Source organism: Spinacia oleracea, chromosome 6 (assembly GCF_020520425.1).
Source record: "Spinacia oleracea cultivar Varoflay chromosome 6, BTI_SOV_V1, whole genome shotgun sequence".
NCBI lineage: Eukaryota > Viridiplantae > Streptophyta > Magnoliopsida > Caryophyllales > Amaranthaceae > Spinacia > Spinacia oleracea.
This window is the reverse complement of record NC_079492.1, coordinates 40,308,882-40,453,060: the sequence shown is the minus strand read 5'-3', so window position 1 is coordinate 40,453,060 and position 144,179 is coordinate 40,308,882. Positions and strand designations below refer to the sequence as shown.

Sequence of the window (144,179 nt, the reverse complement as noted above, 5' to 3'; positions counted from 1 at the left end):
GGTACACTGAAAATTCTTCGACAGGCTCAGGCAATACAATATGAGGCTCAATCCTCAAAAATGCGCATTTGGGGTAACGTCATACAAGTTACTCGGATATGTCATCAGCTCTCGGGGCATCGAGGATGATCCTTCGAAAATCAAGGCCATCCTAGAGATGAAGCCGCCAACGAATGAAAAGGAAATTCGGGGGTTTCTCGGCAAACTACAATACATCAGTAGGTTCATTTCAAAGCTCAATATGACCAGTGAACCGGTATTTCGAAAGCTCCGCAAAAGTGAACCCAAGGTCTGTGACGAGGATTGCCAACAGGCGTTCAATGCCATCAAAAACCAGCCATGCCAGGGATTCCCCCCAGGCTCTACCTTACAACGACAGATTCAGCAGTAGGGGCCATGCTCGCCCAAGAAATTGAAGGCAAAGAGAATGTCGTATACTACATAAGCAAAAAGTTGATCGAGTACGAAACCAGATACACTCAACTCGAGAAACTCAGCATCGCCTTGGTTTTGGCCACAAAGAAACTACGGCACTACATGCTCTCCCATACAGTGCATGTAATTAGCAAAGCAGATCCTCTCAAGTACTTATTTGAAAAACCAGCTCTCAACGGACAGTTGTCCAGATGGTTGGTCATGCTAGCAGAATTCGATCTCAAGTACACCCCTCATAAGTCTATCAAGGGTTCAGCAGTCTCAGACTTCCTAGCCGACCGTCCTGTCGAGGCAGAAGAGGAGGATTATGACTTACCCGACGAGCAAATCTTAATGACAAGCGATGACAATTGGTCGCTTGTAGACACCTAATTTGTGTCTTCCCTTTGGGATGATGACTATACCATTATCCTTGTTAGGCGATTGGAGTAACTCCAGGCGGAAATCCCAATTGCTAAGAATGCCTCCGAAATCAAAAATTCAAAATCCAATCCCCGAGACCGTTCCCCTCCCGAAACTCGGTACAAAATACAACTTCCAAAATCCAATTTCAAAATCCAAGTTCAATCTTAATTAGTGAACCATCCCATTGGTCTTACTAGACCTTTTCCACTCAAAATCATATAAGGCAAGTCAAATTCGGGCGCCGACCCACAAAACCGAGCATGCCGGGCCCCGCCCCATAAAACCGGAATTCAAAAACCCGTGAAAGGTTTGTTTTTAGACGCAAATTCAAGCCTTAACCTCCAAGCAAACACTACGTGCCAAACATCGTACTATTCGTACAAAGGTACACCCATACAAGACAAATCAAGGACGGCATCTTTTCGTCCTTTTTGGCGGCATTCAGCCCACGTCAGCAGCGCCCAGCGCCGGCCTGGCGCCAGGCGCTGGCGTGTACTGGCATTTTGCACCATTTCCCTCCTATAAATACCCCTCATTTCCTTCGAAAAAAGGGAGGGCACAACACATATAACGTCGTAATTTCGACATTATTCCTCACAATACAAACTTCAAAACTCTTCAAAAGCACATACAAAAATTCCGAAATTCAAGAGCAATTGGGAGAGGAACTTCCTTTCGCTTTCGATCAGGACGAGCTTTCACAGTCTTAATACTATAGGTACGAGGTCTGGCAGAATCAGGACCCTCATATTTAACACGAATACGAGGTATCAAAAGCTCAGCTGACTCCCCATTTCGAGCCTCGGTCCTCACATCTTTATCATCGGAGCTCATCCACAACTTGTAGTTTTCAGAAAGACCCACAAAGACATTTGTAGCTACGGCCCAACGCGGGAGACCATCATAATACTTGGCCCACGCTAGGACCCGTGTTTGTGAAAAGGTCGCTACCTTAGGTGGTACCGTATTAGAAAAGGGGATAGTCTGCCTTAAACCATATTGACGCATGACTCGGTAAGGGAAAATATAAATGGGACGAGATAGCCCCAACAAAGAAACATAAACCTATACATCAGAACCACCTGTCATAGTAGTCAAACCCCACCATGGTACCACCCACTTAATAGAACAAATGCCATAAGTAAAAAAGGAGGTCCATTCGGCCTCGTCCTGGCCTTGGTGCAAGTATTTTTGGTTACCCAAGGCTATAGGGCGATAATGTTTAGGATCGGCAGGAGCTTCCAAAAGTCTAAGCCGTTCCGCAAGCCAAATCTGCAAAAACAGGTACGATCGAATCAAAAGAATGAAAAAAATGGTCCATGGGACGCAGTTTCAACGCCCAGGACCAGGCGCCGAAAACTCCAGCGCCCAGCCCTGGGCGCTGAAACTCATCCCCAGGCAGAAAAAATATATGCAAAAGGGACGTATACGTGCGCAAGGAAAAATCGATCACCTGCAGTAATAGGGGGCTTCCCTTAAAATGTTCGGATCTGGCATCCTTCTTCAGCTCATCCGCACTCAGCAAAGTCTCGGCAACAACCAACGGCATGATAGAATAACAACTTTCCATCTAGCTAATCAAGGGGATCAACCTTATGTCACCGAACTCATCATTGTTATTCGATAGCAAATAATGATTCAACAAGCAAAATACAAGGGCTCGAATATTCAATTTCTGTTCGGTCATATTCTTACTAGGCCTAAAGTGATGTTTTACAAGTTTCGCCAAGTTAACCTTATCATCTACAACAATTTCAGCAAACACGTTATCATCTAGCCCTAGGAAAACCCTTATGGTTATTTTACCCTCTTTAATAGTGCCAGGGTAACAGGAGTAGCATTAGTAGGATAACCAAGGATCGCAGCAAATTCATCGGGCAAAGGACATATTTCGTTGCCCCGAAAGGCAAAAACATGATGATCGGAGTCCCAAAAGCTTAGGGCAGCATGCAGAAAGTTATAATCGATATTAATTTGTTGTAAGCCTAAAAGTACCTCTAAGTGGTATTCTTTTAACAAAGCTTTTTCTGTGGGAGTAAGGGCCCGTAGCCAACGCCTAACAGTCCGTTGGAGTGAGAAAGTAGGGATCGACATGGCAAAAGCAATGAATAATTAAAGCACAACAAAAAGAAAAGAAAGAATTTGAGAGTAGTAGAAAATAGGGACGTATCTAGCCCCTATATATAGCTGAACGCACCCAATGACATCCTGATCCCATTCGAAAACGTGTTAGGAAATCCGAAAGTCAAATATTACCAGGAAAGGACTTTCGGCGCTGAAAATGCAGCCCAAGGCCCAGCTTTCACAAAACACGGAACAGGAAAGGACTTAAGACCGTGTTGCTAAACACGAGGCCCTATTGCAAGTAGGATCAAGCCCAAAGCACCTTTAGCTCCCAAATAAGCAAGAAAAAAATATAACATTAAAACTTGGTCGAAACTTAGACTCGTCTCAGAAAATGCATATGTACACTTTTCAAAAAAAAAAGTTAAATATCATGGTCATTCTTCGAAACACCAAACACATGTGTCGTCAAGTCATTGGTTTTCCAAAAAAAAATGTTTGTCTGTCAAAGGGTTAATCCGGGCCAAGCTAAAACCGGATGTCGCCTGAAAACTAAAGTCGCACTGCACGGTTTCGCTAAAGTAGCACACTACTATAGAAGGTCGCTCGCACATACGAGCATGACCCCAAACATGATTACAAGATGCGAAAAACAACCGACGAGCCCCAGTGCTTGGGGGCTCGCGAAAAAAATAGACTCCAACGAGGAGCGCGCGATCAAAATCACATTCCCGGACTGCGCCATACACCACATCATGTTTGGATATCTCAAAAAAGAACAACAACAGGTTCGACCTCATCGAAAGGACGTCACTGACACTTGTGCACGGTCCTCTGATCAAAGACCAAGTCGAGCAGTAAAGACTAGCTCAAAATCACGAAAGCAGACGGTCGCAAGACAAAGGTCTGTCTGAGCACGTTGTCAGCCCACGTTCAGGTTACAACCAAATTCGAGCATCCCTTGAAAGAATTCTCTCTTGCAAGAATGAATAAAAAGAAATTCCCAAAAGAAATCACAAAGAACCAAAGAAATAGGAACTTGCCCATCTTTAGTTGGCAAGATCGCGTCACAAACCGCGCGAATTCCCAAATCGAAAAAACGAATTCAGGGATGTCCACCCTTAGCGGACAGGGCTCGCCCACCTTCAGCGGGCGGGGTCTGCGTCACTAGCCGCGCAGGTCCTCAGTTTTCGAAAAATATAATCTTCAAAAATATAATCTTCAAAAATTTCCTCAAAACAACAGCCAGCTTCGCCATCTTTAGCCGGCGGGGTCTATGTAGGTCCTTATTTTCAAATTTCAAAAAAATAGATTCGTCCACTTCTATCGGACGGGGTGTCCACCCTTAGCAGACAGGCTCGCCACTTTAGCCGGCGGGGTCTGCGCCATTAAACCGCGCAGGTCCTTAGTCGCTGCAGCGATAACTTTTGCTGGATTTTCCTTCGTTTTACGTCCTATAAAAACAAGGGTGCTGGATTTTCCTTCGTTTTACGTCCTATAAAAACAAGGGTGCTGAATTTTCCTTCGTTTTACGTCCTATAAAAACAAGGGTGCTGGATTTTCCATCGTTTTACGTCCCATAAAAACAAGGGGTTTTCTCGTTTAGCTAGCCCTGAAAATGAGAATCTTTAAAAACATTTTTTTACCTCGTGATTGGGCTTGGCCAGGCCCAATTACACTTTATAGCTTTGATTTCGAAAACATCTGTAGCTACTCCCAATGACAAAGTGAGGGAGTTTCTACGCACCTTTAGATCCTTCCAATGACAAAGTGAGGAAGTTTCTATACTATCAGTTGACAAATCCCAATGACACGTGAGGGATATGTCGACACTTAAAGTGATGACCCTTAAGTCAAATGTTATCACTCGGGGGCACGTAAGACCCTCGCAAAACAGGTCACATACACCATGGCTTGTGTGACGCACTCCGTCTAATACTTTGACCATCGTCTTACTCCAAGACTCAGTCAAAGTGGGGGCTAACTGTAGACACCTACTTTTGTCCCCATTCCCGAAAGGGAAAGGTTCGATGATGAAAGCATAAAATCTCCACTTGACAACGCATCTCCTATAAAATAAACGAATCTCAATTCCCCTTTTCATTTCACCCGAAACCTGCTATTTATGGAAACCTGCTCAAAATAGTAACTGCCGCAAAAGGTAGCTTCTAAAAGTGGCAAATCATAAAAGATAGAAACGTGTCAGAATTAGGTGTTGCACTCCAACATAAAACCTAAATGAGATAGAAAACTGCAAGAATCCTATTCCTAATAAGATTCGGAAATAAGAGTTACGTATTAATTAAAATCCTAACGAGCCTAGAGTTCGTAACGGGCCCAGACGCATTCCGTCATAAAATTGATACGCGCTAAAAGACTCGAATTAATCTCAAACTCTACGGATTTCAGGAATCCGAATATGACTAAAGAAAACAGCCCAGACCCTATTTTCAACGCCTCGCTCTGGGCGCCGAAATCTTCGGCGCCCAGGCCTGGGCGCTGAAAATACCTGGGTACGTGTTTTTTCCTAATTCTTTGTGGATTAGAACTCTGCAATTCTATCTTTCCACGAACTCTTCCCTATAAATAGACCCCTAAATTCGACGTGAAAAGAACACACACAACACATAATTATATTATGAGTATTGACTCCAACCCTTAGCCTAAGCCTCTCGCTGCGAAATTGTTCACGCGTTCTGTCGCAATCGATCCATAAATCGAACAGAACGTATCCTGTCCCATAATTGAGATTCGTTAAATAAAAAGGAGAAATAGCAAAGTCAAAGTGGTTAGTTTTCTGAGAACCGTGACGCACCTCTCAAGGGTGCGTCGTAATGTGTCCCTTTTCGATGATTTAACTGCTTTCCTCGCCCTTTTTATGAACTGTTAAACTAACCTAATCTGATCGTTCTATCACGCCTAACAAATATAACATTTTTGGGAAATCGGATTATCATGCTAGGTCCCTTAATGCTATTTAAATTAGATAATCACGATCGAATTAGTATTATATGTTGCATATTGCTAAAATCAATTCAGATTAGTTTAATAGTTAACACATGTCCCTTCAATTATTTATGCTGAGCTAGGAAGGATATCCTGCCTCTGGAGTTATCGACGAGCGAAGTACTCCTCTCGGTAGTTATAGTCCCCCGAACCCTCATTCTCTACCTTGCGGGTGTATGTTGAGAGATCCCCACACCAGGGATCACAAGGGAACCTACGGCCGTCGTGGTCAAACATAATTGCACTCCCTTTATGTCACGATAACCGGGTTTTGTCAGTTTTTCTCATTGTCGTCAAAAACTGAATGGCGACTCCTATATTACTAGTCAATTGGGTGTGAACTCACAGGAAATCCAATTACACTTGATTGAATAAAAAGAATCGTCACACCCACGAGGGACGAGGTCACGCATTAGCCTCGTGCTTTTTCGACCCCCTCACAGTGGCGACTCTGCTGGGGATAGTGAAGGAAATACTCGTGCTTGTAGGTAATCAAAATAGCCGAAGGGTGAAACGATCCTACCCCGCGTTTATTTCCTCATCAAGTTGGGACGACCTGAAAATCAGCATATTAATGTGAACGGGCAGAACCTCATAACGAATCTCGGCTCCCTCGGGAGTTGGGACTAAGGATACCCCTTTTTCGCCAATAGGGGGGTGCATACGCCGCGCATGTCGCCCACTCGGTACTTGTGCAGGTAGTACACCTATCCCGAACCCAATCGCTCGCTCATTAGGTCCCTCTCGCCTGCATGCCCCCTTGGCTTGCACTTGTGGGTTGGCCTCTTGAGCGAAATTCGTCTGTTGAAGACACTACCTCGACCGGGGCATGTGTTGGATCTACGATAGAAGCGGTACCAAGCCAGGCGCAAATAAACTACCCATAGAAGCCTATCATAAACTACGTGACATATTTAATTTCCAAATCCATGTTTGTAATGTAGTTATGTGTAGCGAAATATGTGATTGTGTGCGACAAACTATCCTAGAAAACCAACGACCTTAAAAATTGCCCAGACATTCATAGACTAATTTTCCAAAGAGTTATACCGAAACACGTGTTCCGCAAACCCGAATGATCGCCACAAAAATAAGCGACGCTCGGGGTGGCCTGTCACGAATCCCACAAACGCTGCTACGCGTAAAGGACGTTATTAGGCAAGCACACAAATCGAAGTCGCATAAACAGAAGACAGAAAACGAGAACCAGCCAGGGACGCATTTTCAACGCCCCTGGCAGGGCGCCAGAATTTCTCACGCCCCTAGCTGGGCGCTGAAGTTGCTGCTTGGCCTTCAGGTCAGGCGCAGCAGCCTCGGTGCCCGAGCGAAAGGTATACGAAGCGCAAAAAAAAATGTTCATAAAAAGAATTGCTACGAGGGCGTAAGAAAAGCGACTCGTGAAAAAAAAATTAATAACTCTTTGTGTCGTTGTTGGGCCTCCTACGACGGCAATGCTCGGCACCAAAACCGAACATGCTAACAACTATGAATGTCACACGGGCAAGTGTTTCGAAAATTCAAAGAATGATAAAAAAAAACCAAAAAGTGTACCAACAAAAGAAAGAGTGAAAAACCAATTTAGAGAGTCGAAGTCTAGACTAAGTAATGCTTGAAACTTTGGGAACCTAAACTTTAGTTTATCTTATGCCTAGGACTGGTCCTGCAACTTGGTGCCGATCAGGGAATCAACGGTTAGTGCGTCTCGAAGATACATCGCTAACACCAGGTTTAGTGACTCCAAGCTCTGTCCGTCGTCCCTCATTTCAAGGATCTCCGCTTCCCCAACCTCGATTCGCACCTTCAAACATGTCCATCGAAGATTTGCGAGACCAGATGGTCTAAATGACCCAACTTATGGGCCAACTGAAAATGGAAAATGAAGCTTTAGCGGCTGCGCAAGCCAAAAATGACCTCGATAACGAGAAGAGGATTGAAAAAATGGTCCTACAGCAAACCATGGGGAGAAAATACTTCTCCCTCGATTCTGAACCTTTTCCTGGCAAACTACCAGAAAAGTTCAGTTCATCTGACTTACCAAAGTTCAAGGCCACGGACAACCCCCGTGATCATCTACTGAGCTTTGTGAATACCATGAACTTGAAAGGCGTGGACAAGTCCATGTATTTACATGCCTTTCCTTTGTCCTTGGAACCTGTGCCGCTCAAATGGTACTATCACCAGGACCCTAAGCTCTTCCCCACTTGGGAAGACTTTGTCAATGTCTTCATCAAGCAATACTCGTCGAACATGGATTTCCAAGTCACCATGCGCGAGCTGGAAGTTCTCTTCCAAAAGAAAAATGAGGGTTTCACAACCTACTTTGATAGATGGAGGGACCAGGCGGCCCAGCTAATCAATAGGCCTCCCGAAACAGAATTGGTCCAAAAATTCATTGACAACCTGGACCCGGCTTACAGACAACACCTTAGGTACCTGGGACTTGACACTTTCAAAAGAGTTTATGATGTGGGAATAAAGATCGAGGACAACCTCGCCAAAACCATAAAAAGCAAACCCACATATAAGAACAACACCTATAATCGGGGTAACACATCCCAAGCCCAAGAAGTCCATGCTGTAGAAGAGACTCTCGCCCGAAGAAGCCCTGGAAGATGGGTTCGGGACCGAAAGTTTGCCCCACTCGGGTCGACTTTGGTACAAGCTTTTGAAAGACTAACCAATCAAGGAAAGTTGAGACCTATAGGCCCCACCCGTGACCCTCCTGTCAAAAGCAAATATTGGGTCGAAGGTACTTACTGCAAGTTCCATCAAGGGAATGGGCATGATACTGAAAACTGCTGGAATCTAAAAAACACAATCCAAGATATGATAGAGGATGAAATAACACCTCTCCCCAACGTTGGCAAACCCAACAACAACAAGAGTCCACTCGGTTCTTGTCACATCTCTCTTGACCAACCAGAAAATATGAACTTTGACCCTACGGCGTATATTACGCCCCAAGGTGCACCACTCGCCATGGTCCCTATGGATCAAATCGAGAGAGAAGTGTGCACTGTGTGGGATGATGATGCTGAAGATGTTTACCTGTCTCAAGTATCGGGCCAGGACCTCTTTGCTGAAACTTGGCCCAGATCTGAAATTTTCCATGACTGTCATACTTTGGATGAGGCACCCCACCTCACCAAGACCAAAACAGCTGAAATATTGGACAACCAGGCTCTATGGACATTGTTCAACGAATCGAGGCCTATGGAGAACGAGACTGTGATGGCTACCCTGGCTTTACAAGATGAAAGTTTCAATCCAACCTGGTTAATCTCTCCTGCATCAACATGCACACTAGAAGAGGTCGAGAACGGATGGGTGAAGACATATTAGTGGATCAATGCAAAAGGAATGGAATTCAAGATGAGTACCGGTGAAGGACCGAAGTTTTATGAGACTAAACCCCAGGCTTGAGCCACATAGAGCACCATTAGTAAAAAGCGCCTAGTAGTTCTTTAGATTGATAAAAAAAAATAATAGAGACTTTAGATGGTCCTAAGGCCCCTTAGAATATGGGTCAATTTTATTTCAGTGTGTTTTCCTTACTTTCCGAATCAATAAAGGAGTAATATTTCTCCTAAAAATTTTATTCTAACACTAAATAAACACCAAATATACTTGCAAAATACAAAAATAAAGAGGCGGCCCACTCCAGACCCAACAAGCAAAGCCCACTCGGTTTCGAAATAGTGCCATGGGAACCAATTCCCGAAACCCACAAAATAAACCACACTATCCCATTCATATCCCCAAAACCTAAAAAGCCAAATCAGTGTCATCGTAAGAGTCAATCCATGCAACCCAGAATCAAAGGAAATCAAAATCCAAAACAATGCAAATGTTACAAAAAAAAAAAACAGATTTATAAAACATAGATTCCATCATACCCTTCACTAACAACACCTCAAGAACCTACACAAAGATCTTCATAAATTCCGCACTCTAACCCCATTTTCAAAACTGTTTCGAGTCACGAATAAAAAAATTGATTCGGACAAAAACGCATTTCACGCTAACAGTCAAAAAGCCTCCAAAGTAGCCTCAAAATTGGCCTTTAAACACGAGCAAAATATCAAGGCACAAGAAAAGAGAAAGAGAAAGAAATGCAAGAACATGTGAAGCAAAGCGTCAAAAATTGACCGCCCAAGTAATTTTCAGCGCCCAGGGCTGGGCGCCGAAATTTCTGACGCCCCAGCCTGGGCGTTGAAACTCTCTACCTGACAAAAATTCTTCAGAAGTGCTCGTCATTTTATCCGCACACAACGGAAAAATAACGAACACTTGGGGGTACAGTACGTATCCAAATAGAAGTACGTATCCAAATAGACTTACCAACCAAGAATATAGCCATACAAATTAGTCGAATTTCGAATTTCGAATTCATATTTTACAAATGGCAAAAAATGGCAGATGAAAATAATGATAATACTTCACTCATTTGACCGACTAAGTAATATGTTTCCACCTCAGGGCATATCTACCGAAATCCGGCATACTAGAACTAATTCAAAAGCTAGAACTACGAGCGACCTGATTCTGACAAGACACGTAGGCAATCCTTACCAAGGATTCGGTCCAAATAAAAAAAATATTCTTTGTGCAAAAAGTGTTAGACATATAAAATACATAAAAAAGAGGAGAAACAAAAATAAATGAAAACTAAAAATACGCCTTTATTAAAATATAATAAGAAGGAAAACAGAGTGCTAAAAATAAAAACAAACGCGACTGAAATAAATAGAGGGCACCTACACCCTAGCAAGAACTACACTACTCTAGTACTTCTGGATCATCAAATAAAGTCTTGTAGAAGGCAATATTTGCAGGATCCACTCCCACAGTCCTCTGCGCTGCCCCAATGTCAATCTCCATAAGAACCGGCTCCTGGACACTAACTTCCAAAGATGCCAAAGCTTCAGAAACGTTCTCAGTTATAGCCCGCTCAGCCTCGAGGGCACAGGCAATGGTGGGAGAAGGATTATTATCATCAACTAGACTAGCCACTGTTTCTACAGGCGGCTGAGCCTTCCTAACCCATACATTGTTCCGGCGACGATCTCTGCGAGAGTTTGCATTTCTTTTAACAACAGCAGGCCCCTTCATGTTAGGCATCTTTTTAGGCCTGAAACTGGAACGGAGAGGAACTTCCTTTCGCTTTCGATCAGGACGAGATTTCACAGTCTTAATACTATAGGTACGAGGTCTGGCAGAATCAGGACCCTCATATTTAACACGAATACGAGGTATCAAAAGCTCAGCCGGCTCCCCATTTCGAGCCTCGGTCCTCACATCTTTATCATCGGAGCTCATCCACAACTTGTAGTTTTCAGAAAGACCCACAAAGCCATTTGTAGCTACGGCCCAACGCGGGAGACCATCATAATACTTGGCCCACGCTAGGACCCGTGTTTGTGAAAAGGTCGCTACCTTAGGTGGTACCGTATCAGAAAAGGGGATAGTCTGCCTTAAACCATATTGACGCATGACTCGGTAAGGGAAAATATAAATGGGACGAGATAGCCCCAACAAAGAAACATAAACCGATATATCAGAACCACCTGTCATAGTAGTCAAACCCCACCATGGTACCACCCACTTAATAGAACAAATGCCATAAGTAAAAAAGGAGGTCCATTCGGCCTCGTCCTGGCCTTGGTTCAAGTATTTTCTGTTACCCAAGACTATAGGGCGATAATGTATAGGATCGGCAGGAACTTCCAAAAGTCCAAGCCGTTCCGCAAGCCAAATCTGCAAAAACAGGTACGATCGAATCAAAAGAATGAAAAAAATTGTCCCTGGGGCGCAGTTTCAACGCCCAGGACCAGGCGCCGAAAACTCCAGCGCCCAGCCCTGGGCGCTGAAACTCAGCCCCAGGCAGAAAAAATATATGCAAAGGGACGTATACGTGCGCAAGGAAAAATCGATCACCTGCAGTAATAGGGGGCTTCCCTTAAAATGTTCGGATTTGGCATCCTTCTTCAGCTCATCCGCACTCAGCAAAGTCTCGGCAACAACCAACGACATGATAGAATAACAACTTTCCATCTGGCTAATCAAGGGGATCAACCTTATGTCACCGAACTCACCATTGTTATTCTATAGCAAATAGTGATTCAACAAGCAAAATACAAGGGCTCGAATATTCAATTTCTGTTCGGTCATATTCTTACTAGGCCTAAAGTGATGTTTTACAAGTTTCGCCAAGTTAACCTTATCATCTACAACAATTTCAGCAAACATGTTATCATCTAGCCCTAGGAAAACCCTTATGGTTGTTTTACCCTCTTCAATAGTGTCAGGGGTAACAGGAGTAGCATTAGTAGGATAACCAAGGATCGCAGCAAATTCATCGGGCAAAGGACATATTTCGTTGCCCCGAAAGGCAAAAACATGATGATCGGAGTCCCAAAAGCTTAGGGCAGCATGCAGAAAGTTATAATCAATATTAATTTGTTGTAAGCCTAAAAGTGCCTCTAAGTGGTATTCTTTTAACAAAGCTTTTTCTGTGGGAGTACGGGCCCGTAGCCAACGCCTAACAGTCCATTGGAGTGAGAAAGTAGGGATCGACATGGCAAAAGCAATGAATAATTAAAGCACAACAAAAAGAAAAGAAAGAATTTGAGAGTAGTAGAAAATAGGGACGTATCTAGCCCCTGTATATAGCTGAACGCACCCAATGACATCCTGATCCAATTCGGAAACGTGTTAGGAAATCCGAAAGTCAAATATTACCAGGAAAGGACTTTCAGGGCCCACGGCTGGGCGCCGAAATGTTTAACGCCTGGCCTTGGGCGCTGAAAATGCAGCCCAAGGCCCAGATTTCACAAAACACGGAACAGGAAAGGACTTAAGACCGTGTTGCTAAACACGAGGCCCTATTGCAAGTAGGATCAAGCCCAAAGAACCTTTAGCTCCCAAATAAGCAAGAAAAAAATATAACATTAAAACTTGGTCGAAACTTACACTCGTCTCAGAAAATGCTTATGTACACTTTTCAAAAAAAAAAGTTAAATATCATGGTCATTCTTCGAAACACCAAAAACATGTGTCGTCAAGTCATTGGTTTTCCAAAAAAAAATGTTTGTCTGTCAAAGGGTTAATCCGGGCCAAGCTAAAACCGGATGTCGCCTGAAAACTAAAGTCGCACTCCACGGCTTCGCTAAAGTAGCACACTACTATAGAAGGTCGCTCGCACATACGAGCATGACCCCAAACATGATTACAAGATGCGAAAAACAACCGACGAGCCCCAGTGCTTGGGGGCTCGCGAAAAAAATAGACTCCAATAAGGAGCGCGCAATCAAAATCACATTCCCGGACTGCGCCATACACCACATCATGTTTGGATATCTCAAAAAAGAACAACAACAGGTTCGACCTCATCGAAAGGACGTCACTGACTCTTATGCACGGTCCTCTGATCAAAGACCAAGTCGAGCCGTAAAGATTAGCTCAAAATCACGAAAGCAGACGGTCGCAAGACAAAGGTCCGTCTGAGCACGTTGTCAGCCCACGTTCAGGTTACAACTAAATTCGAGCATCCCTCGAAAGAATTCGCTCATGCAAGAATGAAAAAAAAGAAATTCTCAAAAGAAATCACAAAGAACCAAAGAAATAGGAACTTGCCCATCTTTAGTTGGCAAGATCGCGTCACAAACCGCGCGAGTTCCCAAATCGAAAAAACGAATTCAGGGATGTCCACCCTTAGCGGACAGGGCTCGCCCACCTTCAGCGGGCGGGGTCTGCGTCACTAGCCGCGCTTGTCCTTAGTTTTCGAAAAATATAATCTTCAAAAATATAATCTTCAAAAATTTCCTCAAAACAACAGGCAGGTTCGCCATCTTTAGCCGGCGGGGTCTATGTAGGTCCTTATTTTCAAATTTTAAAAAAAACAGATTCGTCCACTTCTATCGGACGGGGTGTCCACCCTTAGCGGACAGGCTCGCCACTTTAGCCGGCGGGGTCTGCGCCATTAAACCGCGCAGGTCCTTAGTCGCTGCAGCGATAACTTTTGCTGGATTTTCCTTCGTTTTACGTCCTATAAAAACAAGGGTGCTGGATTTTCCTTCGTTTTACCTCCTATAAAAACAAGGGTGCTGGATTTTCCTTCGTTTTAAGTCCTATAAAAACAAGGGTGCTGGATTTTCCTTTGTTTTACGTCCCATAAAAACAAGGGGTTTTCTCGTTTAGCTAGCCCTGAAAATGAGAATCTTTAAAAACATTTTTTTACCTCGTGATTGGGCTTGGCCAGGCCCAATTACACTTTATAGATTTGATTTCGAAAACATCTGTAGCTACTCCCAATGACAAAGTGAGGGAGTTTCTACGCACCTTTAGATCCTTCCAATGACAAAGTGAGGAAGTTTCTATACTATCAGTTGACAAATCTCAATGACACGTGAGGGATATGTCGACACTTGAAGTGATGACCCTTAAGTCAAATGTCACATACACCATGGCTTGTGTGACGCACTCCGTCTAATACTTTGACCATCGTCTTACTCCAAGACTCAGTCAAAGTGGGGGCTAACTGTAGACACCTACTTTTGTCCCCATTCCCGAAAGGGAAAGGTTCGATGATGAAAGCATAAAATCTCCACTTGACAACGCATCTCCTATAAAATAAACGAATCTCAATTCCCCTTTTCATTTCACCCGAAACCTGCTATTTATGGAAACCTGCTAAAAATAGTAACTGCCGTAAAAGGTAGCTTCTAAAAGTGGCAAATCATAAAAGATAGAAACGTGTCAGAATTAGGTGTTGCACTCCAACATAAAACCTAAATGAGATAGAAAACTGCAAGAATCCTATTCCTAATAAGATTCGGAAATAAGAGTTACGTATTAATTAAAATCCTAACGAGTCTAGAGTTCGTAACGGGCCCAGACGCATTCCGTCATAAAATTGATACGCGCTAAAAGACTCGAATTAATCTCAAACTCTACGGATTTCAGGAATCCGAATCTGACTAAAGAAAACAGCCCAGACCCTATTTTTAACGCCTGGCTCTGGGCGCCGAAATCTTCGGCGCCCAGGCCTGGGCGCTCCTAGGTACGTGTTTTTTCCTAATTCTTTGTGGATTAGAACTCTGCAATTCTATCTTTCCACGAACTCTTCCCTATAAATAGACCCCTAAATTCGACGTGAAAAGAACACACACAACACATAATTATATTCTGAGTATTGACTCCAACCCTTAGCCTAAGCCTCTCGCTGCGAAATTGTTCACGCGTTCTGTCGCAATCGATCCATAAATCGAACAGAACGTATCCTGTCCCATAATTGAGATTCGTTAAATAAAAAGGAGAAATAGCAAAGTCAAAGTGGTTAGTTTTCTGAGAACCGTGACGCACCTCTCAAGGGTGCGTCGTAATGTGTCCCTTTTCGATGATTTAACTGCTTTCCTCGCCCTTTTTATGAACTGTTAAACTAACCTAATCTGATCGTTCTATCACGCCTAACAAATATAATATTTTTGGGAAATCGGATTATCATGCTAGGTCCCTTAATGCTATTTAAATCAGATAATCAAGATCGAATTAGTATTATATGTTGCATATTGCTAAAATCAATTCAGATTAGTTTAATAGTTAACGCATGTCCCTTCAATTATTTATGCTGAGCTAGTAAGGATATCCTGCCCCTTGAGTTATCGACGAGCGAAGTACTCCTCTCGGTAGTTACAGTCCCCCGAACCCTCAATGTCTACCTTGCGGTTGTATGTTGAGAGATCCCCACACCAGGGATCACAAGGGAACCTACGGCCGTCGTGGTCAAACATAATTGCACTCCCTTTATGTCACGATAACCGGGTTTTGTCAGTTTTTCTCATTGTCGTTAAAAACTGAATGACGACTCCTATATTACTAGTCAATTGGGTGTAAACTCACAGGAAATCCAATTACACTTGATTGAATAAAAAGAATCGTCACACCCACGAGGGACGAGGTCACGCATTAGCCTCGTGCTTTTTCGACCCCCTCACAGTGGCGACTCTGCTGGGGATAGTGAAGGAAATACTCGTGCTTGTAGGTAATCAAAATAGCCGAAGGGTGAAACGATCCTACCCCGCGTTTATTTCCCCATCAAGTTGGGACGACCTGAAAATCAGCATATTAATGTGAACGGGCAGAACCTCATAATGAATCTCGGCTCCCTCGGGAGTTGGGAGTAAGGATACCCCTTTTTCGCCAATAGGGGCGTGCATACGCCGCGCATATCGCCCACTCGGTACTTGTGCAGGTAGTACACCTATCCCGAACCCAATCGCTCGCTCATTAGGTCCCTCTCGCCTGCATGCCCCCTTGGCTTGCACTTGCGGGTTGGCCTCTTGAGCGAAATTCGTCTGTTGAAGACACTACCTCGACCGGGGCATGTGTTGGATCTACGATAGAAGCGGTACCAAGCCAGGCGCAAATAAACTACCCATAGAAGCCTATCATAAACTACGTGACATATTTAATTTCCAAATCCATGTTTGTAGGGTTTAATTTCCAAATCCATGTTTGTAGGGTTTAATTTCCAAATCCGTGACTTTCAATATCGCAATTTCAATATCGCACTTTCTATATCGCACTTTCAATACCGCTATTTCAATACCGCAATTTCAATACCGCAATTTCAATACCGCAATTTCAATTTCGCACTTTCAATTCCGCACCTTTACTTGCCTAGTCAATTTCTAGGCAATGTGGACCTACTCCCTAGTCCTTTTCTAAGGGGTCTTGTATTTACTAATTCCGCACTTTATTTTGTATTGTGATGTTGCTTTATGTGCTTTATCGCTTTCATCACCAACATGCTAAATACAACAAAATACAAAGGTTACATCACGCTTAACAAAGATATTTTTGGACAAACCGACCTTAGGTTCCTTAAATCAATCTTTAAAGCAAAGTGACCACCGTACAATTAGAAATTCTATTTTGTTCTAATTTGCAAACCCACATAGTCTAATCTTAGGGTTTATTTTCGAAACAATGTTGTACCAACGTACTTGAATATTTCCAAAGTTCGCCCAATAAGCATTTCGTTCCCGAGCCCGGATCTCACCCATCCGTTTCAAGGATTCAAGGCCTTATCCAAAAATAGAGTCATTGTGCGGTCTTCCCAAACGAGACCTAAAATAAGTTTGGTGGCGACTCCTTCGAGGTGCAAAAGCAATTCAACGGTTCTCTAAACGAACCGCCGCGTGCCAAACCCCCCATTGTAGGAACGGAAAAAAAACCCCTACAGTAATTGGCGACTCCACTGGGGAATTTTTTAATTTCAATTACGAAAACGAGAGCAGATTTCGAGCAACCAGCCACTGATCTGCCGAAGTACTGGATGCCAGCATTGGCGCCAGGCGCAGCCCCTGCGCCCAACGCCGCTGCCTGCATCCAGAATAGTGGCTCACATTGGCTTGTTGCCCACTTTTTCTCAACTTTTCGTGTTGGGAGCTAGTCTGTTTTTGCATCTAGAAGGACGCTCCCAAGCCTCGTGAACGAGTGCCGAAAAACGGGCTTTACAAATACAAATTCAAGTACGATTTCAATTTCTAGGCATTTTATGCATTTTTCGAAAACCATATTGTGCAAAATGAATTTCTACCTTTGCCCAAACGGATGTGTTCTACATTCGGGCTAGCCCCGGGGGAAACGAAATGGTGACTCTCCATACGGTTCCCGACCAAAGTGTGTGACTATTTCCGCGCCTACCGAAACTTGGCATTTGCTTGACATTCCCGATGTCAAGTATGGAGGCCGCCTGCCGACACACACTTCCCTTAGGTGGAACGTGAAAGCTTGTCGCCGGATCGGTCTCTTAGCCGAGTACCTTTTTGACACCCAAAGCCGACCACTTGCATCATACAAAATCTTAGACCGACCTTAGGTTGAGAACTTTGCATGTCGCATTCAGATTCATGATTAGTGTGACAACGTGCTACTTGTGCATTGTGTGGGCGTCTTTGCACGCGTGAATGGCTAACCTCGAGTTCTAGCTTGCCAAAACCAATTAGCCTCCAACTAGGAAACCAAACCCCTAGGAGCATCATTCAAACCTCATGCATCTAAATCGCCGATTTTAGGGTCTTTAGGAGTGTCACTCCATTTTATTCAAAACCCTTAAACACGCCTCACGCACAAATGACAAACTCAAAATTCAATCCAACGGCGTCATAATGCCGGATTTTTGAGTCCAAATTACAAGCTACGAATTCAAAATCAATCCAACGGCGTCATAATGCCGGATTTTCGAGTCAAAATTCCAAGTTCCAAGTTCAAAATGCAATCCAACGGCGTCATAATGCCGGATTTTCTATTTTCAAAACCTCAAATCTCCAAGTCAAGTCCAAATCCAACGGCGTCATAATGCCGGATTTTCTAGTCCAAATTCCAAGTTTCAAAGTTCAATCCAAATTTTCTAGTTCAAAACCTCAATTTTCAAGTCCAAATCCAACGGCGTCATAATGCCGGATTTCCTTGTCTTCAAGCCTCAAGTTCAAATTCAAACTTTCTAGTCCAAAACTTCAAACACAACCCAACGGCGCCATAATGCCGGATTTTCTAGTCCAAATTTCGAGTTTCAAGTTCCAAGTCAAGACTCAATCTAACGGCGCCTTAATGCCGGATTTTCTAGTCCAAATTTCAAGCTTCAAACTTCAAATTCGAAAACCACAAATCCAACGGCGTCATGCCGGATTTCCTATTTCAAACATTCAAGTCTTCAAGCATCGAAGTCAAGTTGCCAATTCCAAACCTCAAAAGTTCAAATGCCAAAGTTCATGACCGGCGTAATGCCAACTTTTCAACTCCAATTTTCAAACCTCAAATTCCATGTCAATCTTTCGAATTTCTAGTCCTATGCTCAAAACTTCAAATTCCAAATACATGCCGTCATAATGCCGATTTTCCATTCCGCATTTCAAACCTCAAGCTCGAAGTTCAAAAATTCCAAACCTTCAAATTTCAAATCCTACACTTCAAGTCTACGGCGGCATAATGCCGGACTGTCAAGTCCCTAAATTCAATATCCACGGCAACATAATGTCGGATTTTCCAAATACGAAGCTTCATGTTCTACATACAAAATGCATCCCTTTCCATTTCAAAATTCAAACTTCGAGTCAAACTCAAATTTCAATCGGGTTGAAAATCCCCTGAAATAATACAAGTTCAAATCCACGGGTTGAAAATCCCCTGAAATAATGCAAGTTCAAATCCACGGGTTGAAACTCCCCAGAAATAATACAAGTTCAAATCCACGGGTTGAAAATCCCCTGAAATAATACAAATTCCAATGGGTTGAAATTCCCTTCAAATACTCCAAGTCCAATGGGTTGAAACTCCCCCAAAATATTGACGGGTTGAGATTCCTTTTAAATAATACAAAATCAATCTCTTTCAATCGGGTTGAAATTCCCTTCAAATATTCCGAGTCCAATGGGTCGAAATTCCCTTGGAAATTCAATTTCCTAGTACAAGCCCAATTTCCATGTTCTAGGGCGGGTTGAAATCCCCTTCAAATAAGTCCGATTTCCAATAGGTCGAAATATTCATTTTCGATTTCCCATGTTCTAGTACAAGAGCCAACTTTTACAAAAGAATGAACGCACCTCTCAAACATTTCCAACGGGCTGCAAATCCCGAATACAAGTACAAAATCCAAAATCCCGAATCTTCGGAGTGACACTTAGAGTCAAGTCTAGGTCTCATTCATTGCATGCATGTCATATCACGTGTTGGGAAGTTCAAAGTTCTAAAGTTCAAAATCATGTCCTAACTAGGTGCTCGGAATCCTCTTCTCAAGATCTTACTCAAGATGACTTCACTAGCAGCAGCTGTAGCAGAGCTCTATGAACGTGTCGAGGAAGATGAGGCTCGCATAAGGGCTCTCGAAGACAATCAAGAAACTTTTTTCCATGCTGTGGGCCCATTCGAGGTAGAGGAAATATTTCATAATCAAGGGTCTGTACCACACTTTGTGCAGCCAAGTGAAAACTCAGAATCTGGGTTACCTCAAGGAGACATTTGCGGGATCTGGGCCAGCGATGATGAAGACACATATCAGGACCCTCCTGTTGAAAACATCTCTGACGATGAATGCCGAGAAATTGTAAGCGCTGACTGGTACTTGGACCCTAAGGTAGAAAACAGTGTTCAAGTAATGACTAGGTCTGGTCGAATTCAAGAGCCAGCCAACAGAACGTCACCAGCTACAGATATTCCTCTACCCACCGAGGAGAACCCTCTAATCAAACAATTGAAGCGCACTAAGGCAGAGGTTAATATTTGGCAACTCATGGCTTCCTCTGTGGAGCACCGCACTGCTCTTATCAATGCTCTAGCTAGTCAAACTGAATGTCACCCAAGAAGTCACTCATGACGAATTGATCGGGTTGCTTACAAATCTGGAAGAAGGAATCACCTTTACTAATGAAGACCTCCCACCCGAGGGGGTGGGCCATCACAAGGCTCTCTATCTGACTGTTGAATACAAAGACAAGATCATCCCCATGACTCTAGTGGACAATGGATCGGCTATCAATGTGTGTCCTCTCCGCACTGCCGAAAATCTGGGTTTCACCCCTAGTGAATTTTCTAGTTCCACCCAAGGTGTTCGTGCCTATGACAACACTCGTCGGGAAGCAATGGGAACTCTCACTCTACTACTCCGCACAGGGCCAATCGAGCGGAAAGTGAGCTTTCAAGTGCTTAACATCAACGCATGTTTCAATCTCCTACTCGGAAGACCGTGGATCAATGACCTCAAAGCAGTGCCATCTTCACTTCACCAGAAAGTCCAAATGGAGGTCCAAGGAAATGTCATTACCCTGCACGCATCTCATCCAAGGACCAAGATAGCCGACAAGGCTCTGATACTAATCGAACATGATGACAGGGACAAAGACCTCTGGGGATTCAGTGCTGAAGTTGGGGCCATCGAATCCCGAATGAATCCCATGGAAAAGCGCATGATGATCAAGCGTGGGCGTTTCTTGGGAACTACTTTGCCACCAATACCACCTACCGAATCCCCTTTCAAAGCCCAAGGACAGACCAACTGTTGCGGTCTGGGATACAAGCCTACTAAGCTCGATGACAAGCAGCAAAAGGCTAAGCTAAAGGCCCGTTGAGCTGGCAAAGATCAATTCAAAATACCTCCTCATCAACTCACACTCAATGGGCAATTCGTGAAAGAAGGAGAGGAAGACTTATACTTCGACTTCCCAGAACCATTCTATGACTCTTCAAAGGGGGTTCTCTACCCCGGATTCGAGATCTTTCAAGACTGTCACTTTCTAGAGGATGCTCCTCCAATACAAGACAAGGCCTCCCCTGAATGCCTTGACTCCTCAACTTTCGGTCTGCTATTTGGCCAGGAGATGTCCCCAACCATTTCTGAAGATACCATGGTTCAAATGATCACTCAAATCAAAGACTTCGACCCATCTAAGATGATTACTCCAAGTGAGAAGATGGTCAATGCTGGAGAAAGTCTCTCAATATAACAGCTCCAAACGTCAAAATGTTCAAGATTACTGTGGACGAAGGATCTATGATGAGCGAGTCCGAGTCTGAGGATGAGTCTGGATCTGAGTCTAGCAATGAGTCTAAGTGTCTAGAACTAGAGTCTTGCATCAATGAAGTGCCTCTAAAGGCCAAGCTTCAAGTCAAAACAGTCGATGTAATTGTTAGGTTATGATACATATGATATTACATAAATCATGCGGAAACAACCATTAACCCAGGAATACATATTATTTACACATAATCATATAGCATAATTTAGATGCATACTCTTTGTTGCGTGCCCTCCCTAGCTGCGCCCGAACCGAACAAGAACAAGTCTTTTAGGACTCCAAGTGTCGTCCCTCCGTAGATAGTCCACAGCACGTCCGGATCCGCCTTAAGATTGACCAACTAGAATCGCCCTTAAGGTACTAGAATTTTCGGCACTTTTGAGCAAGATGTGTGACTGAATTTTTCTCTCAAAAACTCACTTTGAATACTTTTAAAACTCGTTATAAATTGTGAGCCCAAGCCACATATTTATAGGGGTATGGAAAGGGAATTGGAATCCTATTCAGATACAAATTAATTAAACCTAGAATCCTACAAGAACTCTAATTAATTAATTTATCAAATAGAATTAGGAATTTAATCATTAACCGAACTCTGCACGTTTTAGGAATCGTGCATGAACACAAACACTTACGCACACACACACGGCAGCCACGATGGGCCGCCCATGCGCGTGCGTGCGAGCAGCAGCCCACGCAGCGAGGCCTACGCGAGCTACAAGCCCACGTAGCTCCTGCGCGCGCAGCGCGCGCTGTGCGCGCTGCCTCGGCCTGCTGGGCCTGGCCTTGCGCTGGGCCTGGCGTGGCCTTGGCTGTTCGTGTGGCGCGCTTGGCTTGCTGGGCGATGGCCTGGCTTCGTGCTGGGCCCTCGTCCGGCAGGCCTCGTCCGATGCTTATTCGTACGATACGCTTCCGATTAAATTTCCGATTTCGGAATTCATTTCCGATACGAACAATATTTAACATTTCCGATTCCGGAATTAATTTCCGTTTCGAACAAATATTTAATATTTCCGTTTCCGGAATTATTTTCCGATTCCGATAATATTTCCGATTCTGACCATATTTCCGTTTCCGGCAATATTTCCGATTCTGGTAATATTTCCATTTCCGATAATATTTTCCGATACGTACCATGTTTCCGTTTCCGGCAACATCTACGACTTGGATAATATTTATATTTCCGATATGATCCATATTTCCGTTTCCGGTATTATCATCGTTTCCGGAGTATTCATTTCTTGCCTGTGACGATCTCAGCTCCCACTGAAACCAAGATCCGTCGATTCCGAATATTCATAGGTGGAGTATTTAATGCCATTAAATACTTGATCCGTTTACGTACTATTTGTGTGACCCTACGGGTTCAGTCAAGAGTAAGCTGTGGATTAATATCATTAATTCCACTTGAACTGAAGCGGCCTCTAGCTAGGCATTTAGCTCACTTGATCCCACTGAATTATTAACTTGTTAATTAATACTGAACCGCATTTATTAGACTTAACATAGAATGCATACTTGGACCAAGGGCATTATTTCCTTCAGTCTCCCACTTGTCATTAGGGACAAGTGTGCATTTCCTAATTCCTTTGTCGCTCGATGCTTGCTCTTGAACATAAGGTAAGAGTTGTCATCCTTATTATGTCCAGAGGTGTTCCTCGGTTTCAGAGTTCAACTGATCAAATAAACAGATAATCATAGCCTATGATTCATCCGAGCACGGCCATGCATTTCACAGTTTCTAGCTCTCCGAGTGGCCTTGTACAACTTTTAAGCATCTCATCCCGATTTATGGGAGGACAATCCCAATCTTGCGATCTTGAGATTAGACTTCGTTTGATAGGTGATTACCTGAGCGTTGCCTTTATAGCCTCCTTTTACGGTGCGACGGTTGGTCAACGTCAAAGCAACCAGCTCTCAAACAAGTAATCTCAAATCACTCAGGTATTGAGGATTTAGTGTCTAATAATTTAATGAAATTTACTTATGACAGATTTTCATCTTTTACAGTAAAGTTTCATAGGTCTTGTCCGATACTAGTCTTCCCAAAGTAAGTATCTATGCAAATGATTATGACATTGCCATGTCCACATAGTTCAAGAAACAGAACTATTAGTCATCTTGCATTCTAGTCGTCTAACGTTTTCTATTCGTCCAATTTTATAGAAAACTCCGACTAGGGACCATTTTCAACCTTTGACATTCAAGTTCACTTGATAGACATTTCTTAGTCACAGGACTGGTCCTGACAGTCTATCTTGAATATTTCGTCAAATTTGAAGGGACTCATCATTTAATACTAAACCAAGATTAAATGGAATATGAAAATATTTTTCATATATGATAAATGTTTAACCCCAATGTTTTACAACCATGGGCCTCTAACCCATCTTTAAAACATTTCATGGAATTCAAAGCTATGCTTGATTTCCAGTGCTACAACGTGAGTGTTGCTTCTCACTTGTTGCATAGGTTTAGTTATCATGCTTTGCCAATCTTAATATCCTTTTCATCGAATGTTATTCGAGATAGATGATAAGATCTTTTGAGTATGTTTATTTTGTGATCTAGTCTTTCTCGCTACAATGGTGGTTCTACGCATTTCTCAATGAAGAACCATCAAGTTAGCAGACCTTTTTCTTGCTTCAAGAGCGGTTCTACGCATTTTTCAATGAAAAACCATAAGCCAGCAGATAGGTGATCTTCCCAAGTTCAGTGAAGAACTCTTTAACATAAACAACCCTGTTTTATTGCTTCTTAGGCAATAAGTACTTTTACTTCATCTGTTTAGGTTGCTAGTGATGCTTTGTTTGGATTTGCTTATCCAAGAAGTTCACAGATATGTGGAAGACTTTCCAGCTGTATCTTAGAACATAGAAATTAATATTTTAATTTCCCACGCAACAACGCATGGTCTCCAATCCATGTTGCCATTTCGAAACACGATGCTCTTTAGCTCGTCCTTGTCAATGGTTAACTCCAAAGGGTCTTGCTTGATCCTTTGCCAGTGTTTATGCGTGTAGCATCAATATTTAGCATATCTTTATTTCCTTGAATCAAGAACTATTCCTATGTACCTTTTCAAGTACCATAAGTATTCTTGATCTCAATCTAGTTGATCTTTACTTAGATCAATAGAGATTGGTATATGTTCGTCATGGCTAAAGTCATACGATACGTTTTTGGCGATCCTCATATTATATCATACATGATAAATTCTTTTGCAGAATGATTCCCAATTTGAATTCTATTCATGTAACTTTAGCTTATCTAGTTTCAGTAGATACTAAATTCAGCTAAATTCTTTGACATATAATATAGGTTAAGAATCTCATTTAGACTCTTTGATGTTTAACTTAGTAAATGCTTATACATAGTTCAAACATCCTTTACTTAGATTTATTCACATGGGTCAAATATCTCCAATGGAGACTTCCGTGTTTGATTTAGTAAATGCCATTACTTAATCCAAAACAATATCATAAGATCTTTGTAAATAGATCTTAATACCCAGTATGTACTAAGTTTCGCCATGGTCCATCATTGATGAATAATTTCAAATCTAAGTCATTAGCATTTGAATGTTATTTCATAATAGAGAGATATGTGTATGATACACATAGGACCAAAATTTGATTGAGGAATACGTTTTGTCATCCAATTGCTATATGTACCAATATGCAATCATTGCTTGAATATAGACTTGAGCATTACGATTATGCATGAGGTTTCAACACGATCCACACCGTGAATTTGCTTGTAACTTTTAGCAACTAATCTAGCTTTGTGTGTGAACACAATTCAATGTTTGATGGTTTTTATCCTTAAAACAAACTTGCAACCAATAGGTGTGAACCTATTCTTGCAAATCAACAAAATTTCAATTTTGTCATCAAAACATTGAGTATGTTTTATGGCCTCTAACCATTTAAACATTTGAGTCTATATATGGCCTCTAACCATTTTAGGGAATCTGGGTTTCGTCATAGCTTTCTTACAAGTCACAAACTCATTAATCTACATGATAATAGTTTGACTGCAAGTTGTAGGTTTCTTTACTATCTAATAGAAGAATTGCATAGTTTCAGTGACCTGAACTCCATGTTTCTTCACTATCTAATAGAAGAATCTCATAGTTTCAGTGACTTGAACTCTATGCCTACTTGGGTATAGAACATCAAACAATAGAATATCAATAGCTACTTGAAAGTCCTTTGAATATTCTGTTCTCCTTGAAGCACTTGTAAAGTCTTCTAAGAGATGTCTATTCTTTAAAGCCACTTCTAAAGTCCTTAAAGAATAAGTTCGGATTTTCTGAAGCACTTCGAAAAGCCTCCAGAATGTCCGTTTATGTTTGTTGTTCGCCTCGAAAAACTTTCGAGGTCTATTTTCTCCCACTTGTCATTTTGGAAACGAATCTCCAAAAGGACATTATTTCGAGCAAACAAACATTATGTTCTCAAAAATTCGTGGTAGAAACAATACCCTTGTGTCTCATTTGAATAAATCACAATGAAACATATATCTATGCTTGGGCCTTAGTTTGTCGAATAACAAACACTAAGCTCCCACTGAGTTTAGGAACTCTTTAGATATATTATGAAAAGATATTCTGAAATTACTTTTCAATAGCTTTGACGAATTTGGTTTAGTTTGGTGGTAGTTGAGCATTTTGTTTTAGAAATTATAGGAAAAGTCTTTATGATTCATCATTGATCGAATCAAGTACTAATTGACTTCGATCATTCCAACGTAGATATGCCATATCTTATGGAGCTAGATTGTGAAATTACAACACACAATCATTGATGATCATATTTGGTCTCAAGTAATCATCAACATGATCTAACCTAGATCTTTATGATTTTTTGCCAACTGGATTTTATACTTCTGAATCTTTAAACTAGCCAAACAGATTCAACTTATATCACATTTGAGTAAATAATCCTATATTCACTCAAATCCATGTGAAATAATAAAGTCATAAAACCTTTCTTTAGCTTTGAACTCTATCGTCTAGGCGTTCTAACAATAGTTCATATTCTTTGTTACTTTCAACAAGTAAGACTAGCTTGTCTTAAGTTGATCTAGAAATCAACCAACTTTCAAAAAGTCCATCAAAATAGAGCTTATGAATGTTAACTTGTTGATATGGTCTAAGCAACAATGCCAAAGATTAATGGAACTCAAATCAAGGGTTTGATTTGAACCTAGTAAAGTTCTTTAAAGAGTTGTTTGTTTTAATCAAGCATATTGACTCAACCTGTAATTGACCATTTCATTCAAATAAACAAACAAACAAGCATTGTTTTTGTTCTTCTGAATGTGAGTCTTTCTGTGTTTGAAGCAGAAATTTAGGTATGCTGATTATGGAACAAAATAGCCATTAAGTTCCAGCCTTTGAAAGGACTTAAAACAAACTAGATGACCCTACAATTAATGTAGCAACGCCATGCTTCATTTCCCACTTGTATGTCATTAGTGTATCCTAGCTTCCATCGTTTGAGTTATTACCGAAGTAAGAACCTCAAGCGGTATATGATACCAAGGAAGTTTGATTGCTAGGTCACTTCTCTTTAAACATAAACTTATAGGTAGAAACGGAATCGTAAATTCCTTTCATTTGTTCCTCGTTTTCCTATTTCTTGTACCCTTTCTTATAGTCTTAAGAATTGAATTCTTTAGTGTTGATCGACTTTTATACTTTGTTAGACATGTCCAATGTCACCAACAAGGTTCTTTACCATTTTAATTTATGTTGAATATTTTGTTTCAACTAAATGATCTTACCAGAAGCTTCTAAAGTTCTCTAAGTATCGACCTATTCGAATGTCTAGGGACTAGACTCATTCGAGAAATAAATGGACAAAGATATTAGGTTGTTAACCATTGGTAAGGCTGAGCGTTTAAACTCAATGCTTTATGATCTCAAAACTACATTGTATTTTGAATTCACAAGCACCAATTGGTTTGCCATTCGATTTTGATATTCGAAAACAACCATAAAAATCGCTATAAGAAACGTACATTTTAAATTGCTCACTTTCTCTCTTTTCCGTGAATCGTTCTTGGATTCACTACCAATCGAGGAAATTTACTGTTACCTTTCTAAAAGGATTTATTGCAGTGTAAGATATTTAATTATAAATAATAATTAAAACATACATTGAAGCATGCAAAGTCTAAACATTTATCATGAATAATAACTTGAAATTAAAGCAACCAAGCAATTCAAACAAGTTATTAGCATTTTATTCGATTTTATTGTTCCGGCAGGTGTGAATAAAATGATTCCAAGATCCTAAAATCATTGAAGAACTAAGCACAGTTTGTCGACTTAATCCTAAAACATCTTAGGTAAGCCAAAGCCTTTTGCTAATAGTCTAGAAACTACTCTTGGTTGATAGGTACGTCTAAGAACTTATTAGGTAAACCTATCGATTTTGCCACGACATAAAAGGACTCCTTACTTATATCGTTGAGTTTCACCAAAACTAACATGTACTCACAATTATTTGTGTACCTTGCCCCTTTAGGACCAATAAGTAACACCTCGCTGAGCGAAAACTATTACTAGATTGATGTAAAGGATATCCAAGCAAGTGTATATTTTGGCATGGCACCTTTTAACTCAATTTTTAAGTTTGGAACTTAAGGCTCTTACTATGTTGGTTAGATTTTAAATGAACTAAAATCCTTAATCATGCAACATAATCAAGCTTTTGATCTCATGCATTTTAAGACATATTTAAAAGCAATAAATAACTTAAAACATGCATAAGATAAATGTGATCTAGTATGGCCCGACTTCATCTTGAAGCTTTGACTTCAAAGTCCGTCTTGAAAATCTCCGTGGGAGGCACCATTTTCTTCAAATAGGATAAGCTATAACTAATTACAACTATTTGATGGTTCGCAGACCATATTTGAATTGAAAAATAACTTTGGTACTTTAGACCAATTACATTCAAATTAATGGTACGCAGACCATATTTTCTATCCTATTTGGGCCATACTAGTCACTTCATAACCTGCAAAACAGTACATATACAATATATACCATTCACCCATTCATTATCATGAATGGCCCACATAGCTGGTTAGTAAAACACATTATGCATCACGTAAACATTTGCAGCAATTAATCAAGGGCACCAATAATCTACCAATTATCCAGTCCTTATTAATTCTAATCAAGTTGTTTTAACCTTAAGGATTTGTAGACCTAATCAAGAGTTTATGACTAAAAAGCTCTCCCACTTAAACCAATAAATTCATATGCTTTACTAATTTTAAACATAAAAATGTATTTCTAGTCTAACCGGAAACATACAAATTTAATTAAAATTTAAAGCTCATATAAATTTATAATTGAATCCAAAAAGTTTAATTTAATTTCAGTCGTATTTAAATTAATTCATGATTTTAATTTTAGTAAAATAATTAGAATAAATAAAATTTATTATAATTACAATATTCAAAATTAAAATCCAAGAAAATAATTTAAATTATTAATTTTAAAATTAATTAAAATTACGTGAACTGAAATTTTCAAATTAAACATTCAAAACGATCTAATCGTAACGCAAACACCCTACGCATTGCACGCCCATGGGCCGCACGCACACAGCCATCGCTGGCCATGTGCGCGCAGCCCATGCGCTCGTCGCATAGCTGCTGCATCTCCATCGCAAGCCATCGCACGCTGTGGTGCTTGCTGCGCGCGCGCCAGCGCTCGTCGCACGCGAGCCATCGCTCGCAGTGCGCGCTCGCCAGCGCTCGCTGTGCGCGCGAGCCATCGCTCGCTGGGCGCGCGACATCGCTCGCTGTGCGCAGCGCTCGTGGCACGCGAGCTTGCGCTCGCTGCGCGCTCGCTGCGCGCTCTTGCGCGAGGCAGCGCGCGTTGTGGCGCAGCTCGCTTGCTGCCCACACGCGACTGCCTTGGCTTGCCTTTCGCCCATGCCCATTTGTTCATAGCTCGTGGCCCACGACACAAGGCACGGCTGCTGCCTTGTGCTCATGCACCACGCCCTTGCTCATTGCATTCGTGCCGCACGGGCGACGAGCTCCCTTGCTCGTCGTCGCATGCCCGCACTATACAACACCCCTTAAGGGTAACACGAAGCGTCCATTGCTTTGTGCGTGCAAGTTTTATGAACGAATCGCATAAAATTTAAAATTTATATTTAAAATTAATGACAAATTAATAAATAATATTAATTTCATAATTTTAGGGCGAAAAATCGAAAATTTATTATTCAATTGATTTCCGATTTACATGGATTCAAGTCTAGGTCATAAAAATTTAAAATTTATCATAAATTTACAATTTTTATAGTGGTTTTTAATCATAGGTTTCTAATTAAATTATAATTAATTATGAAAATCAAATTAATTCTAAATTATTCTAATTTTCAACAAATTAATCATAATTACAAATTAGATTGCATAATTAACAAGGCTAGGCATTCAAACTTGTTAAACATATACAGTAGGTCAATCAAAAATTCAAGATTTATCAACAAGAATCGCAAATATTTAATTTAACATCTTAAATTTACGAAATTTTGCATCCGAAAAACTAAAACCTTCGAAAAGTCATAGTTAGGCTTCGAATTTGAGAATTCTGGGTTCGGCAGAAAAATATTATTTTTGTCAAAATTTTAGAATGCCTTTTACATGCGGAATTGACACAAAAATCACTCGATTTGGATGAGTAACGAAGAAACTGCCGAAAAACTGCGTACGTATAATTAAATAAACGCAATTTGCAATTAATTAACAATTACGAAAATTAATCACCCCTTTTAATTCTTGCAAATTTGTAATATTTAACCATGTTTATGCAAATTAGATTATGAAAATAATAAGGGGCTCGTGATACCACTGTTACGTTATGATACATATGATATTACATAAATCATGCGGAAACAACCATTAACCCAGGAATACATATTATTTACACATAATCATATAGCATAATTTAGATGCATACTCTTTGTTGCGTGCCCTCCCTAGCTGCGCCCGAACCGAACAAGAACAAGTCTTTTAGGACTCCAAGTGTCGTCCCTCCGTAGATAGTCCACAGCACGTCCGGATCCGCCTTAAGATTGACCAACTAGAATCGCCCTTAAGGTACTAGAATTTTCGGCACTTTTGAGCAAGATGTGTGACTGAATTTTTCTCTCAAAAACTCACTTTGAATACTTTTAAAACTCGTTATAAATTGTGAGCCCAAGCCACATATTTATAGGGGTATGGAAAGGGAATTGGAATCCTATTCAGATACAAATTAATTAAACCTATAATCCTACAAGAACTCTAATTAATTAATTTATCAAATAGAATTAGGAATTTAATCATTAACCGAACTCTGCACGTTTTAGGAATCGTGCATGAACACAAACACTTACGCACACACACACGGCAGCCACGATGGGCCGCCCATGCGCGTGCGTGCGAGCAGCAGCCCACGCAGCAAGGCCTACGCGAGCTACAAGCCCACGTAGCTCCTGCGCGCGCTGCGCGCGCTGTGCGCGCTGCCTCGGCCTGCTGGGCTTGGCCTTGCGCTTGGCCTGGCGTGGCCTTGGCTGTTCGTGTGGCGCGCTTGGCTTGCTGGGCGATGGCCTGGCTTCGTGCTGGGCCCTCGTCCGGCAGGCCTCGTCCGATGCTTATTCGTACGATACGCTTCCGATTAAATTTCTGATTCCGGAATTCATTTCCGATACGAACAATATTTAACATTTCCGATTCCGGAATTAATTTCCGTTTCGAACAAATATTTAATATTTCCGTTTCCGAAATTATTTTCCGATTCCGATAATATTTCCGATTCTGACCATATTTCCGTTTCCGGAAATATTTCCGATTCTGGTAATATTTCCATTTCCGATAATATTTTCCGATACGTACCATGTTTCCGTTTCCGGCAACATCTACGACTTGGATAATATTTATATTTCCGATACGATCCATATTTCCGTTTCCGGTAATATCATCGTTTCCGGAGTATTCATTTCTTGCCTGTGACGATCTCAGCTCCCACTGAAACCAAGATCCGTCGATTCCGAATATTCATAGGTGGAGTATTTAATGCCATTAAATACTTGATCCGTTTACGTACTATTTGTGTGACCCTACGGGTTCAGTCAAGAGTAAGCTGTGGATTAATATCATTAATTCCACTTGAACTGAAGCGGCCTCTAGCTAGGCATTCAGCTCACTTGATCTCACTGAATTATTAACTTGTTAATTAATACTGAACCGCATTTATTAGACTTAACATAGAATGCATACTTGGACCAAGGGCATTATTTCCTTCAGTAATGATTGCTGATTTCAATAACACTTCAATTTCTACTTAATCTTCGAGTCCTAATTCAAAATCAAATCCTAATCCACACAACTTTGCTTCACAAGAAACTGACTTTGAATTTCTAAAAGCTATCGAAAATCATGAAAACAGGACACCCATAATTGAGGAAACAGAAAAAATCAACCTTTCTAACAGCAGTGATTCAAAACTAGTTCAGATTGGTTTAACTCTTTCCCCATTAGAGCGGGACGACCTTATCAAACTACTTTCAGAGTATGTAGACGTCTTCGCATGGTCCTATCATGATATGCCAGGGGTTGATCCAAGCATTAGTCAGCATACAATTCCCCTTATTCCAGGGTCAAAGCCCATCAAGCAGAAGCTCCGTCGCATGAAACCGGATGTTTCCCTCAAAATTCAAGAAGAGGTCTCCAAGCAGTTAGAGGCCGGGTTTATTCGAGAAGCAAAATATCCAAAATGGACCGCAAATGTCGTCCCAGTTCCAAAGAAAGACAGCAAAGTACGAATGTGAGTGGACTACAGGGATCTTAACAGGGTCAGCCCTAAAGACGGTTTTCCATTGCCTCACATGGACGTCCTGGTCGATAACACCGTAAATCATGCCTTACTCTCTTTTATCGACGGGTACGCAGGCTACAATCAGATTCCCATGGCAGAGGAAGACATGGAGAAAACAACCTTCATCACTCAGTGGGGTACATATTGCTATACAGTTATGCCGTTCGGACTAAAGAACGCAGGAGCAACTTATCAAAGAACAGCAACATCCATCATGAGCGATATGATTCACAGGGAAATTGAGGTATATGTCGACGACATGATTGTCTAATCCAAAGAACGACATGAGCATACCTCAGTACTTCGAAAGTTTTTCAACAGTCTCAGACAATACAATATGAGGCTCAATCCTCAAAAGTGCGCATTCAGGGTAACGTCAGGCAAGTTGCTCGGATATGTCATCAGCTCTCGAGGCATAGAGGCTGACCCTTCAAAAATCAAGGCAATTCTCGAGATGCAACCACCAACGAATGAAAAGGAAATTCGGGGTTTTCTCGGCAGACTACAATACATCAGCAGATTCATTTCAAGACTCACAATGATCTGTGAACCAGTATTTCGAAAGCTCCGAAAAAGCGAGCCCAAAGTGTGGGATGACGATTGTCAGCATGCATTCGAAACAATCAAAAGCTACCTTTCCAACCCACCAGTACTAAAACCAGCAATGCCAGGGATTCCCCTCAGGCTTTACCTCACAACAACAGATTTAGCAGTGGGGGCTATGCTTGCTCAAGAAATTGAAGGCAAGGAGAACGCCGTATACTACATAAGCAAAAAGCTGATCGAGTACGAGACCAAATACACTCAGCTCGAGAAACTCAGCATCGCCTTGGTTTGGGCCACAAAGAAACTACGGCACTACATGCTCTCCCATACAATACATGTGATCAGCAAAGTCGATCCTCTCAAATATGTATTCGAGAAGCCAGCACTCAACGGACGTTTGTCCAGATGGTTGGTCATGCTGGCAGAATTCGACCTCAAATACATTCCACAGAAATCTATCAAGGGTTCAGCAGTCTCAGATTTCCTAGCCGACTTTCCTGTCGAGGCAGAAGAGGAAGATTACGACTTACCCGACGAGGAAATCTTAATGACCAGTGATGACAGTTGGTCAATGCATTTTGATGGTGCCTCCAATCAGAACGGATGTGGTGTTGGAATAATTCTAGTAGCCCCAGACGGCACACACATTCCTATATCAGCAAAACTGCAATTCAACGTCACAAACAATGCGGCAGAATATGAAGCATGCATTATGGGCCTGGAAGCCGCCTTAGCCCTAGGTGTCCAGAGATTTCGAGTGTACGGGGATTCCTCCCTAATCATCAATAAAATTTCCGGCAAATGGAAAGTAAGGAGCGAGAGCCTGGCTCCATACCAGTGTTACCTTGAGCAGTTGTCTGAACAAATAGAAGAGCTCCACTATGCATACCTCCCGAGAGAGGAGAATCAATTCGCCGATGCACTGGCAAAACTGGCCTCGATGATCAACATTCCAAGCAGCATGGCTGAAATGCCACTTACAATTGAAACACGTCAAGAAGCAGCATATGTCCATGCTACTGACCACGTCGAGCAAGACGAAGATGAACCTTGGTTTACAGACATCCAAAGGTATCTACAAAGTTCGGAGTATCCCCCACACTTTTCAAGCAAGAATAGAAGGGCTCCACGACTACAGTCAGCCAATTTTGTCATAGAAGGCGGCATTCTATACAAAAGGTCTCTTAACGGTCCTAATCTCCGATGTGTTGACAAGCATTAAGCTCAAACAGTCATGGACAACATACATGCAGGAGTCTGTGGCACCCACATGAATGGGAAAATGCTAGCTCTCAAGATCGTCAGGGCACGATACTATTGGACTACCCTCGAGCGGGACTTCTACTTCTTTGTCAAGAAGTGTCCCACATGCCAAAAGTGTGTGAATCTAAAGCACATTCCTCCATCACTACTATACTATCAATCATCTCCGTGGCCATTCTCAGCCTGGGGTATCGACGTCATCGGCAAAGTCACTCCAACAGGCATCGGGGGTCATGAATTCATACTGGTCGCCATCGACTATTTCACCAAATGGGTCGAGGCCAGATCATTCAAAGTATTGGGTTCCAAGCAAGTGGCCAAGTTCATACAAGAAAACATTATATGCAGATATGGCGTTCCTCACGAGTTCATCAGTGACCAGGGAACCCATTTTCAAGGAGAGTGTGAAGATCTATTCACCGAATACAAGATTCAACATCATCGCTCTTCACCTTATCGCCCCCAAACCAATGGGGCAGTCGAAGCGGCCAGCAAGAATGTCAAGACCATCATCATGAAAATGACTACCAATTACAAGGACTGGCCCCAGAAGCTGCATTTCGCATTGTGGGGATATCGAACTTCAATTCGCACTTCAACTGGTGCAACTCCGTTCTCATTGGTCTATGGAATGGAAGCAGTACAACCTGTCGAACTGGAGATACCTTCTCTAAGGATAGTCATAGAAAGCAAAATCCTAGAAGTTGCATGGGTACAAGCAAGATATGACGAGCTAGTCATGCTCGATGAGCGACGGCTTCAAGCCGCTCACCATGTACAAGTCTATCAGCGCCGAGTGGCCAGACATTTCAACAAAAGGGTGAGAACCCGAAACCTCAAGGAAGGCGAGCTTGTCCTAAAAGCCCTTCGCAAACGCATCATGGACCCAAGGGGAAAATTCAAACCCAACTGGGCAGGCCCATACATCGTCAAGAAGATCCTCTCCGGGGAAGCAGTCGAACTAAGAGACATCGACGGAACGGAATTCAGATCTCTTACCAACCTCGATCAACTCAAGAAGTTCTATGTGTAAGTTCCATGTTCAAAAATCCGAATTCAGGTCTTGTAAGGCAGTCAGAACTACGTCCGGCCTGATTCCCTAACGCGACACATAGGCAACCTCATTTCGAGGCCCGGCCACTTTAATACAAAAAAATTCAAAGTTTCCTCAATTCAGGGCATCCTAAAAATCAAATCAAATCAAATTTCAAAACTCAAATGTTGTTGTCTTTATTCGAAATGTGCCAATTCAAAGCAAAGCATGTTCAAGCGGAATGTAACACAATAACTTATTTGGCCCTAAGGCCTTCAAAGCTAATTCAAATACAATGTCAGGATCAAGTGAAGCAAAGTTCAAAAGCCTTTTCACTTCCTAAACACATTTTAAAACACATCTTTCTAAACACATCTTCCAAACACATTCTAAACACAATTCCTTCCAATACAATTTCAAACACATTTAACCTACAAAGATCTAGGGTCGGGCGACTATGCTCTCGAGTCTTGGCACCTTGAGTACTATCCCCTGACTCCTCCCGCGATCAATCATCAATCTTCCCCTTGCCCAAGCGGCAAGAGAAGGAACTTGCAAGCCTTCCAAGACGGGAGAACGACGAACCTCCTTTGGATTCCGAACGGTCAAGCACCGGACGGGCCACACTCCCGTCACCTTCCTCATAGTCAGTTGATGCAGGATGTCTAGCTCTAGAACCTCGGACTCTAGCTGGTCCGGAGAGAGAAATGTCCCTCTGGCTTAGGCCTCTCATCCATACAATGTACCCCGCAGACAAAGCAATTGGCTCAGGTGGGAACTGGATACTCAAGAATGGTTTGGCGATCCAATACCGCCTCCAAACTTCAAGTCGATTTGCATTCAGCGCAACAGGTTTCGGGTTCTCTTCAGTACATTCCGGGATCTCTTGTTTCAAGCCATATTGTCTCATCACTCGAGCAGGCGAGTAGAAGACTAGCATTGTGAGGCTTGGCACCCTCAAAGCAGTAGTACCAGGGGCATGTTTCATAGCAGCAATTCCCCACCAAGGAACTACCCACCTTATACAAGACTCAATCCCAGGGAGTGCGCATCTCCACTCATCCAATGAAAGCCGACCATACACCATGGGCCGCACAGTGAATCCTTTTCTATTATAGCTCGCCATGCTCTCCGGTGGTGCCACCAACATGAGCCTCTCCATAAGCCAAACCTTGGGGAGTATACAAGAAGCACATTTCAAAATTCAACATTCAAAATTCAAGTACAAATACAAGTTCAATAATACAAAGAAGGCTCCAGATCATTAGTTGGAGTAATATCGGACTTCCCGACAGCAATGAAGAGGGGTCCGACTTCAGCATGATAAGGCCCATCAATGTTTCGCCAACCACGAGCGGCATTGGGTCTCGACCATTAGCAAACTGCTCTACAATCTCAATTAGAGAGGCATCGCCATTGCCAAACCCCTGCTTCGAAAAGAGAACGCGAGCAAATATACAAAAACTCAAGGCTCTCAAGCGGAAAACTTTGGGAACATCAAGCCCAGCAAAGTAGGTGACAAAGAGGGACAAATCCACCCCTCTGCCATATACAACTACACTCAAAAGTGGGGGCTTCAAGCCCAAATACCTTTCAAAGTTCAAGAAAAAGTGTTCTTCAACACTAGGCATGCATGGCTCCAGCATCAAGGGCCACCCCAATATGGCACTAAATTCCTCAGGGAGGGGACATACCTCATTATTTCCAAAGCGGAAGACATGATGATTCGGGTCCCAAGCCTCAAGAGCAACAAGAATGAAGTGCAAATCCAATTTTACAAACCGGAAAGAGACGGGCACCCCAAGATGCATGCCATCAAGCTCCCTTTTCTCCAACTTCCCTAGCGAACCAAGCCACGAGTTCAAGGCACTTTCAAAAGACACAGCCATATCTTCTTTTCTTTTCGAGAGGAAGCAGTATGCAATGATAGCAGGGAAGGATTCATGCAAGAAATGATCCAACAAGCTCCTATTTATACAAAAGCCTGCTTGCACGACAGCTCATAGGCGCCAGGCGACAAGCCTGCGCCAGGCGCAGGGGCCTGCATCTAAGGACGAGGCCAACGTCCTCTTTTATGACTCCAAGTACACACTCTTTAGTGTTTCGGACAGCAGAGTACAACCTCCATTATTCAAGATTCCAAAGCCGCAAGCCGTGCGATTTCAAGCAGTCTGGATCAACGCTTCGGGCAGATTTCGGGTCGATTTTTCAAACTTCAAGCATTCTAGTCCTAGATCGGCGTCCTAAGTCGAGTCTGCATATGCATAAGCAAGAGTTGAATATAGTTTGACTTGCACTTTTCCTAACCAAAAAACCTCAGTCAAAGTGGGGGCTTATAGTGAGTATATACACCCGAAAAAAATGGGCAAATATTTTAAATTGTTTCGCAAAATTGTCATGCATGCATATAGCTACAAAATTTCAAGGCACACACTACGCATACAATTTCAAACATACGAAAGCCAATCTTCAAAGTTTTCAAACCAATTCAAGTTCAAAACCATACAAACCACACAAAAATTCAAGTTTCAATCCATACAAATACAATACATCTAGCCTATACAAAATCAACCCAGGCAAGCTGGAACTCGCTACCATGCAGGGTCAGTCTGAGTCATCATCAGCAGTGACGTCAACCACAGGTGCCTTGTCCCTATTACGCCTCCTAAGGCGCTCCAGCTCCGGATCCATCTCCGTCCCAGGGGTACTAGGATCCTGCTCCGAGATACAAAGTTTGCCAGTGGAGGGATGAACTCCCTGCTAAGGGGAGGAATACTGATACGGCGGCGGCATCGGCATATACGGATACGACCCATACATCTGAGCCTGGCGCATCCTATCCATCTCCGCGTAGCAAGCCCATAAGCCTGCACCCCAAGGCTGAGGACCACTTCCTCCGAAGTAGTAGTCGGAAGGAGGAACAAAGGGCCGTGAACCGCTAGCACCTCCGAATGAATGCCTGGTGGGGTCAACATGTACAAAAGGGGAAGCTCCCCACTCAACATCAGAGTGCCTCTGATGAGCACCAGCACCGGACCCCTGTCCCAGCTTAAAGCTTGGTCCCTCTTGTCTCGAGGACGTCTCCGCCTGAGGCTCCCTGTCAACAGGGTCCCTACGATCTCGACGAAGCTCCTATACAAGATACAATTTCAAGAATCAATTTCCCCAAGTTGGAATTTCTAGTATACAAGTTTCAAAATCAAGTGAGGTACCACTCTGTTCCGGCCAGAAAGCTTCCGGGTCAGCTTGGCGCACTGCCTCTTCCAAGAATCAAGTAAGAGCATCCAGCGACGCACTCTTGCCCGAGTTGCCCGCATACAAAATTCAAGATCAATTTCCAAATACAAGTTACAAACAGTTTCAAAAATGCAACAATACTTACAGGGGCGTAATGCTCAGGTACAACATCATATGATTTCTGGTGCGGAGGAGAAGCCCGAGGAATGGTCTCCACCACCTCTTCCCCGTACGAGTTCTCATAGCGGAGGATCCTATCAGCATGAGGAATGTCCTCAGGATCAACCTCCTCCTCCTACATACCATAATACAATCATACAATCATGCAATCAATACAAGAATACAAGAATACAAGGTTCAAAAGCACACCGGCAGTACGAAGCGTATTGGTGGAGCCAGCCTCCTCAGGAAGTCGTCATAGCTCCCCTTCCTGTGTATGAAATCCCTCCAAGAGCGGCAAGCAGCCTCGCCCCTAGCCTCCGCATATAGCCGGGCCAACTCTTCATCCAACGCCAGCATGGACTCCAGCGGATCCTTGGGGACAAGTCTATCCCCTGAACTGTGCTAAAGGGACACTTGCTCCCCCAGATACCACATATGGCGGTACAGCCCTGGAAGCAAAACCCGCCGCCCAGACAGGAATTGGGCGCGAGCAGCTGAGGCAGGTACAACTGCATTGGCAAAAGGACGCCATACCACCTACAAAGCAGACAACTCAGGCAACAGTACAAATACAAATACAAGAAAGCAAAACAGTACAAAAGATTACGCTATCAGCAGGCAAAACTCTCCAAGCTCTGCGAGAAGCCGCCAAGGATGCACCGACGCGCACCGCTCCTATCCAAGAAGTAGCATACGGGTTAGCCGCATCTCTAGTACGCTCCGGCGCCAAAGTCGGGAAGTTCTCATAGATCCAAATATTTCAAGGAACAAACAAAACATCAGTCAAGTTCAAGATACAAGCGTACAAATACAAAGTACAAAGTACAAGGAGTCTCGAATACCTCCAGCACGCTCCACAGAGCAGCCATGCTCGGGTCACTCCATAGTGCAGTCCGGGAGGCCCGCCTCATTTCATACAAGAGGTGGCTATAGGCCAAGCCACCCCAGTTGTAACTCGGAACAGCTCTCAAGTCCCTCAGAGCGGACAAGAAGCTAATATGCACCCGACTGTTCCTACTCGGGGCAATCACTCTGCTAACCAAAACAAGGAGGAAGAGCCTAACCCTCTGCTCCGCGGACACACCCTCACCACAGATAGCATCCACAAGAACCGTCACAGAAGCGTGAGAGTCATCCTCTGACGAATCAACAACAGGGCCGAGCAAGTCCCTGGCAGCAGCCGAGCGCCATTTCAGCTCGGAGTCAAAGGTCACATTGCTCTCAGAAAAAGGAAGACCTGTAATCATAGCAAACTCAAAGGGGGTAATAGTAATCGCCCCCCATGCCATGTGGAAAGTGTTGGTGGTATCCCACCACAGCTCTAACAAAGCCCACAAACGGTTTTTATTCCCCGTTCTCCTCGAGGAACCTCCCATGGTGCGCCAGAAATCGGCCAGGCCCATCTGCGACCAGATCCCCATAGCCTCCTCATCAGCACGGAGAGCCTTAAAGGCCCTCTGAACCTCCACCAAGGACCAGTAAGTACGGAACGGCTTTCCTCGGCCTACAGGTGAACGAGTTAGCTCAAGACCTATACAAATACAAAGTACAAATTTGAAACACAGTACAAGACTCACCATGCCAGCGCGAGGCCGCTGAGACAAGTGCCAATCCGGCCGATACACCAGGTCGGAAGGGGTCCAACCGGCACCAGGGAAAGCGGGCGCATCCCGGGGAACCATACCCCCACCTGGTGCATTTATTGCAGCCGCTTCATCATCCGAAGCATCTTCCTCAGCAGCTCGAACCACAGATGATTCAACGAGCTTTCTTCGAGTGTGACGAGGCATACTAAATCAAGTAGCATACAAAGAGTGAAAATTCTAAACTGGGGGCTATCCTACACTGGCCCACACAAGGTCAAATGATGCAAAACAAAATCCCCAGTGGACCTCTAATTCAAGATACAAGTTCTACACCAACGCCTAGGCTACCTACGCCGAAGCAGGTATTCAAATTCTACACCAACGCCTGGGCTACCCAAGCCGAAGCAAGTATTCAAATTCTACACCAACGCCTAGGCTATCCACGCCGAAGCAGGTATTCAAGTTCTACATCGACGCCTAGGCTATCCGTGCCGAAGCAGATACGAATTCAAAAATTCAAAAGTACAAGTTCCAACAGTTCAAGTTCAAGTGGCTATCAAACGATTTTCTACAAGATTCAAGAAACTTAAGCATACAAGCATCATTTCAAAGTACGAGAAAATCAAAACTACATGCAATCCTAGAGTTATTTCATAAGCAAAAATATGAAAAACTTACATGGACAAGGCAAGAACAAGACTAAGGGGAGAAGCTAATCGGCCTTTGAGAGAAAAGAAGCAAAAATTTCAAGTGAATGTGCCTCAAAATGGCACGGCAAGGGGGCACTTATATAGTGCAGCCCAGCGCCAGGCACCGCACCAGCGCCCAGCGCTGACCTGCTGCATGCACAAGTCTGCAGCGCGCGCGGTCTCCCGTGCTGATTGCACGCCCTTTGTTGCCACGGTCTTCCGCACCAAGCATCAAACGTCGCATCGAACCATCCATCGAAAATACGGGTATACACCTGTATCTCCAAGTACAAACAGATGAATATTTCAAGAGTACAAAGTCCAAAAAATACAACGACTCGGGCGCCCAACTCCCAACGGACCCAAGCTCCGGGAAAGTCAGTCAAAGTTCAAAATTTTAAGGGCCAGTAAAAATCTCTTATCCCCAGCAAAGCACATCCCAACGGATTAACTCCGGGTGTCAAAGCTCAAAATTCAAGATTCAAAAATTCAAATTCTCGATGCCAAGCTCCGTCCTGAACTGAAGGCTGAAAAGTACAAGTACAGATCGGAGTCATCACCAACCGCACCGAGGTAGACTTTATCCTTTTTCTAATGCCTGTTTTGTGCAGGTACCAGCGTACAAAGAGTGGTCTCGATTGCAGAACATCTTGACCATTCTCCGTCCCTTTCGAAATACTTTGACTTGCGCTTTCCTAACCGAACGCTCAGTCAAAGTGGGGGCTTCTGTAGACACCTAATTTGTGTCTCCCCTTTGGGATGATGACGATACCATTATCCTTGTTAGGAGATTGGAGTAACTCCAGGCGGAAATCCCAATTGCTAAGAATGCCTCCGAAATCCAAAATCCAATCCCCGAGACCGTTCCCCTCCCGGAACTCGGTACAAAATACAACTTCCAAAATCCAATTTCAAAATCCAAGTTCAATCTCAACTAGTGGACCATCCCGTTGGTCTTACTAGGCCTTTTCCACTCAAAAGCATATAAGGCAAGTCAAATTCGGGCGCTGACCCACAAAACCGAGCATGCCGGGCCCCGCCCCATAAAACCGGAATTCAAAAACCCGAGAAAGGTTTATTTTTGGACGCAAATTCAAGCCTTAAACTCCAAGCAAACACTACGTGCCAAACATCTTACTATTCGTACGAAGGTACACCTATACAAGACAAATCAAGGACGGCATCTTTCCGTCCTTTTTAGCGGCATTCAGCCCACGTCAGCAGCGCCCAGCGCTGGCCTGGCGCCAGGCGCTGGCGTGTGCTGGCGTTTTGCACAATTTCCCTCCTATAAATACCCCTCATTTCCTTCGAAAAAAGGGAGGGTACAATACATATAACGTCGTAATTTCAACATTACTCCTCACAATACAAACTTCAAAACTCTTCAAAAACACGTACAAAAATACCATAATTCAAGAGCAATTGGGAGCTCGTGCCTAAGCTTAATTAGGTAAATCTGAATCCCATTTCAATCAAACATGCTATTTTGATTTCAAATGATTAGCAAGTTTGTGTTTTTTGCCATAAAAAAACACCACTTGCAACAATCATACATGCTTTTTCAAAAATACAAACTTTTTCAAAATACAAAATACAAACTTTCAAGATTCAAGGATCTTCAAAGTTGCTTGCATTCATCTCTTTGAACTAGAATCACCTTCAAGCATGGAGTAATCAAATATGACACCTTTTAGCATTTAAAGGTTTAATCTTTTGAGATTCAAAACTCCATTTTGCAATATACAAGTTCAAGTCTTCGAATTTCAACATACAAGTTCAAGTTTTCAAATTTCAATCATTTCAATCATTTCAAGTTCAAAGTTTCAATCTTTTCAAGTTCAAACCTTTCAATATTCAAGCTTTCAATTTCAAGTTCAATATGCAAAATCTAGGACATTTGGGTTGAGCAACCTCTCCAAAGTTGAGATTTTTGGCTTTGAATTCGTGTCGAACGCACTTGTTTTTGAGGAGCCGCTTGGCGTTCGAATCTCATGTGCCCAAGTACAAATTTCAATATCGCACTTTCAATATCGCACTTTCAATATCGCACTTTCAATATCGCACTTTCAATATCCCAATTTTAATATCGCACTTTAAATATCGCACTTTCAATACCGCAATTTCAATACCGCAATTTGAATTTCGCACTTTCAATTCCGCACCTTTACTTGCCTAGTCCATTTCTAGGCAATGTGGACCTACTCCCTAGTCCTTTTCTAGGGGGTCTTGTATTTACTAATTCCGCACTTTATTTAGTATTGTGATGTTGCTTTATGTGCTTTATCTCTTTCATCACCAACATGCTAAATACAACAAAATAAGGTTACATCACGCTTAACGAAGATATTTTTGGACAAACCGACCTTAGGTTCCTTAAATCAATCTTTAAAGCAAAGTGACCACCGTACAATTAGAAATTCTATTTTGTTCTAATTTGCAAACCCACATAGTCTAATCTTAGGGTTTATTTTCGAAACAATGTTGTGCCAACGTACTTGAATATTTCTAAAGCTCGCCGAATAAGCATTTCGTTCCCGAGCCCGGATCTCACCCATCCGTTTCAAGGATTCAAGGCCTTATCCAAAAATAGAGTCATTGTGCGGTCTTCCCAAACGAGACCTAAAATAAGTTTGGTGGCGACTCCTTCGAGGTTCAAAAGCAATTCAACGGTTCTCTAAACGAACCGCCGCGTGCCAAACCCCCCATTGTAGGAACGAAAAAAAAAACCCTACATCACTGCACTTTGACGGTGCTTCAAATCAGAATGGATGTGGTGTTGGAGTAATTCTATAAGCCGGTCGGCACACACATTCCTATGTTAGCAAAACTGCAATTCAACGTCACAAACAATGCGGCAGAATATGAAGCATGCATTATGGGCCTGGAAGCCGCCTTAGCATTGGGTGTCCAGAAACTTCGAGTCTACGGGGATTCTTCCCTGATCATCAATCAAATTTCCGGCAAATGGAAAGTAAGGAGCGAAAGCTTAGCCCCATACCAATCCTATCTTGAGAAGTTGTCTGAGCAAGTAGAAGAGCTTCGCTATATATACCTTCCGAGAGAGGAGAATCAATTTGCCGATGCACTGGCAAAACTGGCTTCAATGATCAACATTCCAAATGGCAAGGCTGAAATGCCACTTACAATTGAAACACGTCAAGAAGCAGCATATGTCCATGCTATTGACGACATCGAGTCTGACAGAGATGAACCTTGGTTTACAGACATTCAAAAGTATCTGCAAAACTCTGAATATCCCCCGCACTTTTCAAGCAAGAATCAAAGGGATTTACGACTACAATCAGCCAATTTCATCATAAAAGGCGGCGTTTTATACAAGAGGTCCCCTAACGGCCCCAATCTCCGATGTGTCGACAGGCACCAAGCACAAAGAGTCATGGACACCGTACATGCCGGAGTCTGTGGTACCCACATGAATGGGAAGATGTTGCCCCTCAAAGTCATCAGGGCTCGATATTATTGGACCATCCTAGAACGGGATTGCTACTTCTTTGTCAAGAAATGTCCTACCTGCCAAAAGTGTGCGAATCTAAAGCACAATCCCCCGTCCTTGCTATATTCTCAGTCATCACCATGGCCATTATCAGCTAGGGGTATCGACGTCATTGGCAAAATCACTCCAACAAGCACCGGGGGTCATGAGTTGATACTGCTCGCCATCGACTATTTCACCAAATGGGTCGAAGCCAGATCATTCAAAGTGTTGGGTTCCAGGCAAGTGGCCCAGTTCATATAAGAAAACATCATATGCAGATATGGAGTTTCCCATGAGTTCATCAATGACCAGGGAACCCATTTTCATGGAGAGTGTGAAGATCTATTCACCGAGTACAAAATTCAAGATCATCGTTCTTCGCCTTGCCGCCCGCAAACTAACGGGGCAGTCGAAGCAGCCAAAAAGAATGTCAAAACCATCATCATGAAAATGACAACCAATTTTAAAGACTGGCCCCAGAAGCTACACTTCGCGTTGTGGGGGTATCAAACTTCAATTCGCACTTCAACTGGTGCAACCCCATTTTCATTGGTCTATGGAATGGAGGCAGTACAAGTTATCAAGCTGGAGATACCCTCTCTAAAGATAGTCCTCGAAAGAAAAATCCCAGAAGTTGCATGGGTACAAGCAAGATATGATGAGCTAATCATGCTCGACGAGCGTCAACTTCAAGCCGCTCACCATGTACAAGTCTATCAGCGCCGAGTGGCCAGACAAGCGGGTCAGAACCCGAAACATCAAGGAAGGCGAACTTGTCCTGAAAGCCCTTCGCAAAAGCGTCATGGACCCAAGGGGAAAATTCAAACCCAACTGGGCAGCACCATACATTGTCAAGAAAATCCTCTCCGGGGGAGCAGTCGAATTAACAAATGTCGATGGGACAGAGTTCCGATCCCTTACAAACCTCGATCAGCTCAAGAAGTTCTATGTCTAAGTTCTATGTTCAAAATTCAAAAGCCAATTGAAGAAGTTCTGTAAGTTAGAACTACGTTCGGCCTGATTCCTTAACAGGACACGTAGGCAACCTCATTTCGAGGCCCGGCCACTTTAATACAAAAAAATTCAAAATTTCCTCAATTAAGGGCATCCTAAAAATCAAATCAAAAGTTCAAAATTCAAATGTTGTTGTCTTTATTCCAAATGTGCCAATTCAAAGCAAAGCATGTTCGAGCGGAATTCAATACAATAACTTTTTATTTGGCTCTAACGCCTTCAAAGCTAATTCAAGAACAAGGTTGGAATAAAGTGAAGCAAAGTTAAAATCCTTTTCACTCCTACCAAACACATTTTCTAAACACATCTTCTAAACACACTCCAAAACACACTTCCTACTAATACAACTTCTAACACATTTAGCCTACAAAGATCTAGGGTCGGGCGACTATGCTTTCGAGTCTTGGCACCTTGAGTACTATCCCCTGGCTCTTTTCGCAATCAATCATCAATCTTCCCCTTGCCCAAGCGGCGGGAGAAGGAACTTGCTAGTCTTCTAAGACGAGAGGATGACGAACCTCCTTTGGACTCAGATCCGTCAAGCACCGGATGGGCCACACTCCTGTCACCTTCGTCATAATAAGTTGATGCAGGGCGTCTCTTCTAGAACCTCGGACTCTAGCTGGTCCGGAGAGAGAAATGTCCCTCTGGCTTGGGCCCTTCATCCATACAATATAACCCGCAGACAGAGTAACTGGCTTAGGTGGGTACCGAATATTCAAGAACGGTTTGGCAACCCAATACCGCCTCCAAACTTCAAGTCGATCTGCATTCAGCACAACAGGTCTCGGGCTCTCTTCAGCACAGTCCGGGATTTCTTGTTTCAAGCCGTACTGTCTCATCACTCTAGCAGGCGAGTAGAAGACCAACATTGTGAGGCTTGGCACCCTCAAAATAGTAGAACCTGGGGCATGTCTCATAGCAGCAATCCCCCGCCAAGGAACTACCCACCTTGTAAAAGATTCAACTCCAGAGAGTGCGCATCGCCACTCATCCAATGAAAGTCGGCCATACACCATGGGCCGCACAGTGAACCCCTTTCTATTATAGCTTTCCTTGTTCTCCGGTGGTGCCACCAGCATGAGTCTCTCCGTAAGCCAGACCTTGGGGAGTATACAAGAAAAGCATTTCAGAATTCAACATTCAAAATACAAGTACAATTTCAATATACAAGAAAGCTCCAGATCCTTACTTGGAGTAATACCGGACTTCCGGACGGCAAAGAAGAGAGGTCCGACTTCAACATATCAAGGCCCATCAATATTTCTCCAATCACAAGCGGCATCGGGTCCGGGCTACTAGCAAACTGCTCTACAATCTCAATTAGGGAGGCATCTCCATTGCCAAACCCCTGCTTCGAAAAGAGGAAGCAAGCAAAGATACAAAAACTCAAGGCCCTCAAGCAAAAGACCTTGGGGACATCAAACCCAGAAAAGTAAGTAGCAAGGAGGGACAAATCCATCTCTCTGCCATATACAACAGCACTCAAATGTGGGGGCTTCAAGCCCAAATATCATTCAAAGCCCAAGAAAAAGTGTTCTTCAACGCTAGGCATGCATGGCTCCGGCATAATGGGCCACCCCAATATGGCACTAAACTCTTCAGGGAGGGGACATACCTCATTATTTCCGAAGCGAAAGACATGATGATTTGGATCCCAAGCCCCCAGAGCAGCAAGAATGAAGTGCACGTCAAGCTTTACCATTCGAAAGGAGGCGAGCACTACAAGATGCTCGGATATTCGGATATTCGGAATCGACGGATCTCGGTTCCAGTGGGAGCTGAAATCGTCAAAAGGCATATTATGAATACTCCGAAAACGATGATATTGCCATAAACGGAAATATGGATCGTATCGGAAATATAAATATTATCCAAGTCGTAGATGTTGCCGGAAACGGAAGCATGGTACGTATCGGAAATGGAAATATTGTCGGAAACGGTAATATTGCCGGAATCGGAAATATTATCGGAATCGGAAATAAAATCCGGAATCGGAAATATTAAATATTTGTTCGAAACGGAAATTAATTCCGAAATCGAAAATATTAAATATTGTTCGCATCGGAAATGAATTCCGGAATCGGAAAATTAATCGGAAGCGCGACGTACGAAATAAACATTGGACGAGCTTGCTAGACGCAAGGCCCAACATGAAGCCAGGCCTGCGGCTAGCGAAGCCCGCGCACAGCAAGCGAGCCAGCAGCCCGCCAAGGCACGCAAGGCCCAGCCAAGAAAGCACGCAAGGCCAAGCCCAGCATGCGGCAAGGCCAGCAAGTGAAGGAAATAATGCCCTTGGTCCAAGTATGCATTCAATGATAAGTCTAATATATGCGGTTCAGTATTAATTAACAAGTTAATAATTCAGTGAGATCAAGTGAGCTGAATGCCTAGCTAGAGGCCACTTCAGTTCAAGTGGAATTAATGATATTAATCCACAGCTTACTCTTGACTGAACCCGTAGGGTCACACAAATAGTACGTAAACGGATCAAGTATTTAATGGCATTAAATACTCCATCTATGGATATTCGGAATCGACGGATCTTGGTTTCAGTGGGAGCTGAGATCGTCACAGGCAAGAAATGAATACTCCGGAAACGATGATATTGCCGGAAACGGAAATATGGATCGTATCGGAAATATAAATATTATCCAAGTCGTAGATGTTGCCGGAAACGGAAACATGGTACGTATCGGAAAATATTATCGGAAATGGAAATATTGCCGGAATCGGAAATATTGCCGGAAACGGAAATATTGTCAGAATCGGAAATATTATCGGAATCGGAAAATAATTCCGGAAACGGAAATATTAAATATTTGTTCGAAACGGAAATTGGTTCCGGAATCGGAAATATTAAATATTGTTCGTATCGGAAATGAATTCCGGAATCGGGAATTTAATCGGAAGCGTATCGTACGAATTAGCATCGGACGAGGCCCGCTAGACGAAGGCCCAGCACGAAGCCAGGCCATCGCCCAGCGAGCCAACACGCACCATCGCATGCCAAGCCTCGACCAGGCCCAGCGCAAGGCCAGGCCCAGCCAAGGCCTGGGGCGCGCGTGCGAGAGCACAGCAGTGGACCGAGCGCTGTGCGCCTATCGTGGGCCGCAAGGCTTGCGCGGGTGTACGGTGCTCGTGCAATGCTCGTGCGGGAATCCTGAATCAATCGGGATTCGAAATATGATTAAATCCTAAAACTATTAGATAATGATTATTTAATTACAGTCCTAGTAGGGTTATAATTAAATAAATTAGTATCCTAATAGGATTCCAAAACCTTTTCCATAACTCTATAAATAGGTGCCTAGGGTCACATATTTACATAGATTATTCAAGTATTCAAAGTGAGTTTTTGAGAGAAAAATTCAGTCACATACCTTGCCTAAAAGTGCCGAAATTTTTAGTACCTTAAGGGCGATTCTAGTTGGTCAATCTTAAGGCGGATCTGGACGTGCTATGGACTATCTACGGAGGGACGACACTTGGAGTCCTAAAGACTTGTTCTTGTTCGGTTCGGGCGCAGCTAGGGAAGGCACGCAACAAAGAGTATGCATCTAAACTATGCTATATGATTATGTGTAAATAATATGTATTCCTGGCTAAATGGTTTTTCCGCATGATTTATGAATTGTCATATGTATCATAACCTAACAGTGGTATCACGAGCCTCTTATTATTTTTATAATCTAAATTGCATGAACATGGTTAAATATTACAAATTTGCAAGAATTAAAAGGGGTGATTAATTTTCGTAATTGTTAATTAATTGCAAATTGCGTTTATTTAATTATAGGTACGCAGTTTTTCGGCAGTTTCTTCGTTACTCATCCAAATCGAGTGATTTTTGTGTCAATTCCGCATGTAAAAGGCATTCTAAAATTTTGACAAAAACAAAATTTTTCTGCCGAACCCAGAATTCTCAAATTCGAAGCCTAACTATGACTTTTCGAAGGTTTTAGTTTTCGAATGCAAAATTCCGTAAATTTAAGATGTTAAATTAAATATTTGCGATTCTTGTTGATAAATCTTGAATTTTTGATTGACCTACTGTATATGTTTAACAAGTTTGAATGCCTAGCCTTGTTAATTATGCAATCTAATTTGTAATTATGATTAATTTGTTGAAAATTAGAATAATTTAGAATTAATTTGATTTTCATAATTAATTATAATTTAATTAGATACCTATGATTAAAAACCACCATAAAAATTGTAAATTTATGATAAATTTTAAATTTTTATGACCTAGACTTGAATCCATGTTAATCGGAAATCAATTGAATAATAAATTTTCGATTTTTTGCCCTAAAATTATGAAATTAATATTAATTTATTAATTTGTCATTAATTTTAAATATAAATTTTTTAAATTTTATGCGATTCGTTCATATAACTTGCACGCACAAAGCAATGGACGCTACGTGTTACCCTTAAGGGGTGTTGTATAGTGCGGGCATGTGACGACGAGCAAGGGAGCTCGTCGCCCATGCGGTACGAATGCAATGAGCAAGGGCATGGTGCACAAGCACAAGGCAGCAGCCCTGCCTTGTGACGTGGGCTACGAGCAATGGACGAATGGGCATGGGCGAAGGCAAGGCACGGCAGTCGCGTGTGGGCAGCAAGCGAGCTGCGCCACAACGCGCACTGCCTCGCGCAAGCGCGCGCAGCCTCACGCGCAGCGAGCGCAAGCTCGCGTGCCATGAGTGCTGCGCCCAGCGTCGATGCCGCGCGCAGCGAGCGCTGGCTCGCACCAAGCGAGCGCTAGCGAGCGCGCATAGCATGCGCTGGCGAGTGCACATCGAGCGCTGGCGAGCGCGCACAGCGAGCGATGGCTCGCGTGCATCGAGCGCTGGCGCGCGCGCAGCGAGCACCAGCTCGCGCGATGGCTTGCGAAGGGTAGAAGCAGCAGCTATGCGACGCAGCGCATGGGCTGCGCGCACATGGCCAGCGATGGCTGTGTGCGTGTGGCCCATGGGTGTGTGATGCGTGAGGTGTTTGCGTTGCGATTAGATCGTTTTGAAATTTAATTTGAAATTTTCAGTTTACTTAATTTTAATTAATTTTAAAATTAATAATTTAAATTATTTTCTTGGATTTTAATTTTGAATATTGTAATTATAATAAATTTTATTTATTCTAATTATTTTACTAAAATTAAAATCATGAATTAATTTAAATACAACTGAAATTAAATTAAACTTTTTGGATTCAATTATAAATTTATATGAGCTTTAAATTTTAATTAAATTTGTATGTTTCCAGTTAGACTAGAAATACATTTTTATGTTTAAAATTAGTAAAGCATATGAATTTATTGGTTTAAGTGGGAGCCCTTTTAGTCATAAACTCTTGATTAGGTCTACAAATCCTTAAGGTTAAAACAACTTGATTAGAATTAATAAGGACTGAATAATTGGTAGATTATTGGTGCCCTTGATTGATTGCTGCAAATGTTTACGTGATGCATAATGTGTTTCACTAACCAGCTATGTGGGCCATTCATGATAATGAATGGGTGAATGGTATATATTGTATATGTACTGTTTTGCAGGTTATGAAGTGACTAGTATGGCCAAAATAGGATAGAAAATATGGTCTGCGTACCATTAATTTGAATGTAATTGGTCTAAAGTACCAGAGTTGTTTTTCAATTCAAATACGGTCTGCGTGCCATCAAATTGTTGTAATTAGTTTTAATTATAGGTTATCCTATTTGAAAAAAATGGTGCCTCCCACGGAGATTTTCAAGACGGACTTTGAAGTTAAAGCTTCAAGATGAAGTCGGGCCATACTAGATCACATTTATCTTATGCATGTTTTAAGTTATTTATTGCTTTTAAATATGTCTTAAAATGCATGAGATCAAAAGCTTGATTATGTTGCATGATTAAGGATTTTAGTTCACTTAAAATCTAACCAACATAGTAAGAGCCTTAAGTTCCAAACTTAAAAATTGAGTTAAAAGGTGCCATGTCAAAATATACACTTGCTTGGATATCCTTTACATCAATCTAGTAATAGTTTTCGCTCAGCAAGGTGTTACTTATTGGTCCTAAAGGGGCAAGGTACACAAATAATTGTGAGTACATGTTAGTTTTGGTGAAACTCAGCGATATAAGTAAGGAGTCCTTTTATGTCGTGGCAAAATTGATAGGTTTACCTAATAAGTTCTTAGAGGTACCTATCAACCAAGAATAGTTTCTAGACTATTAGCAAAAGGCTTTTGCTTACCTAAGATGTTTTAGGATTAAGTCGACAAACTGTGCTTAGTTCTTCAATGATTTTAGGATCTTGGAATCATTTTATTCACACCTGCCGGAACACATAACTTGAATAAAATGCTTAATAAACATTGAATTATGCATGTATGCTAGAATTTAAGTTTATTAAGAGAAACTGTGAATGGTTATTTATTTGTTTATTCTTTTCAATTGTAGTTTTTAATATGGAAAACAACAATCAAAACATCATCATAGGTTCTGAGCTTATGGTCAAGCTGAACCTGGCAAATTTTCTTGAATGGGAAGCTAAGCTAGTTGAAATAGTCAAACTCAATGGACTTGAGTATGTACTGTCACATCCCATGCCAAGCTACTATGCCAGAGACATGACCCCTGAGATATTTTACGCCTGGGATGCGGATCTCAAAAAGGTTATGAGTCTCATTCTGACCAATATCCCTGATGATTGGGCTAGAAGGTTTGTAGCCTATGAACCTTTTACGCTCATCAAGAATCTGAGGGATATCTGTCGTGGAAGCACGGAGGACAGGGACCTGAACGTCCATGAGTTGATTGAATCAATGTCTGGTCTAAAGGTTAGTTCTCCCAACAGGTGTTATAGGATGGAGGTCCAAGAAACACATGTTCAGCTCCTTCGCACTAAACAGAGGGTAGGCGTCCCACTGAGGTTCCATGTGGATCTTATGCGTTCATACTTTGATCGCCTAAGTCTACTAGGAACACCAATAAGCGAAAGGATGGCAGTCTCTATCTTGCTCAATTCACTACACAGTGGGTTTGGTCGCTTCAAGCAACTATACCTAAGTGAACCAAGAGAAGAAACAGTTGCAGAATTTGTTCACCTTGTCAGAAAGGCTGAAATAATACTGGACTGTGAAGCCAAAGATTTACTCAAGGCTAGAAGGAGACCGTTCAAGAAAGGTGGAAATTCCAAGGGCAATGTTAAATCAAAGCAGGACAAATCCACATCAAGTTGTCTTTATTGTGATGGAATAGGCCATTACAAAAGAGAATGTCCAAAGCTAAAGGAAGATCAGAAGAACGGAACAGTCGTTCCATCTTCAGGTATTTTCGTAATAGACTTTATACTTGCTAATTCAACTTCTTGGGTATTAGATACAGGTTGTGGCTCACACTTATGTTCCAATCCACAGGGACTAAGAAGAAGTAGAAAGTTAAGCAAGGGAGAAGTCGACCTACGAGTGGGAAATGGAGCACGGATTGCTGCATTAGCTGTAGGAACATACTATTTGTCGTTGCCCTCCGGGCTAGTTTTGGAACTGGAAGAATGTTTCCATGTTCCAAGTCTTACTAAAAACATCATTTCAGTTTCTTGCTTAGATGCTAAGGGATTTTCCTTTTTAATAAAAGACAATAGTTGTTCGTTTTGTTTTAAAGAGATGTTTTATGGATCTGCTAGATTAGTCAATGGACTTTATTTATTAGATCACGACAAACAAGTATATAACATAAATACCAAAAAGGCCAAAAAGGATGATTCAGATCTCACCTATCTGTGGCATTGTCGATTAGGCCATATAAACTTGAAACGCTTAGAAAGACTTCAAAAGGAAGGAATTCTAGAACCATTTGACTTAGAGGATTATGGTAAATGCGAATCATGTTTACTTGGCAAAATGACAAAGCAACCTTTCTCTAAAGTTGGAGAAAGAGCAAATGAACTATTGGGTTTAATCCATACAGATGTATGTGGACCAATGAGTACAAATGCTAGAGGTGGTTTCAGCTACTTTATCACTTTCACTGATGACTTCAGTAGGTATGGTTATGTCTACCTAATGAAGCATAAGTCTGATCCTTTGACAAATTCAAGGAATTTCAGAGTGAAGTAGAGAATCAATTAGGTAAGAAGATTAAGGCACTGCGGTCTGATAGAGGCGGTGAATATCTGAGCTATGAATTTGATGACCATCTGAAAGAATGTGGAATTCTATCAGAATTGACTCCTCCAGGAACACCACAATGGAACGGTGTGTCGGAACGGAGGAACAGAACCTTGCTAGACATGGTCAGGTCAATGATGGGTCAGGCCAAACTTCCATTAGAATTTTGGGGACATGCACTAAATACAGCTGCACTCACTATAAATAGAGCTCCGTCTAAAGCTGTCGAAAAGACTCCATACGAATTATGGTTTGGAAAGCCTCCAAATGTGTCTTTTCTTAAGATTTGGGGATGTGAAGTATACGTCAAACGATTAATTTCAGACAAACTTCATCCAAAATCTGACAAATGTATCCTTGTGGGCTATCCAAAGGAAACAAAGGGGTATTACTTCTACAATACATCTGAGAACAAGGTGTTTGTTGCTCGAGATGGTGTCTTTTTGGAGAAAGATCACATTTCCAAAATGACAAGTGGGAGAAAAGTAGACCTCGAAGAAATTCGAGTCGAACAACAAACTCTAGAGAATGCTCAAGATGACATTCAGGATGAAACTCATAGATCTTTAGAAGAATCTGGTGAGAATCATGGTCAATCTAGAAATGTTACCCCGCGTAGATCGCAAAGATATAGATCTCAACCGGAAAGGTACTTAGGTATTTTGACGAACGAGAGCTATGACGTTCTATTACTTGAAAGTGATGAACCTGCAACTTACAAACAAGCTATGACGAGCCCTAGCTCCAAGCAATGGCAAGAAGCCATGCAATCTGAATTAGACTCCATGTCTGAAAACCAAGTATGGGATTTGGTCGATTTGCCAGATGGCTACCAAGCCATTGGAAGCAAATGGGTTTTCAAACTGAAAAAGGACAAGGATGGGAAACTTGAAGTTTTCAAAGCTAGATTGGTTGCGAAAGGTTACAGGCAAGTCCACGGTGTGGATTACGATGAAACCTTTTCACCAGTTACAATGCTAAAGTCTATTCGGATAATGTTAGCAATCGCTGCATATTACGATTACGAAATATGGCAGATGGATGTCAAAACTGCTTTCTTAAACGGCGTTTTAACAGAAACTGTGTTTATGACACAGCCTGAAGGTTTTGAGGATCCAAAGAATGCTAAAAAGGTATGCAAGCTAAAGAAGTCAATCTACGGATTGAAGCAGGCATCCAGGAGCTGGAATATACGTTTTGATGAAGCAGTCAGTGACTTTGGTTTCATCAAGAACGCAGACGAATCTTGTGTATACAAGAAGGTCAGTGGGAGCAAAATTGCTTTCCTGGTATTATATGTCGACGACATATTACTTATCGGAAATGACATTCCTATGTTGAACTCTGTCAAGATTTGGCTTGGGAAATGTTTTTCGATGAAAGATCTAGGAGAAGCACAGTACATATTGGGCATCAAGATTTACAGAGATAGATCTAAAAGGATGATTGGACTTAGTCAAAGCACTTATATCAATAAGGTGCTTGATAGGTTCAAGATGGCGGACTCCAAGCGAGGCTACCTACCCATGTCTCATGGAATGACTTTAAGCAAGAATCAGTGCCCAAAAACACTTGATGAGCGTAGACGAATGAATGGGATTCCATATGCATCATTGATTGGTTCAATAATGTATGCTATGATATGTACACGCCCGGATGTTGCGTACGCACTCAATGCTACGAGCAGATACCAGTCAGACCCAGGAGAGGCGCATTGGACTGCTGCCAAGAATATTCTGAAGTACCTGAAAAGGCACAAAGATGACTTCCTGGTCTATGGTGGAGATGATGAATTAATTGTTAAAGGCTATACGGACGCAAGTTTCCAAACCGACCAAGATGATTTCAGATCACAGTCTGGGTTTGTCTTCTGCCTCAACGGAGGAGCAGTAAGCTGGAAAAGTGCTAAGCAAAGCACCATTGCGGATTCTACAACTGAAGCGGAGTACATTGCTGCACATGAAGCAGCAAAGGAAGCTATATGGCTAAGGAAGTTCATAGGTGAACTTGGTGTAGTCCCCTCCATTAAAGGACCAATAGCCCTGTATTGTGATAATAACGGAGCTATTGCACAGGCAAAGGAGCCTAGACACCACCAGAGAGTCAAGCATGTACTTCGTAGATTTCACCTTCTACGAGAGTTCGTTGAAAGAAAAGAAGTCGAGATAAGCAAAATTGGAACTGATGACAACATATCAGATCCATTGACTAAACCTCTGCCGCAGGCGAAGCACAACTCGCACATTGCAGCTATGGGAATCAATCATATTGGAGAATGGCTTTGATGTCTCTGTTTAATGTTTTAAAGTTTTAGAGTTTAAATCTTTGTAAAACATTATTGGTTAATCATTCACAATAAATGAAAAGAATTCATTTTTCCATTTAATTTGTGGTTTATTAAATGATGAGTCCCTTCAATTTGACAATATATTCAAGATAGACTGTCAGGACCAGTCCTGTGACTAAGAAATGTCTATCAAGTGAACTTGAATGTCAAAGGTTGAAAATGGTCCCTAGTCGGAGTTTTCTATAAAATTGGACGCATAGAAAACGTTAGACGATTAGAATGCAAGATGACTAGTAGTTCTGTTTCTTGAACTATGTGGACATGGCAATGTCATAATCATTTGCATAGATAATTACTTTGTGAAGACTAGTATCGGACAAGACCTATGAAACTTTACTGTAAGAGATGAAAATCTATCACAAGTAAATTTCATTAAAATTATTAGACACTAAATCCTCAAATACCTGAGTGATTTGAGATTACTTGTTTGAGAACTGGTTGCTTTGACGTTGACCAACCGTCGCACCGTAAAAGGAGGCTATAAAGGCAACGCTCAGGTAATCACCTATCAAACGAAGTCTAATCTCAAGATCGCAAGATTGGGATTGTCCTCCCATAAATCGGGATGAGATGCTTAAAAGTTGAACAAGGCCACTCGGAGAGCTAGAAACTGTGAAATGCATGGCCGTGCTCGGATGAATCATAGGCTATGATTATCTGTTTATTTGATCAGTTGAACTCTGAAACCGAGAAACACCTCTGGACATAATAAGGATGACAACTCTTACCTTATGTTCAAGAGCAAGCATCGAGCGACAAAGGAATTAGGAAATGCACACTTGTCCCTAAGGACAAGTGGGAGACTGAAGGAAATAATGCCCTTGGTCCAAGTATGCATTCAATGATAAGTCTAATATATGCGGTTCAGCATTAATTAACAAGTTAATAATTCAGTGAGATCAAGTGAGCTGAATGCCTAGCTAGAGGCCGCTTCAGTTCAAGTGGAATTAATGATATTAATCCACAGCTTACTCTTGACTGAACCCGTAGGGTCACACAAATAGTACGTAAACGGATCAAGTATTTAATGGCATTAAATACTCCATCTATGGATATTCGGAATCGACGGATCTTGGTTTCAGTGGGAGCTGAGATCGTCACAGGCAAGAAATGAATACTCCGGAAACGATGATATTGCCGGAAACGGAAATATGGATCGTATCGGAAATATAAATATTATCCAAGTCGTAGATGTTGCCGGAAACGGAAACATGGTACGTATCGGAAAATATTATCGGAAATGGAAATATTGCTGGAATCGGAAATATTGCCGGAAACGGAAATATTGTCAGAATCGGAAATATTATCGGAATCGGAAAATAATTCCGGAAACGGAAATATTAAATATTTGTTCGAAACGGAAATTGGTTCCGGAATCGGAAATATTAAATATTGTTCGTATCAGAAATGAATTCCGGAATCGGGAATTTAATCGGAAGCGTATCGTACGAATTAGCATCGGACGAGGCCCGCTAGACGAAGGCCCAGCACGAAGCCAGGCCATCGCCCAGCGAGCCAACACGCACCATCGCATGCCAAGCCTCGACCAGGCCCAGCGCAAGGCCAGGCCCAGCCAAGGCCTGGGGCGCGCGCGCGAGAGCACAGCAGTGGGCCGAGCGCTGTGCGCCTAGCGTGGGCCGCAAGGCTTGCGCGCGTGTACAGTGCTCGTGCAATGCTCGTGCGGGAATCCTGAATCAATCGGGATTCGAAATATGATTAAATCCTAAAACTATTAGATAATGATTATTTAATTACAGTCCTAGTAGGGTTATAATTAAATAAATTAGTATCCTAATAGGATTCCAAAACCTTTTCCATAACTCTATAAATAGGTGCCTAGGGTCACATATTTACATAGATTATTCAAGTATACAAAGTGAGTTTTTGAGAGAAAAATTCAGTCACATACCTTGCCTAAAAGTGCCGAAATTTTTAGTACCTTAAGGGCGATTCTAGTTGGTCAATCTTAAGGCGGATCCGGACGTGCTGTGGACTATCTACGGAGGGACGACACTTGGAGTCCTAAAGACTTGTTCTTGTTCGGTTCGGGCGCAGCTAGGGAAGGCACGCAACAAAGAGTATGCATCTAAACTATGCTATATGATTATGTGTAAATAATATGTATTCCTGGCTAAATGGTTTTTCCGCATGATTTATGAATTGTCATATGTATCATAACCTAACAGCAAGCTGGCGCGCCCTTCGTGGGTCGCGTACCAGCTGTTGGGCCGAGCCAACCAACGCGCGCGTGCGAGCATGCCCCTCGTGGGTTGTTCGTTCGTGCTTGTGTGTTTGTGCATGTTACGAATCCTTAAGCGTTTAGGATTTATCCGATATGATTATACTATTTTCCTGAAACTACTAGAATTAGTTGTTGAGTTAAACACTAAAATTAATAGATTTAATTTTAATCTAATTCTAATAGAATTAGATAAGTTGAATCCTAGTAGGTTTCTAGTTCCGATAATTTTACCCTATAAATAGGTGATGGCAATCACAATTTATAATACATCAATTTAAGTATTCATATAGTTTTAAGTTAAAAACTAAATTTAATAATTTGCCACATAATTATAACCGAATAACATAATACCTTACGCTAAATTCTAGTTAATTGAATCTAAGGCGGATCCGAACGTGTTGTGGACTATCCACGGAGGGACAACACTTGGAGTCCTAAACTTGTTCTTGTTCGGTTCGGGAGCAGCTAGGGAAGGCACGCTTCAAATGTATGCATCCTAAATTATGCTAATTGTAATGTGGCGATTAATTTGGGTTCCTGCCTTTATGGTTTTTCTGCATGAAATATATGTTTTATATTTCTCATAACCTAACAGTGATATCACGAGCCTCTAATTAATTCCATAATCAATTATAGTTAACATGGTTAAATTTTATAAATTTGCAATGAATTAAAGGGGTGATTAATTTTGATTTTTGTAATTAATTGCAAATTCGTGCGATTATTTAATCATATGTTCGCAGGATTTTCGACAGTTTAGTCAATAATGGTCGAAATCGTATAATTTTATAGTGAATTTCGCATGTAAACGACGTTTTAAAATTATGACTAAAACCAGAGATATGATGCCAAACCCAGAATTCCCAAATTCGAAGCCTAACTATTACTTTTCGGAGGTTTTAGTTTTTCGAACGCAAAATTTATAATTTTTAGGATGTTAAATTAAATATATGCGATTCTTGTTTGTGAATCTTGAATCTATGATTGACCTACTGTATATGTTTAACAATTTTAATGCCTAAGCTTGTTAATTATACAACCTAATTTGTAATTGTAATTTATTTGTTGAAATTCGAATAATTTAGAATTTGATTTGATTTTCATAATTAATTAGCAATTTAATTGGGAATCCATGATTAAAAACCACCATAAAATTTGTTAAAATTGAAAAATTTTAAAATTTTATAACCTAGATTTGAATCCATGAAAATAATATAATCGGAAAATAATTTGAATAATAAATTTTTGATTTTTCGCCCTAAATTTTTGAAATTAATATGATTTATTAATTCGTCGATAAATTTAAATAATAAAGTTTTGATTTTTATAAAATTCGTTCACGAATCTTGCAATCACGAAGCAATGAACGCTAAGTGTTACCCTTAAGGGGTGTTGTATAGTGCGGGCATGTGACGACGAGCAAGGGAGCTCGTCGCCCATGCGGTACGAATGCAGCGAGCAAGGGCGTGGCACGAGAGTGCAAGGCAGCAGCCCTGCCTAGCATCGAGTGCTGCAAGCAAGTGGGCGGGATGGGCGAGTGGGCAAGGAACGAGCACAACGCATCGTGCACGCGGGCAACGATGGCTGGCTCGTCTAGCTACGTTGCCCAGCAGCGTGCCTGGGCAGTGGGCGAGTGGGCTGCGCGCAAGCGTGGCTAACTGGGCCTGCTGCGCTTGCTCGTGGTCGCTCGGCCTTGCGGCACGATCAGTCGAGTGGCATGGGCTGCTGCTAGTTGGACTCGACGAGGCATGGGCGCGAGCCCATGGCCTTGTCTTGACCCGATTGGTTCGTTTTAATTTAATTTTAATTTTCAGTTGGAAAAACGATTTTAATTAAATTTGAAATTCGTAATTTAAATTTTTCTCGGAATTTAATTTTGAATAACTTAATTACTATAAATTTTATTTATACTAATTATTTTACTAAAATTAAAACCTTGATTAAATTTAAATTAATAAATTTAATAAACAGAAAATAAATTAAAGGATTTAAATAATAATTTATATGAGCTTTAAATTTTAATTAAATTTGTATGTTTCCGGTTGGACTAGGAAATACAATTTTATGTTTAAAATTAGTAAAGCATGTAAATTTCTTGGTTTTAGTGGGAGCATTTTAGTCATAAACTTTTGGTTAGGTCTACATTCCTTTAAGGTTAAAACAACTCGATTAGAATTAATAAGGATTGAATAATTTGTAGATTATTGGAAGCCTTGATTAATTGCTGCAAATATTTATGTGATGCATAATATGTTCTACTAACCAGCTATGTGGGCCATTCATTGATAAATGAATGGGTGAATGGTATATTGTAAATGTACTATTTTGCAGGTTACGGAAAGTGACTAGTATGGCCCAAATAGGATAGAAAATATGGTCTGCGTACCATTAATTTGAATGTAAATTTGGTCTAAAGTACCAAAGTTTTATTGCTTTAAATATGGTCTGCGTACCATCAAATAGTTGTAATTAGTTTCAATTATAGCTTATCCTATTTGAAGAAAATGGCGCCTCCCATGGTGAAATTCAAGACGGAGTTTCCAATCCTTTTTCAAGACGGAGTTTGATTTTGAAGCTTCAAGATGAAGTCGGGCGATACTAGATCACATTTATATCTTATGCATGCTTTAAGTTATTTATTGCTTTAAATATGTCTTAATTATGCATGAGATTGTGGCTTGATTATGTTGCATGATTAAGGATTTTAGTTCACTTAAAATCTAACCAACATAGTAAGAAGCCTAAAGTTCCAAACTTTAAAAATTAAGTTAAAAGGTGCCATGCCAAAATAACACTTACTTGGATAACCTTTACATCAATCCTAGTAATAGTTTTCCGCCATAGCGAGGTGTTAATTATTGATCCTAAAGGGGTAAGGTATACAAATAATTGTGAGTACATGTTAGTTTTGGTGATACTCAACGATATAAGTAAGGAGTCATTTTATGTCGTGGCAAATGAGATAGGTTTACCTAATAAGTTCTTAGACGTACCTATCAACCAAGAGTAGTTTTTAGACTATTAGCAAAGGATTTTCTTACCTAAAATATTTTAGAATTGAGTCTAAATACATAATGTGCTTAATTCTTCGATGACTTTAGGATCTTGGATTCATTTTATTCACACCTGCCGGAACAATAAATTCGAATAAAATGCTAATGACTTGTTTAAATTGCATGATTGCTTTAATTTTCAAGTTATTACTCATGATAAATGTTTTAGACTTTGCATGCTTCAATGTATGTTTTAATTATTGTTTATAATTAAATATCTTGCACTGCAGTAAATCCTTTTAGAAAGGTAACAATAAATTTCCTCGATTGGTAGTGAATCCAAGAACGATTCACGGAAATGAGAGAAAATGTACGTTTCTTTTAGTGACTTTTATGGTTGTTTTCGAGTATCAAATTCGAATAGCAAACCGATTGGTGCTTGTGAATTCAAAATACAATGTAGTTTTGAGATCATAAAGCATTGAGTTTAAACGCTCAGCTTTACCAATGGTTAACAACCTAATATCTTTGTCCATTTAATTCTCGAATGAGTATAGTCCTTCGACATTCGAATAGATCGATGCTTAGAGAAATTTAGAAACTTCTGGTAAGATCATCTAGTTAAAGCAAAATATTCAACATAAATTAAATGGTAAGAACTTTGTCGGAGTGACAATGGACATGTCTAACAAATTATAAAAGTCAACACTAGAGAAGTCAATTCTTAAGGCTATAAGAAAGGGTACAAGAAATAGGAAAACAAGGAACAAATGAAAGGAATTTATGATTCTGTTTCTACCTATAAGTTAATGTTTAAAGAGAAGTGACCTAGCAATCAAACTTTCGTGGTATCATATACCGCTTGAGGTTCTTACTTCGGTAATAACTCAAACAATGGAAGATAGGCTACACTAATGGCCTACAAGTGGGAAATGAAGCATGGCAATGCTACATTAGTTGTAGGGTCATCTAGTTTGTTTTAAGTCCTTTCAAGGCTGGAACTTAATGGCTATTTTGTTCCATAATCAGCATACCTAGATTTCTGTTTCCAAACATAGAACGACTCAAAATCAAGAAAGACAAAAAAAAATTTGTTTGTTATTTGAATGAAATGGTCATTTACGGGTTGAGTCAATATGCTTGATTAAAACAAACAACTCTTTAACAATAAAGAACTTTACTAGGTCCAAATCAATCTCTTGATTTGAGTTCCACTAACCTTTAGCATTGTTACTGAGACCATATCAACAAGTTAACGTTCTAAAGCTCTATTTTGATGGACTTTTGGAAGTTGATTGATTTCTAGATCAATTCAAGACAAGCTAGTCTTACTTGTTGAAAGTAACAAAAGATATGAACTATTGTTAGAACGCCTGGACAATAGAGTTCAAAGCTAAAGAAAGATTTTATGACTTTATTATTTCACATATATTTGAGTGAATATAGGTTTATTTACTCAAAGTGATATAAGTTTGAATCTGTTTGACTAGTTCAAATATTCATAGAAAAGTATAAAAGACATCCACTTGGTAAGAAATCATAGAGATCTAGTTTAGATCATGTTAATGATTACTTGAGACCAAAAATGATCATCAATGATTGTGTGTTGTAATTTCACGATCTAGCCCCATAAGATATGGCATATCTACGTTGGAATGATCGAAGTCAATTAGTACTTGATTCGATCAATGATGAATCATAAAGAATTTTCCTATAATTTTTATACAAAATGCTCAACTACCACCAAACTAAACCAAATTCGTCAAAGCTATTGAAAAGTAATTTCATAATATCTTTTCATAATATATATCTAAAGAGTTGTAAAACTCAGTGGGAGCTTAGTGTTTGTTATTTGAAAAACTAAGGCCCAAGTATAGATATATGTTTCATTATGATTTATTCAAATGAGACACACGGGTATTGTTTCTACCACGAATTTTTGAGAACATGTGTTTGCTCGAAATGATGTCCTTTTGGAGATTTGTTTCCAAAATGACAAGTGGGATAAAATAGACCTCAAAATTCTTCAAGGCAAACAACAAACATAAACGGACATTCCGGAGGACTTTCGAGGTTCTTTAGAAAATCCGAACACTTATTCTTTAGGGACTTTAGAAGTGGCTTTAAAGAATGGACATCTCTTAGAAGACTTTACAAGTGCTTCAAGGAGAAAAGAATATTCAAAGGACTTTTAAGTGTCTATTGATATTCTATTGTTTTATGTTCTATACCCAAGTAGTCATAGAGTTCAAGTCGCTGAAACTATAAGATTCTTCTATTTGATAGTGAAGAAACATGGAGTTCGGGTCACTGAAGCTATGAGATTCTTCTATTAGATAGTGAACAAACCTACAACTTACAGTCAAACTATTATCATATATATTAATGAGTTTGTGAACTTGTAAGAAACCTATGACGAAACCCAGATTCCCTAAAAAGGTTAGAGGCCATATATAGACTCAAATGTTTTAGACGGTTAAAGTCCATAAAACATAATCAATGTTTTGATGACAAAATTGAAATTTTGTTGATTTGCAAGAATGGTTTACACCTATTGGTTGCAAAATTGGTTTTAAGGATAAAAACCATTAAACATGGAATTGTGTTCACACACAAATCTAGATTAGTTGCTAAAGGTTACAAGCAAATTCATGGCATGGATTGTGTTGAAACCTCATGCATAATCGTAATGCTCAAGTCTATAAATCAAGCAATGATTGCATATTGGTACATATGGAAATTGGATGACAAAAAGAATTCTCAATCAAATGTTTGATTGGAAGAAACTATGTACATGGCATGTCATAGGATTTGTGGTTCCAAATAATGCTTGAAAAGGAAAGCTAGCTTATGAAGTCTAAGTACAGATTTAAGCAAGCAATTGGGAACTGGAACTGTACTTTAGTGAAGCTAATAAGTATTTTAGTTTCATAAAATGTACATGATTCTTATAGATGTATAAGAAGTTTAGTGGGAAAACATAAAACGTAATTGGTCCTATGTGTATCACACACATATCTCTCTATTGTGAAATAACATTCAAATGTTAATGACTTAGATTTGAAATTATTCATCAATGATGGACCAAGGCGAAACTTAGTACATACTGGGTATTAAGATCTATTTACAAAGATATTATGACATTGTTTTAGATTAAGTAATGGAATTTACTAAATCAAACACGAAATACTCCATTGGAGACAATCGACTCATATGAATAAATCTAAGTAATAGATGTTTGAACTATGTATAAGCATTTACTAAGTTAAACATCAAAGAGTTAAAATGAGATTCTTAAACCTATATCATATGTCAAAGAATTTAGCTGGATTTAGTATCTACTAAAACTAGATGAGCTAAAGTTACATTGATAGAATTCAATTGGGAATTATTCTGCAAAGGAATTTATCATGTATGATATAATATGAGGGTGGCCAAAAATGTATCGTACGGCTTTAGGCATGACGAACACATACCAATCTCTATTGGTCTAAGTAAAGTTCAACTAGATTGAGATCAAGAAAAACTTATGGTACTTGAAAAGGTACATAGGAATAGTTCATGATTCAAGGAAATAAAGATCAAGCTAGATCCCTTTGGAGTAAACCATTGCCAAGGACGAGCTAAAGAGCATCGTGGTTTGAAATGGCAACATGGATTGAAGACCATGAGTTGTTGCGTGGGAAATTAAATATTAATTTCTATGTTCTAAGATACAGATGGAAAGTCATCCACATATCTATGAACTTGTTGGATAAGTAAAATCCAAACAAAGCATCACTAGCAACCTAAACAGTTGAAGTAAAAATACTTATTGCCTAAGAAGCAATAAAACAGAGTTGTTTACGTAAAGAGTTCTTCACTGAACTTGGGTAGATCACATGTTTGTTGACTTAATGGTTCTTTATTGCAAAATGCGTAGAACCACCATTGAAGTAAGAAAGACTAGATCACATAATAAGCAAACTCAAAAGATTTTATCATCGTATCTCGAAAGACATTCAATTCAAGGGATATTAAGATTGGCAAAGCATGATAACTAAACCTATGCAACAAGTGAGAAGCAACACTCACATTGTAGCACTGGAAATCAAGTATAGATTTGAATTCCATTAATTGTTTTAAAGATGGGTTTTAGGCCCATGGTTGTAAAACATTGTGGTTGAACATTTATCATATATGAAATGTATTTTCATATTCCATTAATCTTGGTTTAGTATTAAATGATGAGTCCTTTCAATTTGACAATATATTCAAGATAGACTGTCAGGACAAGTCCTGTGACTAAGAAATGTCTATCAAGTGAACTTGAATGTCAAAAAGTTGAAAATGGTCCCTGGTCGGAGTTTTTTATAAAGATGGACGCATAGAAAACACTAGATGACTAGTAGTTCTGTTTCTTGAACTATGTGGACATGGCAATGTCGCAATCATTTGCATAGATACTTACTTTGGGAAGACTAGTATCGGACAGACCTACGAAACTTTACTGTAAGAGATGAAAATCTGTCATAAGTAAATTTCATTAAAGTTATTAGACACTAATCCTCAATACCTGAGTGATTTGAGATTACTTGTTTGAGAACTGGTTACTTTGACGTTGTCAACCCTCGCCCCGTAAAAGGAGGCCATAACGGCAACGCTCAGGTAATCACCTATCAAACGAAGTCTAATCTCAAGATCGCAAGATTGAGATTGTCCTCCCATAAATCGGGATGAGATGTTGAAAGTTGTACAAGGCCACTTGGAGAGCTAGAAACTTTAAAATGCATGGTCGTGCTCAAATGAATCATAGCCTATGATTATCTGTTTATTTGATCAGTCGAACTCTGAAACCGAGAAATACCTCTGGACATAATAAGAATTACAACTCTTACCTTATGTTCATGAGCAAGCATCAAGCGACAAAGGAATCATGAAATGCACACTTGTCCCTAAGGACAAGTGGGAGACTGAAGGAAATAATGCCCTTGGTCCAAGTATGCATTCAATGCTAAGTCTAATATATGCGGTTCAGTATTAATTAATTATAGAAGTTAATAATGCAGTGAGATCAAGTGAACTGTATGCCTAGCTAGAGGCCGCTTCAGTTCAAGTGGAATTAATAATATTAATCCACAACTTACTCTTTACAGAACCCGTAGGGTCACACAAATAGTACGTGAACGGATCAAGTATTTAAGTGAATTAAATACTCCCTTTATGGATATTCGAAATCGACGGATCACGGTTCCAGTGGGAGCTGAAATCGTCAAAAGGCAAATTATGAATACACCGAAAACGATGATATTGCCGGAAACGGAAATATGGATCGTATCGGAAATATAAATATTATCCAAGTCGTAGATGTTGCCGGAAACGAAAACATGGTACATATCGGAAAATATTATCGGAAATGGAAATATTGCCGGAATCGGAAGTATTGCCGGAAACGGAAATATTGCCGGAATCGGAAATATTGCCGGAATCGGAAATATTATCGGATTCGAAAATAAATTCCGGAATCGGAAATATTAAATATTTGTTCGAAATGGAAATTAATTCCGGAATCGGAAATATTAAATATTGTTCAATCGGAAACGAATTCCGGAATCGGAAAATTAATCGGAAGCGCGACGTAAGAAATAAACATTGGACGAGCTTGCTAGACACAAGGCCCAGTAGGAAGCCAGGCCTGCGCCTAGCGAAGCCCGCGCACAGCAGGCGAGCTAGCAGCCCGCCAAGGCACACAAGGCCCAGCCAAGCAAGCACGCAAGGCCAGGCACAGCATGCGGCAAGGCCAGCAAGCTGGCGCGCCCTTCGTGGGCGCGCCGCGTACCAGCTGCTGGGCCGAGCCAACCCACCGCGCGCGCGGGCAGGCCCCTCGTGGGCTGTTCGTGCGTGTTAGTGTGTTTGTGCATGTTACGAATCCTTAAGCGTTTAGGATTTATCCGATTATACTATTTTCCTGAAACTACTAGAATTAGTTGTTGTGTAAACACTAAAATTAATAGATTTAATTTGAATCTAATTCTAATAGAATTAGATAAATTGAATCCTAGTAGGTTTCTAGTTCCGATAATCATACCCTATAAATAGGTGATGGCAATCACAATTTATAATACATCAATTCAAGTATTCATATAGTTTTAAGTTAAAAACTAAAGTTAATAATTTGCCACACATTATAAACGAATAACATAATACCTTAGGCTAAATTCTAGTTAATTGAATCTAAGGCGGATCCGAACGTGCTGTGGAGTATCTACGGAGGGACTACACTTGGAGTCCTAAACTTGTTCTTGTTCGATTCTGGAGCAGCTAGGGAAGGGACGCTTTGAATGTATGCATCCTAAATTATGCTAATTGTTATGTGGCAATTAATTTGGATTCATGGCTTTATGGTTTTTCCGCATGAAATATATGTTTTATATTTGTCATAATCTAACAGGATGGATTGATGCAAAGTATGATCCGAAAAGCTCCCTACTTATACAAAAAGCCAGCCCTCATGGTAGTACACCGGCGCCGGACGCCGGAGCCTGCGCTTGGCGCATGGGTCTGCAACAAAGGACGAGGCCACCGTCCCCTTTATTATTCCCAGTACGCACTCTTTATTGCTTTCGACAGCAAAGTGCAGCTTCAATTATTCAAGATTCCGAAGCCGCAAGCCGCGCAATTTCAAGCAGTCCGAGTCGGCGCATCGGGCCGATTTTGGGTCAATCTGTTCAAAATTCAAGCATTCTAGTCCTAGATCGGCGTCCTAAGTCGAGTTTGCACATGCATAAGAAAAAGTTGAATATACTTTGACTTGCACTTTTTCTAACCAAAAAACCTCAGTCAAAGTGGGGGCTTATAGTGGGTATGTACACCCGAAAAAATGGGCAATTTTTTTTCAAGATTATGCATAAGAAAAAGTTGAATTTACTTTGACTTGCGCTTTTTCTAACCAAAAACCTCAGTCAAAGTGGGGGCTTATAGTGGGTATGTACACCCGAAAAAATGGGCAAATTTTTGCAAAATTTTTCATGCATGCATATAGCTATAAATTTCAAAAGCACACACAACGCATATAAAATTCAAATTTTCAACCATACAAATTTCAAATTTTCAACCATACAAAATTCAAATTTTCAACCATAAAAAATTCAAATTTTCAACCATACAAGATTCAAAAATTCCAAACCTTGCAAAATTCAAAACAAAACCATACAAAAATCCAATTTCCAACCGTACAATCCATACAAAAATAATCCATACAAAAATCCAACCAAGGAAAGCTGGAACTCGCTACCATGCAGGATCAGCCGGAGTCATCATCAGCCGTAATGTCAACCACAGGCTCCTTGTTCCTATTTCGGATCCTATAGCGCTCCAGATCCCGATCCAGCTCTGTCCCAGGGTTACCAGGCTCCTGCTCCGAAATGCGAAGAGTACCGGGAGAACAATAAGTTCCCTGCTGAGGGGAAGGATACCGGTAAGGCTGCGGCATTACCATGAACTGGCGCTACGCCTCAAAAATATGGGCCTGACGCACCCGGTCCATCTCCTGCCAGTAAGCCCAAGAATCTGCATTCCAAGGCTGAGAGCTGCTCGCTCCGAAGAAAGAACAAGGGGGTGGCACAAAAGGCATCGAACTGCCCTGACCACCGAAAGAATTCCAGGTGGGATCAACATATACAAAGGGAACAGCTCCCCTGTCAACATCAGAATGCCTCTGATGAGTACTAGTACCAAGACCTAAGCTCGGTCCTTCCTGCCCTCTCGAAGTCTCCGCTTGGGGCTCCCTGTCAACAGAACCTCTGCGACCTCCTATATAAAATTCAACATTCAAGAATCAGTCATCCACATTCAAGTTTCAAGAATACAAATTTTCCAGTCAGTGAATGCACCTCTCTGTCCCGGCCAGTAAGCTTCTGGGTCAGCTTGGCACAATGCCTCTTCAAGGAATCAATCACAAGCATCCAACGACGCACTCTCACCCGAGGCGCCTGCGTACAAAATTCAAAATCAATTTCCAGATACAAGATTACAAACAATTTCAAGAAAACACAACGGTACTTACAGCTGCATAATATTCCGGTACAGCATCATACGACCTCCGGTGTGGAGGAGAAGCTACAGGAACGGTCACCTCCACCTGCTCCCCACCCGAGTTCTCATAGCGGATAACCCTGTCAGCATAGGGAATATCCTCGGGGTCAATCTCCTCCTCCTACAAGCACTCATACAATGATCCAAGAATACAAGAATACAAGATACAAAATTCAATAGCTCACCTGCAGTACGAAGCGTACAGGTGGAGCCAGCCTCTCCAAAAGGTCCTTATGGAGGCCTCTCCTATTTACAAAGTTCTCCCAAGGGAGACAAACAGCATCACTCCCAGTATTCACATAGAATTGGGCGAGTACCTCATCCGACGCTAACATGGTCTCCGGCGGGTCCTTAGGGACAAGCCTTCCCCTCGTACTATGTTGAGAGGACACTCGTTCCCCCAAATACCACATATCACTACTACAGAAATATCATTTAATAGCGTTTTTTTAATAGTGCTTTTGGCCTTTCCACTATTAAAGATATTAAATACAACATATTATAGCGTTTATAAAATAAGCACTGCCATATCTCTACTTACTATAGCGCGTCATAATACAACGCTATTGAATCTATTAATAAATAAAATAAATTAAATTAAAACTTAGAAAAATTAAAATAAAGAAATTGGTTCTCTTTCTTTCGTTTTCTTCTGCTCCCCCCAAACCCTTTCAATTGCGCCTTTGCTCTACTCTCAACTTCTCAAGACTGCCAATTAGAGCAACGATTTCAATGCTATACAATGCCGACAACGCGAGGTTTCTCTATCTTCCTCTCATTTTTGTATGTTCTTCTTCAATTTTTTAAAAGTTTTACTATGAATTGTGGCTGCTGTAGATTACAAAGCAATTAGGGATCCAAGAGGGACTTCGTCAGGGAGGATTTACAGACAACACTCCAAGCAATTTCAGCCCTAATCCTCCACTTTAAAATGGTTTTGTTATCGGTGTCTTTTTTCTGTCTCGTGAACATTTCAAATCTATGGATTTTCTAAAATAATTGATTGAAATTAGGTTGATAATAGGAAGAATTTGAAGGAAGAGCCTCCTGTGAAGTGTGGATTGAGTTCCGCATTTGTCAAGGTTGGTTTTTTTTGTTCAGTATTGATTGATTATACCCTAGTTTTGTAGTCTGACATAATTGAGGGTTTAATTTGAATTTGAAATTTATGTTTGATTTTCATTTTGGGGGATGTTTACTGGGTGAAATTTTATATAATGAAGGTACGCGGAAGATAATGGGGGAGGTAAGAAGTCTTTTTTTTTTATGCAATTTCCTTTTCTACCTATTGCAATTTCAACAACTTTTTCTCCAGAAGGAAATGTTAGACTACTTAAAAATGAATGCTATTAAGAAAATTCAGGGTTGTGTGAGACTATAGAATTATGGTTAAAGAGGAAAGTTTTGGCCTCCTGATAAAGCTTCTTTGTCAAAAATATACATTTCCACGGAAACGGTTGTTCTCACTCTAGTGAGTGCTTAGGGAGGGGCAATAGCAGTAGTACAAGAAGATGTATCACCTGATATTTGCTGATTATAGTAGCGTAGCAAGAGAAGCCCCAAATCCTTGATTTATCCAGGAAAGACTGCACTGCTTATGGACCTTTTCTTTTGTTCTTAGTAAGTTAGGCTTTTCTCTTTCGGTCCTTCCCATCTGCACCTCACATCTCGACACAGTGGGACGTGTAACCCGCCTGCGGTCCCATTTAAATACATTTGTTCCTGTAATCGCTAAAGATCTTGGAGCTTTTGGATTTGATTCATGTTTATTTTCAAAAGCCACAGATATCAATAACATAAGAGGCCTTATAGAATTCAGAAATTAGTCATTAAAGAGAACCAAGGTCTATTCCTAAAAGTCCCAATGTATGTAGAGAATATTAATATTAAGTGATGATTCATCAGTAACATCGTACACCTGCAGAATACCCATGGCTCCACGACAATAAGATGAAATGACAAACTCGAAAAGCTCTTTTTTTTTGCAACAAAACAAACTAGAAACAACAACTAGCTCCTAACTTCTGTAGCCAATATGTGGGCTTTAGACACCAGAGATCTATGAACTTCAATACATTTGATGTGAATAAAATCTAAAACCAAAGACCTAATATATTACAACATTAATAATTTCTTTGGGGGCGTTATCTAGACTTTGAAGAGCCGTAAGGTGGTTACTACAATTACCACTTGGTTCCCAAATTTCCTTGCCTGTTGTAGAACTAATAACATAACCATAACTTCATACTGTAGAGTAGCAGAGGCCCAATAAATAAGTTATGGAATTGCGGTAAAAACATAGAATTTGGGCTCATTGTTCAGCACACTCAAGACAGTCTTTGACCTCCTGCATTTCTTGTATGAAAGGAACTATCAGTATATATGTCTGTGGTGCCTTATGGTGTACTCGTATTATTGACTACATTGAATGTGAGATATACAAGAGAAAGAGAAGATAAAATCTAAGTAGTGTCACATTGTTAGCAGGTCTTTAAAACCTCTGCTGTGAATTGCTATATTTGCATGATCAAGGGTATATACACTATTACAAAAATGGAATTTTATAGAGTTTCTTTAATAGCGTATATACACTACTACAGAACAATTTTCAGGTTAGTTAAAATGTTTCTACTATGTTTTGAGATTTTAATTTGTTTATTTTTTTGGTTAAAATATATTTGATCTGATTTTAATTTAAGTTAAACTTAATGGTTTGTAATTTGATTTCAATCTTAGCTGATTCTATGATTCAATGTTATTTTGTGGAGTGAATATGTTTTTTATTGTTTGGCTGAATGAGTATGATTCAATTTGGTCAACAAGTAACAAATTTTGACTGATTCTGGTTGTTTTTAAAGGAATTGGAATTAGGTGGAGATAGATATAGACTTTCTGTTAGTGAGAGCTTAGTTAATGGAAGTTAGCTCCATTTTCTTCCTTAAAAAGTAGATCCTAGGATCCAGAGAAATAACCAAACTTTAAATTTACCAGGAACTTTAATTGGATATGCCAATTAATTTTTATCAGGAATTTTAATTGGATATTCCCAATTAATTTATATCAGGAACTATCTGTTGTGAGAGTTTTTCCTTTGGATGATGACGAGGAGGTATCAGGTTCCACGTAGTGTCGAGTCCAGTCCACGTCGGCGGCGTACCTACAAAACAAGAATATTCACAAAGGAATATTCCCTCCGATGCTTAAGTAAGTCACGGGTTTTAAGGAAGAAGTAATTAATGAACAGAAAGCATTAAATGTAAATTGTAGGATGTTTCTCTATCTAGAATTGTGTGTCCATTTCTTGGGAATTGAGTATATTTATAGTCTCCCCCTTTTGGGGGAAACCCTAGGGTAATCTCATATGATTGGCTAGTTTATCAGATAAAGACATGTGTCACTATCATAACATTCCCTATGGGCTATGGGCCTTAAAAGTAATTGGAATAATTAGGCCAGCCACACATCAGCATACACTGACTCTTAGATGGCAGCCAAATATGTGACTGACCAATCGGGAGGTGCCACGTGTCATGCGACAATTGAGCCACGTAGGCGGGGTATTTTTACCCACATCATTTGCCCCTCAAGAAGGGTAGTAGCGTAAAATAGCTCGTGTACTGCCGCAGGTTCTTTAATCAGGTTCTTTGAACCGCAGCGAGTCCGCCACGTGGCGACTCTTCCCATTCTATCCTTCCTATATATACGAGGGAGGTAAAAAAAATTCGATTTTTACTTTTCAGAAATTCACCTCCTTGCTTTCAAGAGAGAAGTTTCAGAGAGACTTTTGACGCATTCTTCAAACCGGATGATTTCGCAGGACGAAGAAGGACTATACGACCTCTTCGTCTACTTTCTGGTACGCCTGCTTTTGACGCCATTATCTCCGACATTTTTAAGGTAACTGCCTAATCATTTCGTCTTCATTTTTTTTTTTTTTTAGGTGTTTAATTTTTGAATTACTTTCGTTGTCCGTCTATTGTGGTACCGTCCATTATTTTGGTTGGTGCTTTTTAAGGTTCTTGAGTCGTTAAGGTTGGAACTTATGGTATGGTGGTATGGTCTGCGCCGCACCAATATCCCTCATTTTTTAAGCCCGTCGTTAAGTTCGGCCTCCGATTGCGTCTTATGCAGGACACGATGGCGAGGACGAAAAAGACGGAAAACATTGCTGACTTGCGGCTTAGAGGTCAGCAGATGGACCCTTCTTTCTCAGGGGGGAGATCCATCAAAGTGCCGGCAGGGGAAATAAGCCGGACTCCCCCAGGCGAGACTAGCGGTGCCCGTCAAGGGGTTACACACTTTGATGAGTTTTGGATGGAAGAGATGGAGGATGTTGGTCCATCAAGTCAGCCCGCCGACTCGTTCGAGGAGTCTGAACCAAATGAGAGCGACGGCGAGGCTGTGGGTGAAGAAGTTATAGAGGAGGCGGCTGGAGTACCTCAAGTTGTTGCAGGAGGTGTCCAGGGAGAGAATGCTCAAATTGATGAGGGTCATATTGGAGCTGACCCAAAGTGGTTGAAATGGTTGGAGAAGCATGGGGCGAATTATGCGGCCGGCATGAATATTGGCCCTGGTTATAAGATGAGGTTTCCAGAGGACGAGGCGTCCATTATTTTTGACGTGGACCCTGGGGAGTTTCCCGTGCATGCCGGTGCTTTCAAGAACGGCTTACGTTTCCCCGTCCATCCCTTCGTGGAGGAAGTGTTGGATGGGTTCCGCATTGGTCTTTGCCAATTGTCCCCTAATTCCTGGACGAACGTACTTGGATACGTTGCAAAGTGTGAGTTGTTGGGCCTGAGGCCGTCTTTTAATGCTTTCCTCACGCTGGTGCGCTTCCAGAAGGTGAAGGGAGCCGAAGGTTGGTTTCAATTTGCCAACAAAGGTGAATATGCTACTACTTTTGACAAGCCGTCAAAACACCATTTTTGGAGGATGAGATGGGTTGTCATGTGGACCGCAGATGAGGCGGGGGAGCTGAAGTTTAGCCGTTGGCAATGGGAGCCTCGGTTCACTGGGGGAACGAGGAATTGTCGTCCTTAACGGCTCAAGAGTGGGACCAAATCGCCGTTCATTTCCAAGCTGAGTCTGTGACGGTGCGGACTAAGAATTTGAACACCCCTATGTCCTGGCTCCCGTCTTGTTCTCAGTTTAAGGACCCAGTGTTCTTGGCGCCGGCTGGTCTAGATCATGGGTTAGACCAAGGTATCATGGTATTACTACTTTTATGTAAAACATTATTTGTTAACTCTTTTTTTGCAGCCGTTGCCATGTCTAAGCTCCCAGCCCAGGAGAAAAGAGGGATTAGCACCAAGGAGTGGTTAACCCAGATGGTTGACCAGAAGCTGAAAGGGATCGTCGGAGGGGCTCCGGCGAAAGTAAGTTAGTCTATTTTTATTGATGTTGGTATGTTGGTTCGGCATTTTCTTTATAGTTCCTGTTGTTATTACAGAAGGGCGAGAAGGGTCCGGCCAGCTCAAAGCGCAAGGCCGAAGACAGGGATGCTTCCACGGCGGGGAAGCGTCCCAAAGTCAAGGCGGGGATCAGGCGTCCCAAGAAGGAGGACGTGCCGGAGAAGTCCAGGGATTCTCCAGTGGAAGTCATTCCTATGGCTGTGACTCCTTTACGGCAGCACCCTCCCCCTGAGGGTTCGGCCAAGCGGGGGGACGCCAAAGGAGGAGTTGGTCCCAGCAGGAGGGCCGCTTCTCCTACGCCGGTTGAGATCCTCGATGTTGAGGACGATCAACCATTGGCTCAGGCGGCTCAGACTCCGGAAGCGCCTCGTCCTCCTCCCCGTGGAAGTGACAAACCAGGTAGGTTCAGGATTCTTTTTCAATTGTTTCTTTGGTTAAGGACTTTTGTAGACTCTTACCTTTCTTTTGTATAGCTTCTGGTCGGCAGGCGGCATTGGACGATGAGGTCCGCAATATTCCTCCGTCTCGGCATTTCTCATCCCGAGATAAGGCTAAGATCATCTCTTCGGTGATTAAGGCCGTGCCGAAGGAATATGTGGACCAATTCCCTCCAGCGGCGGATGCGCAGTTTGGGGCTATGCAGGCGGTTCTTTTGGATGTAAGCGTCCGACTTTTTACTTCATCCCTGTACTTAATAGCTTTTATCCTTTCTTACTTGTATTTTTCTCGCAGCTGCTTATTAAAGCCGAGGGCTTTAAACGCTGGCGAGCTGACGTCACCAGTCAGCTTCAGCGGCAGGTGCATAAGGCTACTAATGCCGGTGACTATGACATGACGGCGGAGAAGGTTCGGCTTGAGATGAAGGAGACCATTGAAGCTCAGAGCAAGGAGCTGGCCGTCCTGAGGAGCGACAAGAAGCAGTGCTTGATCAAAATCTATGAACAAGTTCTTGCTATTAAGACCCTTAATGCCGAAGCCCCTTCTGCCCAGTCGTTCCTCCATGAGGCCGAAGCCAAGGTGAAGGAAGCTGCGAGCTTGCGCCAGCAAGTGGCCAGTCTTGAAGAGTTGGTCTCGGCTTCTCAAGCTGAGGTTTCTCGGGTCAAGGTCGAGGCCAATTGGCTGCAGAGGACGTAAGAGAGAGAACTCGCCGAGCCTGGGACGCCTGCATGGTGGACTTCTCCTTCGCTTGGTTTGAGCGGAAAATTTGCAAGCAGGGTGCAATCATTAAAGCCGAGCAACAAGGTCTTCCTCCTCCTTTGTTTCAGGATTCTGATGCCGAAAGTGAGGAGGTGAACTCACCGGCTCAGGAGGAGGGGACTTCAGCTCAGCCAACCTCAAAGCTTGCTGTCGACAGCCCAGATGGTGTGGGTACGTCGACCTCCGCTCATTCCGCCGCTGCTCGTCCTGCTAGGTCTTAACTCCACTCCCCCTTGTCAAAATTAAAAATCAGTTTTTATGGCGCCAAGAGCGTCTGTAATGAATAATTTTTTTTTTTCAACACCTATGGCGTTTGTTTGGATAATTTTTTTTATTTTTGTTGAATTTGGCGCCGTTTTGAGCGCAGACCAGTGGTGATTCGTCACCTTTTGATGTGATTTTTCAGTTTTAGACTTTTAAACGCTTTCTCTGTTATTTTTTCGTGTATGATTGGACGTCTACTTTGTGCCCCAAAGCAGGTGTTTGTAAGTCTCTGAACAAGACTCTCATGCCCAAGTTTATTTTAGTTGATTGATTGACGCAAGTCAATCAATCAGTATGATTGCCGCTGAACTTGGGTATGGGGATTGTTGTACGGCTTCTGACCGTCGGCTTACTTTTTGCTTCGGCATGTAGGAGTAATCCTATTTGCCTTAGAAAAATATTCATTTTTAAGAAAAATATGATGTATGGGGGTTTTCCCCCAACGTAAATTGGGCGCGGCATGTTTGATGCCGCGGCGTATAGGAGTAATCCTATTTGCCTTAGTAAAATATTCATTTTTAAGAAAAATAATGAATTATATGGGGGTTTGCCCCCGTCGTAAATTGGGCGCGGCATGTTTGATGCCGCGGCATATAGGAGTAATCCTATTTGTATGGGGATTTGCTCCGTCATAAATTGGGCGCGGCTTGTTTGATGACGCAGCATATTATTCGTTAGGGGGTTTTCCCCCGTCGTCAGTTTGGGGCGGCATGTTTGATTCCGCGGCATATAGGAGTAATCCTATTTACCTTAGAAAAATATTCATTTTTAAGAAAAATAATGAATTGTATGGGGGTTTGCCCCCGTCGTAAATTGGGCGCGGCATTTTTGATGCCGCGGCATATAGGAGTAATCCTATTTGCCTTAGAAAAATAGACGTTTTTAATAAAACGAAGATTTGTATGGGGATTTGCCCCCGTCATAAATTGGGCGCGGCATGTTTGATGTCCCGTCACTTCTTAGGCCTTTATTCGATTAGGCTTTTTGCATGCATATGTTAGGTAAGTTAGTAATTAGCGTATGAGTAATAAATAGTACGAAACAAGAGTAGTATTATTTATACTTTGTAAGGCGAATTTAGCCGGTTACAAGAGATATTACTACTCCATTAGGACCGTTAGCGGCCGTTGTCTAGACCACAAAATCTTCCATAAAAGATGAAGTCAGAATATATCTTAAAAAAATATTTTTTGAGATTGTCTCCATTCCAGGTGCGTAGAATTGGTCGGCCTTGCATGTCCTGAATGCGATAGGTGCCATCTCTGACCTCGTCATAGATCTCATAGGGTCCTTCCCAAGTGGGCGTCAGTTTACCCTGTTCGTTGGCTCGTCCAACAGATTCCATCTTTCGGAGAACAAAGTCTCCTACCTTGAGTACTCTTTTAGAGACTTTCTTGTTGTACTCTCTCGCCATCCTTATCTTGTACAATTGTTGCCTCAATGCCGCATTTCCTCTCACTTCAGGTAAAAAGTCAAGGGCCAACTTCATCATTTCCCAGTTGGCATTCTCGTCATATAACATGACTCTCAATGTAGGTTCACAAATTTCTATGGGCAACACGGCCTCGGCACCATAAGCTAGCAGGAATGGGTTTCGCTAGTTGAGTTCTTAGCCGTGGTGCGGATTGGCCATAAGACGTTTGGCAGCTCATCAGCCCATAGACCCTTAGCTTCATCTAGTTTCTTCTTGATCCCCTCGGAGATAATCTTGTTAAATGCTTTGACTTGGCCATTGGCTTGAGGTCGTCCCACAGAGGCAAAGCAGCTGTGTATGCCGTGGTCTGCTAGCCACTCCTTCAGCTTAGGCGTCTCAAATTGAGTCCCATTGTCAAAGACGATAGCTTGTGGTATTCCAAAGAGAGTCATGATATTTTTCCAGATAAACGCCCTTACATCACTTGTCCTTATGTTCTTGAGAGCCTCAGCTTCAACCCACTTGGTGAAGTAGTCAACGGCTACGATCACATAGCGCCGACCCCCAGGGGCTGTTGTATATGGCCCTAACAGGTCCATTCCCCACTTGGAAAACGAATGGGGCTCATGATTGGAGTGAGAGGGTGAGCCGGCCTGTGGATGAGATGAGCAAACCGTTGGCACTTGTCACATTTTTGCACCATAGCCATGGCGTCTTCTCTCAAAGTGGGCCAGTAATAACCAGTTCGCAGGGCTTTCTCGGCCAAAGCTCGTCCTCCAATATGGGAACTACATAATCCCTGGTGCAGATCGTCCAGAATTTCTTTCCCTTTCTCAGGGGTGACACACCGCAGGAGGGGTCTAAAAAATGACTTCTTGTACAAAACTCCATTCCACCATTCAAACCAAGAACTTTTCTTTTGTATTTTGGCGGCCAGACTGGAGTCGTCTGGAAGCGAACCATCAACTTTATAAGTAATGATGGGGTCCATCCAGGTTGACGATCGATCAAGGATAGCTACCATAGGAGCGCACGATTCCTGCTCAATACTTCGTCTATCTTTCACTTCCCAAAACACGTGACGCGGAGTATCACAGGAAGCTGAGCTAGCTAGCTCAGACAGGGCATCGGCCTGATTGTTCTCCGTTCTGGAAATCTGCTTAGCTTCAAAGCTCTTCAGATGTTCTATCTCTTGATGCACAGCTTGCATGTATTTGATCATGTTAGGGTCTCTTGCCTCGTAGTCCCCATTTACTTGACTCACCATGAGCTGTGAGTCAGAAAAGGCAAGTATTTCTTGGGCTCCGGCAGCTTTGCACATTTTTATGCCGGCTAACAAAGCTTCATATTCGGCCTCGTTGTTAGACGTTTGGAAATTGAATCTCATGGCATACTCATACTTGTCTCCTTCAGGGGATTGACATATTATGTCGGCTCCGTACCCGTTCTGGGTGGACGACCCATCTACATAGACTGTCCAGCGAGTCGCCACATTCTTCTCAAAAGTTGGCCTCGTCATTTCTGCAATGAAATCAGCAAATGATTGTCCCTTGATAGCTTTTCGAGGCTCATATGAGATATCAAATGCATTCAGCTCAATTTCCCATTTTAGCATTCGCCCAGCAGCGTCTAGCTTAGTAAGGGGTTGTTTCAAAGGTTGGTCGGTGTATACCACCAGTTTGTGTGCCAGAAAGTAAGGGCGCGGCTTCTTACTTGCCATAAACAGCGCAAGTGCAAACTTCTCAATTGGAGGATATCTCAATTCGGCATTTTGCAGGACATGGCTCACAAAATAGACGGGGAGTTGCACTCCCTCCCTTTAAGTTAGCAACACAGCACTCAAGGACCACTCAGAAATGGCCAAATATACATACAAAGTTTCCCCCTGAAGAGGACTGACAAGCCGAGGTAAGGTGTGGAGATGCTCTTTTAATAGGACGAAGGCAGTTTCTGCCGACTCAGTCCATTCAAATTTGCTCTTCTTCTTGATTGTGCCGAAGAAGTAATGACACTTGTCACCTGCCCTTGATAAGAACCGCCCCAGGGCCGCTAGACATCCAGTCAGGCGTTAGACTTCCTTGACTGATTTCGGAGACGTCATATCTATTACTGCTTGTACTTTATCAGGATTAACCTCGATTCCCCTTTCATCAATAAGGAATCCCAAGAACTTTCCAGTTGTTACCCCAAAAACACACTTCTTTGGATTCAACCTCATCTATATTTTCGGAGCGTCTCAAAAGTTTCTCTTAAGTCAGCCAAGTGTTCCTCACGTTGCTTGCTTTTTACTATCATATCATCGATGTAGGCTTCGATGTTTCGCCCTAACTGACTAGAGAAGACAGTGTTGACTAGACGTTGAAATGTAGCTGGCGCATTCTTCAAGCCAAACGACATCACTAGACGTTGAAATGTAGATTGCAAGCCTTGTTTAAATCCGTATAGTCCACACACATTCTCCAGGATTTGTTGGGCTTCGGTACCAACACTACATTTGCCACCCAATCTGGATATTGACTTGGCCGAATGAACCCAGCCTCTAACAACTTCTAAACTTCTTCAGCTGCAGCTTTGTTTCTCGCTTCCCCATGATTTCTCTTCTTCTGACGAACAGGTTTTAAGGACTCATCTACATTGAGTTTGTGGACGGCTATGCTTGGGTCAATGCCCGGCATCTCTTCCACAGCAAAAGCAAAAATGTCCTGGAATTCTCTCAGGAGAGTGACCAAATGTGCCCCAAGGTGGTCGTCAGGAGAGACCCCTACTGGCACCGTCCTATCTGGACGCGCTTCGTCAAGGATGATTTCATAATGCCAACCAACCGGCTCAGGTCGCCTTGTTTCCATGTGAGTCGTGGCATTGGTAAAAGTTTCTTTCTTGACTTTCTCCTCTATCTCGTCTAGTTTTCTTTTTGAGCTCGATCTTGCTTCGTCAGTTTTCCCCCAAGCCTCGGGACTTAGCGTAGTGAGATAACAATCTCTTGCTAGCTGTTGATCACCATGAATAGTGCCGACCTGGCCTTTATCACAGACATACTTCATGAGCATAAGATGAGTGACGACCACTGCCTAGGCCTGATTCAAAGTTGGGCGACCCAGTATGATATTGTAAGCAGTGAGGTCTTTCACAATTAGAAAGCGGACGTTCAAGTTCTTACTTTGATGCCGACCTCCAACTCGTAAGGGCAAAGTGATTATCCCTTGGGGATGAATTATGCCGCCTCCGAATCCAATGATCGGATAATGTATCTTTTCAATTGTCTTTGGGTCATGCTCAAGACGATTTAGACAAGTTGTTATGATAATGTCTGACGGACTCCCCGTATCTACTAAAATACGCCTTACTTTGAGGTTTGCTACCTTCAATTCAATAACCAAGGGGTCGTCATGAGGAGTGGCGATCTTGCCCCTGTCAGATTCACAAATCTCCACTTTAGGGAAGTGGTCAATTGGAGCTTTTCCAGACAACATGACCTGTCCCAACCGGCTTGCATAGTCTTTTTGACCTCTCATTATTGGGCCCCAAGCGGCTAGACCCCCTGAGATGACGGCCACAATTTCTGAATCAGTGTCGTTGCCATCACGTTGGTACGGTGACTTGCTTTTCTTGTAGAATTTTTTACCAATTCCCCCTATGCTCGGGCTGATATAGGATTTCAGAAATCCTTTGGCGGCTAATCCATCAAGAGCTCTACGTAGACTCTTGCAATCTTTTGTTTCCTGTCCCACATCACAATGGAACTTACAGTAAAGCGAGTTGTCCCGAGTTTCTACCGGCGACTTCATGGGGAACGGTCGATCAATCTCATATCTATCACTGACATCTAGCAGTATTGTATACAGGTCAGTGTTGTACTCGAACCTTTCATTGTCATAGGGTCGTCCTCTCTTCTATCCTTGGGGGTGGTTTGCCTGATATCCTTTATTTTCAATGGCCCATGTCCCATTCGGACGGCTGGTCTTTTTGTCTGATTTGTCCTTGCGCTGAGGATGATCTGTGGTCTCCATTCCCTTAGACTCTTTTGGGACGGAGCAGATTTCAGTGGCATGAATAAAGGACTCTGCCTCATCCAAAGCGTCGGCCATAGTTCTCACACTTTTCTTCACCAAATCGAACTTAAAGGACCCCTTCTTAAGTCCCCTAAAGAAATTATCAAAAGCCACCCCGTCAGGTAGGTCTGGAATCTGTCCTGACTCCAAATTGAAACGTCGAACATAGCTTCGCAAGGATTCATCTTTCCCTTGCTGTATTCGACCCAAATTCATGCTCGTCTTCTTCTCTTCTTTATAAGCCATAAATCTCGCAGAAAATAATATCTCCAATTCGGCGTAAGTGTTGATCGTTCCCGCAGGCAACTTCTCGAGCCATTTGGAGGCAACTCCTTTCAGAGTGGACGGGAAGTATTTGCACCAAGTTGCATCAGTAGTTCCCTGGACATACATATGATGTCGATAGGCCAAGAGATGTACATCAGGATCAGACGTGCCATCATAGGCGTCAATAGCTGGCGGATTTACTTTAGGCTCCTTGGGAGCATTCATGATATCAGCACAGAATGGGGTGGTGTAATCGAGGATGATGCCGGCTACTCCCTGTTGGATATGGCATATCGGGTCCTGCCTTCTATTCTGGGATGTTCTACGCCGCTCGCTGTCCGCGCGACTGACATGAGTCCTGGTGAGACGGCGCGAAGGAGCAACAAGGGGTGAATCTTGCATGACAGGGGTGGAACCTGTACCTGACAGCTCAGTTTCTTGGGGCCTATCTAGCTGAATGATCGGTACTCTTCTGGACGGTCCAGGTTCAGGTCGAGAAGTTGGCCGGATCCGACGCGGAGCTATAGGCTAGAAAGAAGTTATTGTTCTGTCAAAGCGTCTGTCATGATCGTCATTTCGTGCTTGGTCTTGCCGCCAGACATTAGACCGAGTGAGTCCATTAAAGAAGGGAATTCCCGTCCCATGAGATTGAGAACGGATAATCTTGATCTCATCTTGGAGAGTGTTCATCTGTGCTTTGAATCCGGCCAGGATGTCTTTGAGCTGCCCAGCAGACACCGCAAATCTGGGTTCTCTTCCATAATTGTGTCGGCGTCCGCCCTCAAGTGACCACCTGGAGGGAATGAAGGTTGACCCGTTCATCTTCCACTTGGACATGCTCAGGTTGTGACTCAGGAGGGGGTTCAAGACGGCCGTCCTTCCCTACAGACTGGTTTCTTCTGTCGTCCCTCCCTCGAGGAGGACGATCACCATTCAATGTTGTCCCGTTGATTTCGTTTCAATTGATGGGCGCATCCCCGAAGTGCTGGACGTCTACCATGTTACCTTTACTCCCCTCAGACGGCGCCAAATGTTGTGGGAGTTTTTCCTTTGGATGATGACGAGGAGGTATCAGGTTCCACGTAGTGTCGAGTCCAGTTCACATGGCGGCGTACCTACAAAACAAGAATATTCCCGAAGGAATATTCCCTCCGATGCTTAACTAAGTCACGGGTTTTAAGGAAGAAGTAATTAATGAACAGAAAGCATTAAATGTAAATTGTAGGATGTTTCTCTATCTAGAATTGTGTGTCCATTTCTTGGGAATTGAGTATATTTATAGTCTCCCCCTTTTGGGGGAAACCCTAGGGTAATCTCATATGATTGGCTAGTTTATCAGATAACGACATGTGTCACTATCATAACATTCCCTATGGGCCATGGGCCTTAAAAGTAATTGGCATAATTAGGCCAGCCATACATCAGCATACACTGACTCCTAGATGGCAGCCAAATATGTGGATGACCAATCGGGAGGTGCCACGTGTCATGCGACAATTGAGCCACGTAGGCGGGGTATTTTTACCCACATCACTATCAATATCGAACTCGATAAATTTCTATTCAAACTTACTGTTTTAATCTTGTGTAATGATTCAGGAATGGTTTTCTTGTTGATTTTAAAACCAGAACTATTGCCTGTAGATGAATTGTTTTCACTGGTTTAGCAGACATACGATCATCCTTTTCACAATAAGCTAGATAGAAGCTATGATATCTTGTGGATTCCCATCTCAAGTTTCGAAAAATGGAGCAACAATGAAGTAACAATCTTCAATATTTTATCAAACTCCTTGTCGTAGTACTCAATTCGACAACCATGGTGACTCAGCTAAACGACAATTAACTATTCATAAAAGGAGTGGCAACTCGACGAAAATCCCAGTATGGTTGTCTTGGACCCTGTAAGAACAGTTACAATATAAATGCAGCTAATATGGTATTGATATGGGGTTTCAAAGCATACCCCTGCTAATCTTCGAGAGAAAAGGAGATGCGGAGAGCAGAAAAATGGAATATGAGACTCTTACTTGATAGTATCGACCTCTTGCTCCCCATATCGGTAAGATATTTGTTCTAATATTTTAAAATCTTCTCTTTTATATTTGTAATAAACTTGTGCAATGACAATGATCTAACAGTAATGTCAGGTAGAAAGGCGAAGAACACTTTGCATTTTCTGAAGTAGTAAACTTGAGTGAGTAAGAGAGTTCAGCGCATAAATAAAAAACACTCAAAGCTTAGCTGCACAACTTGAGGTACGTGGTTTATGTTGGCGAAAAAGGTCAAAATATACTAGTAAGCAACATAGTCTCTTCACTAGAGAAAGAGAAGATAAGCCACTCTCTTTCTTTGACTGAGATATCTCTATTTTGGAGGCGCCTTGAGAGTACTAGAGGGTCAATACTCAGGTTTTGATTTTGGTTTTGTTATTTTCTTTTCAACTTGTTATGATTAATTGATTTTGTTTTATCATTGATAGTCGACATGTATTGACACAATTTTGCTTGTCTTATAGTGGCCAGAAGCTACTAAATGACAGTGAATATCTCATAAACAGTCAGAGATTGGGGATGGAATGAGGTACGTTTGCTCACATACTCTTTAAACTCTACCTAGGTATTTGTGTTGCAAATGAGTTATGTTTGCTTACATACTCTTTAAACTCTAAGTGCTTTTACATTTGTGTTACAACTAGTTAAGTTTGCTTACATACTATTTAAACTCTGAATTCCCCAAGCAGAAAATATAATATACTCTCTGGTATTGATTACCTAACTTGCATTTTACAGTTCCAAGTCATGATAAGACTTTTTAGCTGTCTGCATTGTGCTCTTTCTGCTCTTTGTTTTCCAGAGTATTTGCCAGTATCTCCCGGCATTGTGTTTTTGTTTTTGATTCCCTTCACTCTTATTCCCTAAGAAGTTTGGTTATTTGTGACTGCGTTGCTTTGAAGGGTTTTGACTAGAGAATTGTTTGTAAAATTAGAATCACAAGTCTGTGAAGTTTGAACCTCTTATGCTGCTTTCAAGATGAATTATTTGTAGACTTCATTAGATTCGATGCCTTTTGAAAATGATAAATTGTGCATGAAAGTGATGCTTGTATTTAAAGGAGGGAAGAATTTGTTTTGTTGCTTTCTTTATCACAGTTAGCATTCGGAATATAATACCTTCTGGAAATTACATCTTACTCTTGTCGACTTGCCTGCATGGAGTTCTTCATGTCAATCTACTCACTCTATACCCAAATCTAAACACTAATGATCTTTCTATTAATAACTTGAGTGGATTGCTGTCAAAAGATTTTGTAAGTTCAACTAGAAATACTATTTTTTAGTAAACTACAGATCCTTGACCTGTTAGCTATCAAACAATCTGGGCTTTATTTTTTTGAGGCCATAACTGCTAAATCCTATACTAGTCAGACTCTGAATCTTTCCATTAACCTGTTTGGCTTGTAGGTCCGTAACTAAGCTTCATTTGGCACAACTTATCTGATTCTTTTTATCATCTTGCAAGTGGCTTCAATAACAAATATATTGCCTTTGAAGGTGTATTCTGTTAGTTATTTGAATGAGATGTTGTTGATTACTTCGGGGCCAAATATGGTGGCAATGGATTTATTAGGGATGAAAATATGTACCATGTATTTTATAAGTTAAAGAATGATAAGAACAAGTTTAAGTTTGATTGCCAGATTGAGAATTAATTAAGAGAAATTTTTAGTACTTTGGCAAATGAAGAAGTGCAAGTAATTTTCGAGTTAGTAGGAAGAAATAGAGAAGGCTCTAAATGGAGTTTTTCTTTCATATATGACACCATATCTAGATACTCATATATATATTTGAAACTGTAAATTTAAATGGAGTATTTCTTTCTTTCGTATTTAATATTTTCCCCTTCTATATGTATGAATATCTTATACACCGTTGTTTCACAGTACTTTTTTCAGATTGCCAGTTATGACAGAGCATATTGACGAAGTAAGGACTCATTGGGTGAACCATGTTGTTCAACAAATGTAAAATAGCTAGGTTATGTTGAAGGAACCAACAAACAAGAGTCTATTAATTAATGTATTTTACGTAGTTTAATGTTTAGAATTTTAGTTTAGATCTATGTAATCGGTTTTATTAGGGTGACAATTGTAAAAATTCTTTTAATTAAGGTTTGGAAATTAATTTTCAACTTGTAGACACCTACTTTTGTCCCCATTCCCGAAAGGGAAAGGTTCGATGATGAAAGTATAAATCTCCACTTGACAACGCATCTCCTATAAAATAAACGAATCTCGATTCCCCATTTCATTTCACCTGAAACCTGCTATTTATGGAAACCTGCTAAAAATAGTAACTGCCGTAAAAGGTAGCTTCTAAAAGTGGCAAATCATAAAGGATAGAAACCTGTCAGAATTAGGTGTTGCATTCTAACATAAATCCTAAATGAGATAGAAAACTGCGAGAATCCTATTCCTAATATGATTCGGAAATAAGAGTTACGTATTAATTAAAATCCTAACGAGCCTAGAGTTCGTAACGGGCCCAGACGCATTCCGTCATAAAATTGATACGCGCTAAAAGACTCGATTAAATCTCAAACTCTACGGATTTCAGGAATCCGAATCTGACTAAAGAAAACAGCCCAGACCCTATTTTCAACGCCTGGCTCTGGGCGCCGAAATCTTCGGCGCCCAGGCCTGGGCGCTGAAAATACCTGGGTACGTGTTTTTTCCTAATTCACTAGTAGAAAAAACCCTTATTGCAGCGGGCTTTTAGACCCCTGTTGCAGCGTACATCGTATGCTGCAACTGGGGGGCCTGCAACAAGTCTGAACTTGTTGCAGCGTACAATGTTCGCTGCTAAAAGGGGTTTTTTGCAGCGTACATATGTATGTACGCTGCAACAAGTGCCAAAAAATTGGCAAAAATTTGGACTTGTTGCAGCGTACATATATATGTACGCTGCAAAAGACTCAACTTTTTGCAGCGTACATTTATTTGTATGCTGCAACAAGTCTGAAATTTTGCGAAATTTTTTTCCCTTGTTGCAGCGTACAATATATATGTACGCTGCAACAAAGCACTTTTGGCGGGAAAATTCTAATTTTGTTTAGGGATACCTAGAGTGCCTTGCACCAAATATAGAAACCTGTCAAAACAATAATAGAATAACGCAACCTGTATAACAAATATAAAAACAACAACTGGAGTTTTGTATACTATATATCCCAAAACCAAAGTGCACATATTACATTTAAATATATGTTCCAATTTCAACATAAACATACATTTTAATATAAAATTTATTCTATAACAACTAAACCAACTCGATCAAGCGCGCTAAAGCCAATAATAAATACTTGCTGGTAAAAAACTTAACCCATTGCTCACGAACCACATCAAATTCCTCGCATAAGGCGCAATCCTCGGAGTGTAGACCTTTACAAAAACAGAAATTTAAATTAAACATTAGATTAAATACAAATTAAATATCACATTTTAACATTCAAGAAACTAATGACAATGTCCTAATAGTCTAAAATGAGTCCTTAGGTTCTTTAGTTCAAAGTTGGGAGCGAAAATGTCATTTTAGCCTAAATATGACCTATAACGACCCAATGAGCCTATAGGTGCATAAATAGATTGGAACGAGTCTTAGATCGTTAAAATTATGCATATTAAACATGTAATAAGTTTTAAATGAGTCCTTAGGTTCTTTATTTTAAAGTTGGGAGCGAAAATGCCTTATTTTAGCCTAGATATGACCTATAACGATCAAACAAGCATTAAATGGGTATAAGTAGATTAGAATAAGTCCTAGAAACTCAAAACTAAGCTTATTAATCATATAATAATTTAAAAATGAGTCCTTAGGTTCTTAAGTTCAAAGTTGGGAGCGAAAATGTCAATTTAGCCTAAATATGACCTATAACGACACAATGAGCCTTAAATGTGCATAAATGGATTGGAATGAGTCCTAGAAAGTTAAAAATAATCATATGAATCATGTAATAAGTTTGAAATTAGTTTTTAAGTTCGTTAGATCAAAGTTGGGAGCGAAAATGTCATTTTAGCCTAAATATGACCTATAACGGCCAAAGAAGTCATGAATGTGCATAAATAGATTGGATTATATTTTACATGCTTGTTGATATATAGTGACAAAAAATAAAGACGTAATAGGAATCAAGCAGGCAGCTCTAGGTATCCATATATATAAAAGAACAATATTTAATACACATATCTTGCCATAAAAATAATGGTGAATACAAAGTTAAATGCAATCAGAACCAATAATTACCTGTCCTTGTGCTTTATACTCATCATAAGGTCAAAGCAGGTTATCACCACTAACTACACGTGGCATTCTCCTCCGTAGGAGTTGTTCTTCAGAAGTTAGAGCAGCCTGTATCTTCATTCTCATTGCATTGGCACCCTCAATGGTTTTTGACAAAAGATCCAGCACTCCACTTACTGGTTCAGCAGCAACACCTATTAATCCTTTTCCAACACCCTGAACAAAACCCTCAACACCAGATGATTTTGCACCCTCAAGAGGCTTTGTGAACATTCTTGTTACTCCTCTGAATAGGCTTTTTGCAAGTGCTCCACCTCCTTCTCGGACAACATCACCAAAGTCACGTGCACCCACTTTCTCGCACCCACTTTCTCCTGCAATAAACAAATGTTAGGATATAGCTGTGGCTTCTGGAAATGTAGGCTGGAAATTCATCTCATGATCAAGAAAATCTTCCACATATGAATTATATGAAGTATATACGATACATCCAAAAGAAAAATAAAAAGCAAACATACAGTGACTTAATTTAATACCCATCAGCCCTAACTTCTAACCCTGTTTACTTATCAACTTTCTGTGTGAGTTTCCATATGAAAGCTTGTCTTTCAGATGTTAACAGGTTAATAGGAGTGAACCTTCAATGTCATACTATGTTGGGTTCTTTTTTATAATTTTAAATTAAAAGAAATTAAGGAGCTTCAGAACTTTCAAGATAGAAATTTGGATTCTTAGTTTGTATACCACCTCTCTATCAGCACTTCCATACAATAAGCAAAATAGAAACTAAGTGAACCCTTCTCATGACTTTACAGCAGTGACTTACAAGCAGCGAAATACATTTTCGGAATTCTAATACCAAGCAAATGACATGGACATATATCATACAAACCTGTCTTTGTCGGCTCTGGATAAATTTCTTATCCATTGATATAGCTGCAGCACCTTTACTCATGTGTTCAAGTGCACTGCTTGCATTCCCAAGAATATCCACGCCAGAAAGCAGCTGTAGAGGTTGGCTAAGAAGATCCTTTTGTACATTTGAGGTAGCATTACTGATAATAGCACTTTGTCGCATAGAAACATTTTCCACAAACCTCTGGTGTATCCTCACCTAGTTATCACAGGGAAAAGTGACTAATAAAATTGTGTTCTTATTTTAGAAAATATTTACACAGAACCAAACGACAACACAAACAAAGAAGTGAATCTGAATACAGATTTCCAGAAACGCATGGTTAATATGTGACATGAAGGCATGGTTCACGGCTGCTGTAGGAATGAAAATTGATAAGGTCTGGTAAAACCTGGAGCTGTACGCTTTATGTAGTAATTTTTTTTTTTGTAGATCCATACCCTACTCTGAAAAGATTCATAGAGTTTATTGGGTCTAATGTCCAAAATGGGTGTTGAACTTCATATTTTTCATATTCATAGCTTAATATCCTGCCTGTATGATGAACAACAAACCTAGCACATAATAACGAAGTGGAGGAAGACACAAATATGATATATTAAAGTTGGTTAAGCTAATGTAAGAAAACAAAAGGTGAAACCTTCACCAACATTGTCAAGGAAAACAAATAAAAGGGCAAGTGGTCACACAAATCACCCGAGTTCCATCACAATTCAGAGTCAGATTAGGGAAAACCAGTTAACTTGTTGCGTGTTTCAGATTTTCAACTTGTAATATAAAAAAGAAAAATACAAGGTATGTGGGTCAGATCTGGGTAAGGTCTGGGTCTGAAAACATACACCTTTAAGAAGAGGACCTTGAACCAGATCCAACCCTAGGACACAGATCACAGGGTTAGAAAAAAATAGACCTATAAGAGAGGTGTCTTCATAAGACGATGTCCTGCATAAAAGGACATGCAGCATTGTGTTACCACAACCCACAGAGCAGAAAAAATAACAAGGATACCATTGGTTTTGTACCAGAAAAAAACAATTTAAGTTAAAACTAATGAGCAATGAAAGTAGATTATAGTGGAAGGGAACTCCAACTAAAGCCCTTAACCAAGGAGATTCTTACTGGCATATTTTCCATATTCCCCAATGCCGTCATCAAGGATGCCCAGAAACCAAGCACACCCTTTGGTCGCTGAGTTGGTGACATAACCATTGATACCTTCAGTCGTACTTATTTCAGTCAACGAATATAATCTTGAATAACATAAACCATTATAACCCAATGTATTACCATGAAGCATAAACATTAAACACCAATGGTCCAATACAATCATAATCCACACATATTTCATACCAAGCTTGAGTCGAGTAAACTGATACATTTACCAAAATATGAATCTCTGAAGTCTAAAATGCAATAATGAAGGCATTCCCCATTATATTAATAAACCGTCATATAAATGTCCCCAAGTTAAATTAACAATCAAAATCGGAAAAAAATCAAACCCTAACAATCAAAATCGGAAAAAATGTATCAATTAACACAAAAAATAAGAATAATTTATATAATCAAACCCTAAAAATACGAAATTAGGGGAAAAATCAAGAATTGACTGAAAGCAAACCCTAAAAATACGAAATTAGGGAAAAACAAATACAAAAAGTTAGAAAACTATACCTCCTCAAACAGATTCGCGCAGGAGAGAGTAAGGGATCGAAATACTTGGGACTGAGACGGCGAGAACAGAACGCGATGGGGGAGATGAGGCGAGAACACAGACCCATCGGCGAAGACAGCGACGCAGGGCCGAGCAACGCCTGAGTTCGACGGCTGCTGAGTTCGACGGCTGAGTCCGACGGCGGCTGAGTTCGAAGGTTGAGGTCGAAGGCCAGATGCTTGGAGAGAAGGAGTCGAGCAAATTTTCACAAAAACCAAGACGAATTGTCACCCAATTTCAACAATTACTTGCAAAAAACCCAAAAAAACCACGAATTAGAGAGAGAAAGAGAGCAGATGAAGAAGAAGAAGAATGAGGAGGTGAGAGAGTACGCAGGGAAAGCTGAGGGAAGAAGAGGGAGTACTGAGCGTGGAAATGGTCCTTAGGTTTGAGATGAAATGTTTTTCTTAATTAGCTTTGCAGCGAAAAAATTTTATTGCAGGGGGCTTTTATCTGTACGCTGCAAAATAAATGGGCTATTGCAGGGGGCTTTTACTTTGTACGCTGCAAAAAACTCTCTTGCTGCGGGCAATTAATTTGTACGCTGCAACAACCCTTTATAAAGTTTGACCCGTGTTTACCTACTGGTTGTTGAAGCGTATTATTACAAGTACGCTGCAACAAGGGGGTTGCAACAGGGGTTTTTTCTACTAGTGATTCTTTGTGGATTAGAACTCTGCAATTCTATCTTTCCACGAACTCTTCCCTATAAATAGACCCCTAAATTCGACGTGAAAAGAACACACACAACACATAATTATATTCTGAGTATTGACTCCAACCCTTAGCCTAAGCCTCTCGCTGCGAAATTGTTCACGCGTTCTGTCGCAATCGATCCATAAATCGAACAGAACGTATCCTGTCCCATAGTCGAGATTCGTTAAATAAAAAGGAGAAATAGCAAAGTGAAAGTGGTTAGTTTTCTGAGAACCGTGACGCACCTCTCAAGGGAGCGTCGTAATGTGTCCCTTTTCGATGATTTAACTGCTTTCCTCGCCCTTTTTATGAACTGTTAAACTAACCTAATCTGATTGTTCTATCACGCCTAACAAATATAATATTTTTGGGAAATTGGATTATCATGCTAGGTCCCTTAATACTATTTAAATCAGATAATCACGATCGATCTAGTATTATATGTTGCATATTGCTAAAATCAACTCAGATTAGTTTAATAGTTAACGCATGTCCCTTCAATTATTTATGCTGAGCTAGTAAGGATATCCTGCCTCTGGAGTTATCGACGAGCGAAGTACTCCTCTCGGTAGTTACAGTCCCCCGAACCCTCAATCTCTACCTTGCGGGTGTATGTTGAGAGATCCCCACACCAGGGATCACAAGGGAACCTACGGTTGTCGTGGTCAAACATAATTGCACTCCCTTTATGTCACGATAACCGGGTTTTGTCAGTTTTTCTCATTGTCTTTAAAAATTGAATGGCGACTCCTATATTACTAGTCAATTAGGTGTAAACTCACAGGAAATCCAATTACATTTGATTGAATAAAAAGAATCGTCACACCCACGAGGGACGAGGTCACGCATTAGCCACGTGCTTTTTCGACCCCCTCACAGTGGCGACTCCACTGGGGATAGTGAAGGAAATACTCGTGCGTGTAGGTAATCAAAATAGCCGAAGGGTGAAACGATCCTACCCCGCGTTTATTTCCCCATCAAGTTGGGATGACCTGAAAATCAGCATATTAATGTGAACGGGCAGAACCGCATAACGAATCTCGGCTCCCTCGGGAGTTGGGACTAAGGATACCTTTTTTCGCCAATAGGGGGGTGCATACGCCGCGCATGTTGCCCACTCGGTACTTGTGCAGGTAGTACACCTATCCCGAACCCAATCGCTCGCTCATTAGGTCCCTCTCGCCTGCATGCCCCCTTGGCTTGCACTTGCGGGTTAGCCTCTTGGGCGAAATTCGTCTGTTGAAGACACTACCTCGACCGGGGCATGTGTTGGATCTACGATAGAAGCGGTACCAAGCCAGGCGCAAATACTACCCATAGAAGCCTATCATAAACTACGTCACATATTTAAGTTTCAAATCCATGTTTGTAATGTAGTTATGTGTAGCGAACTATGTGACTATGTTATGATTGTGCGTACGAATAATGCTAGACAAATAATGATAGGAAACCAACGACCTTAAAAATTTCCCAAACATTCATGAACCAATTGGCCAAAGAGTTATACCAAAATACGTGTTCTGCAAGCCCCAACGATCGCCACAAAAATAAGCGACGCTCGGGATGGCCGTAACGAATCCCACAAAAGCTGCACAACGCGTAAAGGACGTTATAGGGCAAGCACGCAAATTTAAAGTCGCAAAAACAAAAGTAGACGAAAACTGAAAATGAGAACCAGCCAGGGACGCATTTTCAACGCCCCTGGCTGGGCGCCGAAATTTCTCACGCCCAATGCTGGGCGCTGAAGTTGCTGCCTGGCCTTTTGGTCGGGCACAGCAGCCTCGGTGCCCGCGCATAAAAAATATACGTAGCAAAAAAAAGAAACTTTTTGAAAAAATTGCTGAGATGGCGTATGAAAGGCACTCGATTCTAAAAAGCGACTTGTGAAAAATAAAATAACTCTTTGTGTCGTTGTTAGGCCTCCTACGACGACAATGCTTGGCACCAAAACTGAGCATGCTAATTAAACGACCTTGAATGTCACATGGGCAAAGAATTCAAAAAAAATGGTGTTCGAATAAAGTCTTCAAAAAATAATGTTCAAATAAAAAGTAAATCCGAGTCTAGACTAGGCTATGCCAAAGTACAATATAAATCCTAAGTCTTGGTTGTCTTATCCATAGAATCGGTCCTAATGCTTGGTGTCGTTCTGCAAATTAAAAGGTTAAACCATATTGAGTCTCCCTTTCTAACATTTAAATCAATAAAGCACCCATATGTATTTGTCATCCCTTGCAAAGAGTCTACGGCCTCAATACTCTCTCTCACCAATAAAAAGAATATATATTATAGTATTTGCAAAATGGAAACAGTCACATTCTGAAAATCATTCCCACATAGTCGCACAACCCCCAAAGTGAACCTAAGGTGTCAACACCATTGGCAAAGAAAAAAATTAATGGCCTCAAGGCTTATAATCACATTGGGTCACGACTATCATAGTCCTCTCGAGTCACTCGCTCCTTGAAATACTACTAAGTACGGACTAAAAGATTTTCCATGAATGCAACATGACCAACCATGAAAATACCCAAATCGGCATACCATAAGGCTACCATTGGGGTAAAGCAATACACACTAAGAGAGAAGCCGCACTGATGATTCTAGTCTTGCAAAGATAAAAATTCGATCTCCCCAATTAACTACCTTGCCAACATTAAGCAAAATGGCACATGACAAATGAACACCCAAGGGTTAAAATCTAAAGTGTCAACCAACAAAAGTTATGGTCCAATTAGCCTAAGTCTGAGAGTCGCTTGGTCAAGGGTTATAGGCTTACGTCACGTCATTATTTTGAGTCTAGGCCACCTCCTTGTATTCACACACGGGTTATAATCAGAAAGATTAATGAAAGTTCGAGTCTAAATCACAACTTCCAATTAAATCCCGTAAAACCGGAATCTGAAAAGAAACAAAAAATTATTTTCGATGTAATTCTTTCGTTAAATTTCAATAAGGTAAAAACAACATTTTGAATCTACGCTATTTGCACATTTTAAGAAACGACTAAATACGCTTGCAAAGTAAGACAATTTAAAGGTCCACCCTAGGCCTACTAAAGCTAAAGGTCCACCCTAGGCCTACTAAAGTTAAAGGTCCACTATAGGCCTACCAAACGAGGCTCACTCAGCCTCGCCTCGTGACTCAAAGACCACAACCATCTACCTTCTAGCCCGAATAAAAATTTAAAGGATTTATGTTGGGGAGAAATCCCAAGCAAAAAGAAAAAAATAGAAAGAGAAAGGGAAGAGCGAAAAGAGCGAGCCATGAAATACTTAGCCCGTACCTCCCAAAGTGCGAAATTTACCCAAGTAAACGAAGGAAAAGAATTGAGTCAACCAATCCAAATCATAAAATTCTACGATGTCTACCCTTTCCAATCCTTATGCTCTTAGACGCCTTCGCTCTGGGGTCCCTGTTCAGCTCATTTAGCCCATCCATGTTCTCATTGCCATGACCCAAGAAACCATTACTTCAACTCTTGTTTCTGAACTTGTTATCAAACCGCAAACCACGCACGGCCATTGACACGTGCGTCATGCCCATCATTTCCAAAATCCAAACCTGCTCTTACGACACCATTAGCATAATGACCATATAACTTGTTTGAATACATCCTGTTGATATACCCTTGAGCCGTCCCCATGCTACTCATTAGCCTTGGTTGATGTAAATTCATGACACTAGCTCGAGGCTGCAAATTGTGAGTCCTAACAGATGTAATCCTCATGCTTGACCAATACCTGTACAAATTATCCTATCGCATTCAACCCATCTTTCAAACCGTCTTGAGTCACGAATAAAAAATGAAGACAAATGAAAAGTACAAAAAATAATAAAAAGAAACTTTGCAAAGCGCCTCTAAAGTTAGTCTAAAAAGAAAGAAGCATTTAGCGCACCAAAAAAAGATCCTCCCAGAAGTCATCTTCAGCGCCCATAGCTGGGCGCCGAAATCTTTAGCGCCCCTGCCTGGGCGCTGAGTCTCTCTGCTTGCTAAAATTTGTCCAGAAGTGCTCGTCATTTTATCCGCACATACACGGAACAATAACGAACACTTGGGGGGGTACAACACGTATTCAGACATACGTACCACCAAAGAAATACATGTACTCAAAAAAAATATAAAACAAATTTTTGTCTTACAACAAGGCAGCAGATTAAAATAATAATAAACTTTACTTATTCTACCGTTTCAAATAATATGTTTCCACCTCAGAACGTACTTGTTTAAAATCGGCATTCTAAGAAACCATTTTCTAGGCTAAGAATTACGCAAGACCTGATTCCAAATTAAATTTATTTAAGGCGGATACGTAGGCAATCCATGATTCGGTCCAACCAATTTGACAAAAATATTAAAGCTTATAGAAAAACAAGAATAAAAAACAGAAGTCCCTTATTGAAATTTAATTACTTGCAATCCAAGTCGAAAGAAAAATTTAAGTCAAAAGGAAGAATCCAAGTCATCAAAATGCCAAAATTAACGAGCACACATCGAAAAATAATAAGGGCACGTACCCTTGCCAGAAGGAGCACTCACACTCCTAGGCACTTAGCCAAGACTCAAAAGATCGCTTTGCCTCAATTGAATGGGGGCCAGCGCAAGCGTCCATGACCTCTAAAGTACTCGACTTGACCTAAAGCGAACTAACTCACTTAAAGACCTTCTTTTACCACTAGACATAGTCGTTCTCTTAAAGACCTTCTTTCACCACTAGACACAGTCATAGTCGCCAACAAGTAGTAAAGGCAGTAAGCTTGCAATGAAAAGGATTGTTCTACGGCATCACCCCATCGTTCCTTCGAACTCAGGGCACCCGTTCATGGTAATTCGAATGCTTGCTAATCCCCTTTGAAAAAAAATCATACATTGTCAATAGGACTTGGCACTTAACCAAGGCTCACCCTACTCAGACATATGACACGGGCATCTAAAATCGAAATCTGAAAGCATCCTTAATGGGAAGACATAATAGCAATTGGGGGCTAAAAATTGAAATGAAAGAGCTAGGGAAAGAACTAAATATACCTTGACCTTTTGTACAGACATACACCAAGTAAATTTAAGTCAATTTGAAAACGGTTTATATTCCCGCAATTTTGGAAAAGATGGCCCTAAAAGCCTAAAGTATATGCCAAACGGGCACAAGTATACCTTGACGCCTGCACCTTGGCTTCCAGCTAATCCTTAGACAGCATTCCAAAAATCGTAACAGTATTTTGATTCACTCATGTAATCCTGTACGAATCCTTCTATAAGTCAACTTACTTAGGACACCTCGGATTGTACACAGTAGGACTCGGACTTCAAATAATTTTCAAAGACTTCTTCGAACATAATCAAGCGTCGTTGGTTTAGGCTAAGTATGCGTTTATCTCAATGTTGCAAGTGAGTCAAAAGATTTCTAAATATGATTATGGGTAAAGAAAGGCACCTAGCTTTTGGTCAAGGCACACTTCAACATGTGACTACCTTGACCATAGCAATGTCGCACAATACGACATTTACAAGAGAAGTAGCAAAATCACTACTCGAACATACCTCGCACTAAACGAGTCTGGTTCAAACTATTCATGATCCATGTCACCATGAATGCACAAAAACGTATGCAAGGCATTATAGCACCAAGCCAATCCCGTAGCTACAGTTAGAGGCTTGAGAAAAACACTCTAAAAATTCTCGACGGTAATGCTATACATATGTCATAGGGGCACAATCCTAAGCTTTAATCGTGTAAAAGAACCTTAGAACGGCTACAACCCCTCCCAAATTCTAAAGCACTACTTAGAATATATAAAGTCACCCCACTAACAAGGGTAACTGAAAATCGCGAGTCACCAAAACTCCGATCAGACTACTGCACCTAACGCTCGCCCTATAAGCGCCCGTTACACAGTCTACGTCGATCCAAAGCAAAAGCGAAAGAAAAAATCAAGGATAAGAACTGTCAAAATATACCCAGAGATAATTTTCAACGCCCAGAGCTGGGCGCCGATATCTTTAACGCCCCAGCCTGGGCGCTGAATCTTTCTGCTAGCCATGTTTTGCCCAGATATAAAAACAAGAAAGAAACATCTATGAATCCTCGCATCAAATGAAGTAATAAGCCGTGCAAACCCACGCAGAGGGTGCTACGCTTGTTCGAGCACCCGAACGAGGCGTGATGAAATATTCCTATGCAAAAAATAATAATGATACCCCAATGCCTGGAGAAATGTTCTAATACACGTCGTTCGGCCATACAAGCCTAAGTCGCGCCATAAGTTCAACCATCCCACGGTACAAGTCTAAAAAAGAGAGTAAGGCGTATTGCACTAATGTAGGCACGACCAAGAGCATGTGTAAAAGAGGAAAAGACTACTTATCGCCCAAATTCAAAATGCAAGCCACACTACTTCTATATTAAGGATTAAAAGTAGCAAAACATTACCTACCACGGAAGGGATAGCTCGCACCTACACGAGTGGAACCCCAAGGCATCTTTCTCAAAAGAACCTACAAAAAACGTACGCCAAAAGGAAGCATCCCAACATGCATACTTGGGGGCTCCAAGCTACGAAACGACTATAGCAAAATAAAAAATCTCGAAGCAAATGTTTGAACAATCGAAAAGGTACGATGTTTGTGCCCGCTTCATGAATGGGCCTGAACCCTATCAAGCTTCTAAGCAAACTATTCAAAATCAGTCATTGCTCAAAAAAAAAAAAAAATTGATTCAAGCAAACTGATTAATGGACCGCACACAACGGCCATTCTATGAACGCTCGTTCGCACGTACATATCATCATTCTAAGTATCGAACATTCACGAACGCGTTTAAAAGGAAAAATATACAACAACAAGAGCGGTCAAAGTCTTACGTCTCAAGGTATGTTCCTCGGGCCATATAGACTCGCCCAACTATCGCAATAATTATACGCCTTAAGAGCAAAAGTTCCTTAAAATAATCGCCCCAAAGCGACAGGCGCCGTAGTCCACCAATCGGCTACGGCTTCTCGAGAAAATCATCACGTTCTAAAAAAAAGAAAAAAAGAAAAGAAAAGAGAATACATAGAACTTCCAAGTGAAATAAACGAATGAACAAGAGGCCAACTGTGTCATCAAAAGACCAGCCCAAACAACATTTTCAACACCCCACTTGGGCGTGAAGTATTTCAACGCCCAGGCCTGGGCGCCGAAAATGAACCCAGGCTCAAAAAAGGCCCTAACTTCTAGTGGGCCCTGCCATACTCATTCGACTTGAAAATTGCCGAAAGTCGCACCTCACGACTTTGTCAAAGTAGCACACCACTACAAAGATCGCTCGCACTTACGAGCACGATCCCAAACACGATCGAAGACATTACAAAATGCGTAGGAACCTCTTTGACAAAAAATGACCGTCAAACACGAGTGCTTGGGGGCTCGAAAGAAAATATATATTTCAAAAGAGAGTATGAAAAGTTAAAACAATATTCCCAGACTACGCTGTACGAAGTCCCGTGTTTGGATGTCTCAAAAAATAAAACCAGTTTACGACCTCAAGACAAAGGTCGCCGTTGATACTTATACATAGTCCCATAATCAAGGACCCAGGTAGTGGCAAAATTGAGCCAAAAAGACTAGCTCAAAACCACGAAAGCGGACGGTCGCAAGACAAAGATCCGTCTGAACACGTTGTCAGCCCACGTTCAGGTTACAACTAAATTCGAGCATCCCTCGAAAGAATTCGCTCTTGCATGAATGAATAAAAAGAAATTCTCAAAAGAAATCACAAAGAAATAGGAACTTGCCCATCTTCAGTCGGCAAGATCGCGTCACCAACCGCGTGAGTTCCCAAATCGAAAAAACGAATTCAGGGACGTCCACCCTTAGCGGAAAGGGCTCGCCCACCCTCAGCGGGCGGGGTCTGCGTCACTAGCCGCGCAGGTCCTCAGTTTTCGAAAAAATAAAGTCTTCAAAATTAAAATAGGCTCGCCATCTTCAGCCGGCGGGATCTACGTCACAAACCGCGTAGGTCCTTATTTTCAAAAAAGCAAAACAAATTTCAAAATAGATTCGTCCACTTCTATCGGACGGGGTGTCCACCCTTAGTGGACAAGGTTCGCCATCTTTAGCCGGCGGGGTCTACGTCACAAACCGTGTAGGTCCTTATTTTCAAATTTCAAAAACAGATTCGTCCACTTCTATCGGACGGGGTGTCCACCCTTAGCGGACAGGCTCGCCATCTATAGCCGGCGGGGTCTGCGCCATTAAACCGCGCAGGTCCTTAGTCGCTGCAGCGATAACTTTTGCTGGATTTTCCTTCGTTTTACGTCCTATAAAAACAAGGGTGCTGGATTTTCCTTCGTTTTACGTCCTATAAAACCAGGGTGCTGGATTTTCCTTCGTTTTACGTCCTATAAAAACAAGGGTGCTGGATTTTCCTTCGTTTTACGTCCTATAAAAACCAGGGTGCTGGATTTTCCTTCGTTTTACGTCCCATAAAAACAAGGGGGTTTTCTCGTTTAGCTAGCCCTGAAAATGAGAATATTTAAAAACATTTTTTTACCTCGTGATTAGGCTTGGCCAGGCCCAATTACACTTTATAGCTTTGATTTCGAAAACATCTGTAGCTACTCCCAATGACAAAGTGAGGGAGTTTCTACGCACCTTTAGATCCTTCCAATGACAAAGTGATGAAGTTTCTATACTATCAGTTGACAAATCCCAATGACACGTGAGGGATATAACGACACTTCAAGTGATGACCCTTAAGTCAAATATTATCACTCGGGGGCTCGTGAGACCCTCGCAAAACAGGTCACGTATACCATGGCTTGTGTGACGCACTCCGTCTAATACTTTGACCATCGTCTTACTCCAAGACTCAGTCAAAGTGGGGGCTAACTGTAGACACCTACTTTTGTCCCCATTCCCGAAAGGGAAAGGTTCGATGATGAAAGCATAAATCTCCACTTGACAACGCATCTCCTATAAAATAAACGAATCTCGATTCCCCATTTTATTTCAACCGAAACCTGCTATTTATGGAAACCTGCTAAAAATAGTAACTGCCGTAAAAGGTAGCTTCTAAAAGTGGCAAATCATAAAGGATAGAAACCTGTCAGAATTAGGTGTTGCATTCCAACATAAATCCTAAATGAGATAGAAAACTGCGAGAATCCTATTCCTAATATGATTCGGAAATAAGAGTTACGTATTAATTAAAATCCTAACGAGCCTAGAGTTCGTAACGGGCCCAGACGCATTCCGTCATAAAATTGATACGCGCTAAAAGAATCGATTAAATCTCAAACTCTACGGATTTCAGGAATCCGAATCTGACTAAAGAAAACAGCCCAGACCCTATTTTCAACGCCTGGCTCTGGGCGCCGAAATCTTCGGCGCCCAGGCCTGGGCACTGAAAATACCTGGGTACGTGTTTTTTCCTAATTCTTTGTGGATTAGAACTCTGCAATTCTATCTTTCCACGAACTCTTCCCTATAAATAGACCCCTAAATTCGACGTGAAAAGAACACACACAACACATAATTATATTCTGAGTATTGACTCCAACCCTTAGCCTAAGCCTCCCGCTGCGAAATTGTTCACGCGTTCTGTCGCAATCGATCCATAAATCGAACAGAACGTATCCTGTCCCATAATCGAGATTCGTTAAATAAAAAGGAGAAATAGCAAAGTGAAAGTGGTTAGTTTTTTGAGAACCGTGACGCACCTCTCAAGAGTGCGTCGTAATGTGTCACTTTTCGATGATTTAACTGCTTTCCTCGCCCTTTTTATGAACTGTTAAACTAACCTAATCTGATTGTTCTATCACGCCTAACAAATATAATATTTTTGGAAAATTGGATTATCATGCTAGGTCCCTTAATACTATTTAAATCAGATAATCACGATCGATCTAGTATTATATGTTGCATATTGCTAAAATCAACTCAGATTAGTTTAATAGTTAACGCATGTCCCTTCAATTATTTATGCTGAGCTAGTAAGGATATCCTGCCTCTGGAGTTATCGACGAGCTAAGTACTCCTCTCGGTAGTTACAGTCCCCCGAACCCTCAATCTCTACCTTGCGGGTGTATGTTGAGAGATCCCCACACCAGGGATCACAAGGGAACCTACGGCCGTCGTGGTCAAACATAATTGCACTCCCTTTATGTCACGATAACCGGGTTTTGTCAGTTTTTCTCATTGTCGTTAAAAACTGAATGGCGACTCCTATATTACTAGTCAATTGGGTGTAAACTCACAGGAAATCCAATTACACTTGATTGAATAAAAAGAATCGTCACACCCACGAGGGACGAGGTCACGCATTAGCCTCGTGCTTTTTCGACCCCCTCACACAACTATTTACTATTCTTCAATATATGGTGTTATTTTGTGCAAAAAATGAAATATTTTTCAGGTATATTATAAATATATATATAAAAAAAAACCTTTGATAGCGCTTCATATACATCCGCTATTAGAAAATAATTTAAAAGATGGCGGTAAATCTTTAACAGCGTTTCTTTAATAGCGCTTATAATGTGCTATGAAAGAAACATTTGAATTATCCTAACGTTACATATGACAGCGCTTTTGAAAAGCGCTATTAAAGGTACCTTTTACTTTTAATAGCGGAGCCATCAACAGCGCTTCAAGAAGCGTTGTCAAAAGCATTATTAAGAGCTATTAAAAGCATTTTCTGTCGTAGTGTTGGAAGTTTTAAAAGCTTGTAACCCGGGGATCGATTTGGAAATAGTTGCTGATGAAAGCAAGTCCCCACCTGTTTTTCAGAGGCTTTTCACTTGTTTTGAGGGGGTGAAAAAAGGGTGGAAGGAAGGGTGTAGGAAGGTTACATGTGTCCATGCATGCTTCTTAAAGACATTTCTAGGAGGTCAACTAGTGTCTTTTGTGAGGAGGGATTCAAATGATCAAATGTACCTCATAGCTTGGGTTGTGGTTGAAGGGGAAAATAATGAATCGTGACAATGGTTCTTTACTGTGCCTTGACTTGGGTGATGGTGTTGGTGTTGCTGTAATATCTGATGAGCATCAGATAAGCTACTTTTATTTCCTTTTCCTTTTTCAATTTATGGATGCATATGTGTTTTAAGGTTGTTGGTGTTGCATATGTTGTGTTCTGAAATACATAGATAGGAAGACTGTTGGTTCTTCTCGTGTCGTCTTCGGGTTTGGTCCCGTGTTGATTTTTAAATTATGGGAATCCTAATTGTAGTTATGATGTATGTAATCTGTGAACTCTTTATAAAGTAGGATAATTAATCTAAACGGGTCATGTTATGGTAATTGTTTAGGGTGGATGATTACCAATTAAATTAGGTAACTGTTGAAGACAAGAGAATAACAGGGGGAAAAAATAGAAGAACAGACTCTAAAAAACAAAGAAGATCGTAAAAAGAGGAAGAAAGAAGATCAGACGAAAGAGGAAGAACGAAGAAAAACAGGCAGGAGGATTAAAAGAAAAAAAGTAATTTAATTTAATGATATTTATGAACCGCCAACGGTCTCTAGCTACCACGTCATCCCCTTGTTTTAACATGTAAACATTTAAAGTGGTCTAATAATAAAAGGTGGGTATAATAGGTTGGGTTATTCTGTAATTAATTGAAAGGGGATTGTTTTGAGGAGACCGACAAAATATGGGATTTATATTATCAATTTTTCCAAGTAAAAATATTATCGATAAATATAATTTGATTATTAAAGTAAAAATTTGTTAAATTGTTTGCAAGGTAAAGATGAAATAGTAAAAAGAGATATAGGAATTGATAAAAACAAAATGGTTCCTAAAAAAAACATAAGTTTGTGAGGTTCGAAGGCGCAATTTGGATTATACACCCGGGTGCACAGTGCTCATTGTGACCCTATTGAATATTTATTGAAAATCTAATGAACATGGTGAATAATTTCAATGTAGTACTAGTGAAATATATAAACTATATGTTCTATAGATTTGAACTATATGTTCATTGACTATATGTTTTTTTTTTGGTATGAACAATATGTTCTTTGTATTTGAACTATATGTTCATTTTAAAAACAGGGTGCATACTGAGCATTGTGCACCCGGGTGCATAAAGCATATTTTTGGTTCGAAGGCTTGATTAATTATAAAACGATTGGCAATTGTGAAAATCAGGAGTAAATTCTTTTTAAGAATGAATGAAGAAATAGGAGAAGCGGCCATGGCTGAAGCGAAGAAGAAAAGAAACAGGTACCATTCGCTACTGCCGCCCCAAGAAAAACCAAATTAAAGAAGAAGAACAGGAACATCTAAAAGAAGAAGGTGATACTCCACAAACTGAATAGCAGCACCATTTAACATCACTACCACCGCCGCCATCACCACCACCGGAAGAACAACCAACAGGAGAAAAAAACGAACAAACCCATTTGAAAGAAGAAGAAAACGAACAACCACAATTGAAAGAGGGAGATGGGAAAGAAACTCACAAAGAAAGTGATTGTGGAGGACAACATGTAGAAATTGAAGAAGGGGAAGTGAGTAAATCTAATGAACCAGAAAAAGGAAATGAGAAAGTGGAAGAACTTGTACAAGATGATGAAGAAGGAGGTCCGCCGCCTGCCTCCGTAGGGTATTACAGTAAAAACAAGAATCTGGAACTGAAGTTAGTCAAATGGAAAACACAAGATGCGGTGAGCGTGGATCGAACACGCGACCTTCAGATCTTCAGTCTGACGCTCTCCCAACTGAGCTATCCCCGCTTGTTGTTGTTGTTTGCTTCCTGTTTGTACATCACTTTTTAAACAGTGGCCCACTTCTATTAATTTCATGTTTTATTTTTTTGGTTTAATTTTGATTAATTTCATAATCGTGCAAACTGATAAACCATTAAAGATTTCGTGCTGCTAGTAGAATGAAATAATGACTAAATATACTTCTATACGAAGCATCGCATTTTTTTTCTGATTAATTCAATCAATGCAGCATTTGAGACAGTAATCTTTGATCAATTTCACTGAAACCAAAGGTAGACAAAATCAGGTTTGAATATCTCTATGAAACCGAGGGAGTATTAGATTTCTTTGCAGCCAAAATCAGGTTTGTATATCTGCATTACAAATAAAAATACTATCCACATTTTCATGAATTGGTGAAAATAATAAACCATAAAAGTAACAGAAATTGAGGTGGAGATGGAGATGGAGACTAAAATTCACTCAGTAATTTGGTAAAAATGTTGAGATAATATCATAATAGTAGTCCAAGTTTTAAATTGCGCCTTATTATTTCGAAATATTGTCATGTTGAAGATGTTCACACACTAGCTTGGTAATTGGGTAGTACAAGAGACTTGGGTTTTGTACGTTCGGTTGCATCATTATAAAGCAATGTGGACGATGTTTACTAAACTTGGCAATTTCTATCCATTTTGTACCCAATTAGAAACTTGAAATGAATAGGTATATGTATTTGTGTGTCAGATAGTTTGAGGAACTCAAGTAGTGTTAGGTAGTAATCAATACAGATTCCCGTAACAATGATTTAACCAAAACGGTCCAGTTACCAAAAAGAATAGGGTTGACCCACAAAACCCACACCACGCCCGCGAACCGCATTCCCAAGGCCCATGGCCCACGGCCGGCCCGGCCCGGCCAGGCGCGTGCGCGCGTGTGATGTGTCCACCCATACCACTCTCACGCTTTCTTAAACAAGAGTTACACTTATTCCCCAATTAATAAACAAGGAGAATATGAAGAGTTTTTTCCATGTGGGACTCTTTTATTTTCACTCACTTTTTTCCCTTTGTGTTTCCCAATGAGAATTTCCAACAGATCCATCATACAAATGTCACCAAAACTGGATTTCATACTGTAGGGACTTCTACATCATAAGTTCATAACTACAGTCAAAATCATTTGCAGCACTTTTCTGATTCTGAATTCCCTACACCGTGTCAGTTGCATACAATATCATTCAAATACATAATGTTTACTATTGCATTTATGCTGAAGTTAGTCTTTCTCCATATCTACATTAATTGTGAGAATCGGCACAAACTTAACTACCTAACATGCATTATGGAAACCAAACTTTGATCATCTGATGTTTGATTCTCCAGACAGTGATATTGCTTCTTTAAAGTATTACTCGTAGTTCGTATTGCCCTCAATATAAGTTTTATTAATAACATATCAATATTCTTAATAGTGAGAAACCAAACTTTGTAATGCAGAAAGGGGTCAAATGGTTTGCGGTTCCTGTCGCCATCTCCTTTCTTATCCCCAAGGAGCCAAGCATGTCCAATGCTCATGCTGCCAAACAGTGAACTATGCACTTGAAGGTTCTTCTTTGCTCTCAGCCTCATGCATATAATCTAATTCAATCTAATTTGTGTTTGGACTTTGGCTTATGTAATAAACTCACAAACACTAGGAAGATCACTGGAATAAATGGGGAAAGGGTGATTGATTGATATTGCTGAAAACTGTCTTACAGGAACAAAGTAACAGCTTGAGGGTGTAAATCTCCACTAGTGACTTTAGGTCACAACTCTCTATTGCCTTAACACAAATCACAATGCCTACTACTACTGCGCTCTACCCTTTGAATAGCTACTACAATTGTAAGTCAAACTAATCAAGGGTTGTATGGCCTAGCAGCAACCTCACAGCTAAATGATGATATTAACAGAGGTCAAAATAGTGCCTGCTGTTTCGTGTGAGGCTTTGATGTTTATCCTTTCTCAGTCTTAATATCTAGGTTCTGTAATTCTGTTGATAGCTAGCTTTGCTATGTCTTATTATGGTCTTCGTTTTGTCTTTGAGCCAGAATGGGACAAATATTAATTTTTGAATTGCTCAAATTGGAATTGGATTCTCAATTATAACTGTGATGGAATTTTACATTAACTCATGGAGTTATGGCATCATCCCTATGCACAAAAATTGATCATCATGGTTGACTTTATTGCAGACTACATACAAGGTAAATTTTGGCCAAATCTATTTGAGTAAGCCGATGATGACAGAATCAGATGGTGAAGCAGAAACTTTGTTTCCGAAAGCAGCTAGATTGAGGAAACTGACATACTTAGCTCCACTGTATGTTGATGAACTAACCTAAGCACACGAGGTTTTTATTGGAAAGATAATCCCTTTGTTTTTTATGTCTGTGTTTTTGTGAACTTTTTACTGTAGTAATGAGATTTATGTGCTGGCTATTTGGGTCTGTCTGATCAGGTTCCGATCATGCTTAATTTGTTCAAGTTATTGTACATTGTATCAGAATTCAGAGAAGGATATAACAGAGCTTGGTGAGTGCCCTTATGATCAAGGTGGGTATTTCATCATCAACGGGAGAGAAAAGGTGCTTATTGCTCTTGAGAAGATGAGCACGAATCACGTCTATGTGTTTAAGAAGAGGCTGCAAAACAAGTTTGCATATGTAGCAGAAGTTCGATCTATGGCAGAGTCCCAAATTAGGCCTCCCAGTACCATGTTTGTGCGAATGCTGTCTCGAGCTGAAGCAAAAGGGGTAATTGGAAACTATGCGTGTTCCTCATATTGTGAATCCTCATGCTATTCTGTCGTATGACAATTGAAGCTTATTGAGTGGTAAGGTTGCAGCTCATGTTGGAAACGAAGGAGATGCTACACCACTCACTGATGTCACTGTAAGTCATGCTGTAATGTAACCTTTGCCTCCACTGTAATAGTGACGTGCCAGATGATGTCTTTTCTCCTTTCCATGTTTTCTTTTACTTGGTGAAGTAGAAAGTGTTAACACTCTTACAAAATAGAAAAGACTATACATGAAAAGCAAAGAGGGTACTTGAGTGTTTATTGAGGGTCATTTGATTTGATTTGATTTGATTTATTTGATTTATCCCTTGTTGGCTTGATAGGTGGACAATATCAGTAAGGCCCTCCACAAATGTGGGTATCAGATGCGTGGTTTCGAGACCATGTGTAATGGTCACACAGGATGAATGCTGACTGCAATGAACGTTGTGGGCTCGTTACCATTGCAAACCTTAAAAAGAATTCTTTTGAATAAGACTGACATTGTTATGCTAACGGATAACTACTTGCTTGTGCAGGTTCACATTCTTTATGCATGTAAGCTGCTGTCTATGGAAATAGCGCCAAGAATGTTCATAAAAGATGTTAACAAGATGGCCAAGGATCAGAGAAAGAAGGGAGCCTAGCCTAAGACACCAAGTCTTGTCTTGTGAAACTATATACTCCAGTACTCTGGAACTGCAGGTCTGCAGGCGTGCAGCTTTCTAGTTCAATTTTAAGGAGTTGATTCGTTAGTTGTGCTCTAAAATGACCAACTTTAACAAGTAATAATGATGGTATCAAACTCAATTTGTGATTTCGTCGCTGTTGTAGTGTTTAGTGATATGAATGTTACCTTTGGAGATCAAAATTGATACTAGTTGAAACTCGTCTGTTTAAGACTTTCAAACCGTATGATTGATATTTAGATCCAACAAAAAACATGTGATCTACGGAATACATTTTATCACTGTCATTCAACTTAAGTTTCAAGCTTAAGGTATTTTTTTCTCATATCATCACCAAAATTGCACCACGTAAAAGTTTCAAGTTGGGTCAAAACTTGAATTTGATCTACGGAACGGAATACATTTTATCACGTCATTCAATTTTGTAAAAATTGGGTTTGGGTATCGTAAAAGATCTCTTCTATTTCTTCAAAAAAAATAAAATTCTTTTATTAAGTTTGTATTCTGTCCAGTCAATTTTGATTATGGGTTGAATAAGAGTATTTTCGGAACATCTATTATGGGCAACTAGTAGAAGGTACACCCGGTTGCATGTAGATTTACGTGCAATCGGGTCGTTTTATTACTTTAACCCCTCAAAATGCACATTTTTATAGTTAGAAGTATATTTTCACATAGTAAAATCACATTTTTACAGCTTAAAAGCACATATAGTTAATAATAGAACATATTACTAAAAGGTATTCAATTAGCCGGTAATGAAATTAAAATCTACACTTTAATAAATTGGGGTTCTCAAACTTTAGTGCAAAGGATTGAGAGGAAATGTAAATTTTTGTTGGTGGCTCACTTCTTAGGTTTAGATTTTTTTTCTTAATTAGAAAAAGGTACTCCGTATTATAGTATTTGAAAAAATATTTGCGTGTTAAAATTGTAAAAATGTGCCTTAAACCGTAAAAATGTGCTTTTAAACTAAAGTTTGTGCTTTTAGAGGGGTAAAAAATTACAAAATAACCAGATTGCACATAGCTCTACATGCAACCGGGTCTTCTAATTTGTGATAAATTGGGAGGTATTGGGTGTTGAAAAAAGAGAAAGAGAATGCTTAATGATGGATTTGTATAGGAATGGCAATGGATCGGACTCGGGTCGGATGTAGTAAACTCCGAATCCGATCCATTTAAAAATGGGACTCAAAAATTGCATCCATATTCAAATCCATTTAAAATCCGGACTCCAAAATTGCATCATATCCATATCCATATCCAAATCTAAATCCATATCCATATCCAAATCTGAACCATATCCATATCCATATCCATATCCGAATCCATATCCATATCCGAATCCATATCCATATCCAAATCCGAATCCATATCTATATCCAAATCCGAACCATGCGTTAATTTTACTTGCATAGAACTTGTATTTTTTAATTCTAAAATAAATTAGAAATCCAATTTCTCATTTGCCAAAATCTAATGAGTTTCTAATAAATTAATAAATTACAAATTAATATACCCGCTTTAATTAAATATATTGATTAAATTGAGAACTTCCTTTAAAAAAAAATTATGTACGAAAAATAATACGCTTTGAAATAATTTCGGGTCAGATTTGGACTCGGATTCGGACTCGGGTCGGATTCGGTTGTGATTGCCATCCTTAGTTGTGTAGGATAATATAGATGCATAAAGCGGAATTTCAGGAAACAATTTCCTACCATCTATCATAGGATCACATGCATAACAATAATATGAATCAAATTTATGATGGAAGAATAATAACATTTGCAGTGTGTTCTCCCGTTTGTATGCAAGTTTTAAAGATCTGAGAGCCCCAAGTGTTGCTCCTCTATTTAGTCCACGAACACCAGTTGAACACCAACGTCTGTTAGAACGGAAGAGAAAAAATTCTCTTGCTTTTGGTGGTAGTATAAACGGCGTTTATAACAAGAAAAGGGTTTTTTTTTTATTTCAAAGATATTGATTGATTAACTTGTTGTACGTAAAAATTAATATTATATTAATATATAGTATTATATTATTAAATTTGCAAGGCAAGGAATGTCATGTTGCCATGTGTCGTTGTGATTTGGCAAGTGAAATGACGATGTGACATGTCATATGCACACATGCATTACTCAATTTTATTATCACAAAAATGTTAGTGTCACGGCTCGAACTCATGACCTCTCATTCATAATGTAAAGTTTTAACCATCTTTACAATGATATAACATATAACTCTATAAAAAGTAATGAAAAAAGACAAATTCATTCTTATAAATATCAAACATTTAATGCCAAATATATATATTTGAATACTAACCTATTATATAAAAAATGATATTACTTAATCTTTCTTAATTATTATTGCACTGCTTCTTTAGCTAACGTATTGTGTGTTTTTTCCAAAAATATATCAATTTTGTTATTCAATTTATAATAATTGATACATTAAGAAATTTCTTGTGTTTATAAGTGAATTAGATACAAAGGAAAATAGTTTTATACCGAGTACCAATCAAGTAAACTACTTAAAAAAAAAAAAAAGTTTATACCGAGTACCAATCAAGTAAAACTAAATTTTAATAAAAAAATCATACACCATTTACAAAAAAGAAATAAAAAAAATAAAAAATAAAAAAATAAAATAAAACTTGAATATAACAAATTTTAGTTAACTAATTATAAATTTGTTAACTAATATTTATGTATATATAATAACAATTCTGTAAATTCATTTTAAATAAAAAATTAATGTCAACATACATGTTACAATACGGGGCATCGCCCGGGCCAATAACTAGTTAGGAGAGTCAAATCTCCATCATCTTTCCCTTGTGGCTAGCTGGTACAGGGCCCACTAAAGGGTTTGTTTTCTTTTGTTAAACTAGTATCGCAATGTGTGACCTCATATGTATAGGATTAATATATTTTAGTTGTAGGCCCAATTAGTATTGTCCTACTAATCACATTTATTCTCTAGCAAACAAATGTTAGGTTATGATACATATGACAATTCATAAATCATGCGGAAAAAACCATTTAGCCAGGAATACATATTATTTACACATAATCATATAGCATAATTTAGATGCATACTCTTTGTTGCGTGCCTTCCCTAGCTGCGCCCGAACCGAACAAGAACAAGTCTTTAGGACTCCAAGTGTCGTCCCTCCGTAGATAGTCCACAGCACGTCCGGATCCGCCTTAAGATTGACCAACTAGAATCGCCCTTAAGGTACTAAAGAATTTCGGCACTTATAGTCAAGAAATGTGTCTGAATTTTCTCTCAAAACTCACTTTGAATACTTGAATTAATCTATGAAAATATGTGACCCTAGGCACTTATTTATAGAGTTATGGAAAGGGTTTTGGAATTCTATTAGGATATTAATTTATTTAATTATAACCCTACTAGGACTCTAATTAAATAATCATTATCTAATAGTTTTAGGATTTAATCACACTTTGAATCCTGATTGCTTCAGGATTCCCGCACAAGCAATGCACGAGCACCGTACACCCGCGCAAGCCTTGCGGCCCACGCTAGGCGCACAGCGCTCGGCCCACTGCTGTGCTCCGCGCGCGCGCCCAAGGCCTTGGCTGGGCCTGGCCTTGCGCTGGGCCTGGTCGAGGCTTGGCGTGCGCTGGTGTGCGTTGGCTCGCTGGGCGACGGCCTGGCTTCGTGCTGGGCCTTCGTCTAGCGGGCCTCGTCCGATGCTAATTCGTATGATACGCTTCCGATTAAATTCCCGATTCCGGAATTCATTTCCGATACGAACAATATTTAATATTTCCGATTCCGGAATCAATTTCCGTTTCGAACAAATATTTAATATTTCCGTTTCCGGAATTATTTTCCGATTCCGATAATATTTCCGATTCTGACAATATTTCCGTTTCCGGCAATATTTCCGATTCTGGCAATATTTCCATTTCCGATAATATTTTCCGATACGTACCATGTTTCCGTTTCCGGCAACATCTACGACTTGGATAATATTTATATTTCCGATACGATCCATATTTCTGTTTCCGGCAATATCATCGTTTCCGGAGTATTCATTTCTTGCCTGTGACGATCTCAGCTCCCACTGAAACCAAGATCCGTCGATTCCGAATATCCATAGATGGAGTATCTAATGCCATTAAATACTTGATCCGTTTACGTACTATTTGTGTGACCCTACGGGTTCAGTCAAGAGTAAGCTGTGGATTAATATCATTAATTCCACTTGAACTGAAGCGGCGTCTAGCTAGGCATTCAGCTCACTTGATCTCACTGAATTATTAACTTGTTAATTAACACTGAACCACATTTATTAGACTTAACATAGAATGCATACTTGGACCAAGGGCATTATTTCCTTCAGTCTCCCACTTGTCCTTAGGGACAAGTGTGCATTTCCTAATTCCTTTGTCGCTCGATGCTTGCTCTTGAACATAAGGTAAGAGTTGTCATCCTTATTATGTCCAGAGGTGTTTCTCGGTTTCAGAGTTCAACTGATCAAATAGACAGATAATCATAGCCTATGATTCATCCGAGCACGGCCATGCATTTAACAGTTTCTAGCTCTCCGAGTGGCCTTGTACAACTTTTAAGCATCTCATCCCGATTTATGGGAGGACAATCCCAATCTTGCGATCTTGAGATTAGACTTCGTTTGATAGGTGATTACCTGAGCGTTGCCTTTATAGCCTCCTTTTACGGTGCGACGGTTGGTCAACGTCAAAGCAACCAGTTCTCAAACAAGTAATCTCAAATCACTCAGGTATTGAGGATTTAGTGTCTAATAATTTTAATGAAATTTACTTATGACATATTTTCATCTCTTACAGTAAAGTTTCATAGGTCTTGTCCGATACTAGTCTTCCCAAAGTAAGTATCTATGCAAATGATTATGACATTGCCATGTCCACATAGTTCAAGAAACAGAACTACTAGTCATCTTGCATTCTAGTCGTCTAACGTTTTCTATTCGTCCAATTTTATAGAAAACTCCGACTAGGGACCATTTTCAACCTTTGACATTCAAGTTCACTTGATAGACATTTCTTAGTCACAGGACTGGTCCTGATAGTCTATCTTGAATATTTCGTCAAATTTGAAGGGACTCATCATTTAATACTAAACCAAGATTAAATGGAATATGAAAATACATTTCATATATGATAAATGTTTAACCCCAATATTTTACAACCATGGGCCTCTAACCCATCTTTAAAACATTTCATGGAATTCAAAGCTATGCTTGATTTCCAGTGCTACAACGTGAATGTTGCTTCTCACTTGTTGCATAGGTTTAGTTATCATGCTTTGCCAATCTTAACATCCTTTTCATCGAATGTTCTTTGAGATATGATGATAAGATCTTTTCGAGTTTGTTTATTATGTGATCTAGTCTTTCTTACTTCGATGGTGGTTTTACTCATTTTGCAATGAAGAACCATCAAGTTAGCAGACGTTTTTCTTGCTTCAAGAGTGGTTCTACGCATTTTTCAATGAAGAACTTTAAACAACCCTATTTTATTGCTTCTTAGGCAATAATTACTTTTACTTCAATTGTATAGGTTGCTAGTGATGCTTTGTTTGGATTTACCTATCCAAGCAGTTCACAGTCATGTGGAAGACTTTCCAGCTGTATTTTAGAACATAGAAATTAATATTTTAATTTCCCACGCAACAACTCATGGTCTCCAATCCATGTTGCCATTTCAAAACACGATGCTCTATAGCTCGTCCTTATCAATGGTTAACTCCAAAGGGTCTTGCTTGATCCTTTGCCAGTGTTAATGCGTGTAGCATCAATATTTAGCATATCTTTATTTCCTTGAATCAAGAACTATTCCTATGTACCATTTCAAGTACCATAAGTATTCTTGATCTCAATCTAGTTGATCTTCACTTAGATCAATAGAGATTGGTATATGTTCGTCATGCCTAAAGTCATACGATACGTTTTTGGCGATCCTCATATTATATCATACATGATAAATTCTTTTGCAGAATATTTCCCAATTGAATTCTATTCATGTAACTTTAGCTTATCTAGTTTCAGTAGATACTAAATTCAGCTAAATTCTTTGACATATAATATAGGTTAAGAATCTCATTTAGACTCTTTGATGTTTAACTTAGTAAATGCTTATACATAGTTCAAACATCCTTTACTTAGATTTATTCACATGGGTCGAATATCTCCAATGGAGACTTTCGTGTTTGATTTAGTAAATGCCATTACTTAATCTAAAACAATATTATAGGATCTTTGTAAATAGATCTTAATACCCAATATGTACTAAGTTTCGCCATGGTCCATTATTGATGAATATATAATTTCAAATCTAAGTCATTAGCATTTGAATGTTATTTCACAATAGAGAGATATGTGTGTGATACACATAGGACCAAATAAGTTTTTATGTACTCCCACTAAACTTCTTATACATCTATAAGAATCATGTATATTTTATGAAACTAAAATGCTTATTAGCTTCACTTAAAATACAGTTCCAATTCCCAATTGCTTGCTTAAATCTGTACTTAGATTTTATAAGCTAGCTTTCCTTTTCAAGCATTTATTTGGATCCACAAATTCTATGACATACCATGTACATATTATATTCCAACATTTGATTGAGGAATACGTTTTGTCATCCAATTGCTATATGTACCAATATGCAATCATTGCTTGAATTATAGACTTAAGCATTACGATTTTGCATGAGGTTTCAACACAATCCATGCCATGAATTTGCTTGTAACCTTTAGCAACTAATCTCGCTTTGTGTGTAAACACAATTTCATGTTTGATGGTTTTTATCCTTAAAACAAACTTGCAACCAATAGGTGTGAACCTATTCTTGCAAATCAACAAAATTTGAATTTTGTCATCAAAACATTGAGTATGTTTTATGGCCTTTTAACCAATTAAACATATAGTCTATATATGGCCTCTAACCATTTTAGGGAATCTATATTTCGTCATAGCTTTCTTACAAGTCACAAACTCATTAATCTATATGATAATAGTTTGACTGCAAGTTGTAGGTTTCTTCACTATTTAATAGAAGAATCTCATAGTTTCATTGACCTGATCTCTATGTTTCTTCACTATCTAATAGAAGAATCTCATAGTTTCAGGGACTTGAATTCTATGCCTACTTGGGTATAGAACATCAAACAATAGAATATCAACAGGCACTTTGAGAGTCCTTTGAATATTCTATTCTCTTTGAAGCACTTGTAAAGTCTTCTAAGAGATGTCTATTCTTTAAAGCCACTTCTAAAGTCCTTAAAGAATAAGTTCGGATTTTCTGAAGCACATCGAAAAGCCTCCGGAATGTCCGTTTATGTTTGTTGTTCGCCTCGAAGACTTTCGAGGTCTATTTTCTCCCACTTGTCATTTTGGAAACGAATCTCCAAAAGGACATTATTTCGAGCAAACAAACATTATGTTCTCAAAAATTCGTGGTAGAAACAATACCCTTGTGTCTCATTTGAATAAATCATAATGAAACATATATCTAGACTTGGGCCTTAGTTTGTTGAATAACAAACACTAAGCTCCCACTGAGTTTAGCAACTCTTTAGATATATATAATTGAAAAGATATCCTGAAATTACTTTTCAATAGCTTTGACGAATTTGGTTTAGTTTGGTGGTAGTTGAGCATTTTGTTTTAGAAATTATAGGAAAAGTTTTTATGATTCATCATTAATTGAATCAAGTACCAATTGACTTCGATTATTCCAACTAAGATATGCCGTATCTTATGGACCTAGATTGTGAAATTACAACACACAATCATTGATGATCATATTTGGGTCTCAAGTAATCATCAACATGATCTAACCTAGATCTTTATGATTTCTTGCCAAGTGGATTTTATGCTTCTGAATCTTTGAACTAGCCAAACAGATTCAACTTATATCACATTTGAGTAAATAAACCTATATTCACTCAAATCCATGTGAAATAATAAAGTCATAAAATCTTTCTTTAGCTTTGAACTCTATTGTCTAGGCGTTCTAACAATAGTTCATATCTTTTGTTACTTTCAACAAGTAAGACTAGTCGTCTTAAATTGATCTAGAAATCAATGAACTTTCAAAAGTCCATCAAAATAGAGCTTTTGAATGTTAATTTGTTGATATGGTCTAAGCAACAATGCCAAAGATTAGTGGAACTCAAATCAAGGGGTTGATTTGAACCTAGTAAAGTTCTTTAAAGAGTTGTTTGTTTTAATCAAGCATATTGACTCATTCCGTAAATGACCATTTCATTCAAATAAACAAACAAACAAGCATTGTTTTTGTTCTTCTGAATGTGAGTCTTTCTGTGTTTGAAGCAGAAATTTAGGTATGCTGATTATGGAACAAAATAGCCATTTAGTTCCAGCCTTTGAAAGGACTTAAAACAAACTAGATGACCCTACAACTAATGTAGCATTGCCATGCTTCATTTCCCACTTGTAGGTCATTAGTGTATCCTAGCTTCCATTGTTTGAGTTATTACCGAAGTAAGAACCTGAAGCGGTATATGATACCAAGGAAGTTTGATTGCTAGGTCATTTCTCTTTAAACATAAACTTATAGGTAGAAACAGAATCGTAAATTCCTTTCATTTGTTCCTCGTTTTCCTATTTCTTGTACCCTTTCTTATAGTCTTAAGAATTGAATTCTTTAGTGTTGACTTTTATACTTTGTTAGACATGTCCAATGTCACCAACAAGGTTCTTTACCATTTTAATTTATGTTGAATATTTTGTTTCAACTAGATGATCTTACCAGAAGCTTCTAAAGTTCTCTAAGCATCGATCTATTCGAATGTCTAGGGACTAGACTCATTCGAGAATTAAATGGACAAAGATATTAGGTTGTTAACCATTGGTAAAGCTGAGCGTTTTAAGCTCAATGCTTTATGATCTCAAAACTACATTGTATTTTGAATTCACAAGCACCAATCGGTTTGCCATTCGACTTTGATATTCGAAAACAACCATAAAAGTCGATATAAGAAACGTACATTTTAAATTGCTCACTTTCTCTCATTTCCGTGAATCGTTCTTGGATTCACTACGAATCGAGGAAATTTACTGTTACCTTTCTAAAAGGATTTATTGCAGTGCAAGATATTTAATTATAAACAATAATTAAAACATTCATTGAAGCATGCAAAGTCTAAACATTTATCATGAATAATAACTTGAAAATCAAAGCAATCATGCAATTTCAACAAGTTATTAGCATTTTATTCGAATTTATTGTTCCGGCAGGTGTGAATAAAATGATTCCAAGATCCTAAAATCATTGAAGAACTAAGCACAGTTTGTCGACTTAATCCTAAAACATCTTAGGTAAGCAAAAGCCTTTTGCTAATAGTCTAGAAACTACTCTTGGTTGATAGGTACGTCTAAGAACTTATTAGGTAAACCTATCGATTTTGCCACGACATAAAAGGACTCCTTACTTATATCGTTGAGTTTCACCAAAACTAACATGTACTCACAATTATTTGTGTACCTTGCCCCTTTAGGACCAATAAGTAACACCTCGCTGAGCGAAAACTATTACTAGATTGATGTAAAGGATATCCAAGCAAGTGTATATTTTGGCATGGCACCTTTTAACTCAATTTTTAAGTTTGGAACTTAAGGCTCTTACTATGTTGGTTAGATTTTAAGTGAACTAAAATCCTTAATCATGCAACATAATCAAGCCACAATCTCATGCATAATTAAGACATATTTAAAGCAATAAATAACTTAAAGCATGCATAAGATAAATGTGATCTAGTATGGCCCGACTTCATCTTGAAGCTTTAACTTCAAAGTCCGTCTTGAAAATCTCCGTGGGAGGCACCATTTTCTTCAAATAGGATAAGCTATAATTAAAACTAATTACAACTATTTGATGGTACGCAGACCATATTTGAATTTGAAAAACAACTTTGGTACTTTAGACCAATTACATTCAAATTAATGGTACGCAGACCATATTTTCTATCCTATTTGGGCCATACTAGTCACTTCATAACCTGCAAAACAGTACATATACAATATATACCATTCACCCATTCATTATCATGAATGGCCCACATAGCTGGTTAGTTAAAACACATTATGCATCACGTAAACATTTGCAGCAATTAATCAAGGGCACCAATAATCTACCAATTATTCAGTCCTTATTAATTCTAATCAAGTTGTTTTAACCTTAAGGATTTGTAGACCTAATCAAGAGTTTATGACTAAAAGGGCTCCCACTTAAACCAATAAATTCATATGCTTTACTAATTTTAAACATAAAAATGTATTTCTAGTCTAACCGGAAACATACAAATTTAATTAAAATTTAAAGCTCATATAGATTTATAATTGAATCCAAAAAGTTTAATTTAATTTCAGTCGTATTTAAATTAATTCATGATTTTAATTTTAGTAAAATAATTAGAATAAATAAAATTTATTATAATTACAATATTCAAAATTAAAATCCAAGAAAATAATTTAAATTATTAATTTTTAAAATTAATTAAAATTACGTAAACTGAAATTTTCAAATTAAACATTCAAAACGATCTAATCGCAACGCAAACACCCTACGCATCGCACGCCCATAGGCCACACGCACACAACCATCGCTGGCCATGTGCGCGCAGCCCATGCGCTCGTCGCATAGCTGCTGCATCTTCCATCGCAAGCCATCGCACAAGTGGTGCTCGCTGCGCGCGCGCCAGCGCTCGACACACGCGAGTCATCGCTCGCTGTGCGCGCTCGCCAGGGCTTGCTGCGCGCGCTCCAGCGCTTGATGCACGCGAGCCATCGCTCGCTGTGCGCGAGCAATTGCGCGCGATCAACGCTGGGCGCAGCGCTCGTGGCACGCGAGCTTGCGCTCGCTGCGCGCGAGGCTGCGCGCGCTTACGCGAGGCAGTGCGCGTTGTGGCGCAACTCGCTTGCTGCCCACACGCGACTGCCATGCCTTGCCTTCGCCCATGCCCATTCATCCATAGCTTGTGGCCCACGACACAAGGCAGGGCTGCTGCCTTGTGCTCGTGCACCATGCCCCTGCTCATTGCATTCGTGCCGCACGGGCGACGAGCTCCCTTGCTCGTCGTCGCATGCCCGCACTATACAACACCCCTTAAGGGTAACACGAAGCGTCCATTGCTTTGTGCGTGCAAGTTATATGAACGAATCGCATAAAAATTTAAAATTTAGATTTAAATTTAATGACAAATTAATAAATAATATTAATTTCATAATTTTAGGGCGAAAAATAGAAAATTTATTATTCAATTGATTTCCGATTAACATGGATTCAAGTCTAGGTCATAAAAATTTAAAATTTATCATAAATTTACAATTTTTATGGTGGTTTTTAATCATAGGTATCTAATTAAATTATAATTAATTATGAAAATCAAATTAATTCTAAATTATTCTAATTTTCAACAAATTAATCATAATTACAAATTAGATTGCATAATTAACAAGGCTAGGCATTCAAACTTGTTAAACATATACAGTAGGTCAATCAAAAATTCAAGATTTATCAACAAGAATTGCAAATATTTAATTTAACATCTTAAATTTACGAAGAAACTGCCGAAAAACTGCGTACGTATAATTAAATAAACGCAATTTGCAATTAATTAACAATTACGAAAATTAATCACCCCTTTTAATTCTTGCAAATTTGTAATATTTAACCATGTTCATGCAATTTAGATTATGAAAATAATAAGAGGCTCGTGATACCACTGTTAGGTTATGATACATATGACAATTCATAAATCATGCGGAAAAAACCATTTAGCCAGGAATACATATTATTTACACATAATCATATAGCATAATTTAGATGCATACTCTTTGTTGCGTGCCTTCCCTAGCTGCGCCCGAACCGAACAAGAACAAGTCTTTAGGACTCCAAGTGTCGTCCCTCCGTAGATAGTCCACAACACGTCCGGATCCGCCTTAAGATTGACCAACTAGAATCGCCCTTAAGGTACTAAAAAATTTCGGCACTTATAGTCAAGAAATGTGTTTGAATTTTCTCTCAAAACTCACTTTGAATACTTGAATTAATCTATGAAAATATGTGACCCTAGGCACTTATTTATAGAGTTATGGAAAGGGTTTTGGAATCCTATTAGGATACTAATTTATTTAATTATAACCCTACTAGGACTCTAATTAAATAATCATTATCTAATAGTTTTAGGATTTAATCACACTTTGAATCCTGATTGCTTCAGGATTCCCGCACAAGCAATGCACGAGCACCGTACACCCGCGCAAGCCTTGTGGCCCACGCTAGGCGCACAGCGCTCGGCCCACTGCTGTGCTCCGCGCGCGCGCCCAAGGCCTTGGCTGGGCCTGGCCTTGCGCTGGGCCTGGTCGAGGCTTGGCGTGCGCTGGTGTGCGTTGGCTCGCTGGGCGACGGCCTGGCTTCGTGCTGGGCCTTCGTCTAGCGGGCCTCGTCCGATGCTAATTCGTACGATACGCTTCCGATTAAATTCCCGATTCCGGAATTCATTTCCGATACGAACAATATTTAATATTTCCGATTCCGGAATCAATTTCCGTTTCGAACAAATATTTAATATTTCCGTTTCCGGAATTATTTTCCGATTCCGATAATATTTCCGATTCTGACAATATTTCCGTTTCCGGCAATATTTCCGATTCTGGCAATATTTCCATTTCCGATAATATTTTCCGATACGTACCATGTTTCCGTTTCCGGCAACATCTACGACTTGGATAATATTTATATTTCCGATACGATCCATATTTCCGTTTCCGCCAATATCATCGTTTCCGGAGTATTCATTTCTTGCCTGTGACGATCTCAGCTCCCACTGAAACCAAGATCCGTCGATTCCGAATATCTATAGATGGAGTATCTAATGCCATTAAATACTTGATCCGTTTACGTACTATTTGTGTGACCCTACGGGTTCAGTCAAGAGTAAGCTGTGGGTTAATATCATTAATTCCACTTGAACTGAAGCGGCCTCTAGCTAGGCATTCAGCTCACTTGATCTCACTGAATTATTAACTTGTTAATTAACACTGAACCGCATTTATTAGACTAGCTTAACATAGAATGCATACTTGGACCAAGGGCATTATTTCCTTCAACAAATATGGTTACTAAAATGATAAATTTATTAGTTCATTATCAATTCCAATTAATATATAGTAATTGCCGGAAATTTCTAAGGACATAATTCATTCAGGTTGTTCACAAATCATATGGACTTGAATACTCCCTCCGTTCTTGTTTATCAGTCTCTTATGGAATGTTGAACAATCCACTAAAAGTACATCTTGCATGTGAATCTCTAAACAATCTCGCCCATATGGGTACATAGGAGATTAAGAAAATATGGGTAGCTGAAATGTCTAGAGTTGTTAAATTAGAAAATAAAGGGACCACTTGCATATTAATTTGAGACGAAAAGCGAATTGCTATTGTAATATAAGGGTAAAGGGGGAATAATTATTGAACAAATAAGGAAATATTCTAAAAGGGACTAATAAAAAAAACAGCACAATACGGGAAGGAGACTAATAAACAAGAACAGATACAGTAATTAATTTTGCCTATGTAAAGCATAAGTGTCACTCCCTCCGTATTTAATAGGAGATACACTTATCATTTCCGGTCGTACTTAAATAGGAGATACACTTACCATTTTTAGTAACTTTTCAACTCTATCATGTAATTAAATACTATGTTTGATTTACCCTAAGCCCCACTACCACATTAAACAATTAATTTCATAAATCCCCCACCCCTAGACCTGTCAAAAATTGATCCGATCCGAATACGACCCGAAAATACGGGGTTTGGAAGAAGATTTTGTGACATATGAACCGATTTTATCCGAATCCGAGCAACCTTAAAAGTAATGGGTCAGCCCGACCGAACCCGTTTTGGACCCGACCGATTGAAAATCATTATATTTATAGTAATAAATGAGATTATGAGAAAATTTAAGCATAATAAACACGTTGTTTTTACTATTGTAGTGTGTAATATGATTTTTGATTTGAATTATACGACATCTTAGGACTGAATTTGACTTAAGATAAACTTGAGTAGGAAAATTTGTTAATTTGTGCCCATATTTTGTATATTATCACCTAAATTAATGAAAATAATGCGCGTTTTAAAAGCTCTCAACCCGTTTGGTCGACTCGAACCCGAAAGTTTTGGGTCTTGAACAAGCATTTGTAAACCCGAATCTGAAAGTAACCGACCTAATCGATTCAAACCGAACACGAAAATAATTTTTTACAACCCGACCTCACCGACCCGTTTGACAGGTCTACCCATCCCACAACCTCCAAAATTTAACGGTCCTCATTTATTTTACTTGATTAAAATATTTTATTCAAATATTTAACCTCACCTGCTTTATTATTTTATTTTATTCAAATATTTTTCTTTAATACTCGTGTCCAACCAAGAGTATTTCTTATTTAAAAATACGGGGCATAACAATATTAAAAGTGGTTCTTATGAAAAAAAACTCATAAGAGCATCCACAATGGTAAGCTAATTTGACAATTAGCTTATTATGCCACATAAGATTTCAAGCTATTTTATTGTCTAGCTAATTTGTGCCTCAATGGCTAGCAACTAGCTTGTTATTTAAATTTATTCCACTTGTCCACTTGTCAATTAATTATTTGGCAATTTTGAGAGCTAGTTGTCAAGCAAATTAGCTTGTTTAAGCTAATTTGCTTGGCAAAGCTAATTTGTTATTTTCACTCCAATGGTCTAGCTATTAGCTTGAAACTTTTATAAATTTCAAGCTAGTCCCTAGCTACAACCATTGGAGATGCTCTAAAATTTGTTAGGTTCAAATGATACATCAATTATAAAAAGATTGGAAATTGCGAAAATCAGGGGTAATTTTTTAAAGAATGGATGAAGAAATAGGAGATACTCTCCTGACTGAAGTGCAGCACCATTCGCCACTGCCACCGCCGCCACAAGAACAACCAAGAGAAGTAGAAAAAGAACAGCTAAAAGAAGAAGGTGATACTCCACAGACAGAAAAGCAACACCATTCAACCTCACTATCACCGCCGCCATCACCACCAACCCCGCAAGAACAGCCAAAAGGAGAAGAAAACGAACAACCCCAATTGAAAGAAGAAGAAACCGAACAACTCCAGTCGAAAGAGGAAGATGGGAAAGAAAATCACAAAGAAAATGATTGTGGAGGAGAACAGGTAGAAATTGAAGAAGGGGAAGTGAGTAAATCCAATGAACCAGGAAAAGAACATGAAAAAATGGAAGAACTTGTAGGTAATGATGAAGAAGAAGGTCCGCCGCCTGGTTGGGATGCGTTGCCGTCACCTCCGCCACTACCTCCGTCCTCTCAACCGGGTTCGTTGCTTCCACTTTTGTCTTTTTTTTATTTGAAAGGGTATTATAGTAAAACATGAATCTGAAACTGAAAAAGTTGGATTTTTTTAATTTGAAATGGTATTATAGTAAAACCGTAAATTTAATGGTATTATAGTAAAACCGTAAATTTTCACTGAAGTTCAAAAATTGGAAAAAATGCGGTGAGCGTGGATCGAACACGCGACCTTCAGATCTTCAGTCTGACGCTCTCCCAACTGAGCTATCCCCGCTTCATGTTATTATGTGGTTTCACATTATTATATTTACGGTAATCTTTATTATTATTAATTTTTTTTTTTTGTTTAATAGCATAATGGTGTAAAGTAATCTTTACTTTTACAAAATACGGAGCAAAAACAGTGAAAGATTTAATGCTGCTAGTATAATGAAATAAAATTAAAATATAGTAGTTTCTATATGAGTTATACAATTTTTTTTTCTGATTAATTCTATCGATGCCTCTTTCGTAGGTGATAATCAATTTTACTGGACATTGTTGGCTTGTTGCATTTGTGATAATCAATTTTACTTATCCGGAACTGAAGGTTAATAGTCAAAGTTGCATATTGGATACCAAACAAAATAAAAATTGGAACGTCTTAATAAAACAGGGGGAGTAGTAGAATTCTTTGCAGCCAAAATCAGGTTTGGATATCTGTGTTACAAAGAAACATACTGTCCACATTTTCATGAATTGGTGAAAATAATAAATGTGGATAGTATTTGGTAAAAATGTTGAGATGATAGTAGTGTTTATCAATCCAAATTTCAGATTACGCCTTATGTTTTCGAAATATTGTCATATCATCAAGCTTATGTTGAAGATGTTCACTCACTTAGTAATTGGTAAAAAGTGGCTTGGGTTTGAACTTTCGGTTGCATACTTGCATCATCATAAAGCAATGTCGACAATGTACAATAAATTTATTGTGCGTGCTAGACCTTTTGATTAGAATGCGTTGATAGTTAATGCAGTAATTCCTTAAGGGTAGTTTTCAAGGATCAAAACATTCCAACTCACAGAAAAACCACCACAGCCACTTCTACATCATAACTACAGTAAAAAACACTTAGCAGCTCGTTTCTACTTCTGAATTACTAATATTCAGTACTAATTATGTTACATCGTGTCAGGCTAATGTTAGCTATATAACAATAGCAAACATAATACATAATGTTTAGTATGTTCATTACTGCATTTATGCTTAAGTTTGGTTACTGTGAATCTTTCTCCCTGTATGCGTTAATCTGTGAGGATATAGCTGTAGAGAGTCTTGAATGAGTTTGAAGGGTTTAAGTTAGTCTACTGTGAATATTTGGATGGCAATCTCTATCCATTTTGTACCCAATTAGAAACGTGGAATGAATACTTACTGGCTTTTTTTTTGTTTGTTTACATCTATAGATCCATGTCACAATGTAATGTTTCTGAAAAATGCGGCCTAGATATGTTAGTTTTTCTCTAGGAAAAGCATGGTCGGGTGGATATCATAGGTATTACGGAGTGGTCTTTAAATTTATCTAGGTTTCTTGATTACCGAGTTCTCTTCATTAGGTACTTTGAGCCTTATGGAACCAGCTTTTGATATATGAAATAACATTGACATTTAACACAACCCGGCCTTTTACAACTCTTCAGATTTCATATTGTAGGCACTTCTACATCATAACTGCAGTCAAAATCATTTGCAGCACTTTTCTGGTTCTGAATTCCCGATATACACTACTAGCTATGTTACATCGTGTCAGGTGCATACAATAACATTCAAATACATAATGTTAACTATTGCATTTTATGCTGAAGTTAATCTTTCTCCCTATCTACATTAATTTGTGGGAATTGGCACAAACTTAACTACCTAACGTGCGTTAAGGAAACCAAAGTTTGATCATCTGATGTTTGATTCTCCAGACAGTGATATTGCTTCTTTAAAGTATTACTCGTAGTTTGTGTTGCGCTCAATATAAGTTTTATTAATAACATATCAATATTCTTAATAGTGAGAAACCAAACTTTGTAATGCAGAAAGGGGTCAAATGGTTTGCGGTTCCTGTCGCCATCTCCTTTCTTATCCCCAAGGAGCCAAGCATGTCCAATGCTCATGCTGCCAGACAGTGAACTATGTACTTGAAGGTTCTTTGTTGCTCTACAACCCATGCATTATAATCTAATTCAATCTAGTTTCTATTTTAATGTGAACTTTATTAGTTTTATGATACTTTTTCAGAGCATGAAGTCGGACAAGTGAAGTGTGGAAACTGTCAACTGCTTCTGATGTACCCTTACGGAGCTCAATCTGTTCGATGTTTCTCTTGCAGTTCTGTCATTTACATCGGAGTATGTACTTCTTCTGTCACCCCGGTAATCCAAGCTAGTATCTTTAGAAACTGCACTTTTGCATTTGAGAAAATCTGTTAACTGCAGTCTGCAACAATCATGTAGCGACGTATTATTCACATTTCACTTACTCTATTTCTATCCGTTTTACGTTTCTACAGGATCATAACAGGCGTCCTCCACTGTCAGTACAGCAGAGCCAAGCTTGCCGACCTTTTAGCATTTCTCACTGAGGACTCGTATATTTTTTTTTCTTTTAACTCTTTTTTTCCCTTTCTAAAATGTAATTCCAAGGGCTACATTAATTGCATTAGATTGAACTATTGAAGTAGCAGTTAGCAGATGTTGCGTAATGCGGGAATTCAACATTGTATTCAGGCAAAATGTAGCCTACTTTCAATGACAAACTGAGAAATTATTTCTACATTGCAATTGATTACTTTATGCTTTGACATTTGATGTTAAGTCGTTAAGATAATCAACGAGTCTCACAACCAATCTGCTTCATTAAATCACTACACCTGCAACAGGACTCATGCCTGACGGAAAAGGAACGGCTTCTCAACTATGCAATAACATTGCAGACTCGATATTTAACCTTTCCCTACATTACAGTCAATTTCCTTATGCTATGACATTTGTTGTTAAGATGATCAAAGCTATATCCTGAGTTCCTAACCAGTCTGCATAAATTTACAGCACAAGCTCCACTTTCTTCTTCAAAAGTATGTATATTAACAACATATAGCAAAATTTCCTGCAATGGTAGCCGATGTATATATATCTACTTCATTAGAATTCAGTGGCTGCACATTCAACAGGGGCTTGTGCCTGAAGGAAAACAAAGGGCTAATCGCCTGTCGGCCCTGTACAGACATTGCAAAATCAAAAGTTTCGTTTTTCTTTACATTACTATAAGTGAAAGCTCAGGTCTTAAACCATAATACTCCTTTTAGTCATCTTGTGGAAATTCTTCATCTGAACCATTTTCGAGAAAGGATCCTAGAGTCTTCCGTAAAAGGCTGAAAGTTCTGTCACCCTATATCAAATACAGAGGAGGTTAGGTGAGAACACTCTTGGCAATTGCAGCAGCTTAAAAGAGAAATACAGAGTATTAAGGAGCTTGTAAATATACCTGTTTCTTCTTCTTCAAAGACCCCTCCAACTCAGCAATTTTGTCAGTGCACACCTTCTCTTTTTCTTGTATCACGCTCTTTTCTTTCTTCCCTGAAATCAAATAGAATGGGAATGTCTTATCCTGTGAGTAACTGCAATTATGAAAAATAGAAGGGCGTCTTGTAGCTCACTTTGTTGTTCATATCGCATGAAGAGCCTTTCCTTCTCTTCTTCATATTTGGTAATGATATCTGTCAAGAATGAAAACAATCAAACATCATTAGTTACAGAAACGCTCCTACACCATGAAGTACACAATGTTACACCAGAGGAAAATACATTAGCAAACCAGTTCATTTTCATCAAACAAAGAACTTAATCTGTTTTCAGTTCTGCATAAATCAGGGCCCTTAGCTATGTAGTTAGCTTATTCAGGAGTCCAGGAAGATACAGTTATGGTTGTCTTCACTTATTTAACCTCATAATTGAGTTTCTTATTAGTAGTATCAGCAAGTTTATGCTTGTTGTTGTACTCTTCAACAGAAGGGAATACAACAATCTTGCTAGTCTAGGCAGACAAAATCAAGAAACAATGACGAACAGTTCTGCAATGTGTGCCTAAGGGTGTGGGCATTGTAAAGGTTTGCCTAGTCGTGTTTTTGCAACTATGAAACAAAAAATTCTGCCAAGTAATTTCAGTTCATCTACTTGCACCATCTCAGAACATACTACTAACATGTAGAGTGATGCTTTGTTTTCGTAGTTTAACTAATATGCTCAGGAAAGGATGTAGTAGGTTAACACGAAAGTGTACCTTTCAGTGTCTGCAGATATGATGCCTTCTCTTTGCTGAATTTTTCGTACACTGTTTGAAAGTTGACAGTCTCCTCCTTCAATGCATTTTCACACTGAAAATACATAAACACATCCAATGTGTTTTGAGCTTCCAATATCAGAAACAAACTTATTTAAAGAAGATAGACCGAACATTGAATTTGTCAATTTGGTATAGTGTTTTTTTATTACCTCCTTTGAGCTCTTTGTCAATGCTTTTGCAAAAGTCTGTCTGAAAACATAAATTGAAAGGCGAAACTTTAGAAACTTCCCTCAATTTAGTGAAACTGAGATTGACACAAGTCGACACAAAAATCATCAAAAATCGGAACATCCTGTATAATGTTCTTGACGGTTCACACACAGCAAACAAACCAAAATATCTCTTCTACCTGTCCTTCTCAATCTTTGTCTTTAACTCCTCAAACATAGACTTGATCTCGGCAGTGACGCTGTTCAGAAGAAAAAAAATTATTCAATGCCAAATATTGAATGTACAAATCACATATCCAGCAATCAAAATATAGCAATTGCGACAATATCAAGCATAAAATGACAATCCAATATTTTTCCGAGGAAATCACTGGAAATCCAGCTGAATGATGAGCTCAATTTTAAGTACTTCACTACTGAATCTGAGATATTTAGCTCAAATCCGATTGACTACTCTCATCAAAGTGATCAAACAAAGGATGTGAAATTGAAAACCTAAGTCCGTTAACAAGTGCTAACAAATTGAGGAAGAACATAAGTATATTTGAGCAATTTACACAATAACTACAATTTCATTCGAATTTTGAATGAAATATCTAATTGTCAAATTTCCTGGAGAAAATACGAGGCATAGTTGTAGAAATTAATAACCAGCAACAAAACAAGTCAACATTAAACCGCTTGATTTAACGCCAGGTAAAGCTCATCGTCATCAACATTTGAAAATCAAAGTGAAATTCATTCATAATTTCACATCAGATATTTAAGCTGATCTAGAAATTCAAGCAACAATTCGAACATTCCAGATATCATAATTTCAAAGAAGAAAATCAAACCAGACCTAGAAATCGTCTCATCCTTCTTCTTCTGACCGTCTTTTTCAGCTTTCTCTCTGATCTGCTGCAGCGCTGACACAATTCCTTTGATCTCGCTGAAAATCAAGCAGAATTTTCACAAAAATTAAATTAAATTCGACGAAAATTAGCTACAAATTTCGACACAGAATAACAAAATTGAGCTAATTAAACAACAAAAAAAGAAGAATTAAAGGACCTGGAAAGCTCATTGTCAAAGATGTCTTCATCTTCATGAAACTCTCGCTTTCGTTTTTCAGACTGCTGAGCATCAACTTCGGAGTTCTTCTTGCCGCTTCCTTTCACCGCCGACATCGCAAGCAGATTTCAGGTTAGGAGAGAGAAAGAAGGAAGAGAGAGTTTAAATTTGAGTTGGAAATGGCGATTGCAACGGACTGAATGGAGGTTGAGTTCTGCAGTTTTGCAGAGGAGAGATATTGAGATATTTTGAAAATTGGAATTCCCGCGTAATTTAAGTAGGAGAATTTCTTTTTCGAGTATGATTGAAATTTGAAAAGTTTGGAGCTAATAAAAAGAATCAGGTAATGTGCTATTGGGCTGTGTATGAAAAATACTGAATGTCCGGACTTAATGACAATGTGAGCCAATAGCCGAGTCGCTGCAGGATAATAGCCGCTATTGGCGAAAAATCTAATAGCGGCGGCGTTGTCGTTATTTCGCACGGGGTAGTAAGGGTATGATGGTAACTTTCGTAGAAAATGAAACGGGGGTTGACTTGCCCATGAATTGACCCTGTTATCCCGTTTTGGATTTGAAATTTGAAATTTCGAAATTTTGGAATACGTACTTCCAACTCCGTATATTCTTCTCTCTCTTATCTCTATAATATAAGCCAGCTCCTGAGGTTAATTTAGTAACTTAACTTTTCGTGTCCACCATGAAAATGACTAAAATGCCCCTTCCTATTACTCACAAGTCACAACCCCATCGCGTAAAACGTAATCTCTTACCTAAATCTCACTTCCTCCGCTACTTCTTTCTCCCGTACTTTCTCTCTCCTCAGTTCTCAAATCTTCAGTTCTCAAATCTTCTCATCGCCGCTTCACTCTTCGCCGCATCACTTCACTCAAAGATCTCATATGTTCAGTTCGATCGATCCTTCTGCTTTTCTCAAGGTTAGTTTTAATCATTCATTTTTTTTGTTTTTCTCGCTTAGTAATTCATTGAATCTACGATTTTATGTAACGATTTGTGTGATTTCATCGATTATTTTGCTCAGTTTGTCGATTTGTTTGACCCTTCAATTTCACCCTATATATTTTTTAATTTCTAAAGTATTTTAATTAAAAGATGATTTGATTTTGAATTTGATTTTCTGTATTTTGGGCTTAGTTTTGTGTGTCGGTGTTTTGCTGGAAGCACATTCAAGGGTATTGTCTATGTCACTAACAGCTACGCCGGTAATTTCTGGATCTTCACTTCCAACTAATTTCCGATTTTCAACTTTTGATTATTTTGTTGTTTGCGTACTTAATTAGCAAAGTTTAGGTTTTAGGGTTTGCAATTTTTGTGAGTTTGAATTCAATTGTTGTTTGTATAGGTTTAGGGTTTGTACATTTTGTGAGCTTCAATCCATTTTTTTCTCTGTTAGATTTTAGGGTTTTGCAATTTTTGCGAGTGTTAAATCGCGTCTAAACTCAAAACTTCTGTCTTTTTTTGTTCAATGATATCAGGAAATTCTGCAGATGTAGAAATTCGGAAGATGATTAGTAACTTTAGAGTGGATGACTTAGCTAATATCATACGAGAACCATGTTTGTGAAATTGCTAATAAAGTTATACAAATCTACAATGTGCAATGATTCAAAAGTTCAGTCTTTGGTGAGTTTGCTCATGTCTGACAATTATGTTGCTCATGTCTGACAATTATGTTGCTCATGTGGGTTTATCAGTTTATGTTGATTATTTGTGTTTGTGTTTATATTAAACAATTGGTTGTGTTTATGTCGACAAAATCGGTAATGCCCAACACTATTTAACATGTGCCCCATCACAAGAAACTTGAGCACGTAAGTACCATGCTTAATCTATCTAGATAATGCCATTTATCTGTGAGGTTATGATACATATGACAATTCATAAATCATGCGGAAAAACCATTTAGCCAGGAATACATATTATTTACACATAATCATATAGCATAGTTTAGATGCATACTCTTTGTTGCGTGCCTTCCCTAGCTGCGCCCGAACCGAACAAGAACAAGTCTTTAGGACTCCAAGTTTCGTCCCTCCGTAGATAGTCCACAGCACGTCCGGATCCGCCTTAAGATTGACCAACTAGAATCGCCCTTAAGGTACTAATAATTTTCGGCACTTTTAGGCAAGGTATGTGACTGAATTTTTCTCTCAAAAACTCACTTTGAATACTTGAAAACTCTTTTTAAATTGTGAACCCAGGCCACATATTTATAGGGGTATGGAAAGAGAATTGGAATCCTACTAGGATACGAATTAATTAAATTAGAATCCTAGTGAAACTCTTATTTAATTAATTTATCTTTTAGGATTAGGAATTTAATCATTAAACGAATCCTGTACGTTTTAGGTTTCGTATGTGAACACAAACACACACGCACGCACAGAAGCCCACGAGGGGCGCCATGCGCGCACGCGCACAGCCCGAGCAACGCAGCCCACGACTGCCGCAGCTTTGGGCGCGCGCTGGGCCTGGCGCAGCCTTGGGCTGGCGTGTTGTGGCGCGCGTTTCCCTTGCTGGACGTGGGCCTGGCTTCGTGCTGGGCCTTCGTCTAGCAAGCTCGTCCGATGCTAATTCGTACGACGCGCTTCCGATTAATTTTCCGATTCCGGAATTCATTTCCGATACGAACAATATTTAACATTTCCGATTCCGGAATTAATTTCCGTTTCGAAAAAATATTTAATATTTCCGTTTCCGGAATTATTTTCCGATTCCGATAATATTTCCGATTCAGACAATATTTCCGTTTCCGGCAATATTTCCGATTCCGGCAATATTTCTATTTCCGATAATATTTTCCGATACGTACCATGTTTCCGTGTCCGGCAACATCTACGACTTGGATAATATTTATATTTCCGATACGATCCATATTTCCGTTTCAGGCAATATCATCGTTTCCGGAGTATTCTTTTCTTGCCTGTGACGATCTCAGCTCCCACTGAAACCAAGATCCGTCGATTCCGAATATCCATAGATGGAGTATTTAATGCCATTAAATACTTGATCGGTTTACGTACTATTTGTGTGACCCTACGGGTTCAGTCAAGAGTAAGCTGTGGATTAATATCATTAATTCCACTTGAACTGAAGCGACCTCTAGCTAGGCATTCAGCTCACTTGATCTCACTGAATTATTAACTTGTTAATTAATACTGAACCGCATTTATTAGACTTAACATTGAATGCATACTTGGACCAAGGGCATTATTTCCTTCATTATCATTATCAAGTTTTGCCCCACTTCCAATAAAATGGATAAGGTAAGGTCCTTTGAGAAAAAGAGGTACAGAGTATGAAAGATAACAGTTCCTTTGGATTAAAGAAAATGACCGAGAAGTCGAGAACTAATTAGTTGGCTCTCCCTTGAGAGAGAAGGTATTGTATTTTATCCATTTTTTGGAGGATTGGACTCATATGAGAGGGCAAAGAGAGCGCAATTGGTGTTTAATGATATGGAGAAATGAAGAAAGGAAGAAAGGGCGGGAAATTAGAGTGGATGACTTAGCGAGCCTTGCCTTCTTGGATAGTGCTAACCTATAAACCAGGAATTTGGTCCTGATTCACTATAAACCAGGAGTGGATGATTTAGTTTAGAAAATGCTGTGCAAATTCACTGTCTAATTCTGTTAAAATAGTCCAAGAGTGTGCCGGTTACATGCCAAATTTCCGATTCACATGTGGGATCGAAGGAGTAGCACTGAATTTTCCTAATTTTCTGCATCATTATGCTTAATTTATTTCAGAGCTAGCCTGCTGTTTATTTCAGGATGCCTGCTTTTTCATTGAAATGTTTGACAGTTGCAAATAGTTATGAAACTCTATTTGAAATGTTTGACAGTTGCAAATACTTTTCAATTTGATAATGTGCACGAAAACGCACCTTCTTTATTATATTTGATGGTTTTCATGTCAAGTACTGATAATTCAACATTTCTGCATAAGTCAAAAGGCAAGAATTAGGATCATTACAGGAAGCTAAACATGGAGAACGGTAATAGTAGTTGTGTTAGGCATTGGACTTGGAGGATCAATTGCTGCGTCTATTATCGTGCAGTTTGTTCTGTTTGGTGTGAATGGTTATGCCCTTAGAGATTAAGGGCATGAATGATGAAATTGTTTTACTATTTAGATTTTTTAAATAGAGATCATGATTAAGGGCATGAATGATTAAATTGCATATATATATATATGTGAGCTTTCCGAATATTTTTTTCTTACCTATTATTTATGGTGATTTACTGTAATAAATTGATGGTTACTGCAGTCCCAGAGTATTGACCGCTAATAATCCAAAGCGAGCCTTGCCTTCTTGGATGAGTGCAAGAGACGGTGGAAACGGCATTAAACAAGGTAATGATAGAATGGATGATGACGGTCAAGTGGACAGTTTGTAGAATAAAGTGAGAGGGCGAGGCAAGGGAGTGAAAGATACAGATAATGGTGAAGAGAATTACTCTACAGCTGGTCCAAATAAATCGGAGTTCTCCAATCTTTTGGTATGCTCACATTTATGTTTGAGTTTAGATTTATGAATAATCCCATGTGATGCAATTCTAGATCATTTTGAAGTAGGCAGATTATTTTATGAATAATTTCATTGTTTTATTTCTTTACTTATTTGTTTTCTATGTTTGAACAGCACCGCCAGTGCATACTAGAAAACTGTACTGAAGATATGAACTCACTCTCCAACTCGCTCCCTCGCCCCCTCTCTGCTGCTCCTGCTTCTTCCAGGTATAACTTTTTTATATTATATAGGATTTTAAGATTTTGATTACAACCCATTTCCCTCTTGCTAAATTGATTAATGGGTACCTTCCCTCAAAAAAAAACATTGATTAATGGGTACCTTTTATTTTTGTGATTTTTTATTTTGTTTTTATTTTTTATTGGACCGTGAGTTGTGACCATTGTCTGAATTAAGTTTGATTTTGGGAGTTTCTTGATTGAAGGTTGGGAGTGATCATCGGCTAATTTGAGCATTTTTTTGTGTTTTGTGGAATTTTCCTTTTTCCTTAAAAAGAATACTTTTGGTGGTGATATCATTATTTTTGTACTATTACTGAACAACACCCATGCAAATGGGTACTAGAAAACTGTATTGAAGATATGAAGTTTGTCCTTAAACGGGTGGATCAAAGCGTTGGCAGTTTTTTGGTGTTGAATGTAACTTTGCAACAAGGAATTCGTTTAAGTATGTACCTTTCATGATAAATTATACATTAATCTTTTAAATAATCATCCCTGGACAATATATTCTTAATTTTAGGGAGTATTTCTGTTATCAAGGACTTTAGCTTAATTTGCATATTTTGATTTGAACTTAATTTTTACAAGCTAGTTTTCTATTTAGAATGTTTATATTTGGCTGGATTATTGCAGGATTTGGGTACGAAGGAATTGAAGTGGCTTGGAAACAAACTATTTTAAATGTTTAGTTACTTTGGTACTAAGATCTCGATTTTAATCATGTAAGCGCATGAATAAATTGTATTACTATTTAGATTCGTAAAAATAGGCATGATTACTTTTTCTTTAGATGAACTTTGCTAACGTTTTTTCTTGCCTACTACATATTTGTGATGATTAGTTGTAATACTACAGTTTTATATAATCTCGCACGCATCGCGTGCATATAAGACTAGTTTCATTATATTGGAGATCTACTTCTCTCTCCTCCTTCACTATCCTCTTTCTCTCTCATCATTCTTCGTTCATCGTCCTGCAATTCATCAACAAGGTATGTAATTTGCTTAATGATGTCTATTACTCTGTTTCAATGCTGATTTCTGGTATAATGTTTTATGTTGATTTTGGTATAAAAGTTGATTATCCGTCTAATGAGTTCCAATTTCGTTACTTTGCAAACCTACTACTTCGCTCTCCTTCTTGCAATTCATCTAAAAGATATGTAATTTAATTAATGAATAATGTTGATTTAATTGAATTGTAGTTTACACTTGTTCCTGATATGAACCCTATAATCGAAAACCCTAAAATTCAATTTCTAACCCTAAATTAAAGATATCCGTTTTGCATGCGCTTTTCATGGGAATCGTTAAGGTAATTATGGAGTAAAGGTGGAAAGTAACTTCCCAATTGAATTATGGATTAGTGAAGTAATTCGCATGTTTATGAATCTTTAGACCTCTAATAATGGGTCGTTGGAATTGTAAATTAATTAAAAGGTTTTGTCTAGGGTTTCTATCTTGAGATGAGGTCCAGTACGAAGAGGCCATTCTATCTCCAGAAGAGGTGGGAAGCAGGTAAAAATGGGGGGTGAGGTTCACAATTGATTTGACCCCTAAAACAATTGACTAGAATTTTGCTATTAGAAATGCTTAAAGTGTGGTGTAATGTTTTTTGTGTTGTGGTTGTGTTGATATCAGAGTTCCGTGATGTCTGTGAAGGAAATAATGCCCTTGGTCCAAGTATGCATTTAATGGTAAGTTTAATAAATGCGGTTCAGTATTAATTATACAAGTTAATAATTCAGTGAGATCAAGTTAACTGTATGCCTAGCTAGAGGCCGCTTCAGTTCAAGTGGATTAATGATATTAATCCACAGCTTACTCTTGATTGAACCCGTAGGGTCACACAAATAGTACGTAAACGGATCAAGTATTTAATGGCATTAAATACTCCATCTATGGATATTCGGAATCGACGGATCTTGGTTTCAGTGGGAGCTGAGATCGTCAAAGGCAAATAAATGAATAATCCGGAAACGATGATATTGCCGGAAACGGAAATATGGATCGTATCGGAAATATAAATATTATCCAAGTCGTAGATTTTGCCGGAAACGGAAACATGGTACGTATCGGAAAATATTATCGGAAATGGAAATATTGCCGGAATCTGGAATATTGCCGGAAACGGAAATATTGTCGGAATCGAAATATTATCGGAATCGGAAAATAATTCTGGAAACGGAAATATTAAATATTCGTTCGAAACGGAAATTAATTCCGGAATCGGAAATGGTAAATATTGTTCGTATCGGAAATGAATTCCGGAATCGGGAAATTAATCGGAAGCGCGTCGTACGAATTAGCATCGGACGAGTTTGCTAGACGAAGGCCCAACGCGAAGCTAGGCCCACGTCCAACAAGCATAGCGCACCGCACAAACAGCCCAAGGCCACGCCAGGCCCAGCGCGCGCCTAGGCTGCGACAACTTCGTGGGCTTTTGCGCGGGCATGGTCTGCGCGCATGCGGGTCATGCTCGTATGTGTTTGTGCTTACGTACGAAACCTAAACCGTGTAGGATTCGTTTAATATTAAATTCCTATAGCTACTAGATAAATTAGTTAATAGAGTTTTAATTAAATTCAAATTAATTAATTCGTTTCCTAGTAGGATTCCAATACCTTTTCCATACCCTATAAATAGGTGATTAATGCTCACAATTTATAACGAGTTTTCTAAGTATTCAAGAGAATTTTAGGCATGAAATTCAGTCAATTATTTGCTTCATAATAACCGAAAATACATAGTACCTTTGGGGCGATTCTAGTTAATTAAACCTAAGGCGGATCCGGACGTGCTGTGGACTTTCTACGGAGGGACGACACTTGGAGTCCTAAAGACTTGTTCTTGTTCGGTTCGGGCGCAGCAAGGGAGGGCACGCTACAAAGAGTATGCATCCTAAATTATGCTAATTGTTATGTGGCAATTAATTTGGCATCCTGGCTTTTATGGTTTTTCCGCATGATTTATATTCATTTATATGTATCATAACCTAATAGTGGTATCACGAGCCTCTAATTAATTCCATAGTAATTTCTTAATATGGTTAAATTTTATAAATTTGCAAGGAATTAAAAGGGCTGATTAATTTTCGTAATTGTAATTAATTGCAAATTTGCGTTTATTTAATTATATGTACGCAGTTTTTCGGCAGTTTCTACGTTACTCAACGAAATCGAGTGATTTTTGTGTCAATTCCGCATGTAAAAGTCATTCTAAAATTTTGACAAAAATACTAATTTTCGGCCGAACCCAGAATTCCCAAATTCGAAGCCTAACTATGACTTTTCGGAGGTTTTAGTTTTTCGAACGCAAAGTTTGTAATTTTAAGATGTTAAATTTAAATATTTGCGATTCTTGTTGTTAAATCTTGAATTTTTGATTGACCTACTGTATATGTTTAACAAATTTTAATGCCTAAGCTTGTTAATTATACAACCTAATTTGTAATTGTAATTAATTTGTTGAAATTCGAATAATTTAGAATTGATTTGATTTTCATAATTAATTGACGATTAATTAGGTATCCATGATTAAAAACCACCATAAAAATTGTTAATTTATGATAAATTTTAAATTTTTATGACATAGATTTGAATCCATGATAATCGGAAATTAATTAATTAATAAATTTTCGATTTTTCACCCTAAATTTATGAAACTAATATGTTTTATTAATTTGTCAATAAATTTGAATTTAAAAGTTTTAATTTTTATGTAATTCGCTCATGATTGTTGCACGCACAAAGCAAAGAACGCTACGTGTTACCCTTAAGGGGTGTTGTATAGTGCGGGCATGCGACGACGAGCAAAGGAGCTCGTCACCTATGCGGTACGAATGCAACGAGCAACAAGCAAGGGACGCACATGCGAAGCAAGGGAGCTGGGCGTGTGTGGCTTGATGGGCGATGGGGCGATGGGCAATGCGGGTGCCAGGCGAGCAGTCGCGTGTGGACAGCGTGCGTGCTGCGCCACAGCGCGCGCTGCCTCGCCCAGCGAGCAGACCAGCAGGGTTGAGCAATGCGAGCTGCGCGCAGCGTGGCTTGGCATGGCTGCGATGCGCGTGGCCTGCTCGTGCATGCCTAGCGATCAGTCGATGGGGCGCTGCTGCCTCATGACTCGATGGGGCTTGGGCGCAAGCCCAAGTGCCTCGTCGTGTTACAATTGATGCGTTTTGTATTTAATTTTGAATTTTCAGTTCGGAAACGATTTTAATTAACTTTAAAATTCGTAATTTAAATTGTTTTCTCGGAATTTAATTTTGAATAATCTAATTATTATAAATTCTAATTTATACTAATTATTTTACTAAAATTAAAACCTTGAATAAATTTAAATTCATTTATTTAATTCAACTGAAAATAAATTAAAGGATTCAATTATAAATTTATATGAGCTTTAAATTTTAGTTAAATTTGTATATTTTCGGTTAGACTAGGAATACAATTTATGTTTAAAATTACTAAAGCATGTAAATTTATTGGTGTAAGTGGGAGCGTTTTAGTCATAAACTCTTGATTAGGTTTACATTCCTTTAAGGTTAAAACAACTTGATTAGAATTAATAAGGATTGAATAATTGGTAGATTATTGGAACCCTTGATTAATTGCTGCAAATGTTTATGTGATGCATAATATGTTCTACTAACCAGCTATGTGGGCCATTCATGATAATGAATGGGTGAATGGTATATATTGTATATGTACTGTTTTACAGGTTATTGAAAGTGACTAGTATGGCCAAATAGGATAGAAAATATGGTCTGCGTACTGTAGACACCTAATTTGTGTCTCCCCTTTGGGATGATGACGATAGCATTATCCTTGTTAGGCGATAGGAGTAATTCCAGGCGGAAATCCCAATTGCTAAGAATACCTCCGAAATCCAAAGTCCAAAATCCAATCCCCGAGACCGTTCCCCTCCTGGAACTCGGTATAAAATACAACTTCCAAAATCCAATTTCAAAATCCAAGTTCAATCTCAACTAATGGACCATCCCATTGGTTTTACTAGGCCTTTTCCACTCAAAATCATATAAGGCAAGTCAAATTCGGGCGCCGACCCACAAAACCGAGCATGCCGGGTCCCGCCCCGTAAAACCGGAATTCAAAAACCCGAGAAAGGTTTGTTTTTAGACGCAAATTCAAGCCTTAAACTCCAAGCAAACACTACGTGCCAAACATCGTACTATTCGTACGAAGGTACACCCATACAAGACAAATCAAGGACGACATCTTTCCCTCCTTTTTGGCGGCATTCAGCCCACGTCAACAGCGCCCAACGCTGGCCTGGCACCAGGCGCTGGCATATGCTGGCGTTTTGCACCATTTCCCTCCTATAAATACCCCTCATTTCCATCGAAAAAAGGGGGAGCACAACACATACAACGTCGTAATTTCGACATTATTCCTCACAATACAAACTTCAAAACTCTTCAAAAACAAATACAAAAATTCCAAAACTCAAGAGCAATTGGGAGCTCGTGCCTAAGCTTAACTAGGTAAATCCGAATCCCATTTCAATCAGTCATGCTATTGATTTCAAATGATTAGCAAGTTGGTGTTTTTTGCCATAAAAAACACCACTTGCAACAATCATACATGCTTTTTCAAAAATACAAACTTTTTCAAAATACAAAATATAAATTTTCAAGATTCAAGGATGTTCAAAGTTGTTTGCCTTCATCTCTTTGAACTAGAATCACCTTCAAGTGTGGAGTAATCAAAGATGACACCTTTTAGCATTTAAAGGTTTAGTCTTTTGAGATTCAAGACTCCATTTTTCAATATACAAGTTCAAGTTTTCAAATTTCAAAGATCCCACCATGTTTAGGGTTGTTCATAGTTACCTCTCTAAACTAGGATCATTTCAAGTTCAAGTTTCAATCTTTTCAAGTTCAAACCTTTCAATATTCAAGCTTTCGATTTCAATTTCAATATGAAAAATCTAGGACATTTGGGTTGAGCAACCTCTCCCAAGTTGAGATTTTTGGCTTTGAATTCGTGTCGGGCGCACTTATTTTTAAGGAGCCGCTTGGCGTTCTAATCTCATGTGCCCAAGTACAAATTTCAATTATGCACCTTTCAATATCGCAATTTCAATATCGCACCTTTGTGAGGGGGTCGAAAAAGCACGAGGCTAATGCATGACCTCGTCCCTCGTGGGCGTGACGTCGTCAGATCAAGTGTAGTTAGATTTCCTGTGAGTTTACACCCAATCGACTAGTAACATAGGAGTCGCCATTCAGTTTTTAACGACAATGAGAAAAACTGACAAAACCCGGTTATCGTGACATAAAGGGAGTGCAATTATGTTCGACCACGACGACCATTGGTTCCCTTGTGATCCCTGGTGTGGGGATCGCTCAACGTACACCCGCAGGGCAGAGATTGAGAGTTCAGGGGACTGTAACTACCGAGAGGAGTGCTCATCGATAACTCCAGAGGCAGGTTATCCTTACTAGCTCAGCATAAATAATTGAAGGGACATGCGTTAAACTATTAAACTATTCTGAATTGATTTTAGCAATATGCAACACATAATGCTAAATTGATCGTGATTATCTTATTTAGATTGATTTAAGGTACCTAGCATGATAATTCAATTGTCCAGGGCATTATCTTATTAGGCGTGATAGATCAATCAAGTTAATAGTTTGACAATTTTATAAAAGGGTGATGAAAGCGATTAAATCATATGAGGGACACATTACAACGCACCCTTGAGAGGTGCGTTACGGTTCTCAGAAAACTAACCACTTGGCTTTGCTATTTCTCCTTTTATTTAACGAATCTCGGGTTTCTAAGCAGTGTTCCAGTATTTAGGCTTAAATCATCAACTATAAGGGACAGGATACGTTCTGTTCGACTTTTGGGTCGATTGCGACAGAACGCGGGATCAATTTCGCAGCGTGAGGCTTAGGCTTAAGGTTGGAGTCAATACTCAGATTATGAATTGTGTGTTGTGTTCACGTTGGTTTTTAGGCTATATTTATAGGAAAAAGTGGCGTAGAAAGATAGATTTTCAGGAATATGAATACGAAACGGATTAGGAAAAGAATCCGTCCCAGGTATTTTCGGCGCCCAGCACTGGGCGTCAAAGATTTCGGTGCCCAGGGCTAGACGTTGAAAATAGGATCTGGGCAGGATTCTTTGTCATATTGGGCTCTAGAGTACGGAGTCCATTAAGAGACTTAATCCGAGTTATTTGGTGCGTATCAATTTACGACGGAATGCGCCTGGGCCCTTTACGAAGTCTAGGTTCATTATGAGTTTAATTAATACGTTAACTCTTTTATCGAATTGCGATAGGAATAGAATTCCTTTTACAATTTTTATCTCTTTTAGGATTTATGTTGGAGTGCAACACCTAATTCTGACAGGTTTCTATCTTTTATGAGTTTGCCACTTTTAACAACTACTTCTTACGGCAGTTACTATTCTTAGCAGGTTTCTATATATAGCAGTTTTGGCTGAAATGAAAGGGTGATTGAGATTCGTTATTTTATAAGAGATGCGTTGCCAAATGGAGATTTATTTTCTCATCATCGAACCTTCCCTTTCGGGAATGGGGACAAAAGTAGGTGTCTACAGTTAGCCCCCACTTTGACCGAGTCTTGGAGTAAGACGATGGTCAAAGTATCAGACGGAGTGCGTCATACAAGCCATGGTGTATGTGACCTGTTTTGCGAGGGTCTCACGAGCCCCCGAGTGATAACATTGGACTTAAGGGTCATCACTTGAAGTGTTAGCACATTCCCCATGTGTCATTGGAATCTGTTAACCAATAGTATAGAAACTCCCTCACTTTGTCATTGGAAGTATCTAAAGATGTATAGAAACTCCCTCACTTTGTCATTGGAAGTATCTACAGATGTTTTCGAAATCAAAGCTATAAAGTGTAACCAGGCTTGGCCAAGCCCAATCACGAGGTAAAAATATTTTTAAAGATTCTCATTTTCAGGGTTAGCTAAACGAGAAAACCCCCTTGTTTTTATAGGACGTAAAACGAAGGAAAATCCAGCACATTGCTCTTTTTTGGAAAAGCGGAAAACCAATCCTTTGATTTTTGGAAAAGGGAAACCATCTTTTGATTTTTGGAAAAAGATAAACCATCCTTTGATTTTTGGAAAAAAATAAACCATCTTTTGATTTTTGGAAAAAGATAAACCATCTTTTGATTTTTGGAAAAAGATAAACCAACTAAGGACCTGCACGGTTAGTGGCGCAGACCCCGCCCGCTGAAGGTGGGCGAGCCTGTTTTTGTTTTTGAATATTTTATTTTCGAAAACTGAGGACCTGCGCGGTTAGTGACGCAGACCCCGCCCGCTGAAGGCAGACGAGCCTGTTCGCTAAGGGTGGACGCCCCGTCCGACAGAAGTGGACGAATCTGTTTTGATGTTTTGAAAATAAGGACCTACGCGGTTTGTGACGTAGACCCCGCCGGCTGAAGATGGCGAGCCTGTTTTGTTTTTGAAGAATTTATTTTCTTTTCATTTTCGAAAACTGAGGACCTGCGCGGTTTAGTGACGCAGACCCCGCCGGCTGAAGATGGCGAGCCTGTTTTTGTTTTGTTTTGAAGAATTTTATTTTCTTTCGAGGGATGCTCGGATTTAGTTGCAACCTGAATGTGGGTTGACAACGTGCTCAGACGGACCATTGTCTCGTGGTCATCATCTTTCATGGTTTTGAGCTAGTCTTTACGGCTCAATTTTTCCATTACCTGGGTCCTTGAGTAGGGGACTATGTATAAGTATCAACGACGACCTTTGTCTTGAGGTCGTAATCCGGTTTTTTTTTTTTTTTGAGATTATCCAAACACGGGACTTCGTACAGCGTAGTCTGGGAATATTGTTTTAACTTTGCATACTCTCTTTTGAAATATATATTTTCTTTCGAGCCCCCAAGCACTCGTGCTTGACGGTCATTTCTTGTAAAAGAGGTTCCTTGGGGATACGCAATTTGTAATGTTCTTGATCGTGTTTGGGATCATGCTCGTAAGTGCGAGCGATCTTTGTAGTGGTGTGCTACTCTTAACAAAGCCGTGAGGTGCGACTTTCAGTAAAGGAATTGGCAATTTTCAAGTCGAATGGATACGGCAGGACCCTATAGAAATCCGGGCTTCTTTTGGGCCTGGGTTCATTTTTGGCGCCCAATCCTAGGCGTTGAAATAATTCACGCCCTAGGTTGGGCGTTGAAAAATGTTGTTTGGGCTGGTCTTTTGATGACACAGTTGGCCTCTTGTTCGTTCGTTTATTTCACTTGGAAATTCTACGTATTCTCTTCTCTTTTGTTTTTCTTTATTTTTTGGAACGTAGAATTTAGAGATCACAATGAGTTGAGTGATCGTGATGATTTCTCGAGAAGCCGTAGCCGATTGGTGGACTACGGTGTTTGTCGGTTTGGGGCGATTATTTAAGGTAATTGTCGCTATTAAGGCGTACCATTATTGCAATAGTTGGGCGAGTCTATATGGCCCGAGGAACATGCCTTGAGGCGTAAGACTTTGATCGCTCTTGTTGCTATTTTGAACGTATATTTTTTCTTTTGAACGTGTTCGTGAATGTTCGATACTTAGAATGTATGTGCGAACGAGCGTTCATAGAATGGCCGTTGTGTGCGGTCCATTAATCAGTTCGCTTGAATCAATTTTTTTTTTGAGCAATGACTGATGTTGAATAATTTTCTTAGAAGCTTGATAGGGTTCAGGCCCATTCATGAAGTGGGCTCAAGCATCGTGCCCTTTTGATCGTTCAAACATTTGCTTTGAGACTTTTTTATTTATTTTGCTATGGTCGTTTCGTAGCTTGGAGCCCCCAAGTATGCATGTTGGGATGCTTCCTTTTGGCGTACGATTTTTGTAGGTTCTTTCGAGAAAGATTCCTTGGGGTTCCGCTCGTGTAGGTGCGAGCTATCCCTTCCGTGGTAGGTAATGTTTTGCTACCTTTAATCCTTAATGTAGAAGTCGTGTGGCTTGCATTTTGAATTTGGGCGATAAGTAGTCTTTGCCTCTTTTACACATGCTCTTGGTCGTGCCCGCATTAGTGCAATATGCCTTACTCTCTTTTTTTTAGACTTGTACCGTGGGATGGTTGAACTTATGGTGCGACGTAGGCTTGTGTGGCCTAACAACGTGTCTTAGAACATTCCTCCAGGTGTTGGGGTATCATTATTATTTTTTGCATTGGAGTACTTCATCGCGCCTCGTTCAGGTGCTCGAACAAGTGTAGCACCTTCTGCGTGGGTGTGCACGACTTATTACTTCGTTCGATGCGAGGATTCATAGATGTTTCTTTCCCTTTTTTATCCTTGATTTTTCTTTCTCTTTTTCTTTGGAACGACGTAGACTGTGTAACGGGCGCTTGTAGGGCGAGCGTTATGTGCAGTAGTTTGATCGGAGTTTTGGTGACTCGCGATTTTCAGTTACCCTTGTTAGTGGGGTGACTTTATATATTCTAAGTAGTGCTTAGAACTTGAGAGGGGTTGTAGCCATTCTAAGGTTCGTTTTACACGATTAAACCTTATGATTGTGCCCCTATGACGTGTGTATAGCATTAGCGTCGAGAATTTGCGATAAAATCGTCATTTCGAGCATTTTTAGAGTGTTTTTCTCAAGCCCCCAATTGTAGCTACGGGATTGGCTTGGTGCTATATTGCTTTGCACACGTTTTTATGCATTTATGGTGACATGGATCATGAGTAGTTTGAACCAGACTCGTTTAGTGAGAGGTACGTTCGAGTAGTGATTTGCTACTTCTCTT

At 39.9% G+C, this 144,179-nt stretch overlaps 5 protein-coding genes and 2 non-coding genes across 9 annotated transcripts; 1 reads left to right on the top strand and 6 right to left on the bottom strand.

Annotated features, from left to right (window-relative positions):
• Nucleotides 1-77,662: 77,662 nt before the first annotated feature.
• Nucleotides 77,663-79,716, bottom strand: LOC130463090 (uncharacterized). The gene is made up of 3 exons (XM_056832127.1): nt 79,595-79,716; nt 78,199-79,315; nt 77,663-78,151 (listed from the first exon to the last, which is right to left on the bottom strand). The coding sequence occupies exons 1-3, from the start codon at nt 79,714-79,716 to the stop codon at nt 77,663-77,665; spliced, it is 1,728 nt and encodes a 575-aa protein (XP_056688105.1).
• An 850-nt stretch (nt 79,717-80,566) lies between these two features.
• Nucleotides 80,567-82,651, bottom strand: LOC130463089 (uncharacterized). The gene is made up of 3 exons (XM_056832126.1): nt 82,415-82,651; nt 81,410-82,342; nt 80,567-81,217 (listed from the first exon to the last, which is right to left on the bottom strand). The coding sequence occupies exons 1-3, from the start codon at nt 82,649-82,651 to the stop codon at nt 80,567-80,569; spliced, it is 1,821 nt and encodes a 606-aa protein (XP_056688104.1).
• A 5,739-nt stretch (nt 82,652-88,390) lies between these two features.
• LOC130463088 (uncharacterized) lies at nt 88,391-90,251 on the bottom strand. The gene is made up of 3 exons (XM_056832125.1): nt 90,148-90,251; nt 89,005-89,226; nt 88,391-88,486 (listed from the first exon to the last, which is right to left on the bottom strand). The coding sequence occupies exons 1-3, from the start codon at nt 90,235-90,237 to the stop codon at nt 88,391-88,393; spliced, it is 408 nt and encodes a 135-aa protein (XP_056688103.1). The 5' UTR covers nt 90,238-90,251.
• A 13,835-nt stretch (nt 90,252-104,086) lies between these two features.
• Nucleotides 104,087-104,159, bottom strand: TRNAF-GAA (transfer RNA phenylalanine (anticodon GAA)). Its single transcript has one exon. It is a non-coding gene; the product is annotated as a tRNA-Phe (tRNA).
• Nucleotides 104,160-122,494: 18,335 nt separating this feature from the next.
• On the top strand, nt 122,495-125,851 carry LOC110800888 (protein LOL2). 2 transcript variants are annotated; one of them, XM_022006215.2, is made up of 4 exons: nt 122,495-123,068; nt 125,116-125,223; nt 125,318-125,451; nt 125,589-125,851. In XM_022006215.2, the coding sequence occupies exons 1-4, from the start codon at nt 122,600-122,602 to the stop codon at nt 125,658-125,660; spliced, it is 783 nt and encodes a 260-aa protein (XP_021861907.1). In that variant the 5' UTR covers nt 122,495-122,599; the 3' UTR covers nt 125,661-125,851. The 2 variants fall into 2 exon arrangements, with proteins under 2 accessions (XP_021861907.1, XP_021861908.1); XM_022006216.2 differs by having other exon boundaries at nt 122,499-123,068; nt 125,318-125,427.
• On the bottom strand, nt 123,247-123,319 carry TRNAF-GAA (transfer RNA phenylalanine (anticodon GAA)). Its single transcript has one exon. It is a non-coding gene; the product is annotated as a tRNA-Phe (tRNA).
• Nucleotides 125,852-126,172: 321 nt separating the features above from the next.
• LOC110800889 (uncharacterized) lies at nt 126,173-128,966 on the bottom strand. Of its 2 annotated transcripts, XM_022006217.2 has the most exons (8): nt 128,644-128,958; nt 128,432-128,521; nt 127,770-127,829; nt 127,570-127,609; nt 127,358-127,451; nt 126,735-126,794; nt 126,563-126,654; nt 126,173-126,466 (listed from the first exon to the last, which is right to left on the bottom strand). In XM_022006217.2, the coding sequence occupies exons 1-8, from the start codon at nt 128,757-128,759 to the stop codon at nt 126,380-126,382; spliced, it is 639 nt and encodes a 212-aa protein (XP_021861909.1). In that variant the 5' UTR covers nt 128,760-128,958; the 3' UTR covers nt 126,173-126,379. The 2 variants fall into 2 exon arrangements, with proteins under 2 accessions (XP_021861909.1, XP_056689054.1); XM_056833076.1 differs by lacking the exon at nt 127,770-127,829 and having other exon boundaries at nt 128,644-128,966.
• Between the last annotated feature and the right edge of the window lie 15,213 nt (nt 128,967-144,179).

Coding starts and splice junctions, on each gene's coding strand:
- LOC130463090 (XM_056832127.1), bottom strand. CDS start 79,716: ATGAGGTTGAATCCAAAGAAGTGTGTTTTTGGGGTAACAACTGGAAAG. Junction 79,316..79,594: donor CAAGCAGTAATAGATATGAC/GTCTCCGAAATC, acceptor GCTAACTTAAAG/GGAGGGAGTGCAACTCCCCG. Junction 78,152..78,198: donor GAGAAGACGCCATGGCTATG/GTGCAAAAATGT, acceptor TCTCATCCACAG/GCCGGCTCACCCTCTCACTC.
- LOC130463089 (XM_056832126.1), bottom strand. CDS start 82,651: ATGTCCAAGTGGAAGATGAACGGGTCAACCTTCATTCCCTCCAGGTGG. Junction 82,343..82,414: donor ATGGACTCACTCGGTCTAAT/GTCTGGCGGCAA, acceptor ACTTCTTTCTAG/CCTATAGCTCCGCGTCGGAT. Junction 81,218..81,409: donor TTGAAAATAAAGGATATCAG/GCAAACCACCCC, acceptor GATGTGGGACAG/GAAACAAAAGATTGCAAGAG.
- LOC130463088 (XM_056832125.1), bottom strand. CDS start 90,237: ATGGTTATGTCACCAACTCAGCGACCAAAGGGTGTGCTTGGTTTCTGG. Junction 89,227..90,147: donor GGAATATGGAAAATATGCCA/GTAAGAATCTCC, acceptor TGTGATAACTAG/GTGAGGATACACCAGAGGTT. Junction 88,487..89,004: donor TCCAGAGCCGACAAAGACAG/GTTTGTATGATA, acceptor TGTTTATTGCAG/GAGAAAGTGGGTGCGAGAAA.
- LOC110800888 (XM_022006215.2), top strand. CDS start 122,600: ATGGATGAAGAAATAGGAGATACTCTCCTGACTGAAGTGCAGCACCAT. Junction 125,224..125,317: donor AGTGAACTATGTACTTGAAG/GTTCTTTGTTGC, acceptor ATACTTTTTCAG/AGCATGAAGTCGGACAAGTG. Junction 125,452..125,588: donor GTACTTCTTCTGTCACCCCG/GTAATCCAAGCT, acceptor ACGTTTCTACAG/GATCATAACAGGCGTCCTCC.
- LOC110800889 (XM_022006217.2), bottom strand. CDS start 128,759: ATGTCGGCGGTGAAAGGAAGCGGCAAGAAGAACTCCGAAGTTGATGCT. Junction 127,830..128,431: donor AAGGATGAGACGATTTCTAG/GTCTGGTTTGAT, acceptor TCTTCTGAACAG/CGTCACTGCCGAGATCAAGT. Junction 127,452..127,569: donor TGACAAAGAGCTCAAAGGAG/GTAATAAAAAAA, acceptor ATGTATTTTCAG/TGTGAAAATGCATTGAAGGA.